This window comes from Hyla sarda, chromosome 4, assembly GCF_029499605.1.
Source record: "Hyla sarda isolate aHylSar1 chromosome 4, aHylSar1.hap1, whole genome shotgun sequence".
NCBI lineage: Eukaryota > Metazoa > Chordata > Amphibia > Anura > Hylidae > Hyla > Hyla sarda.
Genome location: NC_079192.1, coordinates 26,756,989 through 26,901,167, shown reverse-complemented (window position 1 = coordinate 26,901,167; position 144,179 = coordinate 26,756,989). Strand labels below are relative to the sequence as shown.

The 144,179-nt window shown below is 44.1% G+C and overlaps 1 protein-coding gene and 1 pseudogene across 2 annotated transcripts; one reads left to right on the top strand and one right to left on the bottom strand.

Annotated features, from left to right (window-relative positions):
* Positions 1-25,872: 25,872 nt before the first annotated feature.
* On the bottom strand, positions 25,873-122,890 carry ACHE (acetylcholinesterase (Cartwright blood group)). Of its 2 annotated transcripts, none has more exons than XM_056570213.1 (4): positions 122,772-122,890; positions 36,854-38,386; positions 36,554-36,723; positions 25,873-26,978 (listed from the first exon to the last, which is right to left on the bottom strand). In XM_056570213.1, the coding sequence occupies exons 2-4, from the start codon at positions 38,362-38,364 to the stop codon at positions 26,857-26,859; spliced, it is 1,803 nt and encodes a 600-aa protein (XP_056426188.1). In that variant the 5' UTR covers positions 38,365-38,386; positions 122,772-122,890; the 3' UTR covers positions 25,873-26,856. The 2 variants fall into 2 exon arrangements, with proteins under 2 accessions (XP_056426188.1, XP_056426187.1); XM_056570212.1 differs by lacking the exon at positions 122,772-122,890 and adding an exon at positions 47,010-47,162.
* On the top strand, positions 52,890-53,048 carry LOC130267926 (U2 spliceosomal RNA; annotated as a pseudogene).
* Positions 122,891-144,179: the final 21,289 nt, after the last annotated feature.

Here is a 144,179-nt window from a genome sequence, read left to right as displayed (position 1 = left end):
CCTGCTTGTCCCTGCCGGACAAATTTGATGAGGACTCTAGACTCTGCCGTGGTCTCCTTTCTGGAAAGGCCTTGTCTGGGGCCACAGCCACAGTCCAGTCCTTCTTCGCTGAGGTCCGTGGTGTCTTCGAGGAGCCTGCCCGAGCTTCTTCTGCCGAGACTGCCCTGCTGAACCTGGCCCAGGGTAATTCTTCCGTTGGCGAGTACGCCATTCAGTTCCGTGCTCTTGCTTCCGAGTTGTCCTGGAATAGTGAGGCTCTCTGCGCGACCTTTAAAAAAGGCCTATCCAGCAACATTAAAGATGTTCTGGCCGCACGAGAGACTCCTGCTAACCTACATGAACTCATTCATCTTGCCACTCGCATTGACATGCGTTTTTCCGGATGGCGTCTGGAGCTCCGCCTGGATATGGACTTTGTTCGCACGAGGCGTTTTTTCTCCCCGGCTCCTCTCTCCTCTGGTCCTCTGCAATCCGTTCCTGTGCCTCCCGCCGTGGAGGCTATGCAAGTGGACCGGTCTCGCTTGACACCTCAAGAGAGGACACGACGCCGCATGGAGGATCTTTGCCTGTACTATGCCGGTACCGAACACTTCCTGAAGGATTGTCCTATCCGTCCTCCCCGCCTGGAAAGACGTACGCTGACTCCGCACAAAGGTGAGACAGTTCTTGATGTCAACTCTGCTTCTCCACGCCTTACTGTGCCTGTGCGGATATCTGCCTCTACCTTCTCCTTCTCTACTATGGCCTTCTTGGATTCCGGATCTGCAGGAAAAATTTTTTTGGCCTCTCTTATCAACAGGTTCTACGTCCCTGTGACCAGTCTCGCCAGACCCCTCTACATCTATTGTGTTAACAATGAAAGATTGGACTGTCTCGCGCGTTTCCGCACAGAACCCCTCCTAATGTGCATCGGACCTCATCATGGAAAAATTGAGTTTTTTTTCCTCAGGCTCTTTGGCCCCAAGAAGAGGGGGAGACCCAAGGGGGGGGGGTACTGTTACGCCGAGCGCTCCGGGTCCCCGTTCCTCCCCGGAGCGCTTGCCTCATCCTCGTTGCTGCAGCGCCCCGGTCAGATCCACTGACCGGGTGCGCTGCGGTACCGCCTCCAGCCGGGATGCGATTCGCGATGCGGGTGGCGCCCGCTCGCGATGCGCACCCCGGTCCCCGTACCTGACTCGCTCTCCGTCGGTCCTGTCCCGGCGCGCGCGGCCCCGCTCCCTAGGGCGCGCGCGCGCCGGGTCTCTGCAATTTAAAGGGCCAGTGCACCAATGTTGGTGCCTGGCCCAATCTTCCCAATTAGCTTAATTAGTTTCCACCTGTGCACTCCCTACTTATACCTCACTTCCCCTGCACTCCCTTGCCGGATCTTGTTGCCCTTGTGCCTAGTGAAAGCGTTCCCTTGTTTGTTCCTAGCCCGTGTTCCAGACCTCCTGCCGTTGCCCCTGACTACGATCCTTGCTGCCTGCCCCGACCTTCTGCTACGTCCGACCTTGCCTTTGTCTACTCCCTTGTACCGCGCCTATCTTCAGCAGCCAGAGAGGTTGAGCCGTTGCTAGTGGATACGACCTGGTCACTACCGCCGCAGCAAGTCCATCCCGCTTTGCGGCGGGCTCTGGTGAAAACCAGTAGTGACTTAGAACCGGTCCACTAGCACGGTCCACGCCAATCCCTCTCTGGCACAGAGGATCCACCTCCTGCCAGCCGGCTTCGTGACAAACCTAATATGGGGGAACAATACTGCCAACCTAAAGTGGGGGGAACTATACTGCCAACTTAATGTGGGGGACTATACTGCCAACCTAATATGGGGCGAACTATACTGCCAACCTAATGTGGGGGAACTATGCTGCCAACCTAATGTGGGGGAACTATACTGCCAACATAATATGGGGGGGGGGGACTATACTGCCAACCTAATATGGGGGGAACTATACTGCCAACCTAATATGGGGGAACTGTGCTGCCAACCTAATGTGGGGGAACTTTACTGCCAGCCTAATGTGGGGGAACTATACTGCCAACCTAATATGGGGGGGGGGGCTATACTGCCAACCTAATATGGGGGAACTATACTGCCAACCTAATATGGGGGAACTATACTTCCAACCTAATGTGGGGGAACTATACTGCCAACCTAATGTGGGGGAACTATACTGCCAACCTAATGTGGGGGGGAACTATACTGCCAACCTAATGTGGGGGAACTATACTGACAGCCTAATGTGGGGGGGAACTATACTTCCAACCTAATATGGGGGAACTACAACCTAATGTGGGGGGAACAATACTGCCAACCTAATGTGGGGGAACTATATTGACAACCCAATGTGGGGGAAACTATGCTGCCAACCTAATGTGGAGGAACTATACTGCCAACCTAATGTGGGGGAACTATGCTGCCTACCTAATGTAGGGGGAACTACAACCTAATGTGGGGGAACTACACTGCCAACCTAATGTGGGGGAACTACAACCTAATGTGGGTGAACTACAACCTAATGCGGGGGGAACTCTACTGCCAACCTAATGTGGGGGAACTATACTGCCAGCCTAATGTGGGGGGAACTATACTGCCAACCTAATGTTGGGGGAACAATACTGCCAACCTAATGTGGGGAAACTATGCTGACAACCTAATGTGGGGGAACTATGCTGACAACTGAATGTGGGGGGAACTATGCTGCCTACCTAGTGTGGGGGGAACTATACTGACAACCTAGTGTGGGCAAACAATGGTAAGGTAACGTATTGTGGTAGAGGGGTAGTCTTATATAGAGCAGCGTTTTCTGACCAGGTTGCCTCCAGCTATTTCATGGAAGCAAAGACAGGCTCCCTCTGAACACCATTGAAGCAAAGACAGGCTCCCTCTGATCACCATTGAAGCAAAGACAGACTTCCTCTGATCACCATTGAAGCAAAGACAGGCTCCCTCTGAACACCATTGAAGCAAAGACAGGCTCCCTCTGATCACCATTGAAGCAAAGACAGGCTTCCTCTGATCACCATTGAAGCAAAGACAGGCTCCCTCTGATCACCATTGAAGCAAAGACAGGCTCCCTCTGAACACCATTGAAGCAAAGACAGGCTTCCTCTGAACACCATTGAAGCACAGACAGGCTCCCTCTGAACACCTAACTAGTGATGTAATGTCTTGCGCCGCACTGCAACTTGGGAAAACCTGAGACACATTTTTTGTTTCTGGTAAAAATAAATGTAGGGGTAAAAATTTTTGTATGCTGCTAAAAATAAATGTAGGGGCAAAAATCACAGAAGAATCACAATACTACCATCCCACACAGGTACAGACACTATATTATAAACTACACTAATCTTACAGCCCCTGTAGCATAGTCAAATAAAAAAATCCTAGAATACCCCTTTAAAAAACAGTCCCACACTGGCCTTCCATAGCTGGGGTCCCAGGTTCAAATCCCACCAAGGACAAGATCTGGAAGAGAAATTAAAGAAGCGATCTGATTGGTTGCTATGGGCAAATGGTCAACTTTTCCTCTACACTAGTTTTGATAAATCTCCCCCTGTGCTGCTGGTTAGGATGTAAGGAAAGCACTGATTTCTTAAAGGGGTATTCCAGGCAAAACCTTTTTTTATATATATCAACTGGCTCCGGAAAGTTAAACAGATTTGTAAATTACTTCTATTAAAAAATCTTAATCCTTCCAATAGTTATTAGCTTCTGAAGTTTTCTGTCTAACTGCTCAATGATGATGTCACGTCCCGGGAGCTGTGGATGATTGATGGGAGAATATCCCCATAGGAACTGCACAGCTCCCGGGACGTGAGTCATCAGAGAGCAGTTAGACAGAAAACAATTCAACTTCAGAAGCTAATAACTATTGGAAGGATTAAGATTTTTTAATAGAAGTAATTTACAAATATCTCTACTGAGGAAAGGGTCATATATAAAGTACCCTGAAACGCGTCTAGGGAAAGAAATATTTACCGCATGACCACCGCAATCCACAAACCGCCATCACTTACCTCCGACACAACTCCATCATCTGCTGATTTCACACCTGGCTGTAATCCATCTGCCATTCCACCAGACGCCGAGAGATCTTCCACGAGGCTTTCCTTTCCTTGTTTCCGGAGCAAGATCCATCTATCTCCGAGTACATCTCCACCTCCGGAGCCACTCCGTGACCGGTGACTTCTCCTCGGCCTGCGGCAACCGGGCCCGTCACCGCAAGCGCATGCCAGCGCTGGACACAGCCTCCACTACATCTGCCATGGAGTCTGCAATTACTCCGTGACCGGTGACCTTTTTTGGCCTGTGGCATCCAGGCCCGTCACCATAAGCGCATGCTAGCGCTGGACACAGCCCCCACATATCCATCTCTCGGACGTCCAGCCAAAACCACCCTTAGGAGTTGGTAACTATATCACTTTGTGAACTGTTCTAGATCACATGAGAACGGAGTGTACCGCACAAAAGTACACTATATCGGTTTGCAATATATTGGGATAGCGGTAGAACATAATTGACATGCTATATTTTAACATCTTTTAATATATGCTTTGTATTCAAATATCATACCTCCCCACAAGGGCCCTGTGGTAGGAGGCATTTATGTATTAGATTTGCATTATTTATTTTATGTCTCATTTGTAATATTTTATATTAATTTATATTAAATTTGTACATCATTTAAAGTGAAGCACAGTCCGATTTATTTTTTCTGTAATTCCATCATCATGTACCATTTTATGGTATTAGTCTAGAGGCATTTGGTACCTCCCCTTTTTTCCCTAATTTACAAATCTGTTTAACTTTCCGGAGCCAGTTGATATATAAAAAAAAAGATTTGGCCTGGAATACCCCTTTAATGTTAATTTGTTTTCCCATAGTCCTAACAGCAGCACACAAATATCCCTCCCTTATGTTTACATTTTTTTTGTTATGTAACACACTGTTGTTGGGGGAGTATCCCCTCTTATAGGTAGGAGGTGGGGGCTTATTAGTCATTAATTACTATTTTACTTGCTTGACTCCATTAACATTCCGTCTGTCCTACCAGTTCACAGGGAAAGATAAACCCCACTTGTGCTGATGTTAGAAGTAAGGGAAAACAAATTAACTTTAAGAAATTAACACATCTTCTGTATATAGTGATATGGACCATGCTGGTATAACCTGGGTATATACTGTATATAATTATATATGTACAGCTGGTATAAGTTATATATCTCCTGTATATAGTGATATGGACCATGCTGGTATAACCTGGGTATATACTGTATATAATTATATATGCACAGCTGGTATAAGTTATATATCTCCTGTATATAGTGATATGGACCATGCTGGTATAACCTAGGTATATACAGTATATAATATATATGTACAGCTGGTATAAGTTATATATCTCCTGTATATAGTGATATGGACCATGCTGGTATAACCTGGGTATATACTGTATATAATATATATGTACAGCTGGTATAAGTTATATATCTCCTGTATATAGTGATATGGACCATGCTGGTATAACCTGGGTATATACTGTATATAATTATATATGTACAGCTGGTATAAGTTATATAGCTCCTGTATATAGTGATATGGACCATTCTGGTATAACCTGGGTATATACTGTATATAATTATATATGTACAGCTGGTATACGCTATATATCTCCTGTATATAGTGATATGGACCATGCTGGTATAACCTGGGTATATACTGAATATAATTATATATGTACAGCTGGTATAAGTTATATATGTCCTGTATATAGTGATATGGACCATGCTGGTATAACCTGGGTATATACTGTATATAATTATATATGTACAGCTGGTATAAGTTATATATCTCCTGTATATAGTGATATGGACCATGCTGGTATAACCTGGGTATATACTGTATATAATTATATATGTACAGCTGGTATAAGTTATATATCTCCTGTATATAGTGATATGGACCATGCTGGTATAACCTGGTATATACTGTATATAATTATATATGTACAGCTGGTATAAGTTATATATGTCCTGTATATAGTGATATGGACCATGCTGGTATAACCTGGGTATATACTGTATATAATATTTATGTACAGCTGGTATAAGTTATATATCTCCTGTATATAGTGATATGGGCCATGCTGGTGTAACCTGGGTATATATTGTATATAATTATATATGTACAGCTGGTATAAGTTATATATCTCCTGTATATAGTGATATGGACCATGCTGGTATAACCTGGGTATATACTGTATATAATATATATGTACAGCTGGTAGAAGTTATACATTTCCTGTATATAGTTAAATGGACCATGCTGGTATAACCTGGGTATATACTGTATATAATATATATGTACAGCTGGTATAAGTTATATATCTCCTGTATATAGTGATATGGACCATGCTGGTATAACCTGGGTATATACTGTATATAATTATATATGTACAGCTGGTATAAGTTATATATGTCCTGTATATAGTGATATGGACCATGCTGGTATAACCTGGGTATATACTGTATATAATATATATGCACAGCTGGTATACGCTATATATCTCCTGTATATAGTGATATGGACCATGCTGGTATAACCTGGGTATATACTGTATATAATTATATATGTACAGCTGGTATAAGTTATACATGTCCTGTATATAGTGATATGGACCATGCTGGTATAACCTGGGTATATACTGTATATGATTATATATGTACAGCTGGTATAAGATATATATCTCCTGTATATAGTGATATGGACCATGCTGGTGTAACCTGGGTATATATTGTATATAATTATATATGTACAGCTGGTATAAGTTATATATCTCCTGTATATAGTGATATGGACCATGCTGGTATATCCTGGGTATATACAGTATATAATTATATATGTACAGCTGGTATAAGTTATATATCTCCTGTATATAGTGATATGGACCATGCTGGTATAACCTGGGTATATACTGTATATAATATATATTTACAGCTGGTATAAGTTATATATCTCCTGTATATAGTGATATGGACCGTGCTGGTATAACCTGGTATATACTGTATATAATTATATATGTACAGCTGGTATAAGTTATATATCTCCTGTATATAGTGATATGAATCATGCCTGTATAACCTGGGTATATACTGTATATAATTATATATGTACAGCTGGTATAAGTTATATATCTCCTGTATATAGTGATATGGACCATGCTGGTATAACCTGGGTATATACTGTATATAATTATATATGTACAGCTGGTATAAGTTATATATCTCCTGTATATAGTGATATGGACCATGCTGGTATAACCTGGTATATGCTGTATATAATTATATATGTACAGCTGGTATAAGTTATATATCTCCTATATATTGTGATATGGACCATGCTGGTATAACCTGGGTATATACTGTATATACTATATATGTACAGCTGGTATAAGTTATATATCTCCTGTATATAGTGATATGAACCATGCTGGTATAACCTGGGTATATACTGTATATAATTATATATGTACAGCTGGTATAAGTTATATAACTCCTGTATATAGTGATATGGACCATGCTGGTATAACCTGGTATATACTGTATATAATTATATATGTATAGCTGGTATAAGTTATATATCTCCTGTATATAGTGATATGGACCATGCTGGTATAACCTGGTATATACTGTATATAATTATATATGTATAGCTGGTATAAGTTATATATCTCCTGTATATAGTGATATGGACCATGCTGGGGTAACCTGGGTATATACTGTATATAATTATATATGTACAGCTGGTATACGCTATATATCTCCTGTATATAGTGATATGGACCATGCTGGTATAACCTGGGTATATACTGTATATAATTATATATGTACATAAGTTATATATGTCCTGTATATAGTGATATGGACCATGCTGGTGTAACCTGGGTATATATTGTATATAATTATATATGTACAGCTGGTATAAGTTATATATCTCCTGTATATAGTGATATGGACCATGCTGGTATAACCTGGTATATACTGTATATAATTATATATGTACAGCTGGTATAAGTTATATATCTCCTGTATATAGTGATATGGACCATGCTGGTATAACCTGGGTATATACTGTATATACTATATATGTACAGCTGGTATAAGTTATATATCTCCTGTATATAGTGATATGGGCCATGCTGGTGTAACCTGGGTATATACTGTATATAATATATATGTACAGCTGGTATAAGTTATATATCTCCTGTATATAGTGATATGGACCATGCTGGTATAACCTGGGTATATACTGTATACAATTATATATGTACAGCTGGTATAAGTTATATATCTCCTGTATATAGTGATATGGACCATGCTGGTATAACCTGGGTATATACTGTATATAATTATATATGTACAGCTGGTATAAGTTATATATCTCCTGTATATAGTGATATGGACCATGCTGGTATAACCTGGGTATATACTGTATATAATATATATGTACAGCTGGTATACGCTATATTTCTCCTGTATATAGTGATATGGACCATGCTGGTATAACCTGGATATATACTGTATATAATATATATGTACAGCTGGTATAAGTTATATATCTCCTGTATATAGGGATATGGACCATGCTGGTATAACCTGGGTATATACTGTATATAATTATATATGTACAGCTGGTATAAGTTATATATCTCCTGTATATAGTGATATGGACCATGCTGGTATAACCTGGGTATATACTGTATATAATTATATATGTACAGCTGGTATAAGTTATATATCTCCTGTATATAGTGATATGGACCATGCTGGTATAACCTGGGTATATACTGTATATAATTATATATGTACAGCTGGTATAAGTTATATATGTCCTGTATATAGTGATATGGACCATGCTGGTATAACCTGGGTATATACTGTATATAATTATATATGTACAGCTGGTATAAGTTATATATCTTCTGTATATAGTGATATGGACCATGCTGGTATAACCTGGTATATACTGTATATAATTATATATGTACAGCTGGTATAAGTTATATATGTCCTGTATATAGTGATATGGACCATGCTGGTATAACCTGGGTATATACTGTATATAATATTTATGTACAGCTGGTATAAGTTATATATCTCCTGTATATAGTGATATGGGCCATGCTGGTGTAACCTGGGTATATATTGTATATAATTATATATGTACAGCTGGTATAAGTTATATATCTCCTGTATATAGTGATATGGACCATGCTGGTATAACCTGGGTATATACTGTATATAATATATATGTACAGCTGGTAGAAGTTATACATTTCCTGTATATAGTTAAATGGACCATGCTGGTATAACCTGGGTATATACTGTATATAATATATATGTACAGCTGGTATAAGTTATATATCTCCTGTATATAGTGATATGGACCATGCTGGTATAACCTGGGTATATACTGTATATAATTATATATGTACAGCTGGTATAAGTTATATATGTCCTGTATATAGTGATATGGACCATGCTGGTATAACCTGGGTATATACTGTATATAATATATATGCACAGCTGGTATTCGCTATATATCTCCTGTATATAGTGATATGGACCATGCTGGTATAACCTGGGTATATACTGTATATAATTATATATGTACAGCTGGTATAAGTTATATATGTCCTGTATATAGTGATATGGACCATGCTGGTATAACCTGGGTATATACTGTATATGATTATATATGTACAGCTGGTATAAGATATATATCTCCTGTATATAGTGATATGGACCATGCTGGTGTAACCTGGGTATATATTGTATATAATTATATATGTACAGCTGGTATAAGTTATATATCTCCTGTATATAGTGATATGGACCATGCTGGTATATCCTGGGTATATACAGTATATAATTATATATGTACAGCTGGTATAAGTTATATATCTCCTGTATATAGTGATATGGACCATGCTGGTATAACCTGGGTATATACTGTATATAATATATATTTACAGCTGGTATAAGTTATATATCTCCTGTATATAGTGATATGGACCGTGCTGGTATAACCTGGTATATACTGTATATAATTATATATGTACAGCTGGTATAAGTTATATATCTCCTGTATAAAGTGATATGAATCATGCCTGTATAACCTGGGTATATACTGTATATAATTATATATGTACAGCTGGTATAAGTTATATATCTCCTGTATATAGTGATATGGACCATGCTGGTATAACCTGGGTATATACTGTATATAATTATATATGTACAGCTGGTATAAGTTATATATCTCCTGTATATAGTGATATGGACCATGCTGGTATAACCTGGTATATGCTGTATATAATTATATATGTACAGCTGGTATAAGTTATATATCTCCTATATATTGTGATATGGACCATGCTGGTATAACCTGGGTATATACTGTATATACTATATATGTACAGCTGGTATAAGTTATATATCTCCTGTATATAGTGATATGAACCATGCTGGTATAACCTGGGTATATACTGTATATAATTATATATGTACAGCTGGTATAAGTTATATAACTCCTGTATATAGTGATATGGACCATGCTGGTATAACCTGGTATATACTGTATATAATTATATATGTATAGCTGGTATAAGTTATATATCTCCTGTATATAGTGATATGGACCATGCTGGTATAACCTGGTATATACTGTATATAATTATATATGTATAGCTGGTATAAGTTATATATCTCCTGTATATAGTGATATGGACCATGCTGGGGTAACCTGGGTATATACTGTATATAATTATATATGTACAGCTGGTATACGCTATATATCTCCTGTATATAGTGATATGGACCATGCTGGTATAACCTGGGTATATACTGTATATAATTATATATGTACAGCTGGTATAAGTTATATATGTCCTGTATATAGTGATATGGACCATGCTGGTGTAACCTGGGTATATATTGTATATAATTATATATGTACAGCTGGTATAAGTTATATATCTCCTGTATATAGTGATATGGACCATGCTGGTGTAACCTGGTATATACTGTATATAATTATATATGTACAGCTGGTATAAGTTATATATCTCCTGTATATAGTGATATGGACCATGCTGGTATAACCTGGGTATATACTGTATATACTATATATGTACAGCTGGTATAAGTTATATATCTCCTGTATATAGTGATATGGGCCATGCTGGTGTAACCTGGGTATATACTGTATATAATATATATGTACAGCTGGTATAAGTTATATATCTCCTGTATATAGTGATATGGACCATGCTGGTATAACCTGGGTATATACTGTATATAATTATATATGTACAGCTGGTATAAGTTATATATCTTCTGTATATAGTGATATGGACCATGCTGGTATAACCTGGTATATACTGTATATAATTATATATGTACAGCTGGTATAAGTTATATATCTCCTGTATATAGTGATATGGACCATGCTGGTATAACCTGGTATATACTGTATATAATTATATATGTACAGCTAGTATAAGTTGTCACGATGCCGGCTGGCGGGTAGTGGATCCTCTGTGCCAGAGAGGGATTGGCGTGGACCGTGCTAGTGGACCGGTTCTAAGTCACTACTGGTTTTCACCAGAGCCCGCCGCAAAGCGGGATGGTCTTGCTGCGGCGGTAGTGACCAGGTCGTATCCACTAGCAACGGCTCAACCTCTCTGGCTGCTGAAGATAGGCGAGGTACAAGGGAGTAGGCAGAAGCAAAGTCGGACGTAGCAGAAGGTCGGGGGCAGGCGGCAAGGTTCGTAGTCAGGGGAGATAGCAGAAGTTCTGGTACACAGGCTTTAAACACACAAAACGCTTTCACTAGGCACAAGGGCAACAAGATCCGGCCAGGAAGTGCATGGGAGGAGGTTAGATATAGTCAGGGACCAGGTGGGAGCCAATTAAGCTAATTGGGCCAGGCACCAATCATTGGTGCACTGGCCCTTTAAGTCTCAGGGAGCTGGCGCGCGCGCGCCCTAGAGAGCGGAGCCGCGCGCGCCAGCACATGACAGCAGGGGACGGGAACGGGTAAGTGACCTGGGATGCGATTCGCGAGCGGGCGCGTCCCGCTGTGCGAATCGCATCCCCAACGGCCATGACAGAGCAGCGCTCCCGGTCAGCGGGACTGACCGGGGAGCTGCAGGGAGAAAGACGCCGTGAGCGCTCCGGGGAGGAGCGGGGACCCGGAGCGCTAGGCGTAACATAAGTTATATATCTCCTGTATATAGTGATCTGGACCATGCTGGTATAACCTGGGTATATACTGTATACAATTATATATGTACAGCTGGTATAAGATATATATTCCCTGTATATAGTGATATGGACCATGCTGGTATAACCTGGGTATATACTGTATATAATTATATATGTACAGCTGGTATAAGTTATATATCTCCTGTATATAGTGATATGGACCATGCTGGTATAACCTGGGTATATACTGTATATAATATATATGTACAGCTGGTATACGCTATATTTCTCCTGTATATAGTGATATGGACCATGCTGGTATAACCTGGATATATACTGTATATAATATATATGTACAGCTGGTATAAGTTATCTATCTCCTGTATATAGGGATATGGACCATGCTGGTATAACCTGGGTATATACTGTATATAATTATATATGTACAGCTGGTATAAGTTATATATGTCCTGTATATAGTGATATGGACCATGCTGGTATAACCTGGGTATATACTGTATATGATTATATATGTACAGCTGGTATAAGATATATATCTCCTGTATATAGTGATATGGACCATGCTGGTGTAACCTGGGTATATATTGTATATAATTATATATGTACAGCTGGTATAAGTTATATAGCTCCTGTATATAGTAAAATGGACCATGCTGGTATAACCTGGGTATATACTGTATATAATATATATGTACAGCTGGTATAAGTTATATATCTCCTGTATATAGTGATATGGACCATGCTGGTGTAACCTGGATATATACAGTATATAATTATATATGTACAGCTGGTATAAGTTATATATCTCCTGTATATAGTGATATGGACCATGCTGGTATATCCTGGGTATATACAGTATATAATTATATATGTACAGCTGGTATAAGTTATATATCTCCTGTATATAGTGATATGGACCATGCTGGTATAACCTGGGTATATACTGTATATAATATATATTTACAGCTGGTATAAGTTATATATCTCCTGTATATAGTGATATGGACCGTGCTGGTATAACCTGGTATATACTGTATATAATTATATATGTACAGCTGGTATAAGTTATATATCTCCTGTATATAGTGATATGAATCATGCCTGTATAACCTGGGTATATACTGTATATAATTATATATGTACAGCTGGTATAAGTTATATATCTCCTGTATATAGTGATATGGACCATGCTGGTATAACCTGGGTATATACTGTATATAATTATATATGTACAGCTGGTATAAGTTATATATCTCCTGTATATAGTGATATGGACCATGCTGGTATAACCTGGTATATACTGTATATAATTATATATGTACAGCTGGTATAAGTTATATATCTCCTGTATATAGTGATATGGACCATGCTGGTATAACCTGGGTATATACTGTATATACTATATATGTACAGCTGGTATAAGTTATATATCTCCTGTATATAGTGATATGAACCATGCTGGTATAACCTGGGTATATACTGTATATAATTATATATGTACAGCTGGTATAAGTTATATATCTCCTGTATATAGTGATATGAACCATGCTGGTATAACCTGGGTATATACTGTATATAATTATATATGTACAGCTGGTATAAGTTATATATCTCCTGTATATAGTGATATGGACCATGCTGGTATAACCTGGGTATATACTGTATATAATATATATGTACAGCTGGTATAAGTTATATAACTCCTGTATATAGTGATATGGACCATGCTGGTATAACCTGGTATATACTGTATATAATTATATATGTATAGCTGGTATAAGTTATATATCTCCTGTATATAGTGATATGGACCATGCTGGTATAACCTGGTATATACTGTATATAATTATATATGTATAGCTGGTATAAGTTATATATCTCCTGTATATAGTGATATGGACCATGCTGGGGTAACCTGGGTATATACTGTATATAATTATATATGTACAGCTGGTATACGCTATATATCTCCTGTATATAGTGATATGGACCATGCTGGTATAACCTGGGTATATACTGTATATAATTATATATGTACAGCTGGTATAAGTTATATATGTCCTGTATATAGTGATATGGACCATGCTGGTGTAACCTGGGTATATATTGTATATAATTATATATGTACAGCTGGTAGAAGTTATACATTTCCTGTATATAGTAAAATGGACCATGCTGGTATAACCTGGGTATATACTGTATATAATATATATGTACAGCTGGTATAAGTTATATATCTCCTGTATATAGTGATATGAACCATGCTGGTATAACCTGGGTATATACTGTATATAATTATATATGTACAGCTGGTATAAGTTATATATCTCCTGTATATAGTGATATGGACCGTGCTGGTATAACCTGGTATATACTGTATATAATTATATATGTACAGCTGGTATAAGTTATATATCTCCTGTATATAGTGATATGGACCATGCTGGTATACCCTGGGTATATACTGTATATAATTATATATGTACAGCTGGTATAAGTTATATATCTCCTGTATATAGTGATATGGACCATGCTGGTATAACCTGGTATATACTGTATATAATTATATATGTACAGCTGGTATAAGTTATATATCTCCTGTATATAGTGATATGGACCATGCTGGGGTAACCTGGGTATATACTGTATATAATTATATATGTACAGCTGGTATAAGTTATATATCTCCTGTATATTATGATATGGACCATGCTGGTATAACCTGGGTATATACTGTATACAATTATATATGTACAGCTGATATAAGTTATATATCTCATGTATATAGTGATATGGACCATGCTGGTATAACCTGGGTATATACTGTATATAATTATATATGTACAGCTGGTATAAGTTATAAATATATCTCCTGTATATAGTGATATGGACCATGCTGATATAACCTGGGTATATACTGTATATTATTATATATGCACAGCTGGTATAAGTTATATATCTCCTGTATATAGTGATACGAACCGTGCTGGTATAACCTGGGTATATACTGTATATAATATATATGTACCGCTGGTATAGGTTATATATCTCCTGTGTATAGTGATATGGACCATGCTGGTATAACCTGGGTATATACTGTATATAATTATATATGTACAGCTGGTATAGGTTATATATCTCCTGTGTATAGTGATATGGACCATGCTGGTATAACCTGGTATATACTGTATATAATTATATATGTATAGCTGGTATAAGTTATATATCTCCTGTATATAGTGATATGGACCATGCTTGTATAACCTGGTGTCAAGATCACACCCTATCGGTCCAGCCAAGACATTAGAGAGAATGTGATGGTGCAAGGGTTAAAGCCGCCAGACTTCTGGGTATCTACTACTAGTCCCAGCAAGTCACCAAATTAACTCTTAGATAAACGTGTTTTACCAGAGGCTCCTTCAGAAAGGTGAGCTCATATATTTAGAGATCAAAGACCAGAGCTGATTAATTAAACATTTAATCTGATAAAAGGTATCACAGTGCTATGCATAAAAATAAACAAATGACATACAGTTACAAAAATATGAAAGAGTTTAGCAAGGCAAATTCAGAAAACAAAAGATGAAGTTCTTACAGCATGATGATATAGCAGTCCATGAGAGTGAGTTCCAGCTGTTCTTAGGAGGGTCTTGTCAGCTTGTTGCACAGCATTGAACACCCGATTCTAGTATTTTTAAATATTATATATCTGCCTTTTTGGAGGGAGACTCCATTCCCCCCTCCCCTCTGATCCCACCAGGGGGTCTTCTCTCTTCCTGACCCCTTATCTATTTGATCATATGATGAGACCAGAGTGCATGACTTCAAAGGAGATACAAACAAACAGCCAGACCCCCCAATAAAATGCAATACACAGAAAACAAAGGATACACCGTCTGAATGACCCCTCACCCATGTCTTATAAAACACATGTATGTTTCCATAATCAGGCCTTGGGCCTGACACCTCCCTCTTAAGATGGAGACAGAGAGATCTTGCCTTTCCAGGCTAATAGATCTGTCTCCATTACTCCTCTATTTCTCCCTGACGCGATCGTACCAGTACTTCTGCCTGGACTGGGCTGCTGTGAGGTTGTCATGTATCAGCCCAGTCAATGTCGGCATCCTGTCCCTGAATCTCAGAACATACTCCACCACAGAAGTCTCAGCGGCATGTAGCCCCCCTTCCCATTCTCCCCTAACTAAATCTAGGGGTCCCCGCACTTTGCGACCAAACAATAACTCAAAGGGCGAGAAACCTGTAGACTCTTGGGGTACCTCCCTGTAAGCAAATAACAGATGGGGTAAATACTTTCCCCAGTCTCTGCCCTCCGATTCTACAAATGTTTTTAGCATTTGTTTCAAGGTGCCATTGTTACCGGACACTCTGTCCAACCAATGTAGAGGGTTGTGATCAGTTATGACAGTAAAATCCCTGCCATACAGGTATGACTGTAATTTTTGCAAAGCCCAGACCACAGCTAGACATTCCTTCTCTATGACGGCATAGGCCACTCCCAAATGTCCTGCCAGGGGGGTCTCATAGGCCACTCCCAAATGTACTGCCTAGGAACCACTAACTGCCTTTCTCTCTCCTGGGCCCCTAGCATGCCTTTGGAAAGGGACTCCCAGTACAAGATATAATTTTCCCAATATACCCGATGCCCCTCTGTGTCAACATCTGTATGCTCAGCACGTTGTCTCAGCTCTTCAAGGGAAGGGTCACTGCGCAGAGCTTCCCGGAAATGCTCTTTTCCCTCCCCCATCTTTGGGCATCAGGGAGCACATTTCCCCCAGGTGAACTAGCATCTCCACCTTCCTCTCTCTTAGTTCCAGACATAACAATGTTACAGACATCATACACAGGGCTATCACTCCTTCCCTCCTTAGGCTCACAGGATTGGGACATATCACTCACTGCTGGTCCCTCATCCTTAAATGTCACCAGGGGCACACCAACCCCTCCCCCTAGCCCATCTCCACTAGGTTTTGGCATTGGCAATGCATTGTCACCACATTTTACAATACACCCCATTTCACTTTTGGAAAACATTACTGGTTCAGTCACAGGTAAACAATTATCAATCCCCTGCACTCCCTCCCAGTTACCACATCTCACAGTGTCTCCCAAAGTCTCGCACAGTACCTCAGAATGAACAGGGCTCTCTCCTAGCCCATCCGGTGTGCAGGTAGTGTCCTCTGGAGCATAATGACAGAGCATCCGACCCAAATCATTCCCCAGCAGAACATTAACAGGGATGTCCTCAGAGACCCCCACCTCCTGCAAACCTTGGCCTGTACCCCAATCCTGGTACACACGGGCCATGGGCAAAGCAGGCCGCACACCTCCAATTCCTTTTAAAGCCATGGTTCTTCCAGGGATGATGTCCTCTGTATCCACCACTTCAGGCCGCACCAAGGTAAAGGAGGCTCCAGAATCTCGCAAACCCACTGTCACCCGGTCACCCACAGTTACACTCTGCAGGTTATCCGCTCTTTTCTCCACTGCTCCGGACACCAGAAGAACGGCTGTGTGTCCTCCAGCTACTGGAGGAGAATTCTTTTTGTTTGGGGCAAGTGGCACTCAGGTGCCCAATATTGTTTCATCTGTAACATCGGCGGGTGTCCCCCTGACCCAATGTGGCTCATGTTGCTTTTGGGAATGATGGCAAGAATTTCCCGGCTGACCTGGTGGTGCTCTGTGGGTGTGTGGCTCCCCTCCAGGTACTTGATCCGGCTTGTGCAGATCCACGCTTTTCTGCTGGCGCCCGGTTGTTGGCAAAGTCATCTCCTAGTTCTGCTGCTTCCATGGCTGTCTTGGGCTTGCGGTCCAAAATCCACTCTCTGGCTTCAAAGCTCCGTGTTTGGAGAAACTGATCCAGGACCATCAAGTCCTCCAGGGCCTCATAGGTAGTGACTTGTAGGCCCTCAGTCCATTGCCTGAATGCAGTCCTTAGCTGACCCGCATGTTCATTGCAGCTTTCTGTGGCGCTTTGTTGCAAAGTCCTAAATCTTTTCCGATAAGCCTCTGGAGTCAGATTAAAACTTTTTAGCAGGGCAGATTTTATTGCCTCATAGTCCTGGTCACTCTCAGAGGGAAGCGAAGCAAATACATCCAGAGCTTTCCCTCGTAACCGTGGGGTTAGATATTGTCCCCACTGTTCCTTAGGTAGATGGGACTGCCGGCAAACCTTTTCAAATCCCCTCAGGAACACATCCAGATCACCATCTTTCTCTAACATGGGGAAATGTTCCAAGCGGGGTTTGTGGTCTCCTTGATCCTGCACATCACTCCGTGCAGATGAAGCATCCCCTCTCAGCCTCAGAACCTCCAGTTCATGCCTCCGCTGGGCTTCTCTCTCTCTGCCGCCTCTCTCTCTACGGCTCGTGCCTGGGCCTCCCTCTCTCTGCCACCTCTCTCTCTGCGGCTCGTGCCTCTCTCTCAGCAGTTTGGTACTGGAGAAGCAATTGGAGTTTCATATTAGCATCCACATTCCCAAGGTGTTGTAAGGCAGTCCGCATATAAGAGTCCAAGGCCTCATGGGGAGTACTGTCCTGATGGGGAGTAATGTTATATTCCCCAGGAGATATCAGTCCTTGGATGGCAGCTCCAGCTGCAGGACTTTGCCTCATGTTACTAAGCTCTTCTGCACGGGCATCACACTCCACAAGATCAGCAATAAGTTGTTCCTTGTTCTTTCCTGCAGTAGGGATGTCCTTTTCTTGGCACATTAGCTCCAGTGCGGGCTTGGACTGCTTGCGATATGCCTCCATATTTCCGAGATGAGACAGAGGAGGTAAAACAGGAGATGGGGAGGACAGAACTGTCTTGCACTCTTTTTGTATGTCTTTTAAACCAGCACTGAGCTCTGTCTTTGGAATTTACACACAAGAAGATGTATGCAATTTCTTTTTAGTGCTAAGATTTCCTTACAGGTAAAATCCAGCAAGCACTAAAAATCTCTAAATATATCCCGACGCTGCAACCAGTTGTCACGATCACACCCTATCGGTCCAGCCAAGACATTAGAGAGAGTGTGATAGTGCAAGGGTTAAAGCCGCCAGACTTCTGGGTATCCACTACTAGTCCCAGCAAGTCACCAAATTAACCCTTAGATAAACGTGTTTTACCAGAGCCTCCTTCAGAAAGGTGAGCTCATATATTTAGAGATCAAAGACCAGAGCTGATTAATTAAACATTTAATCTGATAAAAGGTATCACAGTGCAATATATATATAAAAATACAGGAACAAATGACATACAGGTACAAAAATATGAAAGAGAAGAGCAAGGCAAGTTCAGAAAACAAAAGATGAAGTTCTTACAGCATGATTATATAGCAGTCTATGAGAGTGAGTTCCAGCTGTTCTTAGGAGGGTCTTGTCAGCTTGTTGCACAGCATTGAACACCCGAGTCTAGCATTGTTAAATATTATATATCTGCCTTTTTGGAGGGAGACTCCATTCCCCCCTCCCCTCTGATCCCACCAGGGGGTCTTCTCTCTTCCTGACCCCTTATCTCTTTGATCATATGATGAGACAAGAGTGCATGACTTCAAAGGAGATACAAACAAACAGCCAGACCCCCCAATAAAATGCAATACACAGAAAACAAAGGATACACCATCTGAATGACCCCTCACCCATGTCTTATAAAACACATGTATGTTTCCATAATCAGGCCTTGGGCCTGACACCTGGGTATATACTGTATATAATATATATTTACAGCTGGTATAAGTTATATATCTCCTGTATATAGTGATATGGACCATGCTGGTATAACCTGAGTATATATTGTATATAATTATATATGTGCAGCTGGTATAAGTTATATATCTCCTGTATATAGTGATATGGACCATGCATGTATAACCTGGGTATATACTATATATAATATATATGTACAGCTGGTATAAGTTATATATCTCCTGTATATAGTGATATGGACCATGCTGGTATAACCTGGGTAAATTATCATCTGAATCACTCAGTCTTGTTACAATCCAGGTATGATTGAGAAAAAAAAAGCATTGAATTGTTCTCTGAGGAACTCTGGTTTATGATTACCCTATCTACGGACTCTGATCTTCCTTCCTAAGTGTGGCAGAGAAGAAGCCTTCTTGTATGGCACGTTTCTTTCTGACTTCTTCTTAAGAAACCCATTCAGAAAGCACTAGCGGCTTGGATGCTTGCCCGGCCATTATCCGTCACCTTATAATCTCCGCACTTCCAGAGGAAGTCAGGTTATATCTAGTGTGTGTTGCTTTTCAGATGGTCATAGAACCAGCCAAGTTCACGAGATCTCCATGATAATTTTGTTCATGCTGCGTCCAATATACATTTCTATATTAAAGGGGTACTCCGTTGCTAGACATCTTATCCCCTATCCAAAGGATAGGGGATAAGATGTCTGATTGTGGGGGTCTTGCTGCTGGTGCTCCACCGAAATCTCCCGCAGCACCTGGCGTTCTAAACAAACACTGGGTTCCTGCGGCAGTTGTCGTGACGTCACGACCACACCCCCTCCATTCATGTCTATGGGAAGGGGCATGTTGAAGACACGCCCCTCCCATAGACATGAATGGAGGGGGTGTGGCGTGACGTCACAAAGGGCGTAGCAGTGACGTCACGATCACGGCCTCTGACTCCGTGCGTTCTGAACAAAATGTTCTGAACACTGGAGCACCGGAATACTCCTTTAATTTAAAAAAATATGTATATCTTTCTGAGGTCACGACTAAACTGCTTGCCTGTCTCCATAACTTCTGTAGGGAGAGTTACATGCATTCATGACCACCTCGCTTAGATGTGGCTGCTATAGGGCTTCATGTAGGGTCAGGTTCCTCTCTAACCTTATTCCAGCATGGTAGACCTTCTGTGAGTTAGGAACGCACTCATGACTTACATCTTGGAAGCAAGGAATTCTAAAGAGGACAGTTAAATATACTAATTTGGTCCAGATGTCACCTCCCTTCTGTCCAAGAACTCAGATTGTCTATGAGCTATATAGCTATATCCTCATTTTTCTCCTCCCGCTTTCTAAAATTCAACATATAAAAAACTGAATTTATGGTCTTTCCCTCATCTCGCCCAACCCTCCCCAATCTATCAGTAACAGTCAATGGCTCCACTCTCTCCCTAGTCCCACAAGCCCACTGCCTCCTTTCCCCTTCACCCTAAAACATTTCTGGAATTTGCTCATTTCTCAACTCTGACTTAACTAAACTTCTGGTACATGTCCTCATCATCTCTCGCTTAGACTACAGCAACCTGCTCCTCTGGGACCTTCCTGAAAACACTCCCGTTCCTCTCGAGACTCTTCTGCTCAACTTATCCCCCTCTCTTCTCGCTTCTCTTCTGCCAACCCTTTTACTGGCTTCCTTTTGCCCAACAAATTCCGGTTAAACTGTTCATCACAACATACAAGGTCGTCTACAACCTGCCCCCCCATACATCTCATACCTGATCTCCTGATACCACCCCTCACGTAATCTCTGATCCTCTTAAGACCCCCGTACTCTCCCCTTGTCCGCACCTCACACAACCATCTCCAAGACTTCACCCATACACTGGGACTCACTACACTGACACAACCGGCTCTCACCCACTTTCAAGACCTTCAAAGGCAACCGGAAGACCCATTTTGACAGGCAAGCCTATGACCTATAATAACCTGCTGTCATTGCACTGGGAAAGGCTACTTCCCTAACTTCTCATAGACAACCAGCTGTCCCCCTCACCTACTGTTTCCTTCCCCTCCTTTTGTAGACTGCAAGCCCTCGCAGGCAGGGCACTCTGTCCCTCTATATTAGTCTGTGATTTACTCTGTATCACATCAAAACATAATGTGATACAATATGTATCACGTTATGTTTTGGTGGGTTAAGCCCATAGGTAAGTTTTTGCTTCCCATGCTCAATAAGCCTTGGACACCCAGCAGGCCACGTGATCCTTCTTTTGTTATGTAATAACCTTTGCTTCCAGGGACACCCCCACAAGGTTTTGGAAATGTCCTGACCCAGTCGTGTTGGACATCACACCGTGTCCCCTTGTCACAGTTGTTTAGCGCTTTACCCTTGCTCATTTTATCCTGCTTCCATGATGAACTTCCGGACCTGACTGATCACTGGCCACTTACTTTATCCCACCCCTTGTCAGCTGTCATTGTTATAAGGGACCAAGTATGGGTCAAATTGCACCTTCTAGCTTTGATACTAGTACATTCCTTATTCTGTGATACGTGTTGAGATCCTTTTTGTTGGCATTAGGTTTTTATGAACAACCAGATGAGGACAGGAAATTATTGATGTAGCTGGACTGTTACCAGGCGGGTACGATTACACTGCCATGTGGTCAGTATATGAAGCTTGGTTTGAGATGAAGCTGTCTTATTCTTTTATGTGACATATTATCCTACCGCTTTTCTGCTTTGATGTTTCTTCCAAGAAGTAACAGGTTCTCGATCTGTGCGTCTGGGTTTCCTTTCAGGTTGATCCAGTTTCATTCTCCATCTCACGATAAGCCTTTAACTGGGTGAATGAGTGTGATATGTTTAAATAATGACATAAAACGTGTGTGTGTATATATATATATATATATATATATATATATATATATGAAAAGTATTGTGTGTATTGGAAAAAATACATATTTAATCTATAGCAATAAATTAAAATATGTGTTCCCTTTATGATATATCTTACATTGATGGCCGGCCTACTCACCAGCCGCATTGATACCTGTGTACATTTCTATATCATATACTTCCTTTTGCACTTCCATAAGCCTTTGTATATAAATAAGAAGAAATTAGTACAACAAATAAATTCATAGAAATATAGAGAATAGATTCATGTGTAGCTCTATTTTCCTTGGCTTAGAGAAGTGGTCACAAGATGTGGATGATGTACAACTTATAAATAACGATAACATGGTGAATACAGTGAAGGCATTTGATCCTATATCATTATGTATTAACAGCTGTGTAGCTGTGTATGAGGGACTACTTCCTATGCAGGTCAGTGGAGGGAGATAGGAGATGTGAGCTGTGGCAACTAGGGCTGCAGTCTCGGAGAAAAACCTGCTTACATGATCCCACTGGTGCCCACCAACAAGAAGAGAATCAGAACTGGAAAGAGGCAAAAACATATAAGATAAGGTGGGGTTCATACTGAGTTTTTGGACGACAAAAGCATGTACGTTAAGGGATGCTAAAAACAAACGTTGCTGTGTATCATGTTATTTTCGGCCATATAGAAAAGCGTAGTCAGCTACGGCTATGTAAGCATGACAAATAGGCAAAATATCAACTGAAGACGAGGAAAGTCACACACAAAACACTGAAATGTTAAGGGGTACAAGTGGAGAAGAGATGATAAGAAGGACATGAAGAAAGTCAACAGCAGAGGAGATTCACTGGATAAGCAGTAACCTTAAAGGGTTAGTATGGCTATGTTCACATGGGCGAATGTCTGCACGGAAAATTTCCGTGCAGACATTCCCCCGACTGCGCTGGCAGAACATACCGGTGTTAGGACCTCTCGGAAATACACCATCTCAAAGATGGCACTGCATTTCTGTGTGCACTTCCCAGAAAGAATAAACATGTCTATTCTTTCTGCGGAATCTGGAATTTCCGCCATGTGCACAGTGCACTAGAGTCCCATTGAAGTCAATGAGAATGTCCTTGAAGAATTTTAATTCGGAATTCCGCACCGAAAATCCACCATGTGAACATGGCCTTAGATTGACTGGAAAAGGGAAAGCTATGAGACAATTGGAAGAGTGAGTAGAACATGGAAAGGGGAAGTTGGAGAAGGTGGAACATTAAAGGGGTTATCCAGGAAAAAACTTTTTAATATATATATCAACTGGCTCCAGAAAGTTAAACAGATTTGTAAATTACTTCTATTAAAAAATCTTAATCCTTTCAGTACTTATGAGCTTCTGAAGTTAAGGTTGTTCTTTTATGTCTAAGTGCTCTCTGATAACACGTGTCTCGGGAACCGCCAAGTTTAGAAGCAAATCCCCATAGCAAACCTCTTCTAAACTGGGCGGTTCCCGAGACAAGCAGAGATGTCAGCAGAGAGCACTATGGCCAGACAGAAAACAACAACTCAACTTCAGAAGTACTGAAAGGATTAAGAGTTTTTAATGGAAGTAATTTACAAATCTGTTTAACTTTCTGGAGCCAGTTGATATATAAAAAAAAGTTTTTTCCTGGATAACCCCTTTAAAGTTCTGAGACAGGTGGAGAAGTAAGAAGAACATGGAGAGAGTAAGTCCGAGAAGAAGATAAATATCGGAGACAAGGAGGTTGGTAGAGTCAACCGATGGTAAAAAGAAGAAAAAAATCAAAATACCAAAGCAAACAAATGAAACATGACACGTTTTACAAAACTGAGAAGGTTTAATGTTCTTTATTGAACAATGCACATACAAGGCTTGTTCCTCATCAGCACACATTTAAGGGAAGGCCTCATTCTTCTGTTTTTCATAGTGGAATCCAGGTCGGACAGTAGATTTGGGTTCCTAGATCTGGGCCCTATAAATTCTAATTTCTTTTTTTTTTGTCTTTCCCTTCTCCAAAAAAATTGTCCTAACCTGTTGACCTCAGTTGTGGCTCTTGTCTTCAAGAACTTGAGGAGTTCCTGGAACCGTCGTAGAGGGGGGAGTCTTTGTGGTTAAATATATAGTTCTGGAATCTATGTATATATCTTTTTATCATCTGTAATATAATAATATACTGCACATTTTATGAATAGATAACTACTTTAGGTCAGGATTTCATAAGGAACAAACTTATCACAAGTAAACAGATCCTTAGTGCTCCATGGCCAGTAAAATTAATGAAAGTAAAAGACTGGGGTTGGCTGCTAGGGATCACATGACCCTCATATGTGCAACCGACGTTCTGGAGTCACCGAGGGGGGTGGAGAAAAATCTCAAGTCCCAATCGGCATTTTTGCTAATTTTTCATTGGTTGGATCGGTAACTTTTGAATATCTGGGCAACAAGGTAACAGTCTGTTGATATCAAATATCTAAAAAGAGGAAAGGAGCCAGATGCACTCACCTATTGACGATAAAACTTCAAGCTTTATTGGGGTTTATTTAAAAACTTGCCCGGTGGGAGGCAGAGGCTGCCTCCCACCTGGCAAGTTTTTAAATAAACCCCAATAAAGCTTGAAGTTTTATCGTCAATAGGTGAGTGCATCTGGCTCCTTTCCTCTTTTTTTGGATATTTGGATAATTTAACCGGATTACTGCACCACCGCTGACCTTTACACCTCTCTATGGCCACTCCATGTTTTAACCCTCCGTTATCTTGTTGGTATTTTTGGTATATGCAATAGTGCCTGCCTAGCTTTCTCCTAGCCTAGTCTGTTGATATCATTTTTAGGAACAGCCCTGCTCAACACCTTATAGGTTTAGTTAGAATTCCTTTTTAAATCTGGGGAGAATGAAAGCTGAGATTTGATTGGATGTTATTTGAGTACATCTACTCATGATTTTAAAGGACCCCCACTCTCGTTCTCTTTCATTTGGATGTTGTGCTGTAACTTGAGGTCCCCTCGTAGCTGGAGAACCAGGGTTCCTAGATCTTTTTTTTTTTTTTTACAATATCACAAGTGAAGGATTAAGTGCATAAAAGGTTGGGCTAGACCATAAATATGGCTTCTAGCAGATCTGAGGGACCTTTGGTTTACTGCACAAACCAGCTGAGGAACATGGGACTTAAAGGAGAACATGGGAAGTCCACATCAACTGGGGCTCATAAGGCTGGGCAGCTGAAGTGCTAGAAGGTTCCCCATAGTAAGACTAGAACACATCTCGGGGACTATGGCTGAGGATGTGTCCGCCATGAAGTGCTCAAGGTGCTGCCTCCGTCACAGCAGGGGGTGGGTGTGTGACCTTATAAGTGGTCTTCTCCTTTAGGTATGGCGGTAATACCATTCTAGATGCACATGAAGAAATCGAATAGCTTATGAGGCTGGTGTGAGCTGCAGTACAGTATAGTCTATAGGATGAAGCACGTTTGCCCTCTTTTGCCTGGTACCCTCATGGCTCAAGCCCCTGGCAGAGGGGGCAACGTTCACAGCATCACAAATAAATAATTTTACACATAAAATCTCCCTCCATATATATATTAGAAATATGTATATATTATATATATATTTATATATATATATTTATATCTTTATATCATCGAACACTATATACAGATGGACATGCGGACAAGGGAATCACAGCGTCATACAGGGATATTCCCCCCCGGAACACACATGGTTAGGGGGTGGTGGACTTCAGGGGACGTATAGAACATACAAAGGAAGGGAACAATCACATGACTTGGGTGGGTGGTATGGTGTTAATGTCCTTACGTGTGCCTTGCTTTTCAAGGCATAACACAAGGGGGCGGACGGGGACGGGTGAGTGCCTACCCCCTCGACTCTTGCTGTGTGTATATAAGGAATCTGTGCGGCGACATGATGATGATGTCATAGTGATGTCACTGTTCGCTTTTTTTTTTTTGTTTGTGTGTAGAAGAGCAGGGGAGTTGGTTCAGTGATGTCACAGTGAGGTCACAGCTCGCTGCAGCGATCCTGCTTGCTGTAATGGTCAAACTGGTTCTTCCATCGCATCATGTAGGCGCTCCAACGATGGAATTCCACCTTCCACTGGCGCTCGGCTTCATCGATGTTATCTGTAGAAAGGGGGGAGGAGAGTAGGAAACCGGAGAGAGGAAGGGAAGAACAGCATAAGAAAAGGCATAAAAAAAAGAGAGCTGACAGGAGAGGGGGTGTCCCTACGTGTGGTCACCAAGCTTTTCCCCAACCCATCACAATACAGAGGGGATCTATTATTATGGCACTACTAAACAGACTTCCCATCAAGTTTCATTTTTTGGAGAAAGACATAACACTAGGTAAACTAATAGAATTGTAACTCAAGCACCAAGAAGGTGATGGGATGGTCTATGAATTGGTCTTAGATGCATCCTGGTTAGAAGGAGGCCCTGCTTGGGTGGATGGTGGCTAGTTGGTGAAGACCATTATATGGATTATCAACAACATATAGAATCTCACAGGCATTCTTCACCTATATAGAGAGAGAAATCTTATTAATAGTGCAGGCTGAGATGGAGACCTTCATGGTGTGATCTCTGTCGGACAGTCGTTCTGCTTGACTAGAACATCTCTAGGAACCAGTCTGTTTTTAATGATCCAGGTAAAGGTTGAACTAACACTTAAAGGGGTACTCAACCCCCTAGATATCTTATCCACTATCCAAAGGATAGAGGATAAGATGTCTCATTGCATAGGTTCCGCTGCTGGGGACCCCCGTGATCTCACTGCTGCACCCGGGATTTGTTTAGAGCATCGGGTGCATCGGCGGAGGCTTGTGATGTCACAGCCACGCCCCCTCAATGCAAGTCTATGCGAGGGGCCGTGACGGACGTCACGGCCCCTCCCATAGACATGCATTGAGGGGGCGTGGCTGTGACATCACGAGCCTCCACCCCGCATCGCCAGTCATCCGGCACGGAGCGCAGTTCACTCTCTGCACCGGATGTCTGGGGTGCTGCACCCGAGATCGCTGGGAACCCCAGTGATCAGACATCTTATCCCCTATCTTTTGGATAGGGTATAAGATGTCTAGGGGGCAGAGTACCCTTTTAAGTGAGAATGTTCTGCAGTATTAATCAGATTTTTGGGGAGAAACCCGATAAGGGGAATTGGATCTAGTCATGTGAATCCCCCATTATCGGTCTAAGGGTAAGAAACCTATTAATAATCTGTGTGTGGCCTTTATGACTATTTGGCTAGATCTCTTCAAGCCCATTTTTGGTGGGGGAGGAGCATGGGGTGGACAGTGTTGGCAGGCAATATGAACAGATGTATATTCCCCTGGCATTACACCAGTCCTCAGGTTGTGGGTGGTAGTATATCTCCGTTCCATTAACTTTAATTAAACAAAACAAACAAGACAACCCAGCATACCGAGTCCCGCCTCCATAGCGCAAATCCAGCTATTTACATATTAGCAATAAAAGCTAACGCAACGGGTATCTCGGGAACCGGACTGCAGATCCAGGTAAGTGATACTTCATTGTAATCCGGTTTACGTGTATTGGGTTTAGTGCAGGTGAACCAGCTGTCAGTTTACCTTTAAAGGGATTCATCCCCCATGTGGATCATGGGTAATAGAATAGCTAATGGTGGGAGGGGCTAAAATGAGTGGTCAATTATTTTGTTTTATAGGAATAGTGAGTGGAGAAGTAGTCATAGCCTGGTCCTAAAAAGCATCACGGTCCTGTAATGCAGGACCAGATAAGAGGCTTTTAGGTGTGATTGAAGAGGCTGTACAGGATTACAAATTATGGTTGCTTTTAGTGCCACACCTGTTTAGAGGTTGTGTGTGGTATTGCAGCTTTGCCCCATTCACTTCAATTGAGCTCAGCTGCAATACTAAATCAACACCTGTAATGCTGTTTTTGTAAGAAATTTATGATTGAATTAAACAAAAAAAAAATGTGGGAATGCCTCTTAATTCTGTGTTCTTTGGATTGGGAAACTGACTCCGTAACGCAGAAAAAAAAATCCCTAAGATGTTAGGCACTAGGTGTCTCTCTTACCTGCATTCTGATGTTCACTGCTTGTTGTTAGGGGAATTCTGTCTCTAGTAACAGAGACAACAAGACAGGACACAGAAAGTGGGGTGGGCTTAAAGGGGTACTCCACTACTTTAAAACTTATTCCCTATGAACAGGATAGGGAATATGTGTTTCATTTTGGGGGAAATCGAGACTCCTGCTGAGATTCCCCACAATTTACGATTTTCAGAACAGGGCCCGTCTCTTACCTCTAAACACTCCCGCACCCACATTTCGAAACAAACCAGTTTAAGAAATGATGGTCCAGTCCGTCAATCAATGTCCCACCTAAGCCAGTGATTGACTGAGTGGGCGGTGATTCCTGAGACCAATTTGTCTTGGAAGGTGGGTGCCGCAGCGCTCAGAGGTAAGACATAGGCCCCATTCTGGAGATCACGGAAGTCCCACCCCAGTGATCAGTCACTTGGATACGGGATAAGTTTTGCATAACCGAGTACCACTATATCTACTGCTATATGCAGGAGAGAGCAAGTCTAAACTGTTTACCCGCAATCTGATGTACCTTAAAGGTAAATAAAGGCTTCCTTCTTACTGCCACAGTTCAGTGCTTAGTGTAACCCCTTTCCTCCACATGCTATGTATAGTTGTGTACTAGCCTAGTCAAAGGCTGTCCAGGCATGCTGGGAGTTGTAGTTTTAAAACAGCTGGAGGCACCCTGGTTGGGAAACACTGATCTAGTGGTTCATAATCCTTCCTTATCTTGTCTCACCCCCCGTGTTCCTGGTAGCATTTCAGAGTCTATAGAGAATCAAAAATCAAACCCAATATTTTTCTATGAGCCTTCAGACTTGGTTCGCACTAGCCTCATACTGACATGTTTTGACATTCCTATGATGGTTACAAGACCTGGTCTGGTGTCGAGTCTCCGGACTCGAAAAATTTGCCCTCGTTAGGTCACTCCGAACTCAGCCTTACAAAACGTGTCAGGGGCTATTTTGATCCGATAAGCTTCACCGCTTACTAACCAGTAGGTGGCGCTGCTATTTGTGCAAATGAATGTGCAGAAGAAGCGCAATGCCTGACGGTATATAAGGGTTAATAACACATGCAGATTGATTGATGGGACAGATGATTGGGTGCATTATTTTTTTTTAGTCATTATAGGAAAGTGAAATGGTTAACGTAAACAAAACAAAGTAAAATAAAAGCCAAAAAAAGTGAAATGTAGAAAAAATATAACATTTATTGAAATGATAAATAGAGAAATGATCAATGAAAGAAGTGGTTCTGAAGAGATGGAGGGGGGAGGGAGCTCTGCATGCTGGGGGAGGTTATGGGGGGGGGGGGGGGGGTTGGAGGTAGCGTTAATAGTTTTCGTGTCTCGGCCTCTCGGGGGTGGGGTATCTCTTTATGACCTCATATTTTATGCTGCACTATGAGCACACACAGTGTGAACAGCAGCAGGTGGGGGCTGTTTCGGGAGCAGTTCGAGCAGGGCCATCTGGTCGCTATAAGGGAGAAAGTCAAACGTCAGATCACAGTATTAATGGGATAAAAAAAAAAATCAACATATACAGCCTCCCGCGTCACATAGGAATCCAGCATAAAATCATCAACCGTTAGATATCACAATCTTTTTCTGGCCAACTACCCCTCCCATAGACTTGCATTGAGGGGGCAGAGTGCGCTGTCACACGGGGTCATGACGTCACAATACTCCGGCCCCCATGGTCGTCACGCTGCACACTCGGAGCCTCCAGCGCTGAGGAGAGCACAAAAGGTGGGTGCGGAATGACAGATTGCGGGGGTCCCCAGTGACGCCCCCCCCCCCCCCCCCCCCCCGCGATCGTACATCTTATCCCCTATCCTTTGGATAAGATGTATTTGGATAGGGGATAAGATGTATTAGGGCCGGAGTATCCCTTTAACATGACACTTGGCACACATGTTACTTATATGTCAACAACAAACATAGGATAGGTAATTTAACCCTTACTCACCCCCATTTGCCAGGGTCGGGGTTTTTGTTTAAAGTCCCATACAAGTCTATGGGAAATATATGTTACTGCATAACTTCCAAATGGCAGGAGATATTTCGATAATACTTGGTGTCACATGTTACTTATATGTCCACTTAAAATATAGGGTAGTTAATTTAACCCTTAACTACCCCCATTTGTGAGGGTTGGGTTTTTGTTTAAAGTCCCATGCAAATCTATGGGAAATGTATGTTCCCACATAACTTCCGTACGGCTGGAGATATTTCTATAATACCTGGTAAACATATTACTTACATGTCAAATAAAAAGATATGATAGTTAAATTAACCCTTACCTACACCCTTATATAAAAGATGGGTTTTTGTTTCAAGTCCCATGCAAGTATATGGGACTTCCAGTACCTTACCCCACAAGCTCCGCTGTGCATCATCTATATATATATATATATATATATATATATATATATATATATATATATATATATATCATTTTATTAATATATTTATTTATAATTGTTATTCCTTTTCATATATATTATAAATAAAATATATTTTTATTATCTATATATATGTGTTTTTTTTTATTAACAATATATTTTTATTATCAATAAATATATATATATATATATATACACACATAAATATATATATATATATATATATATATATATATATATGTGTCCGTTTTTTTAATTAATAAACAGTATCTTTTTATTATATCTCTATTGTTTATATGTAACTTTTATTACTGTCCCTAAGAGAAGAACTTGTCTGCCTGTATCCCTATGAAAACACTTGCCCCAGCCCTTTATCAGCTCAGCATAGTGCCACTTTGAATATTTTATACAAAATTAGAAAATTGTGCCACGTCTGTCCACAGGTTAGAAACAGTTTTGCAGCTCAGCACCATTCACTTCAATGGAGTTAAACTGCAGTACCACACAAAACCTGTAGACATGTGTGGTGCTGTTTTCTTAACCCTGTACAACCCTTTGTAGACCGGATCGCAGTTACCCGTCGGGATGCAATGTCAGAATTAAGTAATATTGTAGGCGGATTGTGTCTACCTGTTCTAGATACAGTATATGAATGCTCAATTGCTGCCTGGGCTTCTAATAGTTAATGCACGCCTTATTTCGACTCATTTCCCTTCAGTATACAGAATACGGCAGTTACTCGATAACTATATCAGTAGTCATATAGTAGGCTTGACAAGCAACGATGCAGTATAAAGCATGGGGGACAGAGCAGCAGCCTAAGCCTCTGTTGTAGGAAAATGGTTGGCTTCTAATTGTTCAGACTGGGACCCTGAAAATTAATAGTTACATTTGGGTGGCTTTAGATCAGTAAAAAAAAATAAAATTAAATTAAATTTAAAAAAAAATTGCCAAAATGCCCATTTTTACAGATCATAGTCAGATCATAGAATAATGAGCGCGTTGGGGATTCCTAAAATATCTTGGATTACTATATATAAATTATATTTGGGCCAGAACAGATGTTAGAGATTAGGGGGAAACTTGTTGACTTCTTGCTGAATAAATTATTGGGCTGTAAATCAGGAAAACTAAAACCAGACTCTGGGCCAAGTTGAGGTGCTCCAGAAACTACACGTCCCAGTATGACAACCTTCCAAGATGGCGGATGACTTAAAAAATGAATACAAATTTACTCAAGTCATTATTTCTTTAGATATTATGGAAAGAGGAAGGGGAAGACATGCTACTGATGGGATCCATGGGAGAGGTGCCCATATTTCAGTCATCTCCAGACCATGGACCTCTAAATGTTGCACAACTACAACTCCTAGAACGCCCGGACAGCCATAGGGGAGATGGAGACCACTTCCATAGGGTTGTGGTTTTGGAGACCACTGTCCCGGCATCCTGGATGTTGTGGTTATGAGACCACTACCATACATGCAGGATGGACTTCACTGATCTATACAAATATCTCCAAGCAGGTGTGAACACAGAGCTTCAATGGCCTTAAAAGGGGTACTCCGCCCCTAGATACAATCTCGGCTATGGCACCCCAGATATCCAGTGCATGGAGAGAACTTCGCTCCATGCCGGATGACTGGCGATGCGGGGCTGAGGCTCGTGATGTCAAGGTCAGGCCCCGCTTGTGATGTCATGGCCATGCCCCCTCAATGCAAGTCTATGGGAGGGGGCGTGACGGCCGTCACGCCCCCTCCCATAGACTTGCATTGAGGGGGCTCGGCTAAGGCGTCACGAGCCTCTGGTGTTGCACCCGACACTGTAAATGAATGCCGGGTGCAGCAGGGAGATCGCAGGGGTCCACAGCGGCAGGCCCCGCGAACAGACGTCTTATCCCCTATAGGGGATAAGATTTCTAGGGGCGGAGTACCACTTTAGTGCTAAAATCCAGAGTGGGGTCAACTTTCTGCTATAGTTGATACTATATCTGCCCTCTTTCATGGAACCCGCAGCTTGTTGCAGTTTTTTTTCCCAATCCCTTCCCTAAATGGTATGACCTCAACCTGTCCCCCCCCCCCCCCCCCCCATCTCTTTTACAAAAGGGAATGCAGACCCAGTTCTTAAGAGCTGCCTCTATGGTCAGTATGGCCACAGCCAGGTCAACCGGTTGGACATTTATGACACAAATCTATAAGAACCCTCTCGAGATGTTAGAAGGAGGTCGGGGAAGTGGGGGGGAGCAGACAGCCTTCGCAGCTGGTGCAAGAGGCCATAAAGGGGTTTTGTTAAGAGAAGCAGTCATCTAAGCATTCATGTAGCAAGAGAAGAGAGAAAGGTAAGAGATAAAGAAAAAGGTTAGATTGTTCATGGTTAGTTACAGGAGTTTTGATGGAAAGTCATTTTAAGATTACACAAAAGCCATAAAATGCTGCTCAAGACATCTGAGGCCATACGTGTTAAGTTGAACTTATCCTAAAATGACCTATTTTCAAACCAATAGACCCAACTTATAACTTTTTCTGTTTTCTCAACGTGTAGTCAATTGCTTTAGACTAGACAGGCAGGATTAAAGGGGGGTATTCCCTTTAATAATCAACTGGCTCCAGAAAGTTAAACAGATTTGTAAATTACTTCTATAAAAAAAAAATCTTAATCCTTCCAGTACTGTTTAGGGGCTGTATACTACAAAGGAAATGCTTTTCTTTTTGGATTTCTCTTCTGTCACGAGCACAGTGCTCTCTGCTGACCTCTGCTGTCGATTTTAGGACCTGTCCTGAGCAGAATATGTTTGCTATGGGGATTTTCAGCTGCTCTGTACAGTTCCTAAAATGGACAGCAGAGGTCAGCAGAGAGCACTGTGCTCGTGACAGAAGAGAAATCCAAAAAGAAAAGCATTTCCTCTGTAGTAAACAGCCCCTAAAAAGTACTGGCAGGATTAAGATTTTTTTTTATAGAAGTCATTTACAAATCTGTTTAACTTTCTGGCACCAGTTGATTTAAAAAATAAAAATAAAAAAAATAAAAAAAGTTTTCCACTGGAGTACCCTTTTAAACTAAACTAATATGGGAGTATGGGTGTACTGCCTGTGACCAGATAGGCAGGCCCATACTACTACTACTGACAATAGCATAGATGAGTAGAAACATGGTAAGCTGGACATAACACCTCTGCCGGTAGATCCCACCAATTATGAAGGGATTTGGAGATCCCCTTATGTCTTAGAAGACTTTGTACATGACTTTGTGCTGCCTAAGTATTGATAGGCACTACTGAAACACACACACAGGATTCCCATTGGTTTGACTTTTTTAGGTGTCATCCCAAGATTACTATCCACAGAATAGGATATTGGTCCATCACCATTTCTGAGAATAGAGGTCAACTGTGCACCGCCCAACCCACAATGAACCTCAACGGCAAAACACACGTGACCAGCATTCAATTGATTCTCTATGGGGCCTTTGAGCTCAGCACTCAGCAATGTTCAGTAACCCCATAAAGCAGTGGTCCCCAACCCAGTCCTCAAGGCCCACCAACATTATTTTAGTTACTGCATTGGAAAAAAAGGGAAAATTTCAAATCCTGGACTGTATCCTGGACTGGGCCTTGAGGACTGGGTTGGGGACCTTTGCCAAAGAGAAATGAAGAGCGAGTCTCCAATGCGCTATTGGCTCCATTCATTCAGGGGACATTTAACCTCAGTTGTTTGGATAGGTGGGGGGTCCTAGGATAGTAGAGGAGTTTTGATCCTGGCGTGACCCCTTTTTTGAGAGGTGTTCAATGACTGCTTACCCTGGGGGCAAATATACCCTCCTGTTTCGAGACACTATGAAATTATGGGACCCTTTAAAGGGGTGCTCCACCCTTAGACATCTTATCCCCTATCCAAAGCATAGGGGAGAAGATGACTGAACGCTGAGGTCCTGAAGCTGGGACCCCCGCGATCTCTGTGCAGCACCCAGCGTTCATTTAGAAGGCTGGGTGCGGGCAACGGGGGTCATGATGTCACGGCTAAGCCCCTCGTGATGTCACCCCCTCAATGCAAGTCTATGGGAGGGGGTGTGGCGGCCGGCACGCCCCCTCCCATAGATTGCATTAAGGGGGCATGGTGTGACATCATGAGGGGCGCAGCCGTGACATCACGACTCCCGACGCCCGCTACAAGTGTTCAGAACAAAATGTTCTGAACACTAGGGCAGCGGAGTACCCCTTTAAGTCATATTAGCTGAACTAGCTGTAGCTACCACAATGAGATTAGCATACAGTTGCTTCTAGATGTGTCAAAATGCTGGGAGTTGTAATTCTGCAACATCTGGAGGTCCACAATTTGGAGACCACTGACATACATTATATTTCCTAGCTCCTTCATTCTCCCCAGTGCAGACTGGTTGCTAGGGATGTTTTGCCGGACAACCCTATATAAAAAGGCTTTAGTTTGCATCTATAGGCTTCCTCATACCATACATTCTCACAAGAGATATATTATTGCCAGGAGGGTCTGTAAGCAGCTTCCTCCTGTCTACCAATTCCATAACATGCAGCTATTAGCTAAATGGGTGTCCGGCCAACAATCATCTTCCGTTCCTATCCGAGTTGAGTCAATTAGAGGGAAAATACCATTTCCAAAAAATGGTGGGAAGGGTCATAGTTGGGATAAAGGCCTTGAGTGTTCTACCAAGTATCTCCACCCTGATAAAATTATTCAATAGCATTTGTTAGCAGGACATTGCAATGTATATGGGCCAAAAAACTGCTTAAAGGGGTACTCCGCCCCTAGACATCTTATCCCCTATCCAAAAGGATAGGGGATAAGATGTCTGATCGTGGGGGATCCCCGCAATCTCCCTGTTGTGCCCGGAGTGACGTCACGGCCACACCCCCTCAATGCAAGTCTAAGGGAGGGGGCGTGACAGCCATCACGCCCCCTCCCATAGACTTGCATTGAAGGGGCATGGCCGTGATGTCATGAGCGGGGCGTGACCGTGACGTCACAAGCCTCCGCCCCACATCACCAGTCATCCGGCACAGAGCGAAGTTCGCTTCCTGCACCGGATATCTGGGCTGCGGCAGCCCAGATCGCGGGGGTCCCCAGCGATCAGACATCTTATCCCTTATCCTTTGGCTAAGGGATAAGATGTCTAGGGGTGGAGTATCTCTTTAAGAAGTCAACGTCCATTGCCTGGAACGGACATATGAAGGTCTGGGTGTCTAAAGTATACAATACCTGTGATGTTGAGTAGTTTGGGCAGGAAACGGTTCCAGAAGGTGCACGTTTGGACTCTTATTCCCATTAGCTCCTGGGCAGGCTTGTTATTCAGTGCTATATACCTTGGTTTTGGTCCAGTGTACAGAGGCCATTTTGCTTGGCGGGAATTAGTATTCTCATTAGGGTTCCTAGTAGAGGAATAGAAATTAGATTAGAACCATTATATACAATTGAATGATCATATCATACTGCCATAATATTTTTTTTCGTCTCAAATTCGTATGAAATTTGCATAAACTTCATTGTATTTACTCTCACCCAGTCCGTGCGAAGTTGGCCCAGTATCGCATTATTCGCCGACTCAGGTCTGCTTCTTGTTTGGTGTAGTTTAGTTTCGGCTCCAGAGGAAGACCAAAGATAAACTCAATTTCATACCCGTGTGGAACACCCATCCATTGTGGCCAAGCCAAGTTGGATGCTCGGTGGTCGAAGTAATAAGCATATACATCGTTCCCAAATTCTGTCATCTTTCCAGCAAAGTGAGTCATGGGGCAAATGACATTGTGGTCGCCCACTATCTGGTCCATAGCTTCCCTGTTTTTTATTGGAGCATGTTCATCTGCCCAGTCTGTATATTGCATCACGACTGCTTCAAGAGCAATGTCATTGGCATGAGGGACACTCATCCTCACCCCACCGAGGAACTCCTCCCGGGTAATTAAGCTCTCGTTGTTCTTGCTGAAGCCAGGTGCTCCATAAAGTAAGAAGTAGGACCCTTCATTTTGGTTGACACCTAAAATCAGCGGACACTGCTTAAACCTGCCCATATTCATTAGGGTTTCAGGGGTGTCTGGGAAAAAGTCTCCATCCGCCACAGGAACAAAGGCAAAACGGAAGACACTTGGTGCCGGAAGGACCGAAAACTCGTTGTCAATAAGTTTCTGTGCTGGTTTTGTCCGGAGACAATTCAACAGCTCTGTATCATTACCCTGCTTACAATCGAGCAGCTTCCCCAACAGCTCAGCTCGGCGCCGACCCTCTTGAGGTGTAACAGTTGCCCATGGTGTGTTTGGAGAACCACTTTGCAGTATAGCTTTAGAGAATAAATGGTGGCTACCTGGAGAGAGTACATGCATGCCAACAGAGGCACCCCCGGCACTCTCTCCAAAGATAGTCACAGTCCTAGGGTCACCACCAAAAAACCCTATGTTATCTTGGATCCACTGAAGTGCAAGACGTTGGTCAAATAAACCCACGTTCCCTGGAGCATCTGCATTTCCTGGTGTCAGTGTCAGAAAACCAAATGCTGCCACACGGTAATTCATGCTAACTACTATAACATTTTCTGAGTGACATAGATAGCGACCATCATAAACATCAAGGGAAGAGGATCCACTGTAGAAGCCACCACCATAGATCCAGACCATGACTGTTGCATTTGTAGGGCGAGGGGAAGGGACCCAGATGTTAAGGTACAAGCAGTCCTCACTCATAGGCCTATTAGGATTCCACATTTCCATTCCAGAGAAACCAGGATACAAGGTGTCAAAGTATTGGTAACAGGCATTAGGATAAGTGGTGGCATCCCAAACATCACTCCATGGCTTTTTCGGCTCTGTCCGTCGAAACCTTAACTTGTCGACTGGTGGCTCTGCGAATGGAATTCCTAGAAATCCAGTGACATGGTTGGAAAGGACATGCATCCGGGTCCCTCTCACTTTACCCGAACGGGTGGTGACCAAAAGTTCCGAATCACTTTGACCGAGCACGTGAGACAAGAGGAGAGAGAGGGTGCAGAAACCAAACAATATGATAGACAAGAACTGCATGACTGGTCCTCACTGAAATTACCTGAGAAAAAGAAGAAAACAAAAACCAGAGATTCTACATTAATACACGAGCAACTCAAGATATAAAATAAAGACAAGCAAGCAAAACTGAACAGGAATAGTAGAAAAAAAATATTCATCGATTTGGAAACTGGACAAGTTCTAAGAAAAACACGAGTGGTCAAAAGATAAGAAAGGAGAGTTTGTTGCAAGGAGATAGATAAGGAAAGAGAGCAATGAGCAGTGTTGAGAAGATCAAGACGAAGATGGACAACCCAAGAAAACATCGACAATGCCAAAACAACTTATTGTAACCAGACATTCAGAAATTCTTACTAAAGAAGGACAAGATTAAAAAGGTTTCTCAGCTTCTCTGGTCTCTTTCATAAAATTTCTCACCTTCTAAACCTCTCTTTAAGTCTTCTGTCCCTTGTTCTCCTCCACCTTGTTTCTCTCACCCCCAGGAACCCTGTAACAGCTGTGACCTCACCATCGACAGGCAGCATGAGACTGAGCTACAGGAGGCTTAAGGAGAGCGATAGAGGGAAAGGGGGAGTGTAAAGTGAAGGGAGGAGAATGTAGGGGGCCTCTCTTATCATAGTTCACAGGACTGGTGTGGGCTGGGGTGTCCTTTATAAAGGTCCAGGGAAATTTTTGAACAGATGGTAATGGTTAGGTTGGAAAGTTTTCCAATATCATCAAAAGTCATGAGGATTTAATGTGATATGTTGAAAAGATATTTAACCTAAAATGCTCATTATAGACCATAAGCTACCAAAAACAAACAACAACAACAACGTTGGATAAATCTAAACTTATAAGTATATTAAGAGGAGATCCATGTGATCGCCCACCCATGTGAACATGGAAAAAACAAAATCCCCAGAGATGGCACTATGTTAGAAAGACCACATAGACAAAGACGTACTGTGCAACATGGATCCTTTGCAGCCTGTGAACTATTTACAATCTGATATCTGACTAATTCTATGGTCTGTTATGTCACCCAACGTGCACTGTATGGTTCCTGGTGTGACCCCCAGCTGTCACAAAGAGCATGGGAGATTAGCCTTGGCCAGATCCACAAAGAAATTTTTTTTACTTTTTTATTCATCTTTCAGGACCACCATTAGTCTTATGATCCGTGATCCACTGAATAATAGGGATTTGGCTCCTGAAACCTCCAGCAAACATCTGTCATTGCTGAAGCCAGTTTTGTTTGGTCACGCATGTAGTATTTTATGCCAGCTATTCAAATGAATGGCCGTGTATGGTGATCACGACACTTTGCAGACTATAGAGATTGTCTCCAGTCCCTGAAGTTCTCAAGTCTTCATCTCCAAGAAGGTGTTTTATTTAGTCAGAGGAGAAAATAGCTGAACAAGGGTCCCTCTGCTTACACTAACCTATTCAGTGACCTACACTTGGAGTTGGAGCTATATGGCTATCACGGCACAGAAGTTTCCTGCGTATGCCCTGCGCAACAGGCCGTGAGTAAGAAGTTTAGGCCAACCTGTGTAGGCCCTCATCCGTAATGTACAAGCTAATTCCACTGTATCCTGTTGCAACTGTGTTCCCTCTAGCCACCCAATAAAACATATACTAAGTGCATTAGAGATTTTCTATTCACTTTATCTGCTAGTGAGGGGATTCTTAAAGGGACAGTGACCAACTACTCACTCATTCACTCAAAACATGCAACATTCCACGCTGTGCTGAAAAGACACCGTTATAACTGGATTTGCACAGAAGGTTCAGCAAAGCTTCCAAGTTGTTTCTATGTGATTTGCACTCCACACCCTCGGGATAGCATACTTGACAAAAGATTGTTTGGGTTCACAGCGAAACATTAGATCAGCTACACCACCATGCTACATTACATTAATGAAGAACTACTACTCCTAGCTAGCCTGCACCGTAACCACCCCATATGCCAAGATTCTTTCCTGGCTCATACAAGCTATCATAGAATTATAATGTCCCTTTGGAATCTCCCTTTGATGTCCCCAAACAGTCATCATTTTACGGTGTGTGATTCCTGACAAGTACTGACCCAGGTTACCCCCCTGCCACCCTTGAATGTATTCCCTGTCAGCTTCAGCTGGTGGGGGATAAATAGAGAGACTGGGAGCAAGACATATCCTGCAGCTGTCTCCTGTCTATTTTGGGCGAGCTCACAGATAACGTTTCAATAAACATGCATATATATACACTAGCGTCGTATACGCTTCACTGCCCGCGGAGTGTACAGACCCCGTCGGTTTGGATTGTCATTTACATGTATGCGATTCATGGATGGTGCAGAACTCGGTTGCTGTTAAAGAAAACATATCGACGGGGGAGCTCCCATTTACATACGGTAATATATATAGGGGGCCCAACATCAATTAATGGCCTAAACAAAATTACGCTCAGTGGAACAAAAATACCAAATCCTTTTTTGCTTCAAAATCTGTTGTGAGAGAACATATCAGATATATGCCCAATCCTGCTGAAAGGGTAAGGTTTGGAGAAAATGTCTCCAATGTGTATAGCAACCCTTAGGGCCTGCAGTGTCTGGCATAGGGGCATACTAAAGCTTAGCTTGGGTTATCATTTCCATATATGTTTCAAGGGTGCTACAGAATTCTGGAGCTATTGGAGTGTCCATAGTGCCCATAGTGCCATTCAGGGTAGCAGAAAATCTATTCTCTTGGTTTCTTAGAGAAGTCAGGGTAAGAGAAGACACCTATGATGTTCCAAGGTGTCTTCTCTTCCCATATGTCATGGGGGCCATAGAGCCATCCATGGCAACAAGGCCTGCAACCTCTGTATCCCTACGGTAACGTCCCTAGTGTCATGGGTTCCCATTTGGCCAATATATCTGGGAGCATTGAAGAAAAGCTATACTGCAACCCTTTTAGGGGTGCTTGCCCAAAAACAGCCAATGAGATGTACTCTTTATAGTTTTACAACCTCCTTTAAAAAAATAGAACAGCCAATTATATTCAGTGCCCTCTGGTCAGCCGTGCATCAAGATCTGTGCACCATCAGCTGACCATGAAGACCTGGGCACCACCAGTTAACCATCAAGACCTGGGCATCATCAGTCAACCATGAGGTTCTGGGCCCCACCAATAACCCCTCCAGACCTTGGTACTGGGTCAGTTATCCATCAAGATCTGGGCACCACCAGGCACCCATCAAAATCGAGCTACCACCATCACCAATCAAGACCCAGGCACTGTCAGTCACTCATCAAGACCTGGGCATTGTCAGTCCATGGTCAAGACCGGGCCCCACCAGTCATCAGTCAAGGCCTAGACATGCATATTCAGGTTTCCAATGCAGAAGCCAGGGCCCTAATAATGCCTACTGTTGCTCATTGTTGAAGTAGACATAAGGCAATTAGCAAGATGATAGAAAACAGCAGCTTGTTAAGAAACGGGAAATTATTCACAGATAACAGTGAGGCTGTCAATATATACGAAACATATACCAAACCTTGCATAAATTCCTAGCCAAGGCTGTATTATGGGATCTGTGTTGTGTTGTGCACTGGAGATGTGTCTATGAGCAGCAAGCTGTCAACCAGAGGCCTCTGCAAATGCATCGCTAATAGGGGAAGTGTAGCAGGTCCCCTACGTGGCTAATGAAATGAATGAAATAGTTGGACAGGGAGCAAACAGAGGAGGGGAGGGGGGAGGAGAGTCATGGCAAGGATGAGCGGGAGGGGAGGAAAAACACCACCACGCAGAATAAGAATTGACAGGGTATCATTCCAGAGGAGGCAATAAAGGAGAAATGACAAGAAGGAATACTGAATTCTATATATTGTCTCTGGCATCTTTGGGGAGGGGGGGGGGGGGGGGTAACAACTTAACTAGGGGGCCTATGTGACCTTAAATCATAAGCTTCTAGCATGACCGTTGTAACTTCAAACCACCAACCCCATCTTAAAGGGGTACTCCACCGCTCAGTGTTCGGAACAAACTGTTCAGAACGCTGGAGTCGGTGTCGGGAGCTCGTGATGTCATAGCCACGCCCCCTTATGACTTCACGCCCCGTCCCCTCAATGCAAGTCTATGGGAGGGGGCGTGACGGCAGTCACGCCCCCTCCCATAGACTTGCATTGAGGGGGTGGGGCGTGATGTCATGATGGGACGGGCTATGACATCACGAGCTCCCGATACCGGCTCCAGCGTTCTGAACAGTTTGTTCCGAACACTGAGCGGTGGAGTACCCCTTTAAACATTATCAGAAAATCTAAACCATACAGGACTGGTGCCTACATCTACCTGAACCTTGATGACCAATGACTATCGCATACCTTTAGAAAGTCCCCTGGTGACAAGTAGTTATTGGAAGAGGTAGGGACAGTTGTTCTTCCTGACCATCAGTCAGATGTCTGGCTTGCCCTTGTATAGTCTTTACAGTAGAAGGGCGTTATGCACTGTAAAGCCGATGTCTCTGGAGAGTATTCCAAAATTCTCCAAGCCATACAATTTATTATTAACCTATAGGTGGATAGCTATAGCGAGGAATAGAGGTGGCTGTCACACTATGAGACGACCTAAAGACCACTACTGCACAAGAAGACACCAATATTATAAATGGCACATGGTAGGTGGGGGATCGGTTACAGATTTTGCATTAGGTTCCATTAGCTTCAACTTACACCTATGTCAATGCTTAAAGGGGTATGTAAGAGTTAAATAAATAAATATGTTGCTGGGGGGCGGTACAAATTAAGCATTTTTACTTTCCGATCCTTTCTGCTCGAGCCTGCTTCAGAGATGAGAACTTGGAGCAGGACCTTCCCACTCACCGGGCGAGACAGGACAGGCCTGTTCCAAGCTCTCATTTCTGAAGCAATAGTAGTAGGTAGGTCGGCACTTCTGTGTTCCGTGGTGCTGCACGAGGTGGGAATAAACCAGGATGTAAAGAAAGTTGATACCCAGCACTCACCAGCGATGCTTAATCATAAAGGCTTATTGGTCCATGTCAGAAATAGAGGTACAAAGGACGCGCTTCGGCATATCTGAGGAAGCTGAGGAAGACAAATATACCGAAATGCGTCCATTGCACTGCTATTTCAGATATGGACCAATAAGCAGGAGGAGTGGATGAAGTCAAACCGGAACCTGTGGGGGGGGGGGGGGGGGGAGGGGGGTCAGTGGTAAGTGAGTGTAGCTTTTTGTTTTGTTTGTATAAACCCTGCAACTGATGAATAGTTTTTTAACACTATAATACCCCTTATAAAAATAAACGTTGACGGACACATTAAAGAACTCCATACCCATTAGATGGGGTGGACAAACCCATTGATTTCTGAAGGACTGTGCAACCATCTAATGTATATGGGTGTCTCCCGACTCAACCCGATTGATGATCTCAGAGGAGAGAATAGTCGGGCATGCTGAATTTCAACTGTCTAACTCTTTGTCGGACCCTTTTGTGGGGGATACATTTTAGTTTTCCACACATTTTAGTCCACATTGGCTGCCACAGCTGTTCGAACCGGCCATACATGATCAACGACAATGGGTGAAGGACGGACAATCTTTCTGGGAACATTCTTGAACAATCATTCATGGAGGAAAGACCTTCTCTGAACGAGACCCAACTTCTGTATAGTGAGTGACAAGTCTGTCATCTAAAAACGGTTGTTTTTCAGTGAATTTCACCCAAAGAAGGATTGTTCTAGTCAACATCTTCTATCATCATCCACTTTTATCTACTGGGTATGGACGCCTTTAGATGGTTATGTATGATTTATTCCTCTTTAGATTTTCTCCAGTCAATCTGTGAGCTCGACAAACAGACTTGCAGAAGTCTTGTAGAGAAAACGAAGATCCATCTCTTTCTAATCCACTCTATTTTGTTTGGGAGTTGACTGGAAGGTGGGGCTTATCAAAAGGGGGAGGAGCATTATTTTTTTTAAACAAAACAGTCAGAGATGTGAGAATGATGCCTGCTTGGATACACATAGATGTTAAAAGGAGTATTCAAGTCTTTAAAAAAAAAATAAAAAAATTATATGGTGGGGCAGGGGTAAAAATTTGAATAAAAAAGGCAAACTTATCTAGTCCCGATCCCTTAACTCCCTTTTGCTCCTGTGGCTGAGCTAGAGTAGGACCTGCCTGCTCAGCCAACTACTACAACCAGCGCTTTTCTTGGAAGTAGGAAGAAGAGAGAAGATTGAGGGTTCGGACAGAGGTGAATGGGAGCTGCGGGGGATCGGGGGTAAGTAAGTATGGCTTTTTTCTATGTTCCCTTACCCTAGCTCATATTTAAAAAAACAAACAAAAACAAAACAAAACTGGATAACCCCTTTAATGTCTGGGGTTCTCATTACTGTAGGCTAATACAGGACCAGATAATAAACCGAAATAGCAATGGCCAACGGCTAATTTTGTTTTATACTGAAATGTAACCTAAGATTGTGCCATCTACAACCATCATGAAGATCGATCGACATGATCTTCTTGTTCTGGAGAGATAAAGCTTAAAAGTACCTAATTTAAGTCCTTTATGCCACCTTTTCACAACCAAATATTCTCACAATAGCTTAAGGTCTTTTTTTTTTTTAACATCAATCATTTCGAAACTCTTCTATGCTGCTTTCCAGTCTTAAAGGGGAACTCCACTCTCAAAAGTTAAATTAAGTGAGATATTATTCCCCGTTATCTCCCCTCTGGAGCAGACCTCCTTTAGTCATGAGTATGCGAGGCTATCATTATTATTGTATCATATTAAGAACTAGGCGTGGTTGTGACAACTCATTTATAATTATAAACATACCTTTTCTTCTTAAAGGGGTACTCCACTGCTCAGCGTTTGGAACAAACTGTTCCGAACGCTGGAGCCGACGCCGGGAGCGAGTGACGTCATAGCCCCGTCCCCTCATGACGTCACGCCCGCCACCTCAATGCAAGTCTATGGGAGGGGGCGTGACAGCAGTCACGCCCCCTCCCATAGACTTGCATTGAGGGGGCGGGGCGTGACGTCATGAGGGGGCGGGTTATGGCGTCACAAGCTCCCGGCCCCGCCTCCAGCGTTCGGAACAGTTTGTTCCAAATGCTGAGAAGCGGAGTACCCCTTTAAAGGAAGAGTTACCCAACTGGTGTAAACTCTAACACGCCGAATGCCCACCACCCATAACCCAACCTCCAACACCACCAATGGGATTGATCCACCACAGTTATCCTTACCCAATACACCGATGGCTCGGCTGTGTTACAACTGAATTAGTATTTTACTCAAGTTAATACCAATGAAATTCCAAAACACAACCAACACTTTATTTCAAATCTCCAGGTCTTTGTACCAAACCCTAAGCCTGATCCCCCATTGACTAAGAACATGAAATCCTGACAGGCAGTAGGACCAGTTCCAAATTCCGCAGCCACTTCCAGCAGCAGTAACCTAACCCCGAACATCGACAGCCGTCACCCAGTCCCAGAAATGTATGGCTTGTGTCACTTCATCGTCAAGACTTCCGGCCACTGCCACCCGATCCCATGTAGCTGTTCGCTTTCACATAATATTTAAAAAAAACAACAACCACAGATACACTTACACTACTTCACCGAGCACTACATACTACTTACTATGAGTAAAGTCGACTTGGCGCTTACATTTAATAGGGTTGTCCCCAGATTGACATGTCATAAGGGTGTTATCGATGGTCATCTGCCAGTTTGAACCTTAAGGTCTAGAGTAAACAGGTCTCGTAGGGTTCCATAAACTCATTGATTTCAAGGAGGAGGTGAAGGGGAACCCTTAGCTACCTCTTTATTGAAATCTCCATTTTCTGGGGAACCCCATGGATAACCTCTATTACAACACGAATGGGACCACCCCATCTTATTGCTATACAGTAAGGTCCATCACATCTTAACATACAATGGTCATCTCCAACAAGTATTTTGGGTTGTCATTAGCATCTCAGCCGGGCATTGTCCTCCAGGACACACATACGTAAATGTATGTCTAACATCGAGGACTAGAAACACCACCCCAGTGAAATACTGCAATCGCTGGCACTTCAATCCCAACACTGCCCGTCAATGTCACCTGAGCAGCAACGTTCAGCATCAATGCCCTCTTCTCCACCCAGAAACTGTCTATCACGGCACACAAATAATGCATGTCATTGTCACCTCAATGCAAACCATGGAAATCACTGTCACTTCCTAACAAGGCAACTCGACCCTGATCAGATAAGACAGAATACCCCCACCCCCCTTTCCAGGTATATCTGGGGCACCATCACCCATGAGTACCCCTTGGATCTTCTCATGGTGTAAGCACTTTGATGGTTTACACCTACACAGTGCCCCAGTGTTCAAGCCAAATACACCCAACGCAAATCCACTGCCTAAGTGCATGGGTCAACAGGGCCACCCAATTATAACTGCATGTATTTATATGGTGCCAACATATACCTCCGCAGAGTACAAATACTGGAAGCCGTGAAAAAGCTGAATGACGTGCGTCAACACACATTGACTATGATGGGAGAATCTTTCCCTATTGAGCTTATGATCTAAAAAAAAATACCATAAAACCTGATAAAACCTGAACGCTCTCTTGCACCCAGTACACACACATTGATGCGCTCTCGCATACAGGCATGCAGACCTATACTTGTCAGTCCTTACCTGAGACAATCTGAACAGATCTCGTCAGTGTATGGTTCTCTAGCTCTGCATTCACTCTCTCCCTCTGTCTGTCTATCTCTCCCTCTGCTTATCTCAATGTCTCTTACTCTCTCCAGCCTCTGGTTGACTCCTCCTCTCGCCTCTGCCTCCATCGCTCCCTCCCTGCAGAGGCCGGAGAGACAGCACCAGAGACAGCAGCCCAGAAAGACAGCTAGAGTGCACCGTCCTCTATAGTAGGACGCACTGTGGAGCCTTGAAGTCAACGACTGCTGTAGACAGTCATCACACTAGAGAGACCGCAGCCTGATACACATCTAACGCGCAGCTTCTTCTGCGTAAGGACATGTTGTCAGGTGCACCTTCCTCCGGGGATGTGCACACATAGACCGGCATTTATATTTGTCTTTAGATGATTCTTTTTTGTTTAGAAAGGCGCAAAAAAGGCGAAAGCAGGGTTTATTTGCACCTTTTGGTTTACACATTTCTGCTGATTTTGAGTTGCAATCCACTGATTTTGGCAATAAACATGATATGGAAGCGTTTTATGTGCACACTATGGGTTTTATGTGCACACTATGGGTTTTATGTGCACACTATGGCGACATTTATCATTGTCTTTAGACAGTTTTTTGGTGTCTAGAAGAGGTGCAAAAAAGGCGCAAGCAGGGTTTATTTGTGCCTTTTGGTTTAAGCATTTCTGCTGATTTTGAGTTGCAATCCACTGATTTTGGCAATACCTTTTTGTGAAAAGGCGCAAAAAAGGCGTAAAGACACTGAAATGTGATGAGCAGCAGGGGCCATATTCGAATTTGCGATATTTCGCGAATATATTGACGATTATTATGTCCTATGTTCGCGAAATTCGCATATTCGCTCTGTTCATTCACTTTTTTTTTTTCCAGGCGAAAATTTGCATGACATAAAAACAAAAAAAAAAAAAAAAAAAAAAACAACAACGTATATTCGTCATTACAAAAATATAGCACTATATTCTAAATATTCGCGAAATCGGGGGCAGCGCTGGAGGCTCGTGAAGCCACATCCTCACCCCGCTTGTGATGTCACGGCCACGCCCCCTCAAATGCGTGACACCCCCTCCCATAGACTTGCATTGAGGGAGCGTCGCCGTGACATCACAAACGGGGCGTAATCGTGACGTTACGAGCCGCTGCCCCGCATCGCCAGTCATCCGACACTAAGCAAAGTTTGCTCCATGCACAGGATGTCTGGGGTGTGGCACCCGAGATGGTGCAGGTCCCTAGAGAGAGCGAGAGAGAGAAAGAGAGCGAGCGCGAGAGAGAGAGAGAGCGAGCAAGCGAGCGAGGGAGAGAGAGACGGCAGCCAGATAGATCTCTAGATTCCCATCGTACCTAAAACAGTCGTAGACCGCGGCATTTGTCTATAGTAGGACATATCATGAACATCTGAGGCCAAAACAGTTATAGACCGCCGAGAGAGACAGCAAGCTAGAGAGAAAGCGAGAGTGCAACCTCTGTAGAAATACATGGTGTTAAAGGGGTACTCTGCCCCTAGACATCTTATCACCTATCCAATCTCCCTGCTGCACCCAGCATTCGTTTAGAGCATCGGGGGCAGCGCTGGAGGCTCGTGACGCCACATCCGCATCCCGCTCATGATATCACGGCCAAGCCCCCTCGTTGCAAGTCTATGGGAGGGGGCGTGATGCCCGTCCCATAGATTTGCATTGAGGGACGTGGCCGTGATGTCCCAAGCGGGGCGTAACCGTGACGTCACGAGCCACCACCCCGCATCGCCAGTGATCCGGCACTAAACCAAGTTTGCTCCATGCACTGGATGTCTGGGGTGTCGCAGCCGAGATGGTGTGGGTCCCTAGAGAGCGCGCGCGAGAGAGAGAGAGAGAGAGAGAGAGAGAGAGAGAGAGAGCGCGACAGGGAGAGAGAGAGTGAGAGAGAAAGAGAGCAAGAGAGAAAGAGAGAGAGAGCGCGAGAGAGAGAGAGAGAGAGAGAGCAAGAGAGAGAGAGAGTGCGAGAGAGAGAGAGAGAGAGAGAGCAAGAGAGAGAGAGAGAGAGAGAGAGAGTGCGAGTGCGAGTGCGAGTGCGAGAGAGAGAGAGAGAGAGAGAGAGAAAGAAAGAGAGAAAGAAAGAGAGAGAGAGAGAAAGAGAGAGAGAGAGAGAGAGAGAGAGAGAGAGAGAGACGGCAGCCAGATAGATCTCTAGACTGTACCTTCTTCTATAGTAGGACGCATGAAGAATTGAGGCCAACACGTTTGTAGACAGCAGAGTAGAGAAACAGCAACTAAGTCACGAGTGACATGTCAACTAGTCCATAAGTCATGGACTTCTACAGACAGGCATGCAGTAGAGAGACCGCACCAGAGACAGCAGCCTGAAACACAACTAGAGTGCACCTTCCATGTAATAGGACACATCATGAAGACTTGAGGCCAGTATGGTTGTAGACAGCAGAGTAGAGTAGAAAGTTGAGTGCACCACATTTTTTTTAATCAACTGGTGCCAGAAAGTTAAGCAGGTTTGTAAATTACTTCTATTTAAAAATCTTAATCCTTCCAGTACTTATCAGCTGCTATATACTCCACAGGAAGTTCATTTCTTTATGAGTTTTTTCCTTCGTGACCACAGTGCTCTCTGCTGACACCTCTGTCCATTTTAGGAACTGTCCAGAGCTGGATAGGATTTCTATGGGGATTTGGTCAGACTAGAAAGGAAACTCAAAAAGAAAAGAACTTCCTGTGGAGCATCTAGCAGCTGATAAGTACTGGAAGGACTAAGATTTTTAAATAGAAGTAATTTATAAATCGGGAATATGAAGAAAACCGCACTCACCCGTAAGTTGTGCACCATATCTTTATTCCGTGGCAGCAATTGACATGAACACAAGACAGCAGACGGTCGGCAGGAACGCCAGGGCTGAGTCCCGTGAAACAGCTGTAACTACAAGTGTGTGTATGTCCCTGGCGTTCCTGCCGACCGTCTGCTGTCTTGTGTTCATGTCAATTGCTGCCACGGAATAAAGATATGGTGCACAACTTACGGGTGAGTGCGGTTTTCTTCATATTCCCGATTTATAAATTACTTCTATTTAAAAATCTTAGTCCTTCCAGTACTTATCAGCTGCTATATGCTCCACAGGAAGTTCTTTTCTTTTTGAGTTTGACCACAGTGCTCTCTGCTGACATCTCTGTCTATTTTAGGAACTGTCCAGAGTAGAAGCAAATCCCCATAGAAATCCTATCCTACTCTGGACAATTCCTAAAATGGACAGAGGTGTCAGCAGAGAGCACTGTGGTCACGAAGGAAAAAACTCATAAAGAAAAGAACTTCCTGTGGAGTATATAGCAGCTGATAAGTACTGGAAGGATTAAGATTTTTAAATAGAAGTAATTTACAAACCTGTTTAACTTTCTGGCACCAGTTGATTAAATAAAATGTGGTGCACTCTACTTTCTACTCTACTCTGCTGTCTACAACCATACTGGCCTCAAGTCTTCATGATGCGCCCCGTATTAGCACCACCGGTGGTCTCACTGTACTCCAGCGTACGGATCCGGTTACATCGGAGCACACCCTATGCTTGCCAGTGCTGTGCCGGACAGTCATTCATGTATCTTTACATTACGTCATTTATAAATCGGTTTAACTTTCTGGCACCAGTTGATTAAAGGGGTACTCCACTGGAAAAAAAAACATTTTTAAAGACCACATAGTAGAAAGACCGCAACAGAGACAGAGACAGAAGCTAAAACGAGAGGGTCACCCTGTCAAATGTCTATATAGAGAGAAACAGGATTAAAAAAAGACTGTTCTAGACAATCCCCATAATAGATGCTGAGTGCTTCCTTATGGACCTCATGTAGGGTTCCCACTGGCACAGCCGGTATTTTGGCCGCCCTGCCGGTATTTATCCAACCAATCCTCCAACTCCCGGAATGTTGCACCATATACTATATCAGTGTTTCCCAACCAGAGCGCCTCCAGCTGTTGCAAAACTGCAACTCCCAGCATGCCCGGACAGCCAACGGCTGTCCGGGCATGCTGGGAGTTGTAGTTTTGCAACAGCTGGAGGCACCCCTGCTTGGGAAACACTGACCGATACTATATACTACTATACAGTCCAACGTGCTGGGAGTTGTAGTTTTGCAACAGCTGGAGGCACCCCTGGTTGAGAAACATTGACATATACTATATACTACTATATAGTCCAACATGCTGGGAGTTGTAGTTTTGCAACAGCTGTAGGCACCCTGTTTGGGAAACACCGACCTATACTATATACTACTATATAGTCCAACATGCTGGGAGTTGTAGTTTTGCAACAGCTGGAGGCACCCCTGGTTGAGAAACACTGACATATACTATATACTACTATATAGTCCAACATGCCGGGAGTTGTAGTTTTGAAACAGCTGGAGGCACCCCTGGTTGGGAAACACTGACCTATACTATATACTACTATATAGTCCAACATGTTGGGAGTTGTAGTTTTGCAACAGCTGGAGGCACCCCTGGTTGGGAAACACTGACCTATACTATATACTACTATATAGTCCAACATGCTGGGAGTTGTAGTCTTGAAACAGCTGTAGGCACCCTGTTTGGGAAACACCGACCTATACTATATACTACTATATAGTACAACATGCTGGGAGTTGTAGTTTTGCAACAGCTGGAGGCACCGCTGGTTGGGAAACACTGACCTGTACTATGTATACTACTATATAGTCCAACATGCTGGGAGTTGTAGTTTTTATTTGGGGACAGCTGCTGAGCCACAGGCTGTATCAGGGCATGCTGGGAGTTGTAGTTAGTAACTAACTGCAACTCCCGAATTTAATTAAAAAAAAGTGATCAAAAACTACAGATCGGGGCGGAAAAAATGGGCCCGTATAAAGAGAAATAAAAAAAGGTTATAAACGGTTAGAATAGAACAAAATGTGTATCCCGTGATGTCACGCATATATAATTAATTATGCAAATTAGCTTGGCCGATATTTTTTAGGTGGCAACTCTAACCTCATCAGAGACGGCTACATGATAGACACCACCACACTGAAGGCTCCGGCATACAGAGCGTAACATGACAAAAGAGACAGTTCATTGAAGGTCACAACGCAAGATAGACTGCTAAACAAAAGGGAATTCCCACGAGAGAGACACAATGCAAGAGAAATTCCCATGAGAGAGACACCTACTGCCAGACAAAAGTGTGAGAGACCGCTGTAGTCAATTATAGACAGCTAGAGACAGACAAGACATAGCTGTGGACTTTAGAGGGTTAAAGATAAACCTAGCACGGGAGACCATTCCCTCATAAACAGATAGACTGCTCTGCGACTGGGATGAGAGGAGAGAGTGCTCCCTGCGTTGTCAATCACACGAATGTCTCGGGTGCTATCAATGTGAGCAGAAGCAATTGAGTGATGTCAAAATGAATAATGACTAATGGTCTCCGAGCTCCCACGTGCAGCGCTAAATCACGATGGACGTCTCTTGTGGACCATTAAGACTGATAGACAGTTAAAGAGACAGTTCCCAAGAAAGGGGGAGGGGACATGTAAGCTGGACTCACAAATTACATTACATAAAAAGGCCTCGGCCTTTTGGCTAAGATCAAGTGTAGTACCTGTTCTTATCAGTGTCATGCCGGTGTAAGGGCTGGTGGGGATGGGTGCTGCATGGAGGGTGCAGGTGCACCGGGGGGGTTCCGGGGCTGGTTCTGAGGAATCTGCTCAACGGCTGCCCCGATGTGACCTGCTTCTTCCGGGTCTCGCCATGAGGCTGAGAGGGTCTAGAGCCGAGGTACTTTAGTGCCTTGGGGAGCGGTGACCCCGAGATGCCGAAACTCACTGGGAGGATTGGCTCGCTGAGTGGAAGCACGGGCACCGCTTCTCGGCCTTTTTGGCTAAGATCAAGTGTAGTATCTGTTCATATCAGTTTCATGCTGGTGGGGATGGGTGCTGCATGGAGGAGCAGGTGTACCAGGGCATTCCGGGGCTGGTGCCACGTAACCAGCTCAACGGTTGTCCTGATGTGACCTGTTTCCTCTCGGTCTCGCCATGAGGTTGAGGGGGGGGGGGGGTGACCCTGAGGTGCCGAAACTCACTGGGTGTTATAACTCACTGGGGGAGATTTATCAAAACCTGTGCAGAGGAAGAGTGGTGCAGTTGCCCATAGCAACCAATCAGATTGCTTCTTTCATTTTCCACAGGCCTCTTTAGAGGCCTGTGGAAAATGAAAGAAACAATCTGATTGGTTGCTATGGGCAACTGCACCACTCTTCCTCTGCACAGGTTTTGATAAATCTCCCCCACTGAGTGAACGCACTGCACCATTACTCTCCATCTTTGGCACTCACCCTTGGTATCTCGACCTTCTGGCTAGGATCAGGGCAATTTTTATAGATCCGGACGGATGACCGGGCAGTATATCTGCACACATTCACTTATTTATTATTTTTTTGTTTGCCACTGTGCCACGTTTGTGTCTTTATTTGTACACAGTATTGTCAGGATGCGGTAGCCCTTCTGGGTGTCCCTCCTGGCGGTCTAGGGGAGGTGTGTGTGGCCATTAGGCTCCTCACGTCCCTGCAACCCCTGGGCATCTTGGCTTCGGTCAAGATGCCACCAGTATACGGCTCCTCGGCTGATACCTTGGTAACGCCTAGGTTGAAGCCAGGAGCATTTGTGGCCCCTTAGTAGCTTCAGCGAAAAGGAGAATCGAACCTGGATCCTTGCAGGTGCCTTCTGGCCCGGAGGTGAAGGGTAGATATCTCAGAGTAGACTAACCGACAGCTCACCTTCGGAGGTGAAGGGTAGGTTTGTTGAGGGCCTCTCTCCTGTTGGAGAAGGGCTTAGCAATAGATTGTATCCTTTGTGCACGTTTTTTTTTGTGTGACACGTTTGCACTTTTTCTTGCACTTTGGGTGATAGAGAGCACGTGCCTCAGCTCTTAGAGTGGAAGCACGGGCACCATGAACTCTTCACCTTGTGGCACTCACCTCTTGATTCCCGGCCTTCTGGCTAGGATCAGAGACATTTTTTATAGATCCGGCCGGCCACATTCACTTTTTTTTATTTATTTTTGTCTCACTGTGTCACTTTTTGTGTGTCATCTGTCCACAGGATTTCTTAGGATGCGGTAGCCCTTCTGGGTGTCCCTCCTAGCGGTCTAGGGGAGATGTGTGTGGCCATCAGGTTCCGCACTTCCCTGTAAACACCCCGGGTACTCCTGCTTAGGCAGGGTACCTACCATTATTGGCTCTGTGAGCAGATACCTTGGCTAACGCGAAGGGGGATGCCGAGAGCATTTGTGGTCCCTTAGTAGCTTCGGCGAAAAGGGATGTGACAGCCTGGGGGGTGTAGGGTATGGGGAGTGTAGCTGTGGGGTGATTAAAGGGTACTTGTTAACCCTTGCTATTCGCGACGCCAGGGTGAGGGCTCCTTAGTAATGCTTGTCCTACCGCCACCCTTCCCAAGAGCGATAGGGAGGTAGATAATAATAGAATGTCCACACAGAGTTTTCTGAAACAGGTATAACTTTTACTGAAGATTTTCTGTAAGCTTCATAAACGGAACAGTCTCTATGCATACAACTGCTTTCTTTGGAGATTGACAAAGGTTGGGACTTTAGCAATTTAGAGTCTTTAAGGTATTAATTACATGTTCTCTACTCTTTACCTGTATTACTGAAGTTTATGCACTGACTGGTGTCTGGTAGCGCCCCCTACAGTACAGGGAGGTATTGTATGTTCTGTACTCTTTACCTGTATTACTGAAGTGTATGCACTGACTGGTGTCTGGTAGCGCCCCCTACAGTACAGGGAGGTACTGTATGTTCTGTACTACTCTTTACCTGTATTACTGAAGTGTATGCACTGACTGGTGTCTGGAAGCGCCCCCTACAGTAAAGGGAGGTATTGTATGTTCTGTACTCTTTAGCTGTATTACTGAAGTGTATGCACTGACTGGTGTCTGGTAGCGCCCCTTACAGTACAGGGAGGTATTGTATGTTCTGTACTCTTTACCTGTATTACTGAAGTGTATGCACTGACTGGTGTCTGGTAGCGCCCCCTACAGTACAGGGAGGTATTACATGTTCTGTACTACTCTTTACTTGTATTACTGAAGTGTATGCACTGACTGGTGTCTGGTAGCGCCCCCTACAGTACAGGGAGGTGTTAAATGTTCTGTACTACTCTTTACCTGTATTACTGAAGTGCATGCACTGACTGGTGCCTGGTGGCGCCCCCTACAGTACAGGGAGGTATTACATGTTCTGTACTACTCTTTACCTGTATTACTGAAGTGTATGCACTGACTGGTGTCTGGTAGCGCCCCCCAACAGTACAGGGAGGTATTACATGTTCTGTACTACTCTTTACCTGTATTACTGAAGTGTATGCACTGACTGGTGTCTGGTAGCGCCCCCTACAGTACAGGGAGGTGTTACATGTTCTGTACTACTCTTTACCTGTATTACTGAAGTGCATGCACTGACTGGTGTCTGGTGGCGCCCCCTACAGTACAGGGAGGTATTACATGTTCTGTACTACTCTTTACCTGTATTACTGAAGTGTATGCACTGACTGGAGTCTGGTAGCGCCCCCTACAGTACAGGGAGGTACTACATGTTCTGTACTGCTCTTTACCTGTATTACTGAAGTGTATGCACTGACTGGTGTCTGTTAGCGCCCCCTACAGTACAGGGTGGTATTACATGTTCTGTACTCTTTACCTGTATTACTGAAGTGTATGCACTGACTGGTGTCTGGTAGCGCCCCCTACAGTACAGGGAGGTATTACATGTTCTGTACTACTCTTTACCTGTATTACTGAAGTGTATGCACTGACTGGTGTCTGGTAGCGCCCCCTACAGCACAGGGAGGTACTACATGTTCTGTACTACTATTTACCTGTATTACTGAAGTGCATGTACTGAACTGGTGTCTGGTAGCGCCCCCTACAGTACAGGGAGGTATTACATGTTCTGTACAACTCTTTACCTGTATTACTGAAGCGCATGCACTGACTGGTGTCTAGTAGCACCCCCTACAGTACAGGGAGGTATTATATGTTCTCTACTCTTTACTTGTATTACTGAAGTGTATGCACTGACTGGTGTCTGGTAGCGCCCCCTACAGTACAGGGAGGTATTACATGTTCTGTACTACTCTTTACCTGTATTACTGAAGTGTATGCACTGACTGGTGTCTGGTAGCGCCCCCTACAGTACAGGGAGGTATTACATGTTCTGTACTACTCTTTACCTGTATTACTGAAGTGTATGCACTGACTGGTGTCTGGTAGCGCCCCCTACAGTACAGGGAGGTATTACATGTTCTGTACTACTCTTTACCTGTATTACTGAAGTGCATGCACTGACTGGTGTCTGGTGGCGCCCCCTACAGTACAGGGAGGTATTACATGTTCTGTACTACTCTTTACCTGTATTACTGAAGTGTATGCACTGACTGGTGTCTAGTAGCACCCCCTACATTACAGGGAGGTATTACATGTTCAGTACTCTTTACCTGTACCAGGGTTAGCTGCTCCTTTTGACACCTGGTGAGGGCGGCTCCATGTTACTTGTTTAGGACACTGTGTTCTGTACAGGACCCTGAAGAAGCTCCTGTCCTCTACATGGACAGTGATTACAGCTCCAGCAGATCTTTATTACTTTTCTATATAAGGATTTGCTTTATCTATATTAGTTATCTACTTATTGTTCTTTATTCCTCACTTTTTCTTATTTTTGGATGACATTTTGGTGGCTTCATAACCAATAACCAGGTTTCCATAGAGTCATGGTCTCAACATACAATGGTTTCAACATACAATGGTCATCCTGGAGCCGATTAATATTGTAACTTGAGGGACTACAGTATTATGGTTGTGAGTTATTTTTAGGGCTCACTAGTAGCCAATTCAATCGTTCACAAATAGATGGGCACATGTATAGACAGAAGGGGGGCCCACGGAACCCCAGTGTGATACTGTCTGCGACCCATGAAAAGTCCTTTTGTACCACCAAACTAACTTCAGGACCATGTGCCGCTTTCTTGGACACAGCAAGGATTTCCACAAGTGTCAGCTTGTTTGTGGTAGACTATGAGCCCTGCCTGAGATAACAATCACAAGTACTCGATGCAAAATACCATCAAAGTTCACAAAGGACTTAAAGGAAATGCGTCACCAAATGTCATTATTATTATTATTATTATTATTATTATTTTTTTTTTTTGGAGGAGGTTAAATACATTTTTTTATTTTTTTTATATTTTTGGAAGTATTTAAAAAAAAAATTACTTGTCACAAAATATGAAAAATTAAATAATAACTTGTCATATCTCCTACTGTTCACCAGCAGAGGGCGCTAACATGAGGAATCTGGTGAAAGCAAGCAACTTGTCTGGCTGCTGCAAATTAGACCTCACCCGTCCACCTTCTACCTCCTCTGTCTATGTGCAAAAAGAGAGGGGGAGGGGGTTTTGAGGTTTTTTCAATTCCACTGTCACCATTTTGTTGGTGTCTGAAGAGTGGTAAGGAACAGACTAGATGTCTCTTGATTGGTCGCTGCTCTTTAGGGACTTCAAGAAAATGGTTCTGGCTCCGCCTTTCATCTCACCTAGCCTTTGCTATGCACATGTGCAATAAGAAGTCCATGCTTTTCTATGAGACACAATCAGTCTTAAAGGGGTACTCCGGTGGAAAACTTTTTTTTAATTTATTTATTTATTTTTAAATCAACTGGTGCCAGAAAGTTAAACAGATTTGTAAATTACTTCTATAAAAAAAAAAAATCTTAATCCTTCTAGTACTTATTAGCTCCTGTAAACTACAGAGGAAATTATTTTCTTCTTTTTGGAACACAGAGCTCACTGCTGAAATCACGCGCACAGTGCTCTCTGCTGACACCTCTGTCCATTTTAAGAACTGTCCAGTGTAGGAGAAAATTCCCATAGCAAACATATGCTGCTCTGGACAGTTGCTAAAATGGACAGAGATGTCAGCAGAGAGCACTGCGCTCGTGATGTCAGCAGAGAGCACTGTGCTCGTGATGTCAGCAGAGAGCAATGTGTTCCAAAACGAAAAAAGAGTTTCCTTTGTAGTATTCAGCAGCTAATAAGTACTGGAAGGATTAAGATTTTTTAATAGAAGTAATTTACAAATCTGTTTAATTTTCTGGCACCAGTTAATTTAAAAAAAGTGTACCCCTTTAACTTTCTTATGCCATGTGCCTGCCATAAAGCAACTGTGTAGGTGCTGTGAAGTGACACACCACAAACAGAGTAATGGCAGCCCCCAGTACACACTTTATTAATAAATAACATTAAAACTACATTGTCCTAAAACTAAATACATACATTAAATGCTTTATCTTGATAGAACAATTTTATTTATTAAAAAAAAAAAAAAAAAATGGTGACGCGTTCCCTTTAAGACTCATGATCAGAGACACACAGTGTACCACACACGGGATTAGATGTCTAGGAGGTAAATAGAGTTGTTGGGGTACACAAGAATTTGGGAAAGTTGAGACCTGGAGACTAAGAAATGGGGAGCATTCAGCACCAGGGACAGCTACAGCCATCCTGTAGACAATGAAACCAACAAAAAACGAATGAGAACAATCACTTACTGTAGGCATTCAATGGGAAAATATTGACTTAAAGGGGTACTCCGGTGGGAAAAAAATGTTTGTTTAAATCAACTGGTGCCAAAAAGTTAAAACAGATTAGTTAATTACTTCTAAATGAAAATCTTAAAAGGGGCATTCCAGGAAAAAACTATTATATATATATATATATATATATATATATATATGTGTATGTATGTATGTATATATATATCTCTATATATCTCTCTCTCTATATATATATATATATATATATATATATATATATATATATATATATATATCTCAACTGGCTCCAGAAAGTTAAACAGATTTGCAAATTACTTCTATTAAAAAAAATCTTAATCCTTTCAGTACTTATGAGCTGCTGAAGTTGAGTTGTTCTTTTCTGTCTAAGTGCTCTCTGATGACACCTGTCTCGGGAACTGTCCAGAGTAGAAGCAAATCCCCATGCAGTGCAGTTCCCGAGACAGGCAGAGGTGTCAGCAGAGAGCACTGTTGCCAGACAGAAAAGAACAACTCATCTTCAGCAGCTGATAATTATTGGAAGGATTAAGATTTTTAATAGAAGTAATTTACAAATCTGGTTAACTTTCTGGCACCAGTTGATTTAAAATAAATGTTTTCCAGTGGAGTACCCCTTTAAGTCCTCCAGACCCTGTAGCATCAAGAAAAGTCCTGTCAGTTCTTTTCACAACGTTGATGCTCTTCGGGGATCGGGAGATATTCTGGACATGACTACCATTTATAACTAGCTTTTCAAGGTGTTAGCTTTGTAGTTATGGGAGGGATCTGGTTAGTCTGAGGGTCCTATAAGTTTCCTACAATGAATGGAAGAGAGTGGGAGGTGGACCAAGACCATCTCATTCACATTTATTTTAATCAACTGGTGCCAGAAAGTTAAACAGATTTGTAAATTACTTCTATTAAAAAATCTTAATCCTTCCAGTACTTATCAGCTGCTGTGTGATCCACCGGAAGTGCTATTCTTATGGAATTTCCTTTCTGTCTGACCACAGTGCTCTCTGCTGACACCTCTGTCCATTTTAGGAATTGTCCCGAGTAGAAGCAAATCGCCATAGAAAACCTATCCTGCTCTGGACGGTTCCTGACATGGACAGAGGTGTCAGCAGAGAGCATTGTGGTCAGACAGAAAGGAAATTCAAAAAGATAAGAACTTATTGTAGATCATAACAGCAGCTGATAAGTACTGGAAGGATTAAGATTTTTTAATAGAAGTAATTTACAAATCTGTTTAACTTTCTGGCACCAGTTGATTTAAGAATTTTTTTTTTTCCAGTGGAGTACCCCTTTAATAGCCACTGTGAGGATGATGGTGGGAGGGAGCAATGTCTTTTTATTTCAGATAGAGCTTATTGCCCAATTGGTGGCCAAACAAACAGTTTTTTTGTTTTGCGAGAGACAATAGGGGGGTGGGGGTGAATAATGTTCTTTTTTTTTATGTTCTTTGAGGGATCAATAGTCACATTGAGGGGATGGAGGATGGTGAGAAATGCCCTGTTATTCTAAAATTGAGGTTCGTGGCTGAGAAGGTAGGTCAAGTTTAGTATTTTGTGGTGTTGGGTGAGGGTAATGTGGAATTAACCTTTTCGTGATGCCAGGGCGTGGTTAACCTATACACCACCCGAGGTTGATCCAGCTTCTCCTGGACCAGGCATGGGGCAATAAGTACTCCGACGCAAGGTTATGTAAAAACTGAGGCAGGATAGATGGTAAAATCCCTTACAGCTCAGATTGGTATAAAGAGAGGTGCAGGGTGAACCCTGGAAGCTTATCGGCTGGCTGGGCCTTGTAATTGATTGTGTTGTATATGACTGACTTGCTGTATGGCAACCCACGCTTGACTTTAGTGACTTGACGGACTTGAATTAAATCCTCGGGACTTTAGTGCTTACCGCTAGGCTTGACATTCACCTTGGTGCTGGGGTTATTCTTTAGCAGATGAGTGGTTGCAGGATAAGACTTGAGGCCTCAGAATCACCTCACACTCACTTCTCAGACTTTCTCCAAACTGTACTTCAGCATAAACTGAACTCTGAACTCCTACCACACTATAGAATGGGCTGATTCGGAGCACTCCCATTGGGCAGATAAGTCAAATGGTTAAAGGGGTACTCCGGCGCTAAGACATCTTATCCCCTATCCACGGCGGGACCCCCGTGATCTTGCACGCAGCACGGCCCCGCCCCCGTGTGACGTCACGCTCCATCCCCTCAATGCCAGCCTATGTCAGGGTGCGTGACAGCTGTCACGCACCCTCACATAGGCTTGCATTCAGGGGGCGGAGCATGACATCACACAAGGGCGGGGCCATGACGTCACAATGCTCCGGCCCCCGTGATCACCAGTAATCAGACCCTGAGCAAACATGCTCCGGAGACTGATTATAACAGGGTGCTGCGTGCAAGATCACGGGGGTCCCCAGCGGCGGGACTCCTTTGATCAGGCATCTTATCCCCTTTCCTTTGGATAGGGGATAAGATGTCTTAGCGCCGGAGTACCCCTTTAAGCTCATGCATATTCCCTTAACAACAAGGTTTCTAAGAACAGGGATTATGACCATAGCATAACATTGATGTATATTGAGTCCTGAGTAGTGTGGGCCCAAGACGGACACTGAAGGCAACATCTGCCACACAGGATAGGCAGAATATTGTATTCTGTACTGGGTCACCACACTTTTTTTTTTTTTTATGCCTTTTCTTGTCTCCAAAACGTGTGACAAAATCTTAGTTTCCCAACGGGTTGAGGGGGGCATTAAAAGTGAATAGCATGAAGTCATCAAAACCGATCAAATGAAATGGAGGTGGACGGTATTTAGGAATAACGAGGTGTCCTCAAGAACTGCGGAAATCAAGGCGACTAATCCGGTAATTGATTCACCTGTCCTCAGACCGTAGCACCGAGCCCTGTATTAGTGGAGTGTCAGGACTCTACACGGTCGATCCCGGAGCATACTTCATGTCATTGCACATTCCATTATTTATGGACCAGCTCATGTCAGGAGGGTGATTTAAAGGGAGCCTCCCTCCCCGCTTTTCTTCTGCTGATGTGACTCCAATCCGGGGACTTCACCGCAACCAATTACAGTAATGGAATGAACGCTGCTCGGATGCAGAAGGAAGATGCAGAGGCTATGAGGACTGCCGATACATGATGGAAAACACTACCGCCTGTAGTCAGAGAATTTTACCTATTGATCAGGGTGTGCTACTAGATGCGGACACTAGATAACATGGAATGGGGTGTATACATCATTTTTGTTAAAGGGGTATTCCAGTTAAAAAATAATTTTTTTTTTCTTATATCAACTGGCTCCAGAAAGTTAAACAGATTTTTTAATTACTTCTTAAAAAAAAAAAAAAAAAAAAATCTTAATCCTTCCAGTACTTATCAGCTGTTGAAGTTGAGCTGTTCTTTTTTGTCTCTGACAAGAGTGCTCTCTGCTGACACCTCTGTCTGTCTCAGGAACTGTGCAGAGTAGGAGCTAGACCCCGTAGCAAACCTCTCCTGCTCTGGACAGTTCCCGAGACAGACAGAGGTGTCAGCAGAGAGCACTGTGGTCGGACTGGAAAGAAGAACTCAACTTCAGCAGCTGATAAGCACTGGTAGGGTTAAGATTTTTTTTTTTTATAGAAATTATTTACAAAATTTGTTTCATTTTTTTGGGAGCCAGTTGATATGAAAAAAATATATAGTTTTTAACTGGAATACCCCTTTAAACTATGGACATCTAAGTGTAAGAGAGTTCACAGTCGTGGTGTACTTTGCCCAATGCATAATGTGTATTCATGCATGTGGCTAAGTTATGTTACAAGTTTGTTTTTTGTATTGTTCATAGGTCCAGTTGCACGGCGGGGCTTGTTTCCCTGTTGGTTGCTGGTTTTTCGGATTTTTTGCTACTCCGTGTTGAGTGGTGTTCGTTGCGAGAGGTGAGTGGAGTAGTGGTCAAGCCGAGATACCTGCTGAAAATTTAGGCCTAGGAAGTGACTGGGGAGATTGCTGGATTGCTGGAAACCGGCTCTCACACCACTTAAAGGGTTACTCCGCCCCCAGACATCTTATCCCCTACCCAAAGATGTCTGATCGCGGGGGTCCCGCTGCTGGGACCCCCGTGATCTCTGTGCAGCACCCGGCATTCATTTAAACCACTACATGCTGGCGGCAGGGGATGTGACATCACGGCCATGCCCCTCGTGATGTAGAACAAGAAGTCCCAGCACTCACCAAGTTGCAAGCCAAGTTTCTTTTATTGAATCACAAGGAAACAGGACGCGTTTCGGCTTCGCCGAAACGCGTCCTGTTTCCTTGTGATTCAATAAAAGAAACTTGGTTTGCAACTTGGTGAGTGCTGGGACTTCTTGTTCTACATGCTTCAACCTTCTACACGTGCACCACCCACCACAGAAGTGCCGACTCTCTCTCTCCGATACTACATGCCCCTCGTGATGTCACGCCACACCACCTCAATGCAAGTCTATAGGAGGGCGGCCGCCACGCCCCCTCCCCTAGACTTGCATCGAGGAGGCGTGGCGTGTCGAGGGGCATGGCCGTGACGTCACGACCCCCGCCACCCGCTCCAAGCATTCGGAACAAAATGTTCCAAATGTTGGGGCAGCGGAGTACTCCTTTAAGCGGCTGCTAGAATTGACCAGGGTCCAGAAGTTGTGTAGTCTACACAGTCAGGTATTTGAAGGAGACAAAGTTCTAGGAAGTGGATGGACTCCAAAGAGAGACTGAATTAAGAGCACCCGGGAACTCAGTGTTACGCCGAGCGCTCCAGGTCCCCGCTCCTCCCCAGAGCGCTCGCGGCGTTCGTCTCCATGCAGCGCCCCGGTCAGACCCGCTGACCGGGAGCGCTGCACTAGTGTCACCGGCGGGGATGCGATCCGCGTCGCATCCCAATCTCCTCACCTGCCCCGTCCTCTGTCTGCTCAGTCCCGGCGCGTGCGCGCCGGCTCTCTGAGATTTAAAGGGCCAGTGCGCCATTGATTGGTGCCTGGCCCAATCAGTACCTGCACCTGTGTCTTCCTTATAAAAACCCACTTCCCCTTCCTGTCCTCGCCGGATCTTGTTGCCTTGTGCCCTGTGAAAGCGTTTAGTGTGTTCCCAAGCCTGTGTTTCCAGACCTTCTTCTTGCTGCCTGCCCTGACCTTCTGCTACGTCCGACTTTGCTCTTGCCTTGTCCCTGTGTACCGCGCCTGTCTCAGCTGTCAGTTGGGGTTGAGTCGCTATCGGGTGGAACGACCTGGGGGTTACCTGCCGCTGCAAGTCCATCCCGCTTTGCGGCGGGCTCTGGTGAAAACCAGTAACCCCTTAGACTCCGTTCCCCTGGTACGGCCCACGTCATCACCTCACTGACACAGAGGATCCACCACCCGTGTCCTCCCTGCATACCTATCCGGATCCTGACACTCAGATCTGAACAATGGTTAGGCTTGAGTCAGTCCAAAATGTTTAATACATCGAAATCCCATAGCACTCACAGAATGGTGTAGCAGGAAGGGCAGCCCACCACAGTTGTATTGTTTGCTATGAGGACTGCTTTAGTTCCTGCTTTGTCCTCCCTCCTCATCCCTTCCAGTATTCTCTCCCTCAGCATAGCGTAACCCCTTTCACTCAGGTGTATTTGGTCATTTGCTTTGAAACTTTCTAAATCTTTATTAAAAATTTCCAACCATTTTGTTACTGTAGAGTCTGTATAACTACTTTACATAGCTGGCTGCCCTGCTGCTTGTGACATAATTCCTAATAACACACTGCTCCTTGCTGTGTTTTCTCTTTCTCCTTCTCTCAGTGTTAGAGATATCAGCAGGCAAGGAGGGGGGGATTGTTTGTATACCGCAGATCAGGGAGAAAGTATAAAAGCATCCAGGTCTTCAGGGAAGGCAGATTACACAAACTGAACTGTCACACGGCAGTCTGTCCTGGGAAGAGAGAGGTTGATGTGCAGAATCTGTGGGGAAGGGAGAACGAAATCCGACAGTCCTCCGCATAATTGTCTGTCAGCTCAAAGAAGATGAACCCCCTCGTGGGCAGTAAGAGGAGCCCCCAACCATTGGAGTTAGTATCACTTGTGGATGTACCGTATTTTTCGCCATTTAAGACGCACTTTTTCTTCCCCAAAACTGGGGGGAAAAGTTGGTGCGTCTTATACGGCGAATACACCCCTATCGCGGCGGTCCCTGCGGCCATCAACGGCCGGGACCCGCGGCTAATACAGGACATCACCGATCGCGGTGATGCCCTGTATTAACCCTTCAGACGCGGCGATCAAAACTGACCGCCGCGTCTGAAGGGAAAGTGACACTAACCCAGCTGTTCAGTCAGGCTGTTCAGGACCACCACGATTTCACCGCGGCGGTCCCGAACAGCCCGACTGAATAGCCGGGTTAGTGCTTACAGCACACCGGGAGGGACCTTACCTGCTTCCTCGGTGTCTTCTCCGTTCGGGGATCCCCTGTATGGCCGGCGCTCTCCTTCCTCGTCATCACGTCGTCGCGTACGTAACGACGTGATGGCGGCGACGGAGAGCGAGGATACCCGGCCGGCAGCAGAGACGTTCCGGTGCGACGGGGACGCGGCGACAGCGATGGAGCGACATCCAGGGCAGCGGTAACGGGTCCGAAGCGGCGGGGACACGTGAGTATTGCCTCCTATGCAGTGGTCTTCAATCTGCGAACCTCCAGATGTTGTAAAACTACAACTCCCAGCATGCCCGGACAGCCAACGGCTGTCCGGGCATGCTGGGAGTTGTAGTTTTGCAACATCTGGAGGTCCGCAGGTTGAAGACCACTATTGGGTTCCAAATCTTTATTTTTTTAGATTTTACCCCTAAAAATTGGGTGCGTCTTATACGCCGGTGCGTCCTATAGGGCGAAAAATACGGTAATTGTCCTGTAAGCAATCTGAACTCTCTAGATTTATCTTTGTTTTTTGTTCTCTGTGGGGTGATGGGATTTGGTTATTGCTGACAGGGTCTTTTCACACAGAAATGATTGAAATGCGTGTAATCTAATGCAAACTGTATAACGAAGCACCAAGAGATGACCTCAATCAATATATATCAGTAATGATCAGATTATACTGTATATTATACCATCCACCCAGTGCACACTTATTATACCGCCATCATACTAGCCCCACCTTATACCAGCAGCACAATGTCTCCCATGTTGTACCAGGAGAACGGCACCCTCAGATATAGTAGGAGAATGAAGGCCCAGATATTATACTGTGATGTCCCAGTACAGGACATGGTCCTGTACTACCCTTAGGCCCTGTCAGGTTGAGACCCTCAGTGACCTGGGGGTTCCCCTGCAAGGTCTCCCCCTGTTGTTCCATAATGTTGTGTATATTGCTTTAATGCCAGTCTCCTAATGTATAGGTAGTACAAAGGACCTGTGTAAGTCTGTCACATGTTATGTTATGCAGTCACATGATTTGTGGTCACATGTTCTCCCAGGTTAACCTATGACCCGCAGCTTAACCAATGGGCTTTAGTCCGGCCCCCCCACTATATAAAAGGGGCAGCCATTACAATTCTATCTCTCTTAGCTCTTACCACCTGCTACCTGACTGATCATAGCAACCACCAGAGATCTCAGTGCATGTGATCAGCATCTGGAAGACCCCAAAAGCTACAGTCATTCCAGTAAGTCTCAAGTCTATGTCTGCGGTCACCGAAACTAGTCAAGGCCAATCTCAAGTCAAGTATATTGGTCCAACAAGCTGCGAGGTCCTTCTGGGTCCTGGCCACCTCTCTGGGAAATCTGGCCTTAGCTGGGAAGATAATTCCATCTGTCTTATACTCAGTAAAGCCCCCGTTTGACCATAACTGGTTGTGGACTCTGATTTCACTACTAGCAACTGGGATAATGGAGAATCCGGGCGTGTGGTGTTCCAGAACCCTAAAACCACACTGGCGTCATGAACACTAGGGGTTAACAACATCTTGCCCCCGGGGTTAATACCATCTGATCCCACCACTCACACCCCTATACCCGTGGTCCCGCCATACACCGTGGATCACCACAATCGTGGCGTCACGAACAGGATACGGGTGTGTGCCTTAACCATTCAACCACCAGTCCACCCGCAACAGTATACGGGTGTGTGCCATGTGCAAGTTGGTGCAAGTCCTCTCCCCCAAGTCTGAACTGTGTCTAAGTAAAAATTTCATGCAGTTGCGAAGTGTGCCGCTAAAGTGTACGGGACTGTTATTGAAAGGTGTCTTTACCGTGGCGCTGAAAAAGTTAGGGGGAGGCGAAGAATTCTGTACTGTCTGTTGTAAAGAAGTCTGCAAGAATTAATTTAACTATGTGCAATGTCAGGCCGGAGGCCATGTCGCATGCCAAAATGTCTGCTGTACCTGCAAGGGTTAACTTGATGGTCGAGAAGCACGACAAAGGTTCCCGCCAGAGCCAGCTTCCCGCCCCCGGGCGTGGAGATCATGTCGCTGTATCCAGTCTGAGGTGGAACTTTAAAGGTCCGCCCCTTGTTGCCGGGGTGGGGGGGGGGGGCGGGCGATGAAGAGGATGCACCGCTCAGTCACTTCCGGTCCCAGGTCCCGCTGATGAAGTCCTTCCAGCAGGCGGCCATTTTGGTGAAGACCAGTGAAGTAAGCGGTGCGGAGCCCGTCGCCGAGGGAGCGAAAGCAGGAAGTTCCCTGGGGGCAGCCGTACAACGAATCCAGGTGGCTGCGCCAGGCTCCAGAGGTCCCGTTCATGCACCCGCTGCAGCGCAGGCTTTGCAGACACCAACGAGCGCAAGTCAGCTACCGATGCCAATGCTCGCAAGCCAGTCACTGGTACCGGTGGTGAATCGCATTAACCCCTTAGTGCCCAACAGTGTTCCCGGGTACTTGTCATCATGTGGGGTAGCACCATCCCGTGTATCTCAGCCCAGTCAGACTAGGCCGCAGCAGCATATTGTCAAACATCTCAAAGGGCCAAATCTACACCCTTTAGTGGCCAGCAGCACCCGTGAGAAGCTGCAGCATAGTGGAGAAACACAATATGGAGGGTCCCAGCCATCCCTGACCAAGCCATTGCAGCAACCCCCTAATCATCTTAAAGGGCCAGTGCACCTAAGTCATCTTAAAAAGGTACAGCGCACTCAATTCCTCTTAAAGAGAAGGCACCCTCAATTCAGCTTAATGATCTGGGTCCTGGTCACCTCTCTGGGAAATATGGCCTTAGCTGTGAAGAGAATTCCATCTGTCTTATACTCAGTAAAGCCTCCGTTTACCCATAACTGGTTGTGGACTCTCATTTCACTACTAGCAACTGGGATAACGGAGAATCTGGAAGTGTGGTGTTCCGGAACCCTAAAACCGCACTGGTATCATGAACACTAGGGGTTAAAAACATCTTGCGCCCGGGGTTACTACCATCTGATCCCACCACTCATACTGCTACACCCATGGTCCCCCCATACACCCGGGGGTCACCACAATCTCAGGAGAAAAGTGGCCCTAGATATTATGCATAGGGAGAAAAAGGCTCTCGGCACCAGAGTGTAAACATATGGGATCAATGGGAATGATGAATATGCGGGCGTCCGTATGGAGCTGATGAAGGGGGTGCAGTCTTCAGAGAATAAGATCCAAATACAGTGTGCAGAGAGAAAAAAAATCTAGAGACGCACTCACCCTTATATTCAGCAAACGTGGAGGGACTTTATTAGAGAGTCATGGTGCAGTTACATCACACGGGGGGGAACGGAGGAACACAGCTCAGGGAGCTGCGAGAGGAGCGGCGGCGGCCCCGTTTTGCGGTCAAACACACCGCTTGGTCACGCCTATATCTTTTTGATATAGACGTGACCAAGCGGTGTGTTGACCACGGAACGGGGCCGTCGCCGCTCCTCTTGCAGCACCTGGAGCAGTGTTCCTCCGTTCCCCCCCGTGTGATGTAACTGCACTATGACTCTCTAATAAAGTCCCTCCACGTTTGCTGAATATAAGGGTGAGTGCGTCTCTAGATTTTTTTCTCTCTGCAAACTAGATATTATGCCAGCAACACACTGCCCCCCAATAGTATACCAGGAGAAGAAAGTGCCGCACATATATATTACCATCAGGACAGTGCCGCACATATATATTACCATCAGGACAGTGCCGCACATATATATTACCATCAGGACAGTGCCGCACATATATATTACCATCAGGACAGTGCCGCACATATATATTACCATCAGGACAGTGCCGCACATATATATTACCATCAGGACAGTGCCGCACACATATATTACCATCAGGACAGTGCCGCACATATATATTACCATCAGGACAGTGCCGCACATATATATTACCATCAGGACAGTGCCGCACACATATATTACCATCAGGACAGTGCCGCACATATATTACCATCAGGACAATGCCGCACATATATATTACCATCAGGACAGTGCCGCACATTTATTACCATCAGGACAGTGCCGCACATATATATTACCATCAGGACAGTGCCGCACATATATATTACCATCAGGACAGTGCCGCACATATATTACCATCAGGACAGTGCCGCACATATATTACCATCAGGACAGTGCCGCACATATATTACCATCAGGACAGTGCCGCACATATATTACCATCAGGACAGTGCCGCACATATATTACCATCAGGACAGTGCCGCACACATATATTACCATCAGGACAGTGCCGCACACATATATTACCATCAGGACAGTGCCGCACATATATATTACCATCAGGACAGTGCCGCACATATATATTACCATCAGGACAGTGCCGCACATATATTACCATCAGGACAGTGCCGCACATATATATTACCATCAGGACAGTGCCGCACATATATTACCATCAGGACAGTGCCGCACATATATATTACCATCAGGACAGTGCCGCACATATATATTACCATCAGGACAGTGCCGCACATATATTACCATCAGGACAGTGCCGCACATATATATTACCATCAGGACAGTGCCGCACATATATATTACCATCAGGACAGTGCCGCACATATATATTACCATCAGGACAGTGCCGCACATATATTACCATCAGGACAGTGCCGCACATATATATTACCATCAGGACAGTGCCGCACATATATATTACCATCAGGACAATGCCGCACATATATATTACCATCAGGACAGTGCCACACATATATATTACCATCAGGACAGTGCCGCACATATATATTACCATCAGGACAGTGCCGCACATATATTACCATAGGAACAGTGCCGCACATATATTACCATCAGGACAGTGCCGCACACATATATTACCATCAGGACAGTGCCGCACATATATATTACCATCAGGACAGTGCCGCACATATATTACCATCAGGACAGTGCCGCACATATATATTACCATCAGGACAGTGCCGCACATATATATTACCATCAGGACAGTGCCGCACATATATATTACCATCAGGACAGTGCCGCACACATATATTACCATCAGGACAGTGCCGCACACATATATTACCATCAGGACAGTGCCGCACACATATATTACCATCAGGACAGTGCCGCACATATATATTACCATCAGGACAGTGCCGCACATATATATTACCATCAGTACAGTGCCCTGTATATATATTACCATCAGGACAGTGCCGCACATATATATTACCATCAGGACAGTGCCGCACATATATATTATACCATCAGGACAGTGCCGCACATATATTACCATCAGGACAGTGCCGCACATATATATTACCATCAGGACAGTGCCGCACACATATATTACCATCAGGACAGTGCCGCACACATATATTACCATCAGGACAGTGCCGCACACATATATTACCATCAGGACAGTGCCGCACATATATATTACCATCAGGACAGTGCCGCACATATATATTACCATCAGGACAGTGCCGCACATATATATTACCATCAGGACAGTGCCGCACATATATATTACCATCAGGACAGTGCCGCACATATATATTACCATCAGAACAGTGCCGCACACATATATTACCATCAGGACAGTGCCGCACACATATATTACCATCAGGACAGTGCCGCACATATATATTACCATCAGGACAGTGCCGCACATATATATTACCATCAGGACAGTGCCGCACACATATATTACCATCAGGACAGTGCCGCACACATATATTACCATCAGGACAGTGCCCTGTATATATTATACCATCAGAACAGTGCCGCACACATATATTACCATCAGGACAGTGCCGCACATATATATTATACCATCAGGACAGTGCCGCACATATATTACCATCAGGACAGTGCCGCACATATATATTACCATCAGGACAGTGCCGCACATATATATTACCATCAGGACAGTGCCGCACATATATATTACCATCAGGACAGTGCCGCACATATATATTATACCATCAGGACAGTGCCGCACATATATTACCATCAGGACAGTGCCGCACATATATATTACCATCAGGACAGTGCCCTGTATATATATTACCATCAGGACAGTGCCGCACATATATATTACCATCAGGACAGTGCCGCACATATATTACCATCAGGACAGTGCCCTGTATATATATTACCATCAGGACAGTGCCGCACATATATATTACCATCAGGACAGTGCCGCACATATATTACCATCAGGACAGTGCCCTGTATATATATTACCATCAGGACAGTGCCGCACATATATATTACCATCAGGACAGTGCCGCACATATATATTACCATCAGGACAGTGCCGCACATATATATTACCATCAGGACAGTGCCGCACATATATATTACCATCAGGACAGTGCCGCACATATATATTACCATCAGGACAGTGCCGCACACATATATTACCATCAGGACAGTGCCGCACATATATATTACCATCAGGACAGTGCCGCACATATATTACCATCAGGACAGTGCCGCACATATATTACCATCAGGACAGTGCCCTGTATATATATTACCATCAGGACAGTGCCGCACATATATATTACCATCAGGACAGTGCCGCACATATATATTACCATCAGGACAGTGCCGCACATATATATTACCATCAGGACAGTGCCGCACATATATATTACCATCAGGACAGTGCCGCACATATATATTACCATCAGGACAGTGCCGCACATATATATTACCATCAGGACAGTGCCGCACATATATATTACCATCAGGACAGTGCCGCACATATATATATTACCATCAGGACAGTGCCGCACATATATATTATACCATCAGGACAGTGCCGCACATATATATTACCATCAGAACAGTGCCGCACATATATTACCATCAGGACAGTGCCGCACATATATATTACCATCAGGACAGTGCCGCACATATATATTACCATCAGAACAGTGCCGCACATATATATTACCATCAGGACAGTGCCGCACATATATATTACCATCAGAACAGTGCCGCACATATATATTACCATCAGAACAGTGCCGCACATATATATTACCATCAGGACAGTACCGCACATATATATTACCATCAGGACAATGCCGCACATATATATTACCATCAGGACAGTGCCGCACATATATATTACCATCAGGACAGTGCCACACATATATATTACCATCAGGACAGTGCCGCACATATATATTACCATCAGGACAGTGCCACACATATATATTACCATCAGGACAGTGCCACACATATATATTACCATCAGGACAGTGCCGCACATATATATTACCATCAGGACAGTGCCGCACATATATATTACCATCAGGACAGTGCCGTACATATATATTACCATCAGGACAGTGCCGCACATATATATTACCATCAGGACAGTGCCGCACATATATATTACCATCAGAACAGTGCCGCACATATATTACCATCAGGACAGTGCCGCACATATATATTACCATCAGGACAGTGCCGTACATATATTACCATCAGAACAATGCCGCACATATATATTACCATCAGGACAGTGCCGCACATATATATTACCATCAGAACAGTGCCGCACATATAGTACCATCAGGACAGTGCCGCACACATATATTACCATCAGGACAGTGCCGCACATATATATTACCATCAGGACAGTGCCGCACATATATATTACCATCAGGACAGTGCCGCACATATATTACCATCAGGACAGTGCCGCACATATATTACCATCAGGACAGTGCCCTGTATATATATTACCATCAGGACAGTGCCGCACATATATATTACCATCAGGACAGTGCCGCACATATATATTACCATCAGGACAGTGCCGCACATATATATTACCATCAGGACAGTGCCGCACATATATATTACCATCAGGACAGTGCCGCACATATATATTACCATCAGGACAGTGCCGCACATATATATTACCATCAGGACAGTGCCGCACATATATATTACCATCAGGACAGTGCCGCACATATATATATATTACCATCAGGACAGTGCCGCACATATATATTACCATCAGAACAGTGCCGCACATATATTACCATCAGGACAGTGCCGCACATATATATTACCATCAGGACAGTGCCGCACATATATATTACCATCAGGACAGTGCCGCACATATATATTACCATCAGGACAGTGCCGCACATATATATTACCATCAGAACAGTGCCGCACATATATATTACCATCAGGACAGTGCCGCACATATATATTACCATCAGAACAGTGCCGCACATATATATTACCATCAGAACAGTGCCGCACATATATATTACCATCAGGACAGTACCGCACATATATATTACCATCAGGACAATGCCGCACATATATATTACCATCAGGACAGTGCCGCACATATATATTACCATCAGGACAATGCCGCACATATATATTACCATCAGGACAGTGCCACACATATATATTACCATCAGGACAGTGCCGCACATATATATTACCATCAGGACAGTGCCGCACATATATATTACCATCAGGACAGTGCCGTACATATATTACCATCAGAACAGTGCCGCACATATATTACCATCAGGACAGTGCCGCACATATATATTACCATCAGGACAGTGCCGTACATATATTACCATCAGAACAGTGCCGCACACATATATTACCATCAGAACAGTGCCGCACATATATATTACCATCAGGACAGTGCCGCACATATATATTACCATCAGGACAGTGCCGCACATATATATTACCATCAGGACAGTGCCGTACATATATTACCATCAGAACAGTGCCGCACATATATTACCATCAGGACAGTGCCGCACATATATATTACCATCAGGACAGTGCCGTACATATATTACCATCAGAACAGTGCCGCACACATATATTACCATCAGAACAGTGCCGCACATATATATTACCATCAGGACAGTGCCGCACACATATATTACCATCAGGACAAGTGCCGCACACATATATTACCATCAGGACAGTGCCGCACATATATATTACCATCAGGACAGTGCCGCACATATATATTACCATCAGGACAGTGCCGCACATATATTACCATCAGGACAGTGCCGCACATATATATTACCATCAGGACAGTGCCGCACACATATATTACCATCAGGACAGTGCCGCACATATATATTACCATCAGAACAGTGCCGCACATATATATTACCATCAGAACAGTGCCGCACATATATATTACCATCAGGACAGTGCCGCACATATATATTACCATCAGGACAGTGCCGCACATATATATTACCATCAGGACAGTGCCGCACATATATATTACCATCAGGACAGTGCCGCACATATATATTACCATCAGAACAGTGCCGCACATATATATTACCATCAGGACAGTGCCGCACATATATATTACCATCAGGACAGTGCCGCACATATATATTACCATCAGGACAGTGCCGCACATATAGTACCATCAGGACAGTGCCGCACATATATATTACCATCAGGACAATGCCGCACATATATATTACCATCAGGACAGTGCCGCACATATATATTACCATCAGGACAATGCCGCACATATATATTACCATCAGGACAGTGCCGCACATATATTACCATCAGGACAGTGCCGCACATATATATTACCATCAGGACAGTGCCGCACACATATATTACCATCAGGACAGTGCCGCACATATATATTACCATCAGAACAGTGCCGCACATATATATTACCATCAGGACAATGCCGCACATATATATTACCATCAGGACAGTGCCGCACATATATATTACCATCAGGACAGTGCCGCACATATAGTACCATCAGGACAGTGCCGCACATATATATTACCATCAGGACAGTGCCGCACACATATATTACCATCAGGACAATGCCGCACATATATATTACCATCAGGACAGTGCCGCACATATATATTACCATCAGGACAGTGCCGCACATATATATTACCATCAGGACAATGCCGCACATATATATTACCATCAGGACAGTGCCGCACATATATATTACCATCAGGACAGTGCCGCACATATATTACCATCAGGACAGTGCCGCACATATATATTACCATCAGGACAGTGCCGCACACATATATTACCATCAGGACAGTGCCGCACATATATATTACCATCAGGACAGTGCCGCACATATATATTACCATCAGGACAGTGCCGCACATATATTACCATCAGAACAGTGCCGCACATATATATTACCATCAGGACAGTGCCCTGTATATATTATACCATCAGAACAGTGCCCTGTATATATATTATACCATCAGTACAGTGCCCTGTATATATTATACCATCAGTACAGTGCCCTGTATATATATTACCATCAGGACAGTGCCGCACATATATATTACCATCAGGACAGTGCCGCACATATATATTACCATCAGTACAGTGCCCTGTATATATTATACCATCAGGACAGTGCCCTGTATATATATTACCATCAGGACAGTGCCGCACATATATTACCATCAGGACAGTGCCGCACATATATATTACCATCAGGACAGTGCCGCACATATATATTACCATCAGTACAGTGCCCTGTATATATTATACCATCAGGACAGTGCCCTGTATATATTACCATCAGGACAGTGCCGCACATATATATTACCATCAGGACAGTGCCGCACATATATTACCATCAGGACAGTGCCGCACATATATATTACCATCAGGACAGTGCCGCACATATATATTACCATCAGGACAGTGCCGCACATATATATTACCATCAGAACAGTGCCCTGTATATATTATACCATCAGAACAGTGCCCTGTATATATATTATACCATCAGTACAGTGCCCTGTATATATTATACCATCAGTACAGTGCCCTGTATATATATTACCATCAGGACAGTGCCGCACATATATATTACCATCAGGACAGTGCCGCACATATATATTACCATCAGGACAGTGCCGCACATATAGTACCATCAGGACAGTGCCGCACATATATATTACCATCAAGACAATGCCGCACATATATATTACCATCAGGACAGTGCCGCACATATATATTACCATCAGGACAGTGCCGCACATATATATTACCATCAGGACAATGCCGCACATATATATTACCATCAGGACAGTGCCGCACATATATATTACCATCAGGACAGTGCCGCACATATATATTACCATCAGAACAATGCCGCACATATATATTACCATCAGGACAGTGCCACACATATATATTACCATCAGGACAGTGCCCTGTATATATTATACCATCAGAACAGTGCCCTGTATATATATTATACCATCAGGACAGTGCCCTGTATATATTATACCATCAGAACAGTGCCCTGTATATATATTATACCATCAGTACAGTGCCCTGTATATATTATACCATCAGTACAGTGCCCTGTATATATATTACCATCAGGACAGTGCCGCACATATATATTACCATCAGGACAGTGCCGCACATATATATTACCATCAGTACAGTGCCCTGTATATATTATACCATCAGGACAGTGCCCTGTATATATATTACCATCAGGACAGTGCCGCACATATATTACCATCAGGACAGTGCCGCACATATATATTACCATCAGGACAGTGCCGCACATATATATTACCATCAGTACAGTGCCCTGTATATATTATACCATCAGGACAGTGCCCTGTATATATTACCATCAGGACAGTGCCGCACATATATATTACCATCAGTACAGTGCCCTGTATATATTATACCATCAGGACAGTGCCGCACATATATTACCATCAGGACAGTGCCGCACATATATATTACCATCAGGACAGTGCCGCACATATATATTACCATCAGGACAGTGCCGCACATATATATTACCATCAGAACAGTGCCCTGTATATATTATACCATCAGAACAGTGCCCTGTATATATATTATACCATCAGTACAGTGCCCTGTATATATTATACCATCAGTACAGTGCCCTGTATATATATTACCATCAGGACAGTGCCGCACATATATATTACCATCAGGACAGTGCCGCACATATATATTACCATCAGGACAGTGCCGCACATATAGTACCATCAGGACAGTGCCGCACATATATATTACCATCAGGACAATGCCGCACATATATATTACCATCAGGACAGTGCCGCACATATATATTACCATCAGGACAGTGCCGCACATATATATTACCATCAGGACAATGCCGCACATATATATTACCATCAGGACAGTGCCGCACATATATATTACCATCAGGACAGTGCCGCACATATATATTACCATCAGAACAGTGCCCTGTATATATTATACCATCAGAACAGTGCCCTGTATATATATTATACCATCAGTACAGTGCCCTGTATATATTATACCATCAGAACAGTGCCCTGTATATATATTATACCATCAGTACAGTGCCCTGTATATATTATACCATCAGTACAGTGCCCTGTATATATATTACCATCAGGACAGTGCCGCACATATATATTACCATCAGGACAGTGCCGCACATATATATTACCATCAGGACAGTGCCGCACATATAGTACCATCAGGACAGTGCCGCACATATATATTACCATCAGGACAATGCCGCACATATATATTACCATCAGGAGAGTGCCGCACATATATATTACCATCAGGACAGTGCCGCACATATATATTACCATCAGGACAATGCCGCACATATATATTACCATCAGGACAGTGCCGCACATATATATTACCATCAGGACAGTGCCGCACATATATATTACCATCAGGACAATGCCGCACATATATATTACCATCAGGACAGTGCCGCACATATATATTACCATCAGGACAGTGCCGCACATATATATTACCATCAGAACAGTGCCCTGTATATATTATACCATCAGAACAGTGCCCTGTATATATATTATACCATCAGTACAGTGCCCTGTAAATATATTATACCATCAGTACAGTGCCCTGTATATATATTACCATCAGGACAGTGCCGCACATATATATTACCATCAGGACAGTGCCGCACATATATATTACCATCAGTACAGTGCCCTGTATATATTATACCATCAGGACAGTGCCCTGTATATATATTACCATCAGGACAGTGCCGCACATATATTACCATCAGGACAGTGCCGCACATATATATTACCATCAGGACAGTGCCGCACATATATATTACCATCAGGACAGTGCCGCACATATATATTACCATCAGGACAGTGCCGCACATATATATTACCATCAGAACAGTGCCGCACATATATATTACCATCAGGACAGTGCCGCACATATATATTACCATCAGGACAGTGCCGCACATATATATTACCATCAGGACAGTGCCGCACATATATATTACCATCAGGACAGTGCCGCACATATATATTACCATCAGGACAGTGCCGCACATATATATTACCATCAGACAGTGCCGCACATATATATTACCATCAGAACAGTGCCGCACATATATATTACCATCAGGACAGTGCCGCACATATATATTACCATCAGGACAGTGCCGCACATATATATTACCATCAGGACAGTGCCCGCACATATATATTACCATCAGGACAGTGCCGCACATATATTACCATCAGGACAATGCCGCACATATATTACCATCAGGACAGTGCCGCACATATATATTACCATCAGAACAGTGCCGCACATATATATTATACCATCAGTACAGTGCCCCTGTATATATTATACCATCAGTACAGTGCCCTGTATATATTATACCATCAGGACAGTGCCCTGTATATATTATACCATCAGGACAGTGCCCTGTATATATTATACCATCAGGACAGTGCCGCACATATATTACCATCAGGACAGTGCCGCACATATATTACCATCAGGACAGTGCCGCACATATATATTACCATCAGGACAGTGCCGCACATATATATTACCATCAGGACAGTGCCGCACATATATATTACCATCAGGACAGTGCCGCACATATATATTACCATCAGGACAGTGCCGCACATATATATTACCATCAGGACAGTGCCGCACATATATATTACACAGTGCCGCACATATATATTACCATCAGTACAGTGCCGCACATATATATTACCATCAGGACAGTGCCGCACATATATATTACCATCAGGACAGTGCCGCACATATATATTACCATCAGTACAGTGCCCTGTATATATATTACCATCAGGACAGTGCCGCACATATATATTACCATCAGGACAGTGCCGCACATATATATTATACCATCAGGACAGTGCCGCACATATATTACCATCAGGACAGTGCCGCACATATATATTACCATCAGGACAGTGCCGCACACATATATTACCATCAGGACAGTGCCGCACACATATATTACCATCAGGACAGTGCCGCACACATATATTACCATCAGGACAGTGCCGCACATATATATTACCATCAGGACAGTGCCGCACATATATATTACCATCAGGACAGTGCCGCACATATATATTACCATCAGGACAGTGCCGCACATATATATTACCATCAGGACAGTGCCGCACATATATATTACCATCAGAACAGTGCCGCACACATATATTACCATCAGGACAGTGCCGCACACATATATTACCATCAGGACAGTGCCGCACATATATATTACCATCAGGACAGTGCCGCACATATATATTACCATCAGGACAGTGCCGCACACATATATTACCATCAGGACAGTGCCGCACACATATATTACCATCAGGACAGTGCCCTGTATATATTATACCATCAGAACAGTGCCGCACACATATATTACCATCAGGACAGTGCCGCACATATATATTATACCATCAGGACAGTGCCGCACATATATTACCATCAGGACAGTGCCGCACATATATATTACCATCAGGACAGTGCCGCACATATATATTACCATCAGGACAGTGCCGCACATATATATTACCATCAGGACAGTGCCGCACATATATATTATACCATCAGGACAGTGCCGCACATATATTACCATCAGGACAGTGCCGCACATATATATTACCATCAGGACAGTGCCCTGTATATATATTACCATCAGGACAGTGCCGCACATATATATTACCATCAGGACAGTGCCGCACATATATTACCATCAGGACAGTGCCCTGTATATATATTACCATCAGGACAGTGCCGCACATATATATTACCATCAGGACAGTGCCGCACATATATTACCATCAGGACAGTGCCCTGTATATATATTACCATCAGGACAGTGCCGCACATATATATTACCATCAGGACAGTGCCGCACATATATATTACCATCAGGACAGTGCCGCACATATATATTACCATCAGGACAGTGCCGCACATATATATTACCATCAGGACAGTGCCGCACATATATATTACCATCAGGACAGTGCCGCACACATATATTACCATCAGGACAGTGCCGCACATATATATTACCATCAGGACAGTGCCGCACATATATTACCATCAGGACAGTGCCGCACATATATTACCATCAGGACAGTGCCCTGTATATATATTACCATCAGGACAGTGCCGCACATATATATTACCATCAGGACAGTGCCGCACATATATATTACCATCAGGACAGTGCCGCACATATATATTACCATCAGGACAGTGCCGCACATATATATTACCATCAGGACAGTGCCGCACATATATATTACCATCAGGACAGTGCCGCACATATATATTACCATCAGGACAGTGCCGCACATATATATTACCATCAGGACAGTGCCGCACATATATATATATTACCATCAGGACAGTGCCGCACATATATATTATACCATCAGGACAGTGCCGCACATATATATTACCATCAGAACAGTGCCGCACATATATTACCATCAGGACAGTGCCGCACATATATATTACCATCAGGACAGTGCCGCACATATATATTACCATCAGAACAGTGCCGCACATATATATTACCATCAGGACAGTGCCGCACATATATATTACCATCAGAACAGTGCCGCACATATATATTACCATCAGAACAGTGCCGCACATATATATTACCATCAGGACAGTACCGCACATATATATTACCATCAGGACAATGCCGCACATATATATTACCATCAGGACAGTGCCGCACATATATATTACCATCAGGACAGTGCCACACATATATATTACCATCAGGACAGTGCCGCACATATATATTACCATCAGGACAGTGCCACACATATATATTACCATCAGGACAGTGCCACACATATATATTACCATCAGGACAGTGCCGCACATATATATTACCATCAGGACAGTGCCGCACATATATATTACCATCAGGACAGTGCCGTACATATATATTACCATCAGGACAGTGCCGCACATATATATTACCATCAGGACAGTGCCGCACATATATATTACCATCAGAACAGTGCCGCACATATATTACCATCAGGACAGTGCCGCACATATATATTACCATCAGGACAGTGCCGTACATATATTACCATCAGAACAATGCCGCACATATATATTACCATCAGGACAGTGCCGCACATATATATTACCATCAGAACAGTGCCGCACATATAGTACCATCAGGACAGTGCCGCACACATATATTACCATCAGGACAGTGCCGCACATATATATTACCATCAGGACAGTGCCGCACATATATATTACCATCAGGACAGTGCCGCACATATATTACCATCAGGACAGTGCCGCACATATATTACCATCAGGACAGTGCCCTGTATATATATTACCATCAGGACAGTGCCGCACATATATATTACCATCAGGACAGTGCCGCACATATATATTACCATCAGGACAGTGCCGCACATATATATTACCATCAGGACAGTGCCGCACATATATATTACCATCAGGACAGTGCCGCACATATATATTACCATCAGGACAGTGCCGCACATATATATTACCATCAGGACAGTGCCGCACATATATATTACCATCAGGACAGTGCCGCACATATATATATATTACCATCAGGACAGTGCCGCACATATATATTACCATCAGAACAGTGCCGCACATATATTACCATCAGGACAGTGCCGCACATATATATTACCATCAGGACAGTGCCGCACATATATATTACCATCAGGACAGTGCCGCACATATATATTACCATCAGGACAGTGCCGCACATATATATTACCATCAGAACAGTGCCGCACATATATATTACCATCAGGACAGTGCCGCACATATATATTACCATCAGAACAGTGCCGCACATATATATTACCATCAGAACAGTGCCGCACATATATATTACCATCAGGACAGTACCGCACATATATATTACCATCAGGACAATGCCGCACATATATATTACCATCAGGACAGTGCCGCACATATATATTACCATCAGGACAATGCCGCACATATATATTACCATCAGGACAGTGCCACACATATATATTACCATCAGGACAGTGCCGCACATATATATTACCATCAGGACAGTGCCGCACATATATATTACCATCAGGACAGTGCCGTACATATATTACCATCAGAACAGTGCCGCACATATATTACCATCAGGACAGTGCCGCACATATATATTACCATCAGGACAGTGCCGTACATATATTACCATCAGAACAGTGCCGCACACATATATTACCATCAGAACAGTGCCGCACATATATATTACCATCAGGACAGTGCCGCACATATATATTACCATCAGGACAGTGCCGCACATATATATTACCATCAGGACAGTGCCGTACATATATTACCATCAGAACAGTGCCGCACATATATTACCATCAGGACAGTGCCGCACATATATATTACCATCAGGACAGTGCCGTACATATATTACCATCAGAACAGTGCCGCACACATATATTACCATCAGAACAGTGCCGCACATATATATTACCATCAGGACAGTGCCGCACACATATATTACCATCAGGACAGTGCCGCACACATATATTACCATCAGGACAGTGCCGCACATATATATTACCATCAGGACAGTGCCGCACATATATATTACCATCAGGACAGTGCCGCACATATATTACCATCAGGACAGTGCCGCACACATATATTACCATCAGGACAGTGCCGCACATATATATTACCATCAGGACAGTGCCGCACACATATATTACCATCAGGACAGTGCCGCACATATATATTACCATCAGAACAGTGCCGCACATATATATTACCATCAGAACAGTGCCGCACATATATATTACCATCAGGACAGTGCCGCACATATATATTACCATCAGGACAGTGCCGCACATATATATTACCATCAGGACAGTGCCGCACATATATATTACCATCAGGACAGTGCCGCACATATATATTACCATCAGAACAGTGCCGCACATATATATTACCATCAGGACAGTGCCGCACATATATATTACCATCAGGACAGTGCCGCACATATATATTACCATCAGGACAGTGCCGCACATATAGTACCATCAGGACAGTGCCGCACATATATATTACCATCAGGACAATGCCGCACATATATATTACCATCAGGACAGTGCCGCACATATATATTACCATCAGGACAATGCCGCACATATATATTACCATCAGGACAGTGCCGCACATATATTACCATCAGGACAGTGCCGCACATATATATTACCATCAGGACAGTGCCGCACACATATATTACCATCAGGACAGTGCCGCACATATATATTACCATCAGAACAGTGCCGCACATATATATTACCATCAGGACAATGCCGCACATATATATTACCATCAGGACAGTGCCGCACATATAGTACCATCAGGACAGTGCCGCACATATATATTACCATCAGGACAGTGCCGCACACATATATTACCATCAGGACAATGCCGCACATATATATTACCATCAGGACAGTGCCGCACATATATATTACCATCAGGACAGTGCCGCACATATATATTACCATCAGGACAATGCCGCACATATATATTACCATCAGGACAGTGCCGCACATATATATTACCATCAGGACAGTGCCGCACATATATTACCATCAGGACAGTGCCGCACATATATATTACCATCAGGACAGTGCCGCACACATATATTACCATCAGGACAGTGCCGCACATATATATTACCATCAGGACAGTGCCGCACATATATATTACCATCAGGACAGTGCCGCACATATATTACCATCAGAACAGTGCCGCACATATATATTACCATCAGGACAGTGCCCTGTATATATTATACCATCAGAACAGTGCCCTGTATATATATTATACCATCAGTACAGTGCCCTGTATATATTATACCATCAGTACAGTGCCCTGTATATATATTACCATCAGGACAGTGCCGCACATATATATTACCATCAGGACAGTGCCGCACATATATATTACCATCAGTACAGTGCCCTGTATATATTATACCATCAGGACAGTGCCCTGTATATATATTACCATCAGGACAGTGCCGCACATATATTACCATCAGGACAGTGCCGCACATATATATTACCATCAGGACAGTGCCGCACATATATATTACCATCAGTACAGTGCCCTGTATATATTATACCATCAGGACAGTGCCCTGTATATATTACCATCAGGACAGTGCCGCACATATATATTACCATCAGGACAGTGCCGCACATATATTACCATCAGGACAGTGCCGCACATATATATTACCATCAGGACAGTGCCGCACATATATATTACCATCAGGACAGTGCCGCACATATATATTACCATCAGAACAGTGCCCTGTATATATTATACCATCAGAACAGTGCCCTGTATATATATTATACCATCAGTACAGTGCCCTGTATATATTATACCATCAGTACAGTGCCCTGTATATATATTACCATCAGGACAGTGCCGCACATATATATTACCATCAGGACAGTGCCGCACATATATATTACCATCAGGACAGTGCCGCACATATAGTACCATCAGGACAGTGCCGCACATATATATTACCATCAAGACAATGCCGCACATATATATTACCATCAGGACAGTGCCGCACATATATATTACCATCAGGACAGTGCCGCACATATATATTACCATCAGGACAATGCCGCACATATATATTACCATCAGGACAGTGCCGCACATATATATTACCATCAGGACAGTGCCGCACATATATATTACCATCAGAACAATGCCGCACATATATATTACCATCAGGACAGTGCCGCACACATATATTACCATCAGGACAGTGCCGCACATATATATTACCATCAGGACAGTGCCGCACATATATATTACCATCAGGACAGTGCCGCACATATATATTACCATCAGGACAGTGCCACACATATATATTACCATCAGGACAGTGCCCTGTATATATTATACCATCAGAACAGTGCCCTGTATATATATTATACCATCAGGACAGTGCCCTGTATATATTATACCATCAGAACAGTGCCCTGTATATATATTATACCATCAGTACAGTGCCCTGTATATATTATACCATCAGTACAGTGCCCTGTATATATATTACCATCAGGACAGTGCCGCACATATATATTACCATCAGGACAGTGCCGCACATATATATTACCATCAGTACAGTGCCCTGTATATATTATACCATCAGGACAGTGCCCTGTATATATATTACCATCAGGACAGTGCCGCACATATATTACCATCAGGACAGTGCCGCACATATATATTACCATCAGGACAGTGCCGCACATATATATTACCATCAGTACAGTGCCCTGTATATATTATACCATCAGGACAGTGCCCTGTATATATTACCATCAGGACAGTGCCGCACATATATATTACCATCAGTACAGTGCCCTGTATATATTATACCATCAGGACAGTGCCCTGTATATATTACCATCAGGACAGTGCCGCACATATATTACCATCAGGACAGTGCCGCACATATATATTACCATCAGGACAGTGCCGCACATATATATTACCATCAGGACAGTGCCGCACATATATATTACCATCAGAACAGTGCCCTGTATATATTATACCATCAGAACAGTGCCCTGTATATATATTATACCATCAGTACAGTGCCCTGTATATATTATACCATCAGTACAGTGCCCTGTATATATATTACCATCAGGACAGTGCCGCACATATATATTACCATCAGGACAGTGCCGCACATATATATTACCATCAGGACAGTGCCGCACATATAGTACCATCAGGACAGTGCCGCACATATATATTACCATCAGGACAATGCCGCACATATATATTACCATCAGGACAGTGCCGCACATATATATTACCATCAGGACAGTGCCGCACATATATATTACCATCAGGACAATGCCGCACATATATATTACCATCAGGACAGTGCCGCACATATATATTACCATCAGGACAGTGCCGCACATATATATTACCATCAGAACAGTGCCCTGTATATATTATACCATCAGAACAGTGCCCTGTATATATATTATACCATCAGTACAGTGCCCTGTATATATTATACCATCAGAACAGTGCCCTGTATATATATTATACCATCAGTACAGTGCCCTGTATATATTATACCATCAGTACAGTGCCCTGTATATATATTACCATCAGGACAGTGCCGCACATATATATTACCATCAGGACAGTGCCGCACATATATATTACCATCAGGACAGTGCCGCACATATAGTACCATCAGGACAGTGCCGCACATATATATTACCATCAGGACAATGCCGCACATATATATTACCATCAGGACAGTGCCGCACATATATATTACCATCAGGACAGTGCCGCACATATATATTACCATCAGGACAATGCCGCACATATATATTACCATCAGGACAGTGCCGCACATATATATTACCATCAGGACAGTGCCGCACATATATATTACCATCAGGACAATGCCGCACATATATATTACCATCAGGACAGTGCCGCACATATATATTACCATCAGGACAGTGCCGCACATATATATTACCATCAGAACAGTGCCCTGTATATATTATACCATCAGAACAGTGCCCTGTATATATATTATACCATCAGTACAGTGCCCTGTATATATTATACCATCAGTACAGTGCCCTGTATATATATTACCATCAGGACAGTGCCGCACATATATATTACCATCAGGACAGTGCCGCACATATATATTACCATCAGTACAGTGCCCTGTATATATTATACCATCAGGACAGTGCCCTGTATATATATTACCATCAGGACAGTGCCGCACATATATTACCATCAGGACAGTGCCGCACATATATATTACCATCAGGACAGTGCCCTGTATATATTATACCATCAGGACAGTGCCCTGTATATATTACCATCAGGACAGTGCCGCACATATATTACCATCAGGACAGTGCCGCACATATATATTACCATCAGGACAGTGCCGCACATATATTACCATCAGGACAGTGCCGCACATATATATTACCATCAGGACAGTGCCGCACATATATATTACCATCAGGACAGTGCCGCACATATATATTACCATCAGAACAGTGCCGCACATATATATTACCATCAGAACAGTGCCGCACATATATATTACCATCAGGACAGTGCCGCACATATATATTACCATCAGGACAGTGCCGCACATATATTACCATCAGGACAGTGCCGCACATATATATTACCATCAGGACAGTGCCGCACATATATATTACCATCAGAACAGTGCCGCACATATATATTACCATCAGAACAGTGCCGCACATATATATTACCATCAGAACAGTGCCGCACATATATATTACCATCAGAACAGTGCCGCACATATATATTACCATCAGAACAGTGCCGCACATATATATTACCATCAGAACAGTGCCGCACATATATATTACCATCAGGACAGTGCCGCACATATATTACCATCAGGACAGTGCCGCACATATATATTACCATCAGGACAGTGCCGCACATATATATTACCATCAGGACAGTGCCGCACATATATTACCATCAGGACAATGCCGCACATATATTACCATCAGGACAGTGCCGCACATATATATTACCATCAGAACAGTGCCGCACATATATATTATACCATCAGTACAGTGCCCTGTATATATTATACCATCAGTACAGTGCCCTGTATATATTATACCATCAGGACAGTGCCCTGTATATATTATACCATCAGGACAGTGCCCTGTATATATTATACCATCAGGACAGTGCCGCACATATATTACCATCAGGACAGTGCCGCACATATATTACCATCAGGACAGTGCCGCACATATATATTACCATCAGGACAGTGCCGCACATATATATTACCATCAGGACAGTGCCGCACATATATATTACCATCAGGACAGTGCCGCACATATATATTACCATCAGGACAGTGCCGCACATATATATTACCATCAGGACAGTGCCGCACATATATATTACCATCAGGACAGTGCCGCACATATATATTACCATCAGTACAGTGCCCTGTATATATTATACCATCAGGACAGTGCCCTGTATATATATTACCATCAGGACAGTGCCGCACATATATTACCATCAGGACAGTGCCGCGCACATATATTACCATCAGGACAGTGCCGCACATATTTTACCATCAGAACAGTGCCGCACATATATATTACCATCAGGACAGTGCCGCACATATATATTACCATCAGGACAGTGCCGCACACATATATTACCATCAGGACAGTGCCGCACATATATATTACCATCAGGACAGTGCCGCACATATATATTATACCATCAGAACAATGCCCTGTATATATTATACCATCAGGACAGTGCCGCACATATATATTACCATCAGGACAGTGCAGCACATATATTACCATCAGGACAGTGCCGCACATATATATTACCATCAGGACAGTGCCGCACATATATTACCATCAGGACAGTGCCGCACACATATATTACCATCAGGACAGTGCCGCACATATATTACCATCAGGACAGTGCCGCACATATATATTACCATCAGAACAGTGCCGCACATATATATTACCATCAGAACAGTGCCGCACATATATATTACCATCAGAACAGTGCCGCACATATATATTACCATCAGGACAGTGCCGCACATATATATTACCATCAGGACAGTGCCGCACATATATTACCATCAGGACAGTGCCGCACATATATATTACCATCAGGACAGTGCCGCACATATATATTACCATCAGGACAGTGCCGCACATATATTACCATCAGGACAGTGCCGCACATATATTACCATCAGGACAGTGCCGCACATATATATTACCATCAGGACAGTGCCCTGTATATATTATACCATCAGGACAGTGCCCTGTATATATTATACCATCAGGACAGTGCCGCACACATATATTACCATCAGGACAGTGCCGCACATATATATTACCATCAGGACAGTGCCCTGTATATATATTATACCATCAGTACAGTGCCCTGTATATATTATACCATCAGGACAGTGCCCTGTATATATTATACCATCAGGACAGTGCCCTGTATATATTATACCATCAGGACAGTGCCCTGTATATATTATACCATCAGGACAGTGCCCTGTATATATTATACCATCAGGACAGTGCCCTGTATATATTATACCATCAGGACAGTGCCCTGTATATATGTTATATCAGTATCACACAGCCTCACACTTGATGCCAACGCCTAGGCACCCATATGTATTATAGCTATTTACAGCTAAATATGGCCGGAGACCCACCACCCACAACCAAATCTTTCCACACATCTCCGTGCCCTAGATACTGCCCCCCTGCCCCCATTTTCATATAGACATCATCCCTGTTATTCAGGTTCACATGCCGCGCCACCACATTCCTTCACTAATGCACATCCAGGCCTGAGCTGCGGATATGGAGCCGGCCCCGGAGGACATGGGCCTCACTGCTTTCTATATCTCCACGTGCTCCTCACTGCGCCCTATATATAGTAACCCAGAAATCCACATCTCTCCTCTACAGACGTGTATCCAACATCTCTATATATACACAAAGCACTGACTCCCCTCAGAGTCTCCTGGAGATTTCCTTCCGATACTAAGATATTTATAGTTTTCCTGCTGGAAGATCTCTATCCTGGAAAGTGATGGGAGTAATGTGACGGAGGAGGGGAGGGGGGGATAAAGAGGGGTATGAGGAGTAATGTGACGGAGGAGGGGAGGGGGGGATAAAGAGGGGTATGAGGAGTAATGTGACGGAGGAGGGGAGGGGGGATAAAGAGGGGTATGAGGAGTAATGTGACGGAGGAGGGGAGGGGGGGATAAAGAGGGGTATGAGGAGTAATGTGACGGGGGGGAGGGGGGGGGGGATAAAGAGGGGTATGAGGAGTAATGTGACGGAGGAGGGGAGGGGGGGATAAAGAGGGGTATGAGGAGTAATGTGACGGAGGAGGGGAGGGGGGGATAAAGAGGGGTATGAGGAGTAATGTGACGGAGGAGGGGAGGGGGGATAAAGAGGGGTATGAGGAGTAATGTGACGGAGGAGGGGAGGGGGGGATAAAGAGGGGTATGAGGAGTAATGTGACGGGGGGGAGGGGGGGGGGGATAAAGAGGGGTATGAGGAGTAATGTGACGGAGGAGGGGAGGGGGGATAAAGAGGGGTATGAGGAGTAATGTGACGGAGGAGGGGAGGGGGGATAAAGAGGGGTATGAGGAGTAATGTGACGGAGGAAGGGGGGATAAAGAGGGGTATGAGGAGTAATGTGACGGAGGAGGGGAGGGGGGGGATAAAGAGGGGTATGAGGAGTAATGTGACGGAGGAGGGGAGGGGGGGATAAAGAGGGGTATGAGGAGTAATGTGACGGAGGAGGGGAGGGGGGGGGATAAAGAGGGATATGAGGAGTAATGTGACGGAGGAGGGGAGGGGGGATAAAGAGGGGTATGAGGAGTAATGTGACAGAGGAGGGGAGAGGGGATAAAGAGGGGTATGAGGAGTAATGTGACGGAGGAGGGGAGGGGGGGGGATAAAGAGGGGTATGAGGAGTAATGTGACGGAGGAGGGGGGATAAAGAGGGGTATGAGGAGTAATGTGACGGAGGAGGGGAGGGGGGATAAAGAGGGGTATGAGGAGTAATGTGACGGAGGAGGGGAGGGGGGGATAAAGAGGGGTATGAGGAGTAATGTGACGGAGGAGGGGAGGGGGGGATAAAGAGGGGTATGAGGAGTAATGTGACGGAGGAGGGGAGGGGGGGATAAAGAGGGGTATGAGGAGTAATGTGACGGAGGAGGGGAGGGGGGTAAAGAGGGGTATGAGGAGTAATGTGACGGAGGAGGGGAGGGGGGATAAAGAGGGGTATGAGGAGTAATGTGACTTAGGAGGGGAGGGGTGGATAAAGAGGGGTATGAGGAGTAATGTGACGGAGGAGGGGAGGGGGGATAAAGTAACGAGGGGTATGAGGAGCAATGTGACGGAGGAAGGGGGGGATAAAGTACAGAGGGGTATGAGGAGTAATGTGAAGGAGGAAGGGGGGGATAAAGTAAAGAGGGGTATGAGGAGTAATGTGACGGAGGAGGGGAGGGGGGTATAAAGTAAAGAGGGGTATGAGGAGTAATGTGACGGAGGAAGGGGGGATAAAGTACAGAGGGGTATGAGGAGTAATGTGACGGAGGAAGGGGGGGATAAAGTAAAGAGGGGTATGAGGAGTAATGTGACGGAGGAAGGGGGGATAAAGTAAAGAGGGGTATGAGGAGTAATGTGACGGAGGAAGGGGGGGCATAAAGTAAAGAGGGGTATGAGGAGTAATGTGACGGAGGAAGGGGGGGGGCATAAAGTACAGAGGGGTATGAGGAGTAATGTGACGGAGGAGGGGAGGGGGGTATAAAGTAAAGAGGGGTATGAGGAGTAATGTGACAGAGGAAGGAGGGGGCATAAACTACAGAGGGGTATGATTAGTAATGTGTCAGAGGAAGGGGGGGGCATAAAGTAAAGAGGGGTATGAGGAGTAATGTGACGGAGGAACGGGGGGCATAAAGTACAGAGGGGTATGAGGAGTAATGTGACGGAGGAAGGGGGGCATAAAGTAAAGAAGGGTATGAGGAGTAATGTGACGGAGGAAGGGGGGGGCATAAAGTACAGAGGGGTATGAGGAGTAATGTGAGGGAGGAGGGGGGGCATAAAGTAAAGAGGGGTATGAGGAGTAATGTGACGGAGGAAGGGGGGGCATAAAGTAAAGAAGGGTATGAGGAGTAAGGTGACGGAGGAAGGGGGGGCATAAAGTACAGAGGGGTATGAGGAGTAATGTGAGGGAGGAGGGGGGGCATAAAGTAAAGAGGGGTATGAGGAGTAATGTGATGGAGGAAGGGGGGGCATAAAGTAAAGAGGGGTATGAGGAGTAATGTGACGGAGGAAGAGGGGGCATAAAGTAAAGAAGGGTATGAGGAGTAATGTGACGGAGGAAGGAGGGGCATAAAGTAAAGAGGGGTATGAGGAGTAATGTGAGGGAGGAGGGGGGCATAAAGTAAAGAGGGGTATGAGGAGTAATGTGACGGAGGAAGGGGGGGGCATAAAGTAAAGAAGGGTATGAGGAGTAATGTGAGGGAGGAGGGGGGGCATAAAGTAAAGAGGGGTATGAGGAGTAATGTGACAGAGGAAGGAGGGGGTATAAAGTACAGAGGGGTATGAGGAGTAATGTGACGGAGGAAGGGGGGCATAAAGTAAAGAAGGGTATGAGGAGTAATGTGACGGAGGAAGGGGGGGGTATAAGGTAAAGAGGGGTATGAGGAGTAATGTGACGGAGGAAGGGGGCATAAAGTAAAGAGGGGTAGGAGGAGTAATGTGACGGAGGAACAGGGGGCATAAAGTAAAGAGGGGTATGAGGAGTAATGTGACGGAGGAAGGGGGGGCATAAAGTAAAGAGGGGTATGAGGAGTAATGTGACGAGGAAGGGGGGGATAAAGTAAAGAGGGGTATGAGGAGTAATGTGACGGAGGAAGGGGGGATAAAGTAAAGAAGGGTATGAGGAGTAATGTGACGGAGGAAGGGGGGCATAAAGTAAAGAGGGGTATGAGGAGTAATGTGACGAGGAAGGGGGGGGCATAAAGTAAAGAGGGGTATGAGGAGTAATGTGACGGAGGAAGGGGGGATAAAGTACAGAGGGGTATGAGGAGTAATGTGACGGAGGAAGGGGGGGATAAAGTACAGAGGGGTATGAGGAGTAATGTGACGGAGGAAGGGGGGGGCATAAAGTAAAGAAGGGTATGAGGAGTAATGTGAGGGAGGAGGGGGGGGCATAAAGTAAAGAGGGGTATGAGGAGTAATGTGACGAGTAAGGGGGGGGGATAAAGTAAAGAGGGGTATGAGGAGTAATGTGACGGAGGAAGGGGGGATAAAGTAAAGAAGGGTATGAGGAGTAATGTGACGGAGGAAGGGGGGGCATAAAGTAAAGAGGGGTATGAGGAGTAATGTGACGAGGAAGGGAGGGCATAAAGTAAAGAGGGGTATGAGGAGTAATGTGACGGAGGAACGGGGGGCATAAAGTAAAGAGGGGTATGAGGAGTAATGTGACGGAGGAACGGGGGGCATAAAGTAAAGAGGGGTATGAGGAGTAATGTGAGGGAGGAAGGAGGGGGGATAAAGTACAGAGGGGTATGAGGAGTAATGTGACGGAGGAAGGGGGGATAAAGTACAGAGGGGTATGAGGAGTAATGTGACGGAGGAAGGGGGGGATAAAGTACAGAGGGGTATGAGGAGTAATGTGACGGAGGAAGGGGGGGGGCATAAAGTAAAGAGGGGTATGAGGAGTAATGTGACGGAGGAAGGGGGGATAAAGTAAAGAGGGGTATGAGGAGTAATGTGACGGAGGAAGGGGGGATAAAGTAAAGAGGGGTATGAGGAGTAATGTGACGGAGGAAGGGGGGGACATAAAGTAAAGAAGGGTATGAGGAGTAATGTGACGAGGAAGGGGGGGACATAAAGTAAAGAGGGGTTTGAGGAGTAATGTGAGGGAGGATGGGGGACATAAAGTACAGAGGGTTAAGAGGAGTAATGTGATGGAGGAAGGGGGGGACATAAAGTAAAGAGGGGTTTGAGGAGTAATGTGAGGGAGGAGGGGGGGATAAAGTAAAGAGGGGTATGAGGAGTAATGTGATGGAGGAAGGGGGGGACATAAAGTAAAGAGGTTTTTGAGGAGTAATGTGAGGGAGGAGGGGGGGACATAAAATACAGAGGGTTATGAGGAGTAATGTGACAGAGGAAGGGGGGATAAAGTAAAGAGGGGAACGAGGAGTAATGTGACAGAGATGGGGGGGTGCATAGAGTATAGAGGGGGTATGAGGAGTAATGTGACAGAGATGGGGGGGGTGCATAGAGTATAGAGGGGTATGAGTAATAATGGGGAAGAGAAAGTATATGGGGAGTATGAGGAGTGATGGGGCAGTGGAAGACATCCACACACACATACAAACATCCTTATACATAACACTATGACCCCAGAGTATCCAATAATATGGTACCTACAACGTCCTATTTCTGATAGGCTAGCATAAATCACATACATTCCTAGTAACATACAAGCAAACCTACACATACACAGACTAAGATAACTCCTCATACACATACCTATATATACACAGACTAAGATAACTCCTCATACACATATATACACAGACTAAGATAACTCCTCATACACATACCTATATATACACAGACTAAGATAACTCCTCATACACATACTTACACAGACTAAGATAATTCTTCATACACATACCTATACATACACAGACTAAGATAACTCCTCATACACATACCTATACATAGACAGACTAAGATAACTTCTCATACACATACCTATACATACACAGACTAAGATAACTCCTCATACACATACCTACACATACACAGACTAAGATAACTCCTCATACACATACTTACACAGACTAAGATAATTCTTCATACACATACCTACACATACACAGACTAAGATAACTCCTCATACACATACCTACACAGACTAAGATAACTCCTCATGCACATACCTACACATACACAGACTAAGATAATTCTTCATACACATACCTATACATACACAGACTAAGATAACTCCTCATACACATACCTATACATACGCAGACCAAGATAACTCCTCATACACATATATACACAGACTAAGATAACTCCTCATACACATACCTATACATACACAGACAGAGATAACTCCTCATACACATATATACACAGACCAAGATAACTCCTCATGCACCTACCTATACATACACAGACCAAGATAACTCCTCATACACATATATACACAGACCAAGATAACTCCTCACGCACCTACCTATACATACATAGACTAAGATAACTCCTCATACACATACCTATACATACATAGACTAAGATAACTCCTCATACACATATATACACAGACTAAGATAACTCCTCATACGCATATTTATACATAGACTAAGATAACTCCTCATACACATACCTATACATACACAGACTAAGATAACTCCTCATACACATACCTATACATACACAGACTAAGATAACTCCTCATACACATATATACACAGACCAAGATAACTCCTCATAGGCATACCTATACATACACAGACCAAGATAATGCCTCATACACATACCTATACATACACAGACTAAGATAACTTCTCATACACATAACTACACAGACTAAGATAACTCCTCATACACATACCTATATATACACAGACTAAGATAACTCTTCATACACATATATACACAGACTAAGATAACTCCTCATACGCATATTTATACATAGACTAAGATAACTCCTCATACACATACCTATACATACACAGACTAAGATAACTCCTCATACACATAACTACACAGACTAAGATAACTCCTCATACACATACCTATACATACACAGACTAAGATAACTCCTCATACACATATATACACAGACCAAGATAACTCCTCATACGCATACCTATACATACACAGACCAAGATAATGCCTCATACACATACCTATACATACACAGACTAAGATAACTTCTCATACACATAACTACACAGACTAAGATAACTCCTCATACACATACCTATACATACACAGACTAAGATAACTCCTCATACACATATATACACAGACCAAGATAACTCCTCATACGCATACCTACACATACACAGACCAAGATAACGCCTCATACACATACCTATACATACACAGACTAAGATAACTCCTCATACACATATATACACAGACTATATGGGTAGGGTATATGGGGTGTAGCTGTGCAGTGGTGAAAGGGTGCTGGTTTAACCCTTAACTGACGTGACGCCAGGGTGAGGGCTTTCTGTGTATGCTTGTCCTACCGTCACCCGTCCCAAGAGCGATAGGGACTTAGTAAATAAATGATTGTCCACAACCGGAGATTTTCAGAAAACTGTCGGAACTTTTACTGCAGCTTTTATGCAGACTTAAACAGGAACAGTCCATATAACAGAGTCTATGTGAAGTTTGACAGCTGGTTGGGACCTCGTGAGTTTCTAGGGCTTAGGAGATTTATATGCGCTGTTCCACTGGATTTAGGGGATTGATATTAGGTCCAGTAGTCACACTAACTTTAGCGGGGATTGATATTTAAACTCACGGTTTCGCAATTTGCTGAATTTGCAGGCTTCAGGCCTGGTCTTGTCTTTGTAAGTTGCACGGATCCACTCTCTCTCTCTCTGCTAGTCTGGAACCCAAGAGAGCGTGGATTGGTTGGCAGACTGCTGAGACACAATTAGCTCCTAGCAGGCTATAACTACCCCTCCCCCTTACTACAATAAATACTTAAATAATAACTGACACAACAACAATTTAACTTTTCCGTGGGTGGGGATCGGCCACAGCTTTATTTATAAAATTACTTATATAAATAACAATTTAACTGTAACAAAGACACCGATTGGCTTCTTACCAACCCGAGAGGTGCTGCCACACCGTCCTGTGTGGAGGTCTACCCCGGGTTGACCCCGCTTTCACCGTCTTCTTACCGCCACGGAGGAGACCAGTTAGCCCTACACTGGGCTCCGACCCCCACCCAAGAGATAGTGGATAGCCAACACCTGGGGCCACCTCCAGCCCCCCAGCACACCCAACACATTTCCTCTCCAGGAAATCCGCTCAACACTTTTCCTCTCCAGGAAATCCGCTCAACACTTTTCCTCTCCAGGAAATCCGGGTACCTGCCACCAGGACCAATTTTATAAATTTTTTTTTTTTTTTTATAACCCGTGTGAACTCATCTCTCAGACTCGCCCATACACCGAAGGGTGCTGCAGCACTCGCACCACCTCGAAAGCCGCTCTCAAAACAAAAACACACCTGGGAAACATCAAACTAGGCGAATATAGCAACACAACATGCAGATCGCCCGCGGCCGTCGTGCAGCGCTACCCTCTCCGGAAACCCAGCCACCTCCGCCGGCCCCGATACAAAAAGAGAGCAAATCCAGAACTCACAAAACAGTCATTCGCGGACCCTCATGGAGCACGAGCTGCGTGTCCCGGATCGCCTAAACAGTCTCGGACCGACGGGCCTTTATTATTTTTAATTTTTATTTTATTTTTATAAACTTTTACCATGAAACGCACAAAATAGGCACCCAAAAACACAGACACCCAAGTCCCATGGAAGGAGACGAGGAGAAAGAAAAAGTGCCCCATCCACATAGCCCTGAAAAAAGCTAGCGCAAAAACTCGGATCAGAAAAACAACGCAAAAGCGACAACCAAAAACCTGCAGCCGCCACTAAGCGACCCAAAAACAGATAGGAAAAACCGGTCGCCGACAGCAAGGCCACCCAATCGCGGGCTCAGCCCCTATTTATACACCACCCGCAAAGCAGAAAGAAAATCACCCCCTGCCATGTGCCGTGCAGCACAGCGGGAAAGCCACCCAACTTTTTATTTATTTATTTTTTTAGATTATTTATTATTTTTATTTTATTTTTATTTTTAGCTGATTCACATGAACAGGTGAAGATCCCACATCACATACTCAGAATGTTATTTGGATACACTGAGAACACTGCCCAAATCTCGAACCTCCTTGGAGAGGTGACACAGCAGATAACTTCCGTCATCACATCCTATTAAAACGAAACAGGAAATCAAACATTAGCCTCGTAAGGTCACTGCAAAGGGCATTCCAGGTACCGAAACCAATATTTATTTATTACTTTTTTTTTTTTTTTATGTTTTTATCCCCTGTCCACAGACCCTTTAGAACCTCCGGGACCCTCCACGACTGTAGATAGACATCCCGGCCTCCACACCAACACCAACCACTCGCAAGTACCGTACCGTGAGTGCGACCAAGTCGCAGGAGCCACCAAAGCGGACCACAAATTACACCACTCTCCCCGATGACCCACGGGCCGGCCACACAAGCAACCCTCCGGAACTACAGCCAGAGAAAACAGGACAAAGCGTCAACACCCAATACCGACCCAGGGAGCATAGCCCTGAAAGAAATTGTAACTCCAAACAGCGAAGCACTAGATGCAACAGACAGAGCACAGGAAGAAAAACACGCCCCGTGATCACTCAAATCACACACTAGAAAAGAAGAAAAGCATCACAAAATTAGCGCGCAACCAAGCGCAGGGGACTTGCAACCCACACAGTAACGTTACAAGCCTAGAACATGAGCTGCCGAAGCAAGCACCCAAAGTCCCACAACCAACACCAAGGGAGAAGCACAAACAAAACCCCAAGCATGGCAGAAACCCACTGACTACCAAGACCCAGGGGTAAACCACCCCACAGCACCACTGGAAAACCAAACACCACACCAACAACCGACCAAACCAGCCACATCCGAGAACAAAGCGAGCTCCCCGTGCAGGGAACTGAAAGCAGGCCAGGCCACCGCATGACCCTTGAAAAAACCCCAACCAACCGAAATGTCAGCCCAAAGCGTACCAGGGGCACATATGCGGGGGCCCAAATACCAGACACCCTCGGCGGCCAAAGACAACCTGCAGGAAAAAACTCCGCCCAGAACCATATTCCATGCGGAACTTACAGTAAACCAGCAAGGACCGGAACAGGGGCACCTAGCGAGCCCCGAGGAAACCAAAGCAGAGAAAACGCAATCACTCCCCGTCCACAGGAAAACTGCAGACCAACGCCAACGCGGCATGCGGAAGACAGCAACAAACCACACCCCAACAAGCGTAGAGCACAGGAGTATCCCCCTCCGGAAAACCACCACAAACAAAAGAAACCACGAGGAAAGACAAACTGAGACTCAAAGCGAAACCTACCCACCGCCACATCAGCTAAAGCACCCAGCACGACATACAGGAGTCCCATGCCTACCAAAGATCGGGAGCAAAACAGGAGAAAACATCAGACAATACACTAGGACAAACAGAGCAGCGGAGAGGGACTACAACTAGTGACGGAGAGAAACACCAAACAAAGGGGGAGAAAACCAAAAGAAACAAAACCGTAACTGGGTGCCACCGATTCAAAATAAGGAACAAGCCTCAGGAGCTAAATCCACAAAACCCGGTCATCCAGAGCGTAAGGCCAAAAGACCACTCACCTAAGCGTGCACCGCAGAAATTGATACCACACCAAAGCACCCCGTCAAGAAGAGACGTACCCAACTCACAACCAGAGACCAACATAGACATACACCTATATCCGAGACCCAAACCCAACAAACCCACAGGAACAAAAGGTGGAAACTACCAGAACAGCCATAAGCACACTAACCGGGGAAGGAGAGGGAACCAACCCAGCTAGCCAGTTGAAGACAACTGGCCTGCCAAAGCACCAAGGGCAGGCACGAAAATAGAGCCCCCCCTGCCCCCCCGCAACAGCACACTCACTAAGTCCAGAAGATGGAGAAGGCACAAAAGCAGGAGGAACCACTTCACCACCGCAGGCGTTGAACAAGACACGCTGGAGACCACCTGGTTGCGGGTACTCTGCCGCCGCCCGGAATGGCGCCGGGAAACCAGAAGCAGAGAACTCAGGAAGAGGGACAGCAGCGGAGAGGGTTTGGGGTGCAGTGGCTGCCTGAACCATGCGCTGTGATCCGAAGTTTACAGCGATACAATTGTCGTGTCAAACACAGTTGCGATATAAATATATATATATATATATTTTATTTATTATTTTTTTTTATTTTTTTTTTATAGGTATGAAAAGCGACCAAAATACGCTATATGGGACTGTAGACTTTATATATTTAATTTTTAATTCGCGCTTACACGCGGATCAAATGAGGATATATAACTTGATAGTGCGGACATTGACGCACGTGGCAATACCACATGTGCCTGTGCATTGAAATCTACACAGTTCGTACTTTTTATTTTATTTTTTTTTATTGTAATTTTTCTTTTATTTTTTTTTTATTTTTTTATTTTAATTTTTTGTATTTTTTTTTTTTTTTTTATTTATTTAATTATTTATTTTTTAAATTAATTAATTAAGTAAATATTTTTTTTTTTTTTTTTTTTGCGCATACGCCATTGAAGGAATGCTGCAATCGAAGACATATTTAGATAGTACGGACATGTACGCACGCAGCGATACCATATACATGCTTGATGTAATACAGTTTTTTTTTTTTTTTTTATTTATTTATTTAATTATTATTAGTTATGTATTTATATTTTAATTCATGTTTTTATGTATGGGGGAAAAAGGGGGGGGGGGGAGGAGTGATCCAAACATTTATCATGGCAAGGGTTAAATATTTATTTTTTTTTTTTTTTTTGTGCGCAATGCTATAGCTCCATAGGGAGCCATAACACTGCACACACAGATCACTTGCCATGTATTAACATGGCAATGATCTGGGTTGTCAGTGATTGATTGCTCAAGCCTGAATTTCAGGCTTGGAGCAATCAATCCACGAGCGGACGCGCAGGAGGCAGGTGAGTGACCCTCCTGCTGCGTTCCAGCTGATCGGGACATCGCGATTTAATCGCGATGGTCCCGATCAGCCCGAATGAGCAGCCGGGACGCCTATACATACATTCAGATGCGGCGATCAACTTTGATCGCCGCATCCGAAAAGGTAATGCCGGACATCTGCCCGATCGGCGATGTCCGGCATTAGCACGGGTCCTGGTTGCTAATAGCAACTGGGACCCGACGGCTATGATGCGCGCTCGCCTTGTGAGCGCGCATTACAGCTGGGAACACGCAAATGGACGTTAATAAACGTCCATTTGCGCAAGGCTACACAAAACAGCCGCAGCAACCCAGGGGCCGCCACCGCAGACGGAGGGGACAGCAACGGGGAAGGAGGCAAAGCGCGCACATAAAGAGCACGCCTGGCAAAGGGGCTCGGGCCAGGGGCAGAGAAGTGGATTGGAGGAACGGGCAAGGAAAAGGATTAAAGGTACGGGAAGAGGATTAAAGGAACGGGGCAGGGAAGAGGAGTAAAGGAACGGGCAGGACAGGCGGACGGGGGGGGGGGGTGGTGTCAAAGGAGAGCGGGACTGTGAGAGGGCGAGAGGTCCGCCAGCCTCCCGAACCTAACGCCAGGGTGCAACAGGAGGGGAGGCCAGCTAGCCACAAGCGAGCATGCCAACCCTCACCCTCCTGCTCCATCCGGGCCATAATATAAGGGGCAGATACATACCAACCGGCAGACAAAACTCCGGGTCCTGGGCAGATTGAGGGGGGAAGGGAGGCACCACAGCTATAAATACCCAGGGGAGGGCCTCTGAAAGCCCGGGAAACTATTAAACCCCTGATTGGTGCACTCCTTCCCCCCCCACCCATGGGACATACCACTATAGTTACCAACAAGTTTTACAGGCGGGGGAGGGGGCTAAAAAACCTTGCCTGTATATTTCTTAACCTCTTACTGCTCACCAGTCAGGGGGCAAGCTAGTTATGCACAGCTTGCCCCTCCAGCTCCCTTATATAGGCAGGGGCTGGCCTTAAGCTCATTGGTCCATACTATCTGTCAATTCTTCTTACAAAGGATTATGGTCTGACATGTGACTATACCATGTGACCTTGGAAGGTCCTTAAGCATAACCTAAAGAAGTAACATTAGTCATGTGACCTAAGGTCCTGCGACACTATATAGACAATTAAATATATAATTACTTATACATGTATATATCATAAAATTAAAGTAGTAAGAGGTGACTAGGGGGACCCTACTGGAACGAAGTAACTCTGACTTTGGGGACCACCATACAAGGTACAGTATACTATACGGTACCGGGACACCACAAGTCCACAACCAGTTACGGTCAAACGGAGGCTTTACTGAGTATAAGACAGATGGAATTATCTTCACAGCTAAGGCCAGATTTCCCAGAGAGGTGGCCAGGACCCAGAAGGACCTCGCAGCTTGTTAATATGTTACTATGTAACTATGAGCTTGGACTTGACTATATGCAGGACTTGACTAGTTTCAGTGACAGCGGACATAGACTTGAGACTTACTGGAATGACTGTAGCTTTTGGGGTCTTCTAGATGCTGATCACATGCACTGAGATCTCTGGTGGTTGATGTGCTCAGTAGCAGGTGGAATCTGAGCGAAATTGTAATGGCCGACCCCTTTATATAGTGGGGGGCTGGACTAAAGCCCATTGGTCAAGCTGCGGGTCATAGGTTAAGCTGGGGCTCTCTGGGAGAACATGTGACAACAAATCATGTGACTGCATAACATAACATGTGACAGACTTACACAGGTCCTCTGTACTACCTATACATAAGGATACTGTCTAGGCATTAAAGTGATGTACACAATATTCTAGAACAACAGGGGGAGACCCTGCAAGGGAGCCCCCAGGTCACTGAGGGTCTCAACCTGACAGGGCCTAAGGGTAGTACAGGACCATGTCCTGTACTGGGACATCACAGATGGGCATCCACTAACTACCCTGCCATCCACATGATCTGGGTTACACACTATAGGGCCAAATTGTTTACAAGATCTATTGGAGAACCATAACCCCCATCATCTGTCAGTCATTTTCCGCAGCTCCTCATCCTACACGAAGCCACAGAACGGAGCACATCTGACCGGCGTCCATAGACGACGTCTCCCCATCCCTGCACTCTGCTGATAGACGTCCTCATTTATCTATGTGCATCAAGCCGTTCAATATATGGGGCCTGCATCTTTTATTTCAGCCTGGCGCGGCTCCCCCTCCCCCCTGCACAACAATTCCTCTCTCTGCTGCAGTAATTTAATAAAGTGCTCTGCAAATGAGCTCACCTCCATGTGGAGGATTTATTACCCACGCTGCAATGCAGGGGTCATTCATGAAGACCGGCAGCTGGCATTGCAAGAAAATAAAAAAATAAATATATAAATAAAACCGCACTATAGTGCACTGCAGATTATCCTTCTGCAATATAGGGAATTAGTGGGAAAGGATAAATGCAAGAGCAGAATGCATTAGAGAGCAGATATCTGCGGCACTGCCTGGCATGGAGATCACCGGGTACTGCCAAATGGAAGGACCAGAATGCATTGCAGCCAGGTCATGCATGGGCTTTAATGGAAATGCAATATATGCGAGATAGTGCTGCACATTGTGGACGCAGCAATATTTGGGTTTTTCCTCCTCCACTTTTTTATAGCCATAATTCTTAAAATTTTTTCCCACAAAATGATATGAGGACTTGTTTTATGCGGGACTAATGGTACTTTGTAATGACATCACACTACAACTCCCAGCATACCCAGATAGTTAACGGACATTCCATAGCCATGGTCTCCAAACTGTGGACCTCCAGCTGTTGCAAATACAACTCCCGGAATGCCCGGACAGCCGTTGGAGACCACTGTTCATACATGGCTCCTGTCATTGTACTTTGTATTGACATCATACTACAACTCCCAGCATGCCCAGACAGCCAACAGACATTCCATAGCAGTGGTCTCTGAACTGTGGACCTCCAGCTATTCCAACACTACAACTCCCAGCATGCCCGGACAGACAATAGACATTCCATAGCAGTGGTCTCCAAACTGGACGTCCAGCTATTGCAACACTACAACTCCCAGCATGACCGGACACCCAACAGACATTCCATAGCAGTGGTCTCCAAACAGTAGACCCCCAGCTGTTGCAAAACTACAACTCCCAGCATGCCCGGACAGCCAACAAGTATTCCATAGAAGTGGTCTCCAAACTGTGGACCTCCAGCTGTTGCAAAACTACAATTCCCAGCACGACCGGACAGCCGTTGGAGACCACTGTTCATACATGGCTCCTGTCATTGTACTTTGTATTGACATCATACTACAACTCCCAGCATGACTGGACACCCAACAGACATTCCATAGCAGTGGTCTCCAAACTGTGGACCTCCAGCTGTTGCAACACTACAACTCCCAGCATGACTGGACAGCCAACAGACATTCCATAGCAGTGGTCTCCAAACAGTAGACCCCGAGCTGTTGCAAAACTACAACTCCCAGCATGCCCGGACAGCCAACGGCTGTCCGGGCATGCTGGGAGTTGTAGTTTTGCAACATCTGGAGGTCCACAGTTTGGAGACCACTAACAATACTGTGGTCACATGACTCCTGCCCACGCATATGTCTTACTCAATGTTTAGAGGACTTGATGAACCAGTCCGTACCTCGAATTGGGCAACAATGCGGCATCTCAAAAGGCTTCGGCGCTTGCATAAGTCCAAGTCTCTTTGGCGTATTTGCACAATATGGCGTACGGTCCGGGATTTATTGTCCGACCTAAAGAGCGCACCCACTCAAAGTCAATATAGGTGTGTATTGGGAACATTACTACTAATATGAGGTGGACATGGAGGGACACTATTTAAAGGGGTACTCCACTGGAAAATCTTTTTTTTTCCAAATCAACTGGTGCCAGAAAGTTATACACAGATTTGTAAATGACTTCTATAAAAAAAAAATCTTAATCCTTCCAGTACTTATCAGCTGCTGAATGATCCACGGGAAGTTCTTTTCTTTTTGAATTTCCTTTCTGTCTGACCACAGTGCTCTCTGCTGACACCTCTGTCTATTTTAGGAACTGTCCAGAGTAGAAGCAAATCCCCATGGCAAACCTCTGCTGCTCTGGACAGTTCCTGACATGGACAGAGGTGTCAGCAGAGAGCACTGTGGTCAGACAGAAAGGAAATTAAAAAAAGAAAAGAACTTCCAGTGGAGTACCCCTTTAATTTTTGATAAACTTTACCACATTCACTAGAGGGGGGGGGGGGGGAGTCTCCCTATTGGGACACTGTCTAGTGCAGCTGTCCCACCTCAAGACCTCTAACAGTAGTCCCTAATGGAGCAAAGCACTCAAATATATCAACTATTCGGTAAAAAATCCTCCCAAAATTGGGAAACAGGCAGAGAATGTAAAATTGACGCTGTCAGGTTCAATAACTTTTTGTATGTTGTCCATATTGGCAAAATATTAACCTTCCAAATATACTTTATAAAACAAAATGTTATTTCCATTTTATAGAAATAATGGCTTGGAAAAAAAGACCACTAGGGGTCCCCGTACCATCCAGAACATAATCCTGTCCGGCTGCAGCATTATTTTTGTCCCAGCTGAAGCACAGTCAGGGACAAAATCCAGGAAGTGAGGGCAGGACTAGAACTCCTCTGTGCTCACTCCTGTCTTATCAGACTGCAGCATGAAAATAGAGAGGAGGGGGTTACGGTGCAGCCTGCAGTGATTGGATGAAGAGACCCAGCACAGCACAGCAGACTCAGGGAGGAAGTGAATACATGGTGAGGGCAGGCTCAATGCTTGCCTCAGACACACCCCTTTCTGAGCAGTGGATGTCAGAATGAGTGAGCAGCAGAATAGAGGGATTTGTAAACCATGAGTGAGTAAACATATAGAAGAATTGTTTTTTTTTCTCCATGATATGAAAGGTAGGCTTTCAGTATCTATAGAAATACATTACAATCTGTATTATACTTCAGAGCTTCGTTCACAATTCTGCTGATATAGAACTAAATTCAGAAAGCACATACACACCAGCCCATCATGGCTCCTACAATACAAGGACAGTTGGCTTATCCTACATCCTGCCATGCTACCACCCCTCCATTCATGTCTATGGGAGGGAGCGTGACAGCCTCCACGCCCCCTACCATAGACATAAATGGAGGGGGCGTGACGTGACGGCATAAGGGGGCGTGGCGTGTCTGCACGGGATCCCAGCGGCCGGACCCCCACAATCAGACATCTTTTGGATAGGGGATAAGATGTCTAGCATCGGAGTACCCCTTTATGAAATCTCTTGTAGTCAGATAATACCAAGACGGAGGGAGGGCTGGTTATTATCATCAAAAAAGGAAGACACAAAATTCAGGGCAATACAGAAATAATTCGGGTTCTGTGAGGCCCGAACACTGGACTGTTCATGAAGAAAGTGAGATCCATCAACGGCCACCGCTCCAAGGTTTTCCAGATAGTAACGGATACAAACTGAAAAAGTCACAGAAATCAGGACCAAAATATTTTTTAATTTTAGAGTAAAACAAACACAGGAAATGAGGTCAAGGGTATGAATACTTTTGAGGAACCTTGTCTGATGTTACTATAGGTGGAATGTTTGTGGAAGATTTATTATTTGGGTGTGATCAGGAAGGATGTTTGTGGGTTTGTGGTTTTCCTTTGTGGTTACCTTGTCAGGTCTTTCCCATGAAATGGCTTACATGTGTGGTGCCATTCTTTGTGTTTTTATGTCACATGACACTTGACAAAATATCATAATAATATCATAATATAGCATTCTACACAACATAAAAGGCTGACTATTCATTGTATAAAATATAAGATTCTAAAAGGGACACCACTGCAGTTTCTAGCACTGTGTCAGTGACACTGTATGCTGTGAGGAGGGGGGGGGGGGGGGGGAGAGCATAAGAAGGAAGACCTTTTAGAGTGCTATACAAGATTGGCATCACACCAGGATGTGCCCACTTATATCAAGAAGTTGGGGTAGGTTGACCCATTGTCACATTAGAGATAGCAGGTGTTAGGTGAAGATCTCTGTGAGGGACAGTGATCAGTAAACAACACAGATAGGAGAAGAACCACACACATACTGTATCATAATTGTAGTAAAGCATCAGAGAGCATTCTCCATCTGTTCAAATGCAGGGCTACCTCTTCATTGGCCCAACACAATATACTGTAGTGCCGTACTCAAACTGGCTCAATAACAAAACAAAACCTGCTTGTCTAAGCACTAGCTGAGCATGGTAACTTGCCCCGGCTATATAAGTGGCTTACTACCAGCCACCCATCACAACAGCCTTTGAATGTGTTACCTCACACCACTGACAATTGTCTGAGAAGAGGCCAGAAGACCACAGGATGTCAACTCACATTCCTCAAAACTACTCAGTGCAGTCTGACTTTCACCTAGTTTTAAGACCCAGTGACCAGCAGTCTTCAGCACATGTGCTGATCTGGGCTACTCTGAAAAGTTGCCCAGGAAAGGGAAAAAAGGCCCCATGACCAACCTGTATTTTATCCTATAAAAATTCAGACCTTAAACAAGACCTACCAAAAGTCCTAGCATGCTAAGTCGCCAGGGATTTTAACTATTTCTTGGATTTCCCATATGACACCCAGCTTTCCCTTTATGGCATATGTGTTTCCTAACACTTTGTATCCGTAAGAACAATAGCTGTCCCCAACTATCATTATTGTCAATATCTTACAACTCCTTGGTGACCTAAACAGTGTCCTACAGGATTTTTAGGGCTCCTAGAGTTAAAGGGGTACTCCGGTGGAAAAACTTTTTATTTTTTTATTTTATTTTTTTTAAATCAACTGGTGCCAGAAAGTTAAACAGATTTGTAAATGACTTCTATTAAAAAAATCTTAATCCTTCCAGTACTTACTAGCTGCTGTAAACTACAGAGGAAATTCTTTTCTTTTTTTGGATCACAGAGCTCTCTGCTGACATCACGAGCACAGTGCTCTTTGCTGACATCTCTGTCCATTGTAAGAACTGTCCAGTGTAGGAGAAAATCCCCATAGCAAACATATGCTGCTCTGGACAGTTTCTAAAATGGACAGAGATGTCAGCAGAGAGCACTGTGCTCGTGATGTCAGCAGAGAGCTCTGTGTTCCAAAAAAAGAAAATAATTTCCTCTGTAGTTTACAGCAGCTAATAAGTACTAGAAGGATTAAGATTTTTTTTTTTATAGAAGTCATTTGCAAATCTGTTTAACTTTCTGGCACCAATTTGATTTAAAAAAAAAATTAAGTTTTCCAAGGGAGTACCCCTTTAAATACAAGCTTTAGGGCTTTCAGTGAAATTCGGGATCAATTCTAACCAAACTTTCTGCCGAACCGAACTTTTTAAAAGTTTGCTCATCTCTACCCAAGACCTTTGGCCCTTTCTGTTAGATCTCAGCATATACTTGATAGTACTATAAACCTATATAAACAAGGTAGAATAAAATGTTCTTAGTACGGGAAGGTTACACCATGACAAATGACTTTACAGGTCACAAGAGGCTCCACACCTGACATTGTTCTACAAACACAATAGTTTATACAACACACATAACTTTATTTGTACCTAACGCCCTTAGGGCACACACACGTTCTGCCAAAGCTAACTTACTGTATTAATAAAAGGGAAGAAGATATGTAATAGAGGCGGATATAGATTACAGGACCCCTGGAGGCACTCAGGTTATTCTAGATTCTTTGCAATGGAATTACTCGGAGATGGAAAAAAGGGTAACATGACACATCTACAGTGTTAAAGGTGTACTCCGTTGGAAACATCTTATCCCCTATCCAAAGGATAGGGGATAAGATGTTTCCAACGGAGTACCACTTTAAGGGTCTCATTTCTTATAACCCACACATGGGAATGGGAAAACTTTAGGACCTTTTTTTTCCTCAAGGGCGTATATGTGGTCCTGCTAAAACATCTTGAAGACTTGAGAAGATCTTGGACACAAGTTACGGGAACAAGACTATTTGATATCAGCACATCAAAGGGGTTTTCCCGTATACACAACAATCGTATAACTACTATAATACTGCCCTCTATATACCAGAATATTACTACTATAATACTGCTCCTATATACAAGAATATAACTACTATAATACTGCTCCTATATACAAGAATATAACTACTGTAATACTGCTCCTATATACAAGAATATAACTACTATAATACTGCTCCTATATACAAGAATATAACTACTATAATACTGCTCCTATATACAAGAATATAACTACTATAATACTGCTCCTATATACAAGAATATAACTACTATAATACTGCTCCCTATGTACAAGAATATAACTACTATAATACTGCTCCTATATACAAGAATATAACTACTATAATACTGCCCATATATACAAGAATATAACTGCTATAATACTGCTCCTATATACAAGAATATAACTGCTATAATACTGCTCATATATACAAGAATATGACTACTATAATACTGCCCCTATATACAAGAATATAACTACTATAATACTGCCTCCTATATACAAGAATATAACTACTATAATACTGCCTCCTATATACAAGAATATAACTACTATAATACTGCCTCCTATATACAAGAATATAACTACTATAATACTGCCTCCTATATACCAGAATATAACTACTATAATATTGCTCCTATATACAAGAATATAACTACTATAATACTGCTCATATATACAAGAATATAACTACTATAATACTGCTCCTATATACAAGAATATAACTACTATAATACTGCCCCTATATACAAGAATATAACTACTATAATACTGCTCCTATATACAAGAATATAACTACTATAATACTGCCTCCTATGTACAAGAATATAACTACTATAATACCGCTCCTATATACAAGAATATAACCACTATAATACTGCTCCTATATACAAGAATATAACCACTATGATACTGCTACTATATACAAGAATATAACCACTATAATACTGCTCCTATATACAAGAATATAACCACTATAATACTGCTCCTATATACAAGAATATAACTACTATAATACTGCTCCTATATACCAAAATATAACTACTATAATACTGCCCCTATATACAAGAATATAACTACTATAATACTGCCCCCTATATAAAAGAATATAACTACTATAATACTGCCTCCTATATACAAGAATATAACTACTATAATACTGCCTCCTATATACAAGAATATAACTACTATAATACTGCTCCTATATACAAGAATATAACTACTATAATACTGCCTCCTATATACCAGAATATAACTACTATAATATTGCTCCTATATACAAGAATATAACTACTATAATACTGCTCCTATATACAAGAATATATCTACTATAATACTGCTCCTATATACAAGAATATAACTACTATAATACTGCTCCTATGTACAAGAATATAACTACTATAATACTGCCTCCTATATGCAAGAATATAACTACTATAATACTACCTCCTATATACAAGAATATAACTACTATAATACTGCTCCTATATACAAGAATATAACTACTATAATACTGCCCCTATATACAAGAATATAACTACTATAATACTGCTCCTATATACAAGAATATAACTACTATAATACTGCCTCTTATGTACAAGAATATAACTACTATAATACTGCTCCTATATACAAGAATATAACTACTATAATACTGCTCCTATATACAAGAATATAACTACTATAATACTGCTCCTATATACAAGAATATAACTACTATAATACTGCTCCTATATACAAGAATATAACTACTATAATACTGCTCCTATGTACAAGAATATAACTACTATAATACTCCCTCCTATATACAAGAATATAACTACTATAATACTGCCTCCTATATACAAGAATATAACTACTATAATACTGGTCCTATATACAAGAATATAACTACTATAATACTGCTCCTATATACAAGAATATAACTACTATAATACTGCTCATATATACAAGAATGCACAAATATTCAGTATAGTAGTAAATAATACCGCATGCTCTGCTTCTCCTATGTTCAGTGTTGCCCATATTACCGCTCTATATTTACCAGATCTGTGCCGAGGATGTTGTAGGATTCTTCCCCCAGTGATAATAATATCTGACCCAGGATGGAAGGATTTCACAGCAGCTGGACAGGGATTAACACTGCTGTGTGGTTTTAGAAGGAGCAGATGCTCCAGGCCTGGTGCACAGGGCACAAAGATATGTGCGCCCGCTTCTCACCCACATATGTGCCTGCTCCTGCACCTATCATCAGTATATATACCCTCCTGTACCTATCATCAGTATATAAACCCTCCTGTACCTATCATCAGTATATATACCCTCCTGTACCTATCATCAGTATATATACCCTCCTGTACCTATCATCAGTATATATACCCTCCTGTACCTATCATCAGTATATATACCCTCCTGTACCTATCATCAGTATATATACCCTCCTGTACCTATCATCAGTATATATACCCTCCTGTACCTATCATCAGTATATATACCCTCCTGTACCTATCATCAGTATATACCCTCCTGTACCTATCATCAGTATATACCCTCCTACACCCTATTTTATACCTACACCCACAAATACACTAGTTCAGGTGATTGCCGTTTATCTCTGACACATTCACATAGTGCCCTCTTCTGGCCAGAAAGAGATATGCGGCTATATGTAGCTAAAAACAAAAAGTCTATTGATCTCTCAGCATACCCTAACATTTAAACCCTGGTGGACGCAAATATATCTGCATGTGACTGTATAAAATATACAATAGGGGACATAATTACTTATGGCACAATGGGGGTCCTTTAAGGGTACTACTATCTGGGGAATTGAGAAGATCACTGTTATGGAGTGGGGTACAAAAGTTGGCAATATTATGTGTGTGGAGTGTTACTGTGTGGGGGCACTATTACTGTCTGGAGACATGGAGAAGGTCACTGTTATTGTGTGGGGGCACTATTACTGTCTGGAGACATGGAGAAGATCACTGTTATTGTGTGGGGGCACTATTACTGTCTGGAGACATGGAGAAGATCACTGTTATTGTGTGGGGGCACTATTACTGTCTGGAGACATGGAGAAGATCACTGTTATTGTGTGGGGGCACTATTACTGTCTGGAGACATGGAGAAGGTCACTGTTATTGTGTGGGGGCACTATTACTGTCTGGAGACATGGAGAAGGTCACTGTTATTGTGTGGGGGCACTATTACTGTCTGGAGACATGGAGAAGGTCACTGTTATTGTGTGGGGGCACTATTACTGTCTGGAGACATGGAGAAGGTCACTGTTACTGTGTGGGGGCACTATTACTGTCTGGAGACATGGAGAAGGTCACTGTTACTGTGTGGGGGCACTATTACTGTCTGGAGACATGGAGAAGGTCACTGTTATTGTGTGGGGGCACTATTACTGTCTGGAGACATGGAGAAGGTCACTGTTATTATGTGGGGGCACTATTACTGTCTGGAGACATGGAGAAGATCACTGTTATTGTGTGGGGGCACTATTACTGTCTGGAGACATGGAGAAGGTCACTGTTATTGTGTGGGAGCACTATTACTGTCTGGAGACATGGAGAAGATCACTGTTATTGTGTGGGGGCACTATTACTGTCTGGAGACATAGAGAAGATCACTGTTATTGTGTGGGGGCACTATTACTGTCTGGAGACATGGAGAAGGTCACTATTATTGTGTGGGGGCACTATTACTGTCTGGAGACATGGAGAAGATCACTGTTATTGTGTGGGGGCACTATTACTGTCTGGAGACATGGAGAAGGTCACTGTTATTGTGTGGGGGCACTTTCACTATGTGTGGTTCAAAAAGTTTCCCTATTACTTTGAGAGGAACAAATGAGGGTATCGTTACCAGGCCGGGAGGGGTGGGGGGGGGGTTGCCTGAAGGAGAACTGTTATTTTTCTGGGGGCATTGGGAAAGTCATTATTACTATGTACTGTACTGTGGGGTAGAAACGGTGGCACTGTTATTATATGGGACACAATGGTGGGGCACTTTTACCATGTGGGGCCTAAAAGGACACCATTACTGGCGGGTGCATTTGGGAAATCATGATTACTGCCTGGAGGCATTGGAAAAGTCACTAGTACTTTGTGGGGTACAAAAGGTAGCACTATTACTTGGCAGGGAACCAGGGGGCAGATTTACTGTGTCAGATCTAAAGGGGCACTATTACTGTCTGAGGGCAATGGAAAATCACAAAACTGTGTAGGACACTAAAGGTGGCACTAATACTATGAAGGGCACAATGGGAGGGGGGGGGGTTTAATGTACCGCGTAGGGCCTGAATGAGGCACTATATAAGGGGGCAATTAGTAGATCACTGTTACGGTGTGTTGGTACTATTACTGTGTGTCGCACAAAGTTGGGCAGTTTTAAAGTGTAGGAGCACTTTTACTGTATGGACCCTATTACTGTCTGAGGGCAAACAAAAGATCAATATTAATGTGTTAGGTCCAAAAGGGCCATTACACATTATGGGTCATAATGGAGAGAGCTTTAGAACTTTACGATCAAGGACCTAAAGGGGCACTATTACTGTCTGGGAAATTGGGAATTCACCTATTACTCTGTAGCAGTACTATTAGTGTGTGGAGTACACAAAGAGAGAACTTTTACTGTATGGTATAAGTGCCTGGGGAATCATGTGGGGCAGCATCATGTCTGGAGGAAACCAGGCACTGCCCATCACCTGCTCAATACCATCCCTATAGTGATCATGGTGGGGGCAGCATCATGTCTGGAGGAAACCAGGCAATGCCCATCACCTTCCCAATACCATCCCTACAGTGATCATGGTGGGGGCAGCATCATGTCTGGGGAAAACCAGACACTGCACATCACCTGCCCAATACCATCCCTACAGTAATCATGGTGGGAGCAGCATCATGTCTGGGGGAAACCAGGCACTGTCCATCACCTGCCCTATACCACCCCTACAGTGATCATGTCTGGAGGAAACCAGGTACTGCCCATCACCTGCCCAATACCATCCTTACAGTGATCATGGTGGGGGCAGCATCATGTCTGGAGGAAACCAGGTACTGCCCATCACCTGCCCAATACCATCCTTACAGTGATCATGGTGGGGGCAGCATCATGTCTGGAGGAAACCAGGCACTGCCCATCACCTGCCCAATACCATCCCTACAGTGATCATGGTGTGGGCAGCATCATGTCTGGAGGAAACCAGGCACTGCCCATCACCTGCCCAATACCATCCCTACAGTGATCATGGTGGGGGCAGCATCATGTCTGGAGGAGACCAGGCACTGCCCATCACCTACCCAATACCATCCCTACAGTGATCATGGTGGGGGCAGCAACATGTCTGGAGGAAACCAGGTACTGCCCATCACCTGCCCAATACCATCCCTACAGTGATCATGGTGGGGGCAGCATCATGTCTGGAGGAAACCAGGCACTGCCCATCACCCGCCCAATACCATCTCCACAGTGATCATGGTGGGGGCAGCATCATGTCTGGAGGAAACCAGGCCCTGCCCATCACCCGCCCAATACCATCCCTACAGTGATCATGGTGGGGGCAGCATCATGTCTGGAGGAAACCAGGCCCTGCCCATCACCTGCCCAATACCATCCCTACAGTGATCATGGTGGGGGCAGCATCATGTCTGGAGGAAACCAGGCACTGCCCATCACCTGCCCAATACCATCCCTACAGTGATCATGGTGGGGGCAGCATCATGTCTGGAGGAAACCAGGCACTGCCCATCACCTGCCCAATACCATCCCTACAGTGATCATGGTGGGGGCAGCATCATGTCTGGAGGAAACCAGGCCCTGCCCATCACCCGCCCAATACCATCCCTACAGTGATCATGGTGGGGGCAGCATCATGTCTGGAGGAAACCAGGCACTGCCCATCACCTGCCCAATACCATCCCTACAGTGATCATGGTGGGGGCAGCATCATGTCTGGAGGAAACCAGGTACTGCCCATCACCTGCCCAATACCATCCCTACAGTGACCATGGTGGGGGCAGCATCATGTCTGGAGGAAACCAGGCACTGCCCATCACCTGCCCAATACCATCCCTACAGTGATCATGGTGGGGGCAGCATCATGTCTGGGGGAAACCAGGCACTGCCCATCACCTGCCCAATACCATCCCTACCGTGATCATGGTGGGGGCAGCATCATGTCTGGAGGAAACCAGGCACTGCCCATCACCTGCCCAATACCATCCCTACAGTAATCATGGTGGGGGCAGCATCATGTATAGAGGAAACCAGGCACTGCCCATCACCTGCCCAATACCATCCCTACAGTGATCATGGTGGGGGCAGCATCATGTCTGGAGGAAACCAGGCACTGCCCATCACCTGCCCAATACCATCCCTACAGTGATCATGGTGGGGGCAGCATCATGTCTGGAGGAAACCAGGCACTGCCCGTCACCTGCCCAATACCATCCCTAATGCCATGCTTCTCACTATATTTCCCATACTGTCACTTTTAGAAGGACAATTTATCCTGAAGGAGTCGAAATCCCGGAGGCTGAAGACCAAAACCTTATGATGTAATCCGCTGTACGATCGCTGAGGATTAAGGCAGAAGAAATATCTCTTCCCTCAAGTCTGGAGGACACAAAGGACAATCAGCCCAGAGGTGACGGCTCAGAATGATTTGCTGCCATACAGGCTGGAACAAACTGATGGCTAAAAATACACATTAACCACTTTCTGTCCATAGGAAAAGAATACACCTATTTAAAGGGAAACTCCCTCCCCTCTTCATAATAACACCACTGGAGTGTCAGCCATTCCTGAGCCCCACCGTAATCTCAGATTTATAATATAAAATGCTAAACAGCGTTATCTTGGTTCTGAAATGTGTCTTCCATCATGCCTTATGGTGAAGCAGAGACTTCAGAGTGGGAGGAGCTATGTGTATGATCTGCATGTGTGGGAGGAGCTAACATCACCACTACAGCTTTGAACCTATTGGGCCAGTGATTTCTTTTCAACCAGGGTGCCTCCAGCTGTTGCAAAACTACAACTCTCAGCATGCCCGGACAGCCAGCGGCTGTCCGGGCATACTGGGAGTTGTAGCTTTGCAACAGCTGGAGGCAATCTATTAGAGAGTCTTAAAGGGGTATTCCAGGAAAAAACTTTTTTTTTATAGCAACTGGCTCCAGAAAGTTAAACAGATTTGTAAATGACTTCTATAAAAAAATCTTAAATCCTTTCAATAATTATCAGCTGCTGAAGTTGAGTTGTTCTTTTCTGTCTGGCAACAGTGCTCTCTGCTGACATCTCTGCTTGTCTCTGGAACTGCACAGAGTAGAAGAGGTTTGCTATGGGGATTTGCTTCTACTCTGGACAGTTCCCGAGACAGGAGTCCTCAGAGAGCACTTAGACAGAAAAGAACAACTCAACTCCAGCAGCTCATAAGTACTGAAAAGGACTACGATTTTTTTTAATAGAAGTAAGTTACAAATCTGTTTAACTTTCTGGATCCAGTTGATATATAAAAATATGTTTTTTTTCCCCCCTGGATAACCCCTTTAAGATTAGAGAAACTAAGCTTACTTATTCTAAAAACAGCACCACACCTGTCCTCAGGTTGTGTGTGGTATTACAACTCGGCTCCATTCATTCCAATGGCATTGGGCTGCAATACCACGAACATACTGAGGACAAGAGTGGCGCTGTTCCAGCTATGTTTTTCTAATCCTAGATAACACCTTTAACCTTGTTAATGACGCAGCCTATTTTGGTCTTAAAGGGGTATTCCAGTTAAAAAAAAATATATATTTTCCGATCAACTGGCTCCAGAAAGTTAAATAGATTTGTAAATTATTTCTATTTAAAAATCTTAATCCTTCCTGTACTTATCAGCTGCTGAAGTTGAGTTGTTCTTTTCTGTCTGGCAACAGTGCTCTCTGCTGACATCTCTGCTCGGGAACTATACAGAGTAGAATAGGTTTGCTATGGGGATTCGCTTCTACTCTGGACAGTTCCCGAGACAGGTGTCATCAGAGAGCACTTAGACAGAAAAGAACAACTCAACTTCAGCAGCTCATAAGTACTGAAAGGATTAAGATTTTTTAATAGAAGTAATTTACAAATCTATTTAACTTTCTGGAGCCAGTTGATATGAATTTTTTTTTTTTTTTACGGGAATACCCCTTTAATGACCAGGACATTATTATGCATTATTTTAGTTTTTTTTTTTTTTTTTTTTGTGTTTTCTTTTTTTCCTCCTTGACCCAGTCCCAACCCTCCTCATCCCCAACCTAACTAAAGTGTTCATCTCGGCCTTAACCGGTCTCTTCAATCTATCACTAAACATCGATACTTCGTTAAATCATCATTTAAATATGCGACCATCACTCCCAACCCTTAAAAGACCATCTCTTGACCCTTCATCTTTGTCCCTCTATGGCCCCATTTTGCTTCTCCCCTTTGATCTGTCATTCCACCTATCATCCAACTCACTCTGCAATCTGGGGTCTGTCCCCGCTACTCTACCGAACCCGCCCTAACTATTGTGGCCAATGATCTGCTGACCACCAAAGTCTTACTCCAATATTCTGTTCTTCTCTCCTCTCCCTTTGACACAGTTGACCCCTTCCTTCTGCTACAAACTTTTGCCACCCTAGGCGAAAGCTAATTTTGCCGCCCCATGACCCTGCCCATTGGCTCCTCCCTATGTACGCGCGATGTCAGGATGTTGGACGGACCTGACTTTAGTGAGCGCCATCGTCTGCCTCGGAGGTGGCGCTGCGCTCCTCCAGCAGGCTGAGAAATGCTGATTATTATAGTACGGGTGGGGGTTGCGTTGGCAGGTGCTTCGGATGCTGGCTAACTTTGTTCCAGCGGGCAGAGTGGCGCCCCCATCAAGAGGGCGCTCTAGGCGGCTGCATATTTTGCCTATAGGCAGAGCTGGCCCTGCATCACCAATGTAGCCTCTTTCCTGGATCTCCTCAGACTGTTGAGACCCAATTAGCTCCTAGCAGGCTATAACTACCCCTCCCCCTTATTACAATAATTAATTAAATAATAACTGACACAACAACAATTTAACTTTTCCGTGGGTGGGAATCGGCCACAGCTTTATTTATAAAATTACTTATATAAATAACAATTTAACTGTAACAAAGACACCGATTGGCTTCTTACCAACCCGAGAGGTGCTGCCACCCCGTCCTGTGTGGAGGTCTACCCCGGGTTGACCCCGCTTTCACCGTCTTCTTACCGCCAAGCTGTGACTTACAATAAACAGAGATACAAAAAGGGAGGGAGGGAGGGCAAAACTCCGGGTCCTGGGCAGATTGAGGGGGGAAGGGAGGCACCACAGCTATAAATACCCAGGGGAGGGCCCCTGAAAGCCCGGGAAACTATTAAACCCCTGATTGGTGCACTCCTTCCCCCCCCACCCATGGGACATACCACTATATTTACCCACAAGTTTTACAGGCGGGGGAGGGGGCTAAAAACCTTGCCTGTATATTTCTTAACCCCTTACTGCTCACCAGTCAGGGGGCAAGCTAGTTATGCACAGCTTGCCCCTCCATACTTCACAGTATGAGGAAACATACTGTGTCTCCTAGGACAGACTTTAATCTGTCCTAGGCCCGGAGTATGGATTGAGAAGAGTAGGGGGTCCCAGGACAGAGCCTTGGGGGACTCTATCAGCGAGAGGGTGAGGTGAGGAGATGGTGTATGAGTGCGGTTGGCACATTCACCATCTCCCACTCATATACCATCACCTCACCCTCTCACTGATAGAGTCCCCCAAGGCTCTGTCCTGGGACCCCCTACTCTTCTCAATCCATACTCCGGGCCTAGGATGAATTACAGAATACCAAGTATCACTTCCACTCCGATGACTCTAAAATCTTCTTCTCTGGTCCAGACATCACTTCCCATCCATCCAAAATCCCAGGTTGACTGTCTTATCTTCCTTCTTCTCCTCCCGCTTTCCCAAACTCAACATGGAGAAAACAGAACTCATCTTTGGTCCGGGATAAAAACTGGATTAAACTCTATACTTTATTTATTTTTTTATTTAACATGGGAGTCAATGGGAACCGTACAGAACTGTATGTGCGTACGGTTCCATCCATTTTTTTTTATACTTTGCACAGTTTTTTCCCTGGAATTTCAATCAAACAAGTGAAACTTTATTCATAATGGAGTGAAAAGTTAAAAACGTTTACATTTTTTTATTTAAAAAAAAAAAAAAAATGGATGCAACCGGACATCATTTTTTAAACCGTATACGGGTTAAAATTCGTACACATGTTTTGATACAGTTTAGGGTGCATGCACACCACATTTTTCCTATACAGTTCCCGTATACGGTTTCAAGTTAAAAACCGTACGGAACTGTATAGAGAACCGTATGCAATGACTTAACATTGTAAACCATATGTCAAACGCATCATCCAGTTAAAGGGGTACTCCGGTAGAAAACTTTTTCTTTTAAATCAACTGGTGCCAGAAAGTTAAACATATTTGTAAATTACTTCTGTTAAAAAATCTTAATCCTTCCAGTACTTATTAGCTGCTGAATGCTACAGAGGAAATTCCTTTCTTTTTGGAACACTGATGACATCACGAGCACAGTGCTCTCTGCTGACATCTCTGTCCATGTTAGCAACCATGCATAGCAGATGTATTCTAAGGGCAGCATGGCGGCTCAGTAGTTAGCACTGCTGCCTTGCAGTGCTGGGGCCTTGGGTTCAAATCCCACTAAGGACAACAATAAATAAAGAGTAATTATTATAATGACGTCAGCAAAGAGCACTGTGCTCATGATGTAACCAGAGAGAATTCCAAAAAGAAAAGAATTTCCTCTGTAGTATTCAGCAGCTAATAAGTGCAGGAAGGATTAAGATTTATTAATAGAAGTAATTTACAAATCTGTTTAACTTTCTGGCACCAGTTGATTTAAAAGAAAAAAGGTTTTCACCAGAGTACCCCTTTAAGTCCGTTTTGCAACTTATATGGTTTTGTCCAGTTTTTTTTAACCCAAAACCGTAGTCTACCATGTTTTTTGGTCCGAGTGAAAAACTGTATTAAAAACTATTTTTTTTTTTTTAACATGTGGAGTCAATGAGAACCATACAGAACCGTATGCGCGTACGGTTCCATCCTGTTTTCACCATACGGTTTTTGACTTTGCACAGTTTTTTTTTTTCTTGGAATTTCAATCAAACAAGTGAAACTTTGTTCATAATGGAGTGAAAAGTTAAAAAAACGTATACGTTTTTTTCTTAAAAAAACGGATGCAACCGGACAACCATATATGGGTTAAAATTTGCACACACACACACACACGTTTTGATACAGTTTAGCCCAGTTTTCATCAAAAACCTGATACGGGAACTGTATTGCAAAAACGTGGTGTGAACCCGGCCTTAGTCTGTCACGTTCACTATACTTGTGTTTGTGTCATGTATTTTAACTTATGGAGGACGCTATATAAATAAATAATAATATGAAAAGAACAAAAATCAGCAACTCGCGGCATTTCTTTACATTTACGCTATTTACTGAGCAGGGTCATAAACACTATGAAGGGAAGATTTATCAAAACCTGTGTAGAGGAAAAGTGGCTGAGTTGCCCATAGCAACCAATCAGATCACTACTTTCATTTTTAACAAGGCCTCTGCAAACTGAAAGTAGTGATCTGATTGGTTGCTATGGGCAACTCAGCCACTTTTCCTCTACACAGGTTTTGATAAATTTCCCTCATAATTCGGAAGATTCCACGCGCGCCGATACCACATAGGTTTCTTTATTTATTTTTGGGTGTACGGGTTTTCATTTATAAAAATGGCAAAAAGGGGGGTGATTTAAAATGTTATTAGGAGAGGGGCTTAGTTATATACTGTAAAGCCTTTTTTTAAAATTATTTATTACGAATATTAAAGGGGTACTCCGCTGCTCAGCGTTTGGAACAAACTGTTCCGAACGCTGGAGTCGGGAGCTCGTGACGTCATAGCCACGCCCCCTCATGATGTCACGCCCCGCCCCCTCAATGCAAGTCTATGGGAGGGGGCGTGACGGCCGTCACGCCCCCTCCCATAGACTTGCATTGAGGGGGTGGGGCGTGATGTCATGAAGGGGCGGGGCTATGACCTCACGAGCTCCCGGCTCCAGTGTTCGGAACAGTGTGTTTCAAACGCTGAGCAGCGGAGTACCCCTTTAAGTCCTTATAGGAGACAATTACATGAAATATTTGTATTGCGTACAATGTCCAATACTGTGCCATCATGTCAGGTAATTGGGACCCCGCGATCGCGTCGCTGTGTTCCCGTTTAGCCCACTGAGCTAACCGGCAACGTAGTTTCTATATTTTAGATGCCGCAATTAACTTTGATCATGGCATCTGAAGGGTTTTTCTTCCAAAAACAGCCCCACCCTCAGGCTGCGTGGGGTATTACAACCCTGTTCCATTTATTTCAATGGAACTGAGCTGCAATACCAAGCACAACCTGAGGACAAGAGTGGCGCTGCGGCGGAAAGAGGTTCCAGTTTAACGTAATTCCTGGATTAATAGATGTCGGGTTATTGGAATTTCATCATAATACGGATAAAACAATAACAACACCCCCATACCCCACACTACCTCTCCTTAGCCCCCTGATTCCTTCTTCCCCGCACCACCTCGCTATCAATCGTGATAGACGTAAAACCTCCTCATTGAAAAGAGGTTCTGCAGCAGCACACCAATACACAGATAGATTACATTCCGCAACTGCTGAAGAACTGAACAGGAAGTAGCTCATGTTAATCAAGAGGTTCTGCAGCAACATCTTGTATAGGGCCCGGCTACTTATACCATTAAAAGTTATACAAATGCGCTCGCTCCACAGCTGCGGAACCTCCCTGCGAGAAAACCAAGTAAACAAAACAAAGCTGCCACTTCTGTTTTAAAAGAAGAGGTTCTGCAGCAGCACAGCAATATTCCCTATCAAATATAATACGTACTGCAGCTGCTGAAGAGCCGATTGTGTCAGGAACTAGGTAATGCGAATTAAGAGGTTCTGCAGGAGCAGAGACGATATCCTGTATAGGGCCATTTAAAGTTACGTTAATGCGCTCCACAGCTGCTGCGGAACCCCCCAGTGAGAAAGATAAAGAAAAGAAGAAAGAAGCTTCTAAATCTACATGAAAAGAAGAGGTTCTGCAGCAGGACATCAAATATTCTATAAAATACAATTTCTACTGCAGCTGCTGGAAGTAGCTCGAGGTTCTGCAGCAGCCGTGACAACCTCTTGTATAGGGCCCGGCTACTTATACCGTTAAAAGTTATACAAATGCGTTCCACAGCTGCTGCGGAACCTCTCCGTGAAAAAACCCAAGTAAACAAAAGAAGAGGTTCCGCAGCAGCACATCAATATTCCCTATCAAATATGTGCTGCAGCTGCTGAAGAGATGAAACTAGGGGATGTGGATTAAGAGGTTCTGCAGGAGCAGAGGCCATGTCCTGTATAGGGCTATTAAAAGTTAGGTCTAGTGTGCTCCACAGCTGCTGCGGAACCTCCCTGCGAGAAAATCAAATGAACTAAAATGACGCTACTACTTAAAAAAAAAAAGAGGTTCTGCAGCAGCAGCACAAAGCAGAATTATTTAATTTGTTTCCTTTAGCTCAGTAAAACTTCTCACCTGTGGTGGGGGTCATACCCTGGTGTGGTCCGGCCCAGCCCTCTCCCTGCTCCCATACATGGGGAAGTTGTACTGTGTAAAACCTCAGCAGCCATTTGCCTCCCCGGCTCAGCTGTTCTGTTGTTGTCACACAAGTTTTTCCAACTTTTTTCCGACCAATCAGGAACTTTTGGACTGTACCAACGCCATGGAGGGGGGGATAGGGAAGTACTCAGTCAGAAGCGTCTTGTAATAAGAAATCCTAAAGAAAATACTGGGAATTTTAGAATTAATATCTCTACAGGAACAAAGCATAAGGCTAAGGCAGTGTTTCCCAACCAGGGTGCCTTCAGCTGTTGCAAACTTCGGCTGTCCGGGCATGCTGGGAGTTGTAGTTTTTTAACAGCTGGAGGCGCCCTGCTTGGTTACAGTTTAAAATTGCCTTAATCTGACCCTTATAGCTTTTTTATTTTTCCGTATACGCGGACATATGAGGGTTCATTTTTATTTTTGCGCCGTCATCTTTTTATCTTTTTTTATCTTTTACCATAATTTTTATTATGGGAGTTTTTTTTTATTAATATTGCTGTTTATAAAAAAAATTAATAAACTTCTCATGGGATATGATGAAGAAAAGAAAAGTCTGTATTTTTGGCGTTTTTTATTTATTTTTTACGTTTACGCCATTTACCGCGAGGGATCATAAACATTCTATTTTATTAGTTTGGACAATTGTGACGATACCAAATATGTTTGTTATTTTTATGTATCTTTTTTAGGGGGGGGGGGGTAGGTGCATTTGATTTTTTTTTTATCAGGGAAGGCTAGCTTTGCTCACTGTTTTGCTGCCTGGATACAGTTCTCTGCAACCCCTCCAATCTCATGTACTCAGCTTTTCTGCAACCCCTCCACTCTCATGTACTCAGCTTTTCTGCAACCCCTCCACTCTCATGTACTCAGCTTTTCTGCAACCCTTTCACTCTCATGTACTCATCTTTTCTGCAACCCCTTCACTCTCATGTACTCATCTTTTCTGCAACCCCTCCACTCTCATGTACTCAGCTTTTCTGCAAGCCCTCCACTCTCATGTACTCAGCTTTTCTGCAACCCCTCCACTCTCATGTACTCAGCTTTTCTGCAAGCCCTCCACTCTCATGTACTCAGCTTTTCTGCAAGCCCTCCACTCTCATGTACTCAGCTTTTCTGCAACCCCTCCACTCTCATGTACTCAGCTTTTCTGCAAGCCCTCCACTCTCATGTACTCAGCTTTTCTGCAACCCCTCCACTCTCATGTACTCAGCTTTTCTGCAACCCTTCCACTCTCATGTAATCAGCTTTTCTGCAAGCCCTCCACTCTCATGTACTCAGCTTTTCTGCAAGCCCTCCACTCTCATGTACTCAGCTTTTCTGCAACCCCTCCACTCTCATGTACTCAGCTTTTCTGCAACCCTTTCACTCTCATGTACTCATCTTTTCTGCAACCCCTTCACTCTCATGTACTCATCTTTTCTGCAACCCCTCCAACCTCATGTACTCAGCTTTTCTGCAAGCCCTCCACTCTCATGTACTCAGCTTTTCTGCAACCCCTCCACTCTCATGTACTCAGCTTTTCTGCAAGCCCTCCACTCTCATGTACTCAGCTTTTCTGCAAGCCCTCCACTCTCATGTACTCAGCTTTTCTGCAACCCCTCCACTCTCATGTACTCAGCTTTTCTGCAAGCCCTCCACTCTCATGTACTCGTCTTTTCTGCAACCCCTCCAACCTCATGTACTCATCTTTTCTGCAACCCCTCCACTCTCATGTACCCAGCTTTTCTGGCAGCTGTCGACACCCCACCATGAGACCATGAGTACATGAGAGTGGAGGGGTTGCAGAAAACTGTGTCCAGGCAGCAAGGAAAAAGCTGGGGGAAAGGGAAAAGCTGAGTACATGAGAGTTGGAGGGGTTGTAGAGAGAACTGTATCCAGGCAGCAAAGCTAGTATAGGGCAGGTGTGTGTGCCTCAGCCAATCACAGGGCCTGTGCTGACTCAGCATTTCTGTGGTGTCCCAGTACAGGTACATTGTGTCAAGGTATTTTAGGCCCTGTCAGATTGAGACCTCCAGTGTCCTGGGGGCTCCCCTGCAGGGACTCAACCATTTCTAATGTGTATTTGCACTGTTATAACTTAGCAATCCGTTATTAGGTGTCTGTAGCTTTAAGTATGTTACCTAGCAACCTCATGCTTAGTCAGGGTATGTGAGAGTGGAGGACTGAGGGCTAGACTAAACTTTTGTGTAAGGTGTTATATTATGTTATTACTTGTATGTAACTTTATTGTAAATCCTAAAGGGGATACAGACAACTCTATGATCCACAGCTGCCTGGCCAATGGGCTTTAGTTTAGCCTGCCCTTATAAGGGGTGGCATTTCCTGTGTAGTTCAGTTCAGGAGTTCAGAGGTGGAGTGCAGAAGGGTTCAAAGTAGATGTGTGGAGAGAAGCTGAGTGGAGAGGAGTGCAGGAGTTCAGAGTAAAGAAACAGCAACTCATTTCAGTTCAGAGTACAGAGTGGAGAAATATCCAGCCTTTGCTTCAGCCTTGATCAGAGAATTCCTAAAGGACAATTCAATATCTTCCGGCGAAAAGCCACAAATCTACCGACACTTCAGTAAGTGACTTTAATCTCAAGCCTAATATAGCGCAGACCTAAAACCCCTAGTCCGGCCGTAAGAGCCAAGCATATATGCAATATCAAGTCCAGGCACTGCAAGCTGTGTGGTCCTCTAGAGACTGTCTGTTAACCCTTTGGGAGACTTTGGTTGAGCGCTGTGGAGATTGTACCACCTATCTTCAAGTTAGTAAAGCCTCTGTTAAACTGCAACCTAGTGTGGAGTCAATTCTTTCCTTGCCAGCCTGTGGGGAGACGGAGTTCCCCGGACCTGTAGTAACCCCGGGAGATACTAAGACTACAGTGGCGTCACGTGACATTAAGGGTTAATACCATTCGACCCTGGGTCCATAACCCCCCCAAGAACCAAGTAGCTAACCCCAGCGTAGCGGTGGCTGCGGACCTCACCCGTGGCCACCACATTTCTATCTGCTGTTCGGGACACAGTTCTCTTCAAGAATCAGAATTCTTCATTACACCGGCTGCTCTGCTCCTCTATTGCGGGTGCCGGGCAGGGAGAGGAGGGAAACGTCAGCTGACGTCCCTGGTCTGCTGAAAACTGACGGCCGCGTGCAGGCACGTCTCTTACCAGCTGCAGCCACAAAGTGACTGTGTGCTGCCCCCCGGACGGTGCTCCCTCTCGGTCCAGCCCCCAATTCAGACCACAGACGCAAACAGCCAGGGCGGCCCCCTCTCTGGTGTGACTGGCTGCCTGTACAGAGTACAGTCAGTCAGTGTATAGAGACGCCCCCTAGCGGTCAGTGAGTGACAGTCACCCTGGGGGTCCGGGCCCCTTACTGGGGTACTGATTGTACCCCCCTGATGGTGGCCCTGCACATACACGCCTATACACAAATATACATATACTAACTATATCTAACTGCACACCCACTGACCTTCTGTGATACAGACAGGCTCCTCAGATAGCTTCTCTCCTCCCAACTATGCGCCCCCAGGCTAAGTTTTTCTGGGCAAAAGTGACAAAAAATAAACGCCAGCATTGTCATACTGCCTTTTTTCGTGGCAAAAACAAAGCGGCCAGATGTTTTTAGGAAATCAATAGAGAAGTTGAAAAAAATACCAAATTGGGCACTTTGGGAGTTTTATAAAGACGCAGCATGTTGAAACTTTAGTATTTTTTAAGGCATGCCATCACTACTGCCCTCTGCTGGCCATACAGTATACAGCACTGGACACTATCTCTGCTTCTAGTGGTATTGAGCTGTGCCTGCAGCTATACAGCAGTGAATACAGCCCATGCTGGGAAGGAGGTATAAACTGTATACATCAGAGCTCGAACCCAATGGAACATCTCTGGAGAGACCTGAAAATGGCCTCACTGATGGTCCTCATCCAACCTGACTGAACCTGAGAGGATCTGCAGAGAAGAATGACCGAAAATCCTCAAATCCAGGAGTGTAAACCTTGTGGCCTCATCCCTAAGAAGAATGGAGGCCGGAATCACTGCCAAAGGTGATTAAAGGGTATGAATACTTTCGGAATGTATTGTCAGTCAGTGATTGGTATCTGTATTTTTTATTTTTTTAATTAAATTGTCTACAGCTAAATGACAAAAAATCATGAGAATCTGTGAAGTGTAAATAAACCTCACAGGCAGTGGGTTTTATTATCTCTTTATGATCCTATTCACTTCTTTACAGCTGTATAATTTTATGATCCTTCAGTAAAAGTAAACAATGGAGAGCTGGTGACCCAGTGAACCCGGCAGTTGTAGTCATAGTGCTCAATCTAGGCTCATGCTTTAGTCACGAAGCTGACTTATATACATAGACTGTGTAGAATTCACCTGTTTAGTTTTCTGTATTTTGTCTTCGTCTTTTAGGTGTAGTCTTTTGGCTTGTTGTTACTGGAGGACTTCCGATGTCCTCACCCCATGTCCTTTTTTGGCACACTGCTGTCCTTCTGAAAGGAAGCTCATGGACCCCCTCGGCTTCTGTTGCGGAGGGCAGTGCGGGGCCCCAGCGGGTGAGCTTGCGCTACTCCCGTCCGTCATGCCGCACCATGCCAAGTTGTTCCCCATGCGTGGTGCTGCCGGGAGTCCCTGGCTGGTGACCCTCCAGCCTCCTGTGCATATATGGGGCCTTAGTGGGGAGGTTTGGAGGACTCCTAGGCAGTGCCACCACGCTGTTGCGGCAGAGAGGAGCGGGCCTTCTTGTGGTTCAGGCATGTCTCGCCACCACGGGGTCTCTAATGGACAGCCCCAAGGTGGTGCTGGGAGACAGGGGGCGGGGCTTATGCAGCAGATTGGACAACACGCTTCTCCTGCTGCCTGGCCGGGTGCTCGCACACAGCAGATGGACTTGGCAGAGGAATCCCTTTATGCCGTGGCCTCCTTCAGGCTGGCAACACAACAGTGTGGAATCGCTGGCCTTGGACCGGGGTCGGTGGTACCCCTCCCGGGTGCTAATGTGAGAGCCCCTCCCCCAGAGCCCGGGAGGAGGCCTAGCGGCAGTTGCCAGCAGCTGGTGTGGCTGTAGACTCCGGCGCCATGGCCCAGTCTGGTTCCAGGGGCTGGTGGCTGGCACCAGACCCGGAGGATTATCAGACAAAGGGGGAAATGCCCTCCCCCGCCACCACAGGAGCCGACAGTGCCTGCAGAGTCATGTGGCTGGCTTCGGCTTTGGCTGCTTAAGGAGGTGACGCTGGAAAGGATGGCTGGCCCTTTTGCTTCACTGAAGCTGCCGGAGTTGTGCCTCTCCCCTTTGGGTCTGGTTCCGAAGAAGGAGCTAATGAGTTTATGCACATTCACCACCTCTCTCACCCAGAGGCGTTGTCGGTGAATGATGGCATTGATCCAGCGCTTTGCACGGTTTCCTATAGTTCTTTCGATTACACTTTGGTGTGAGATATTGAGGCGGCGTCCCGACTGTTGCTGGTTCATCCGGATAGTTTTCATTTGTTGCGTTTCGGAGGATCGTTTTTTTTTTTTGTTGACATGTGTCTGCCCATGGAATACTTGATCTTTTGCTCATACTTTGAGCAATTTAGCACCTTTTTGAGTGGGTGGTTCAGAGCAAGGCCCAGGTGGCTTCGGTTCTGCACTACCTGGATGATTTTTTGTTTTTAGGACCAGGGGTTCAGCATTGTTTGGCATCTTATTGCAGACGATTGAGCGGGTCCCGAGGCTGTTTGGGGTCCTGTTGGCCCCCGAAAAGAGGGAGGGGCCGTTCACTGAGATTAAGTTCTTGAGGATCGTGATAGACATAGTGGTGATGGAATGTAGGCTGCCAGAGGACAAGTTGGTGGACTTGCAGGAGGCAGTGGAGGCAGCGGTGCAACATTATGTGTTGCTGACGGCGGCGTTGCGGGTTGATTTGGGGGTATGGCAGGATTTTATGGGGCGGTACAACGGGAGGTAAGTGGCCATGGACAGCATGGTGTCCAGTTGGGAGTTAGAGTTGTTTCGTTTCATTTCGGGGCTTATTTTCAAGGTCAATGGTGTGCTGGGTCTTGGCTGTAGAAGTGGAGTTCTGCAGAGCGGTTCCAGAACCTTGCGCTTCTGGAACTGTTTCCTATTGTGGTGATGGTGGAGATTTGGGGGAAGCAGTTTAGGAATTGTAGGGTCTGCTTCCGCTAACTTGGGGGTTTTGCAGGCATTGAATGCGCAAACTGCGGGTTCTCCACCATTGGTGCGTCTGCTTGGTGTTGCAGGGGATTGAATACGCATTTTATTGCTAAGCATGTTCCTGGGGTGAAGAATAATATCGCTGACTCTCTCTCTCAGTTTCAGTGGGACTGGTTTCTGGAGTTGGCTCTGGAAGCGGAAGAGTGGGGACAGTCCTGTGTGGACTGGCTATGGACCGTAGTCTGACTGCAGCGTTTGCTCTTATTTACCGGTCCATAATTGGGGCAACCCGGGCAGGTTATAGCCGGTGTTGGAGTGAATGGGAGTTGCTGGTTGCTGAAGTGGCCAGGCGGGAGGGTTTAGGGATTGGGAGCCACTGCTGTTGTTTTATGTTAGGAAATTGTTCTATGACGGGGTGTCCTCATCGGGCCTTAGCCACCAGCTGGCTTTTTAGTTCAAGTTGTGGGGATTTCTGGATGTGACTGTCTTTTTTGGTCCGACATACGGTCCGGTGTTTCTGAAAGGGGGCTACGGTGTGTGATGTGCGCAGGCCAGTGTCTTATTTTTGGATCTCTGGGCTGGTGGCCCCTAGCAGGGAGAGGGCGGGGGGATTGCTAGTGGTGGACATGGTGTTGTTAGGATCAGTGTTGGAATGCTTCCTTTGTAGATCTAAAACTGGCCAGCTCGGGAAGGGTTTTACGGTGCACCTAGCTGTTCTGGAGGGGTCGCCCATGTGCCCAATGCAGTGTTTCAGGGCGCTTGCGGCCTTGCGCCCACAAGGGGGCAGCCTGCTGTTGGTTCTTGCTGATGGTGCTTTTGGTCTCACTTTCAATTTGTTTTAGGATAGGGGCGGCCACTGAGGAATCCCAGTGGAGGCTGGGGATGGACATAATCCGCCAGAGGCTGGAGTCTCGGAGGTTCCAGGTGTATGTCCGTCCTCACTTATTGTAGTTTGCGTTTATGTCCTTTCTGTGGGGTGTTTTGTTTTTCTTTTTGTTGAGGTTGTGTTTTTGTTTTTATTCTTGTGCTATTCTGTTTTTCAGATGCTGGGCTCTGTTTGGTCTGGATTGTGTGCCATTCTTACATCCGCAGGGGTGGTGTGGGGACTGACGTTCGGCCGGAAGGACGGCAGCTGTGTCTCCCCAGGGCAGTGGCGCAAATTCGGAGGATGGGGAGGGGTTTCCTGCTCTGGTTGGAGTCCTCCTGTTCATGCATTCCTTTGTGGTTCTGGAGAGGGCCCCAGATGTTCTGGTAGTGCATGCCGGGGGAACGACCTGTCAGTACGCACCTCTATGTCCCAGCTGTGGGACATCAAGCTTGACTTGTTGCCGCTGTGGTCATTATTCCTGAGATTGGTGGTAATTTGGTCCGACATCGTGGTATGGTTGCGGTGGAGCCAAGCAAGGTTGGACCATAATGTCGACCGGGCATGGGCCCGGGTCAACAAGGCATTGGAAAGGATTGTGGCCTTGAATGGGGGGGGGGGGGGGGCTCATCCTGCATAGGAAACTGGAGGTACCGTCCACTGATTTTGTGGGTGATGGGGTTCTTTGGACCTTGCTCTTCGGGTGGCAGTGGCGCAGGCTGTACGGTTGTGGAGGGATGGCCGGGTGTAAGGGGTCACATCTGGCAGATGTGGCAGGAGCTGGAGGGGGATGTGGAGGCACCCTAGGAGAATGGTTGGCAGCAGCCTGGTTATAATCTGCCAGGTGGAGCTGGGATGGTACCGAGCTGGTTCTGGGGGCATCCCTGTGGAGAAGGGACAAGGTTGTCTCTGAAGGAGGTGCCCTTGGGTCAGGTACAGGGTAAGAGATCGGATGGAAGAGAAGCTGCTACAGGTCCCCCTCCTGCCAATCAGTATCTCAGGAAGTTAGGTTTAGTTATAAAATTGCACTGTTTATGAAGTTACTGGGGGGTAATGTTTATAATGTTTATGATGGTTGTTTATGTTGATACATGTTATTTAATACTGTTGAAAAAAAAATGAGTCCGCTGTGGCCTTTGCACCACAATGAGTAGTCTGTGGTTTATGGGGGAAGTTGGGGTTGGGGAAAGGTGGAAGGTCAAGCGGATCTATAAGATCCCCTAATCATGTTGATTTGTGCTCTAATCTCAAGCGGCTGTTGTGTTATTTCATGATGTTCCAGAACTGATTGTTTTATGGATCTGTTTATATTACTTTTCTCTTCCCTCCCTTGTTTGTCTATTTGAAAACTCAATAAAACTTTGAATAAGAAAAATACATGTCATAAAACAAGCAAGAGACTTACCATATCTCCCCTAAGTGAGTCCACCACTCACATTATATACAGTATATCCCATAAGTGAGTCCACCCCTCACATTATATATACAGTATCTCCCATAAGTGACTCCACCCCTCACATTATATATACAGTATATCCCATAAGTGAGTCCACCCCTCACATTATATATACAGTATCTCCCATAAGTGACTCCACCCCTCACATTATATATACAGTATCTCCCATAAGTGAGTCCACCCCTCACATTATATATACAGTATATCCCATAAGTGAGTCCACCCCTCACATTATATATACAGTATATCCCATAAGTGACTCCACCCCTCACATTATATATACAGTATATCCCATAAGTGACTCCACCCCTCACATTATATATACAGTATCTCCCATAAGTGACTCCACCCCTCACATTATATATACAGTATCTCCCATAAGTGACTCCACCCCTCACATTATATACAGTATCTCCCATAAGTGAGTCCACCCCTCACATTATATATACAGTATCTCCCATAAGTGACTCCACCCCTCACATTATATATACAGTATATCCCATAAGTGAGTCCACCCCTCACATTATATATACAGTATCTCCCATAAGTGACTCCACCCCTCACATTATATACAGTATATCCCATAAGTGAGTCCACCCCTCACATTATATACAGTATCTCCCATAAGTGAGTCCACCCCTCACATTATATATACAGTATCTCCCATGAGTGAGTCCACCCCTCACATTATATATACATTATCTCCTATATGTGAGTCCACCCCTCACATTATATACAGTATCTACCATAAGTGAGTCCACCCCTCACATTATATATACATTATCTCCTATATGTGAGTCCACCCCTCACATTATATATATATATATAGCATCTCCTATAAGTGAGTCCACCCCTCACATTATATATATATATAGTATCTCCCATAAGTGAGTCCACCCCTCACATTATATATACTGTATCTCCCATAAGTGAGTCCACCCCTCAAATTATATATTTTTAGGGTGAGTAACACTTGACAAGAAGGGAATTAATAATGCAAGAGTAGGGCCTTACAGGGGAAGTTTTTACCCCCACCGGTTACAATGGACCATACGTTGTTCCCCTCCCCCTTTTAGAGGTCTTTGCATCACATCAATACTTGGTGGTGTAGATGGCACATGGTGTTTTTTGCGCACCTTTCCTTTTGTTTGATAAAAAAAAAAAAAATGTGGGTCCATATATTTTATCCTAAGCATATTATTAAAAGTTACTTACCGTATATACTCGAGTATAAGCCGACCCGAGAATTAGCCGAGACCCCTAATTTCAACCCAAAATCCCAGGAAAAGTTATTGACTCGAGTATAAGCCTAGGGTGGGAAATACATCATCCCCCCCAGTCATCATCCAGACCCGTCATTAACATCCTCATCATCATCACCGCCTGTCATCATCCAGACCCTCATCATCACCTGTCATCATCCCCTTGTCATCATCCCCACCCCCTTCATCATCCCCTTGTCATCATCCCCACCACCCTTCATCATCCCCTTGTAATCATCCCACACCCCCCCTTCATCATCCCCTTGTCATCACCCCCACCCCCCTTCATCATCCCACACCCCCCCTTCATCATCCTCTTGTCATCATCCCACACCCCCCCCTTCATCATCCTCTTGTCATCATCCGCCCTCAGTGGTCTTCAACCTGCGGACCTCCAGAGGTTTCAAAACTACAACTCCCAGCAAGCCCGGGCAGCCATCGGCTGTCCGGGCTTGCTGGGAGTTGTAGTTTTGAAACCTCTGGAGGTCCGCAGGTTGAAGACCACTGCGGCCTTCGACATAATCCAGCCCCCTCTCACCCCCTTTAGTTCTCTACAGTACTCACCTCTGCTCGGCGCTGGTCCGGTGCTGCAGGACTGTCCGGAGAGGAGGTCGTCCGGTGGGATAGTGGTTCCGGGCTGCTATCTTCACCGGGGAGGCCTCTTCTCCGCGCTTCGGGCCCAGAATAGAGGCGTTGCCTTGACGATGACGCAGAAGTACGTTGGTAATGAACGTACCTCTGCGTCGTCGTCAAGGCAACGTGACTATTCTGGGGCCGGGCCCGAAGCGCTTAGAAGAGGCCTCCCCGGTGAAGATAGCAGCCCGGAACCACTATCCCACCGGACGACCTCCTCACCGGACAGTCTTGCAGCACCGGACCAGCGCCGAGCGGAGGTGAGTACTGTACAGAACTAAAAGGGGTGAGAGGGGGCTGGATGATGTCGAAGGCCGCAGTGGTCTTCAACCTGCGGACCTCCAGAGGTTTCAAAACTACAACTCCCAGCAAGCCCGGACAGCCGATGGCTGCCCGGGCTTGCTGGGAGTTGTAGTTTTGAAACCTCTGGAGGTCCGCAGGTTGAAGACCACTGCGGGTGGAGAGTTCACTCGAGTACAAGCCGAGGGGGGTGTTTTCAGCACGAAAAATCGTGCTGAAAAACTTGGCTTATACTCGAGTATATACGGTACGTCCTGGTGCGAGAAGTACCGCCAAACCAGGATATACATTTACATCCGTGGTCATTAAGGGGTTAATAGCGATTAAATTCGGACTGAAACTATTTTTTGAGGAAAATTTGGCAAATCGGGCGAATGTAATTGTTCAAAAGATCGCTCATGTCTAACAACATAAAAAAAAAAAAGAAAGCAGGGTACACAAGTAAGGTGGGGACAGGAGGCTAACCATAGACTGCCCCAATGCTGAACCCTCACCAAGAGTATCAATGTAAATTCCTACACAACAAAAAAGGGGATTGTGTCGCCCCCCACCCCCCCGTCCAATGTAGATAATAGGAACAAATTTTGTTTGTTTACTCACCGCCGGCAAACTCATCCATCTGGCGCATGCGTAATGTGCGCGCACAATGTATGCAGCGGGAACATGGCTGGCACGTGTGCAACACAGACAATTTTTACTAGTGGCTGGCGCATGTAGTAGCAGTACGGCCGGAATCCCCTTTTCTTATCGGTGCTAAGTGCACATGCGCTGTTGGTAAACTATGGCCAGTAATAAAGGGAGGGTCCTCTCTCATGTGGATTGTCAGCTGTTATGGACAGGAACCTCTTTCATGTAGTTTGTCAATACTTTTGGTAAAGACGTTAAGATACAGTTAGTGCACTAAAGATTGTTCACATCCACCTCATAAAGGTTATATCTATTGGTTTACTGCCATATTAAACCTAAAATAGCTGACCTCCTGACTTCTCGAGGATCTCATATAAAGCCACGAGCTCTGTGTAAGCAGCACACGGTCATTTGGCTTTCAGGATTCTTTTCGCTGCACATCAGTTCTCAGATTTATATGTTACAACAAGCCGATCCTCACTTTATACAAAGATCTCTCAAGGATTCACGATGAACATTGCCGAGAGCGCAGCAACCAATACTATCATTTCTTCCAATTTTAGCAGCAATATGGCTAGTTCCCACAAGACCAAAAATAGAGTCATGAAGGTCTTCTGTCAGACTATTCTGTTTATTTTATTTATTTATATAGCGCCTACAGATTGCGCAGCGCTTAGTTATTATGTAAGCTTGGGGGAATTCTTTTGAATTGGGGATTATGTTTATTTAGACATTTCCCAGCTATGTGAACACAAAGACATCAGAGAAGACACAAGGCTTTGGTGGCAATAGTGGTCAGAATAAATGGTGGACATTACTATGGGTTCTCCACTTTGGACATGCCTATTCTTTTCCCATATTGCCCGTGCTTCATGTGCAACTGCAAAAGGATAAGGTGTGCCAAGGCTGTGGGAACTTTTCCTGGTGACAGATGCCCCAATGTTGAGGGCACACGTATGGATGCTTTGCATTCAAGGGTAAAGTTAGGTAAAACACAATTAGGGTAGTGAACAATTCACCTGGAATCTGTTACAGTGGTCCCCAACCCAGTCCTCAAGGCCCACCAACATTACAGGATTTTCAGTTACTCAATTAAAATGGAACATTGAAAAATTATATTCCTGGACTGTTGGTGGTGGACCTTGAGGACTGGGCTGTGGACTGCTAATCTATCGAACACTAGTAACAGAGAACTACTGTATAGAAACATAAAATTTGTCGGCAGATAAGAACCAGTCAACCCATCTAGTCTGCCCAATGTTCTGAATAGAGATAAGTGAACTTTTGGAAAGTTTGATTTGTTTGGACTTTCGGGAAACTTTCAAGAAATTTTCGTCTCTGGTCGATCTAGTTTACAATGAACTGGCAATGAAATAGGCCCCTAAACACATTTATAGCACTGCCTAAAAGCTCTAAAGCAATGTAAAACACTGCTAGGTATGTATTCACGTCATTTAACTCTGTTTTTAAGGCTCAGTTATGGCGACATGCGGTAACCCATGGTAACTAACAGCTTCGTTAATGTGCTAGCGGATCTTATTAACCCTAAGATAAAGCTTCATCAAGTTTCCTTGGTTGTTGTCCAATGCCTGCGGGTTCAATGCCATTTTGGGAGTAGCAACAGGATTAGTCTCCCAAAATAGTGAAGAATAATTACCTGGATTATGTAGGCCTGGCTGAAAGTAGCAGCAGCAAGGGTGATGATGGACTTGTGGGAGTTGTAGTAGCCAGTGAAAAGCAGGAAATGGCGCACTGGTAGTAGCCAGTACCCAGCAGAAGAAGACATGGTGGACTGTGGGGAGTTGTAATAGCCAGCGTACAGCAGAAGATGATGGTGGACTGGTGAGAGTAGTAGTATCCATCATACAGCAGCAGGTGGCGGTCTCATAGTAGCCAGAGTACAGCAGGAGATACTTGAATTTTGGGGTGACTAGTATCCAGCATACAGCCGGAGGTGGCGGTGTTGTAGTAAACAGCGTACAGCAGGAAATGGCATACTGGTGGGAGTAGTACTAACCAAGGGACAGTGGTATCTGCCATAGGAGGTTTAAATTTCTCACTGATCCTTGCCTGATTCATTTTGACCAATGTCAGTTTTTCCACATTGCAGGCAGACAATCTTTTTTACTTAGGGCTGACACCGCCTGCCGTGCAGAACATTCTCTCTAACTACACTGGAGGGTGGACACGACAGAAGACCGGTTGCTCTGGTGACCCAGAAGTCCATGTGGTCAGGGCTCATGGTGTTTGTCAAAGAAAGTGCACTGCTTAGGTATGCCTCAACCTGGTTTTTCAGGTGGTGGTTTACATCCCTTTTGGGGACGATTCATGTAAGGGTGGAATACTGGATGCAAAAACTTTGCCATCATGTGCTCCAGCGGAAAGATGCCACTGCTGAAACAGGTGGTCCAACATGTGTAATACACCATGTTGGAACGTCGCAAATGAGGCGTTGTTGAGGAAGACCATTTTGATGCTGTAGGTCTAGGAGGGCATGTTTAAAAGCATAAGAATGACTAAATCAATTGCAATACAGGGATAGTGTGTCATGCCACTTAGACACATCGCTTTTATGATGGTTGTGCCATTATCGGTGACCATGTTTTCCAATCTCAGATTACGACCAGAAATCCCATGTAAAATATCCTGTTGCAGACAGGACAGTAGCTCCTCCTTCAGGTGTAACACAGCATGGCAGCGCTTGATTAAAGATTGGGGAGGAGGAGTGTGCATACTCTCTTTCTTGTTGGGTGATGCAAGATGTCCATGGGGAGGACCTGGATGAGGAGGAGGATAGGCAGCTGGTATCAGAAGTAGAACTAGATTGGTATAACCATGGGGGTTTAACTACAATTTCCTGGCCCTTTTGTTGTGGCGCCTCGGTACTTGGTGGAGCTACTACTCCACGTATGTACCATGGCATGCACTGTGCTGCACAACAACTGCATGGAGTGGCCAACCCTCTCCTCCACATGAGCAAAGCAGGGATGGCTTTCTTGGCAAAATAATGGCAACTAGGTGTGCACCACCTGGGCTTGCCAAATCCTATTATTTGCCAAAAGTCAATGGCGTCAACAAGATGGTATGGGAGCACCATGCGCCACCAACAATTTGGCCAGGTGCGAATTAGGGTGAATGGGGGAATACTGTTGTCTGTATGACATAGATTCCCTAATAGAAAACTGACGGGATTGAGGAGGAGCAGACGACAATGATTAGGACAAGACAGATGTGCTGTCTGTGGACAAGGCCTGGCTGCTAGACAGTTGGGAGGGACCTGGAGGAGCATCAGTAGCAGCAGCTGTTTTGTCACATTGTGGGGCGTCTCGACTATCCCATGCAGCCTTGTGATGCTGCTCTATGTGCCTACATGGAGACATAGTTCTTACACTCGGACCCTGGCTACGGTTTACTTAATGTTTGCAGACACAGCACAGTGCCACATTTTTGGCATCTATTAGAAAGTAGAAAAGAAATCAGGGAAGTAGTTCCGTACTCCACCACCTGTCTGTGCCCCTTCTCTGGAAGTTTTTCTTTTTCCTGAACCTACAGATGCAGCAGCATCACCATCATTGACACTGCCACTATCCTCCTATACTGAACGCACCAACTCTTCCTCAACTGGTTCCCAAGTTCTGTCCAACACTACATCGTTGTCATCATCAACCTCCTCCTCATCGTCTCCCCTACTCCTCTCTGCATGAATTTACTTGGGTTACTTGCTCCCCCTCAGCATAGCCTCCATGACGCCTTACAGTATCCCCACCAAGTCTACCTCCACCAGTCCCACTAGTGCTAAGCTAGGTCACTGCTTCCACCTCCAGCACCTTGGCAACACGCTCCATAGGTTGACTGTCCTCACACAACTCCTCTTCGTGGCTAATGCTATCCTTCTGCTTAGAGCTGGGGAAGGGAGGGAGCAAAGACAGAATACTGAAACAGACCGGCTAGAACGGACATTTCCACAGCGTAAAAACGTAAATTGTCCCATTTTCCCTATTTCAATTTTTTTTTCGTATACATATTTGCTATCACCGCCTCCGTAAATATCCCAACTATTAAAATAAAATGTTAATGATACCGTATGATGAACATCCTGAACGTAAAAAAAAAAAGTCCAAAATAGCTTTTTGACATTTTATTACAAAAAAATGTATTAAGAAAGTATTAAAAGTTTTATATGAGCAAATATAGTATCAATAAAAAGTACAGATCACGGCGCAAAAAATGTGGGATTTTAAACGTACTAATTTGGTTAAACAGTTTGCGATTTTTTTTTAATGGTAACAGTAATAGAAAAGTATGTTATAATGGGTATCATTTTAATCATATTGACCCAGAGAATAAAGAACACACGTCATTTTTACAGTAAATTGTGCGGCGTGAAAACGAAACCTTCCAAAATTAGCAAAATTGCTATTTTCTTTTTAATTTCCCCACACAAATAGTATTTTTTTGGTTGCACCATATATTTTATGGTAAAGTGAGTGATGGCATTACAACGCACAACTGGTCGCACAAAAACAAGCCATCATACTAGTCTGTGGATGAAAATATAAAAGAGTTATGATTTTTTGAAGGCGAGGAGGAAAAAAAGGAGGAGGAGGAGTCCTTAAAGGGGTACTACCATGGAATTTTTTTTTTAAATCAACAGGTGCCAGAAAGTTAAACAGATTTGTAAATCACTTCTATTAAAAAATCTTAATCCTTCCAGTATTATTAAGGGGCTGTATACTAAAGAGAAATCCAAAAAAGAAATGCATTTCCTGTGATGTCCTGACCACAGTGCTCTCTGCTGACCTCTGCTGTCCATTTTAGGAACTGGAGAAAATCCCCATAGCAAACATATGCTTCTCTGGACAGTTCCTAAAATGGACAGCAGAGGTCAGCAGAGAGCACTGTGGTCAGGACATCACAGGAAATGCATTTCTTTTTTGGATTTCTCTTTAGTATACAGCCCCAAAAAAGTACTGGAAGGATTAAGATTTTTTAATAGAAGTGATTTACAAATCTGTTTAACTTCCTGGCACCAGTTGATTTAAAAAAAAAAAAAAAAAGTTTTCCACGGTAGTACCCTTTTAAGGCCCAAATGGGCTGAGTCCTTAGGGGGTTAAAGGGGTACTCCGGTGGAAAACTTTTTTTTTTTTTTTTTTAAATCAACTGGTGCCAGAAAGTTACACATATTTGTAAATTCCTTCTATTAAAAAAAATCTTTAGCCTTCCAGTACTTTTTAGCAGCTGTATGCTACAGAGGAAATTATTTTCTTTAAAAAAAAATATTTGTCTTGTCCACAGTGCTCTCTGCTGACATCTGATGCCCGTATCAGGAACTGTCCAGAGCAGGAGAAAATCCCCATAGCAAGACAGTTCCTGATACGGGCATCAGGTGTCAGCAGAGAGCACTGTGGACAAGACAAAAAATAAATTCAAAAAGAAAAGAATTTCCTCTGTAGCATACAGCTGCTAAAAAGTACTGGAAGGGTAAAGATTTTTTAATAGAAGTAATTTACAAATCTGTTTAACTTTCTGGCACCAGTTGATTAAAAAAACATTTTTTTTAAATGTTTTCCACCGGAGTACTCCTTTAAATCTTCTGAAATAATGACCCCTTAATCCCTTTCCTTGGATACTGAGGTTAGGACTGTGTCCCATATTCTATATTATCTTACACTTATCCACATTAACCCCTTCACTACCTCTTGCATTTTGATTTGTGGTTTACATTTTCTTCCTTCTCACCGTCTAAGACTCATTACCTTTTTTTATTTTTTCCATTTACAGAGTTATATTAGGGCTTAATAATTGTGGGATAAGTTGTACTTTTTATTTGCACACTTTATTTTATCACATAATGGGTTACGAAGCCCTTCTCTGGGAAGGGGAAAGGAAGGAGAATCACAGACACAAAGGTTTACAGCCATTAGTACTTATCAGCTGCTGTATGCTCCAGAGGAAGTTGTGTAGTTCTTTTCTGTCTGACCACAGTGCTCTCTGCTGCCACCTCTGTCCATGTCAGGAACTGTCTGGTGCAGAAGAGGTTTGCTATGGGGATTTGTTCCTACTCTGGACAGTTCCTGACACGGACAGAGGTGTCAGCAGAGAGCACTGTGGTCAGACAGAAAAAACTATACAACTTCTCTGGAGCATACAGCAGCTGATAAGTACTGGAAGGATTAAGATTTTTTAATAGAAGTAATTTACAAATCTGTTTAACTTTCTGGAGCCAGTTAATATAAAAAAAAAAAATAATTTTCCACTGAAGTACCCCTTTAAAGTTATCAGGACCATGGATCCTTCTCGCTGTTAAGAAATAAGCATACACATAAGGATGGGGAGATAACAGGTACACTTAGGTTTCTTTTTTTTTTTTTTTTGCAAGATTATACTAGTTCACTCACATATAACAATGGATTTTTAGTATCAGAACGTCACAATGGAGTCTTGTGTAATTGTACGCTCAGCCGCCTCCATCCGTCATGAACTATAACCCCTACAGGAGGAACAAGGAAGGAAAAACCCCATTGATGATTCCCAGATGGGTTGAGCTGAGGACACATAGAGATGCTGAGGACCATTAGGGACAGGTATATTTCCTCTATAGTACACCATGTATATCATAGCCAAATACTGTGCTTATTAAAGGGTACCTCTCATCAAATAAACTTTTGATATATTTTAGATTAATGAATGCTGAATAACTTTCCAATAGCATGTTAATGAAAAATATGCTTCTTTCTATTGTATTTTTCCCGATCAGTCCTGTCAGCAAGCATTTCTGACTCATGCTGGAGTCCTAAACACTCAGAGCTGCCAGCCTGCTTTGTTCACAGCCAAACAGGCTGTGAACAAAGCAGGCTGGCAGCTCTGAGTGTTCTCCTTTGTGAACAAAGCAGACTGGCAGCTCGTAGTGTTTAGGACTCCAGCATGAGTCTGAAATGCTTGCTGCCAGGACTGGTAGGGAGACCCCTAGTGGTCATTTCTTCAAAGTGGAAAATTAAATAGAAAGAAGCATATTTTTTAATAACATGCAATTGTGAAGTTATTCTGCATACATTAATCTATAATATATCAAAAGTTTTTTTGATGAGAGGTACCCTTTAACATTAGTACTCTAAAGGGAAGAGGCGATCCTTTAGATAGATGGTTTAATGATTTTGAGACGCACATAAGATACCAAGAGGAACTGTGAAGGATATAGTTGTTTAGTAATACAGATATTCAGGGCAATTTTATGAATTCACCATCACTTCAACCCTTACACTTCACAATGAAAGCTGTTGGGGTAGCTGTGCCATCCAGTTGTGCATGCTGTTGCGCTGGCGAAAGGCTTGAGACGACAGTCATCCAGAGTTTGGCATGAAAAGACAAAAAAAAATGGGTCAATCCCCCCCCCCCCCCCCCACACACACACACATGTAAGGCAAGTAAATGTACTTAAGACATAACTTGACATTACTGGCATGATAGTAAAACGTTTAAAAAAAAAAAAAAAAAGAAAATGAATACCCCCTTTAAGGCAAGGACTTCCAAAGTAATATTTACCTGCCACACCAGAGAGGCAGCAGGAATTTAGGGAGCTAAACAAGTAGCTCAGAAACTGGTTTAGGAAGGAGGGGTTTGGGTTCATGGAGAATTGGACTGACTTCTTTGTCTCTCTGTCTCTGACTTCACGCCTTTGTCGTGCGTCTGCACATCGGGGGTCTGGCCGCAGGTACGCTGTGAGCGTAGGTCAGCCTGTGCTTGCTGCGTACCAGAGGCATAATATGTCACAGTATGATGTGTTCCCTTATGGAGGGGCAGAGTGTTGGGAATTTCAAACAGGTTGTTAGCCTAGAGCACAGCTGAGGTCTTCATCCCAGGGGATAGGGCTCATCAGAATGCAGCACTGGGTAGGTATTAGTGATGTCGCGAACATAAAATTTTCGGTTGGCGAACGCGAACTTCCGCAAATGTTCGCGAACCGGGCGAACCGCCATTGACTTGAATGGGCAGGCGAATTTTAAAACCCACAGGGGCTCTTTCTGGCCACAATAGTGATTTAAAAGTTGTTTCAAGGGGACTAATACCTGGACTGTGGCGTGCTGGAGGGGGATCCATGGCAAAACTCCCATGGAAAATTACATAGTTGATGCAGAGTCTGGTTTTAATCCATAAAGGGCATAAATCACCTCTATTATTCCTAAATTCTTTGGAATGATGTGCTTTAGCTAGCACGTAGTTAGATCCCCCTTTTAGGCAGCAATTAGATTCCCCCATATTAGGCAGCACATAGTTAGAGCCCCCCTTCAGGCAGCACATAGATTCCCCCATATTAGGCAGCACATAGTGGGATTTGAACCCAAAGCCCCAGCGCTGCAAGTCAGCAGTGCTAACCTCTGAGCCACCATGCTGCCCTTACCATACATCTAATATGCACGGTTGCTAAAATGGACAGAGATGTCAGCAGAGAGTACCAGAAAAATTAGGCATGTACACATGGCTGAAAAAGAACAAGCGCTTATCCAAGAGTCCAGAAGACTCTATAATGCAGGACAGAGAAACACACAAAGAAATTATTTTCTAAATAAAATGTTTCATCAAATAAAGAAACAGAGTTCATCCCTCTCTGTATTTTATTTTTGAAAATGTAAATTAAAAAATCACACGCAACAAGCGTTCCTTGGTGTAATGGTTAGTACTCTGGAAAATTCAAGTTTAAATTATCAGAAAGTCCAGAAGACTCTATGATGCAGGACGGTGAAAATCACAGAGAAATCCTTTTCAAAATAAAATTTTTCATCAAATCAAGATGAAAGCAGCGGCCAGAAAAATTACACATGCCTGAAAAATTTGGTATTGTTGCAGCCGCTGTTGTAGCAGCGGGCAGAAAAATTTCTGTTTGTTTCCCGGGCAGAAAGTGCCCTAAAACAGTGCGGCTTGAACCCTAGCTGGTGGCGGATAAGTCACGCAAGTCATCCGGCATTCAGAGTTCAAATACCGCAGCGTGTGGACCATTTTTAGCCCAAGGAAGCTCATCTGATCAGGCCTTGTTCAGTCAAATGTATCGCCCAGTGTCAGTCCCTTCGGGATCCATCCCTCATTCATCTTAATAAAGGTGAGGTAATCCAGACTTTTTTGACCTAGGCGACTTCTCTTCTCAGTGACAATACCTCCTGCTGCACTGAAGGTCCTTTCTGACAGGACACTTGAAGCAGGACAGGCCAGAAGTTCGAGCGCGAATTGGGATAGCTCAGGCCACAGGTCAAGCCGGCACACCCAGTAGTCAAGGGGTTCATCGCTCCTCAGAGTGTCGATATCTGCGGTTAAGGCCAGGTAGTCTGCTACCTGTCGGTCAAGTTGTTCTTTGATGTTGGACCCCGAATTGCTGTGGCGATGCGCGATGCGTAGCTCTGCATGTCCTCCATCAACAGCATGTCTGTACAGCATCCTGTCCTTGCCGGCGTATTCGTGGGAGGAGGAGGAGGATTACTTTCACCTCTTCCCCTGTTAGATCCCTGTTGTGCTGTGACATGACCCTTATACGCTGTGTACAGCATACTTCTTAATTTATTTTGGACCGGCTGAATCCTTTCCGCCTTGCAGTAATGCGGTAACATGTCAGGCACTTTATGTTTATACCGGGGGTCTATTAGCGTGGACACCCAGTACAGGTCGTTCTCCTTCAGCCTTTTTATTCGAGGGTCCCTCAACAGGCACGACAGCATGAAAGACCCCCATTTGCACAAGGTTGGATGCCGAGCAACTCATGTCCCGTTCCTCGTCCTCAGTGATGTCAGGGAAGGTATCATCTTCTCCCCCCCAGCCACGTACAACACCACGGGAACAGATAGGGGACAAGGAGCACCCTGGGATGCCTGCTGTGGTTGGTCTTCCTCCTCCTCTTCAAAGCCACATTCCTCCTCTGACTCCTCTTCCTCACAATCCTCTTCCAGCGTTGCCGCAGGTCCAGCAAGCGATGCTGATAAGGCTGTTTCTGGTGGTGATGGTGTCCACAACTCTTCCTCTTCACGCTCATCTACTGCCTGATCCAGCACTCTTTGGTATGATGTCGC

Coding starts and splice junctions, on each gene's coding strand:
- ACHE (XM_056570213.1), bottom strand. CDS start 38,364: ATGCAGTTCTTGTCTATCATATTGTTTGGTTTCTGCACCCTCTCTCTC. Junction 36,724..36,853: donor GCCAACTTCGCACGGACTGG/GTGAGAGTAAAT, acceptor TTCCTCTACTAG/GAACCCTAATGAGAATACTA. Junction 26,979..36,553: donor CAAACTACTCAACATCACAG/GTATTGTATACT, acceptor CCCTTTCTACAG/ATAACATCGATGAAGCCGAG.